The sequence below is a fragment of the Musca vetustissima genome, unplaced genomic scaffold (genome assembly GCF_032173495.1).
Source record: "Musca vetustissima isolate MV318-11 ecotype Yass unplaced genomic scaffold, APGP_CSIRO_Mvet_v1 utg30915, whole genome shotgun sequence".
Taxonomy (NCBI): Eukaryota; Metazoa; Arthropoda; class Insecta; order Diptera; family Muscidae; genus Musca; species Musca vetustissima.
The window spans coordinates 1-112,384 of record NW_026884294.1 but is presented as its reverse complement, the minus strand read 5'-3'; the positions used below and the strand labels follow the sequence as shown (position 1 = coordinate 112,384).

General features: G+C 35.7%; 2 protein-coding genes across 2 annotated transcripts; both read right to left on the bottom strand.

The window, feature by feature from the left end:
• Positions 1-8,064: 8,064 nt before the first annotated feature.
• LOC133331283 (transcription factor mef2A-like) lies at positions 8,065-58,137 on the bottom strand (the record flags this gene model as incomplete). Its single annotated transcript, XM_061539683.1, has 3 exons — positions 58,132-58,137; positions 57,581-58,081; positions 8,065-8,188 (listed from the first exon to the last, which is right to left on the bottom strand). Coding segments are annotated over exons 1-3 (631 nt in total), but the record flags the coding sequence as incomplete, so codon positions are not given.
• LOC133331282 (homeobox protein Hmx) lies at positions 58,133-84,343 on the bottom strand. The gene is made up of 3 exons (XM_061539682.1): positions 83,469-84,343; positions 62,895-63,004; positions 58,133-59,001 (listed from the first exon to the last, which is right to left on the bottom strand). The coding sequence occupies exons 1-3, from the start codon at positions 84,341-84,343 to the stop codon at positions 58,217-58,219; spliced, it is 1,770 nt and encodes a 589-aa protein (XP_061395666.1). The 3' UTR covers positions 58,133-58,216.
• Positions 84,344-112,384: the final 28,041 nt, after the last annotated feature.

Sequence of the window (112,384 nt, the reverse complement as noted above, 5' to 3'; positions counted from 1 at the left end):
GACATGTCTTCGAAAAAAACCAAAGGGCCCAAACATTTTAATTTTTACTTTAATTTTGTACCTATTTATTGAAAAAGCATAGCAATTTTTATTTCTATAAACATACAATTGGGAGTGATTTTTTTGGTTCATTTTGATGAATTAGTGAGGCTATAACTATGTGAAGGAGTCAACCAATGAAATCGGGGTTTTAAGAAGAGTGGTTTGATTTGCTATTGGCTATCTTCTTGTCATATATTGTTTGGTCGTGTCAGTAGCAGTTTCTGAAATAAGTGTGAAAAAACATAGAAAAAAGTATGTCGAAATTTTAATTTTTTTGCAGCTGTGCTATTTTCTGTATGATGGTGATGTTTTATTGATTTTATCTCAAGAACAAATTTTTAGTTCTAATTAAGAGGAAGAATATTGCTTAAGAGAGAAAAGCTATATTTCGAATAGTTCACGAAATATAAACTCAATAATAAGTACGTATTATTCGAAAATTGTTAAAATCCACCTCCAGTCGAATATTTTAAAAATTAATTTAAAAGAAAACCTTAGCTAATAATGCAAAACCCAGCTAGGGATTTTCTTCCACCATCACAAGCTTCAAGATTTTGGGGGTCTCGATTGGTTCAAGATTTTAGTGCTGCACAGTGAAATAAGTATTGAACTTTTGGGCCAAACTGGAGAGACAAAAAGTCGTATGAAAAGGAAGATTAAAAGTGCATTTAATAATGTTCTCCACCCACCACTCTGCGTACCTTGAATAACATCAAACAATGGCCATGGACGCAAACAATTCCGGCCAGCATACGCCCATCAACCTAGCAAAGCTTTGCCAGAAGTGATAATGCTCAGCAGGCTGGAAGAAAAATGAACAAATGTGGCCCTAAGGGACTCTTTTAATATTTCGACTACTTACTTAAATAACAATGGAAATGGTGAGTGAGTGGGTGGGTGGAAGGATGGCTGGGTGAATGGATGGATGGAAGTAAATGTACGCAAGTAACCTGTTAACGCATGGGGAGGAGTAGTCGAATTGGTGAATACAATAACGGGGGTGGTTAGTATTTTGATGATGGTATACCAAACACATCATCATTCTCATCACATTCGACTTTTTAGTTAAATGTCTTAATAGAGTTGTGCAATTATTCTGAAGACCGCAAAACCTTCACACAAAACAATTTACCCCCAAAAAGGCCCATAAGTCATAAGTTATGAAAAATTTGACACATATGGATGAATAAATTACAATTTTGAATACAACTTTCAGGGAGGGGAATGGATCCTGGAAGGTTTTAATCAGAAATTATTTTAAAAAATCCTAGCTTAGGTTACAACTTACTTACTTAGCTGACTTGTTACAGAACGGTTGTTCCATAAGCCGAGCTTAAGAAAGATTTCCAAGCGCGTCGGTCTTGTGCGCATCTCCTCCAATTTGAAAGATCACGTTCCAAGATGTTGTTTTCTACTTGCTCTTTCCATCTAATTCGTGGTCTTTCCCTTCTACCGGAACCATCAGCAGGCTAGCTTTTATATGCCTTTTGAACTGGGGCATTCTCATTCATTCGCACAACATGGCCTAGCCACCGTAGTCGCTGCAGCTCAATACGACTGACTATTTCGATATCCGCGTATGAATTATAAAGCTCGTGGTTCATATGACGCCGTTGATACCATCAGCTTGGTTTTCTCGCCATTTACTGCCAGATCCACTTTGGCAGACCCCTTCTCAATTGGTTCAAAGTTGGCTGTTACCACACGCAATGTTCGACCCATTATCTCGATGTCATCGGCGTAGGTGAGTAACATGTATTGTTTAGTGTATAGAGTGCCATTTCTGTTCACCTTTGCCTCTCGTATGGCCTTTTCCAGCAGGATGTTAAAAAGGTCACACGACAAACTGTCACCTTGCTGAATCCTCATTCTCTATTAAAGGGCTCCGAGAGGTCCTTTCCGACTTTAACTGCTGATCTTGTGCCTGTTAAAGTTATCCTGCATAGCCGTATTAATTTTGCAGAAATGCCGAACGCAGACATGGCTTTAAACGCCTCTGAACGGATAGGGCTGTCGAATGCGTCTTTATAGTCGACGAATAGGTGGTATGTGTCGATGTGTTTTTCGTGGGTTTTTTCCAGGATTTGGCGCAGAGTGAAAATCTGGTCAATGGTGGATTTGCCAGGTCTGAAGCCACATTGGTATGGTCCAATAATGTCATTGACCGTTGGCTTTAGTCGTTCACACAGTACGCTGTGGGAAGGAGACTTATTCCTCTATAGTTGACACATATCTTGTCTCCTTTTTTGTGCACGGGACACAGGATGCTGCGGTTCCAATCATTGGACATGCATTCCTCTAGCCATATTGTACTGATCAGCTGGTGCATGCTCCTGACCAGCATCTGCCCACCAGTCTTGAATAGTTCGGCTGGTAACCCATCGGCACCTGCTGCTTTATTGTTCTTCAGTCGACTAATTGCTACTCTGACCTCATCGTGACTAGGTGGTATACACTCTATACCGTCATATCTTAGTGGTTCTGGGGTATCTTCTTCACCGCCACTATTTGATACCAGAAGCTTTTCAAAATGCTCTTTCCAGATCCTCAGCACGCTGTCTTCATCTGTCACCAGGTTTCCTTCTACATATCTACAGGAGGATGTGCCTGCACCAAAGCCTTCGGTTTGGTGTTTTACTCATTGGTAAAATTTTCGGACTTCATTCTGATTCCTGTACATCTCGATTTGCTCACGCTCACGTTTTTCTAGTTTTTTCGTCTTTTTTCTGAAAATACGTTTCTCCTCTCTCCTTTTCTCCCGATAATTCTCCATTGCTTTACGTGTTGCTACTGTCTGCAGGATTGCCCTATACACGTTCTTCACATCAGTAGCATTAGGACGCTCCTGATCGTACCATGGATTTCATGATTGTGGTCTTTGGTACCCAAGTGTTGCTTTTGCTGCAGTTTGTAAGGAGTTGGCAATTCTTTGCCATTGTGCTTCTATACTATTATCGGGTCAAGAAGTGCTTTGGACAAACAAGCAGGTAAGTTGAGCGTAGTAGGCCTCTGCTACCTGTTGTGTTTGCAGCTTTTCGACGTCGAGTTTCCGTGATGTGATAGATCGCACTTTTGCTGCAACAATAAGACGAGTGCGAACCTTGGCAAATACACTGGATGAATGCCTTCCGTCTATCACAACATGATCAATTTCACTTCTCGTTGTTTGATCAGGAGAAATCCAGGTGCTTTGTGTATATAGAGATGCTAACTACCATGTTTTTTCTACCGCGAAGTCAATCAATCTCAACCACTTCATGATGGCTGAATTTTCCCTTCCGATTTTTGCATTAAAATTTCCTAGTAGAATTTTAATGTCATGGCCAGGGCAGCGATCATATGCTGCTTCTAGGCGTTCATAAAAAATGTCTTTGGTCTGTTCATATGTGTCTTCGGTCAGAGCATGGGCGCAAATAAGACTGATGTAGAAGAACTTCGCTTTTATGCGGATTATAGCAATTCGCTCATCTACTGGAGTGAATCTGGAGACGAGGTCTTTTATTCTCCTGTTAACCATAAATCCGCAGCCAAATTCATGTCTCGTTTCATGGCAGCTATAATACAGGGCGTAATCATCTGATTTACTTACGCCAGTCCCGTTTCATCGTATTTCCTGTAAGTCCTTGAAAAATAATTTTTAAAAAATCTACGCCTTTGGTAGTCCTTGAGAGAGTCCTGGCTTTACCAGTCTAACTCTTAAAATGTTATTGCTTATAATACATATTATTTATCTTGAATGTTTTATAAATACACTTTCATTCTCTCTTCTTTTCCTACTTTTCGCTCATCCAATATATGTTTATTTGCAACAATAACAAAGAATCTTGTATTTTCGTTATCAAATTGCACCGTATGTTCAAAAGGACACACCACTGCTGAATCATGGCGAAGATCCGAGGAAATAAGGAAATAATATTACTATGTGGAACGGAAATAAACATAACACTATGGTGTCGATTAAATCACTGAAATTCCTTTCTCCCTCACCGTCCTCATACACATCCCCTTCCACCAAACATTTCTTTGTAATGCTAGCACAACAAAAATACACACACACAAGCACACAATCAAAGCTTATTCAATGCTACGAATTTGGTACTAATAGCTACCAAGTAACAACTCAATTAATGTTGCCAATAATCAGTGGCGTAGGTCGTTGTATATAGCGAGGGGGATACTTGTATTTTTTAACAAATATTTTTTCAACGACTATCTAAGGCGTGGGTTTTTTAAAGAACATTTTTTGGAGGACTATAAAAGGCGTGAGTTTATTAGAGAACATTTTTTCGAAGACTATAAGAGGCCTGGGTTTTTTAGAAAACATTTTTTCGAGGATTATAAGAGGCGTGGATTTTTTAAAGAATATTTTTTCAACGACTATCTAAGGCTTGGATTTCTTAAAGAATATTTTTTCAGTGACTATCTAAGGCGTGGATTTCTTAAAGAATATTTTTTCAATGACTATCTAAGGCGTGGATTTCTTAAAGAATATTTTTTCAATGACTATCTAAGGCGTGGATTTCTTAAAGAATATTTTTTCAATGACTATCTAAGGCGTGGATTTCTTAAAGAATATTTTTTCAATGACTATCTAAGGCGTGGATTTCTTAAAGAATATTTTTTCAATGACTATCTAAGGCGTGGATTTCTTAAAGAATATTTTTTCAATGACTATCTAAGGCGTGGATTTCTTAAAGAATATTTTTGCAATGACTATCTAAGGCGTGGATTTCTTAAAGAATATTTTTTCAATGACTATCTAAGGCGTGGATTTCTTAAAGAATATTTTTTCAATGACTATCTAAGGCGTGGATTTCTTAAAGAATATTTTTTCAATGACTATCTAAGGCGTGGATTTCTTAAAGAATATTTTTTCAAGGACTATATAATATTGTTTCAATTTAGCGATGTATAGGATACCCCAAAACCAATAATAGATGACGGTATAGAGTGTTTACCGCCTAGCCAAGATAAGGTCAGAATAGCAATCAATCGGTTGAAGAATTAAAAGAATTATATATATATATATAGAGGAATAAGTCTGCTTCCCATCGCATATGAAGTGCTATCCAGCGTGCTGTGTATACGACTGAAGCCAATGACATTATTGGACTATACCAATGCGGCTTCAGACCTGGCAAGTCCACCATTGACCAGATTTTCACTCTGCGCCAAATCCTGGAAAAACCCCCACAAAAAACACATCGACACATTCCACCTATTCGTCGACTATAAAGCCGCATTCGACAGTCCTATCCGTTCAGAGGTGATTAAGGCCATGCCTGCGGTTGGCATTCCTGAAAAAAATAATTCGGCTATGCAGGATAACTTTAACAGGCACAAAATCAGCAGTTAAAGCCGGAAAGGACCTCTCGAAGCCTTTTAATACAGAACGAGGATTCCGGCAAGATGACAGTTTGACCTTTTTAACATCCTGCTGGAAAAGGCCATACGAAAGGCAAAGGTGAACAGAAATGACACTCTGTACACCAAACAACACATGTTAATCGCCTACATCGATGACATCGACATAACGGGCCGACCATTGAGAGCGGTAACAGCCACCTTTGAACAAATTGGGAAGGAGTCTGCCAAAGTGGGTCTGGTAGTAAACTGCGAGAAGACCAAGCATATGGTATCAACGCGCAAGACGTCCAGTAGACTCGGACCAACTGTGGATCTTGAGAACGACAGCTTCGAGGTAGTCAAAGATTTTATTTACCTTAGTACCGCCATAAATAGAACTAATGACATCAGTTTTGAAATTCGGAGAAGAATTGTGATGTCCAACAGATTCTACTATGGTCTGAGCAAACAACTCAAAAGAAAGGCCACCTCCCGCCAGATCAAACTTACACTCTACAACACGCTGATACTACCCGTGCTGTTATATGGATCAGAAGCAGGGGTACTTAAGCAAGAAGATGGGGCAGCTCTTGGAGTGTTTGAGAGAAAAATTCTCCGAAGGATCTATGGGCCGATCTGCGTTGACGGTGAATATCGCCGTCGAATGAACCATGAGTTGTACCAGCTATTCTCGGACATCGGCATTGTTAGACGTATTGAGCTGCAGCGACTACGTTGGCTAGATCATGTTGTGAGAATGGTGAAGATGCCCTAGCCCAGAATCTATATAAAAGCGAACCAGCTGATGGTTCACGCAGAAGGGGATGGCCACGAATATGTCTTTGTGCATATGTTTGTAACAGGCAAAAGGAAACAAGATAGACACATGGTTCCTTTTGAGAATATGCATAGAATCACATTCTGAGTCGATTTATGCATGTCCGTCCGTCCGTCCGTCTGTCGATGTTAAATTGTAAACAAAGTACAGGTCGCATTTATACTCCGAAGTAGATGAAATTTGGCATAGGTCACTTATTTGGCCCAAGGACGAACCAAGGGAAAAATCTGTTTAGATTTAGATATAGCTCCCATATATATTTTCGTCCGATTTAATGTAAACGGTCCCTATATATCTTTCGATTTGCACGAAATTTGGCACAGCATAATGAATTAGGTCTAGAATGATGTGTGCAAGGTTTCGTGAAAATCGGTTCAGATTTGGATATAGCTCGAATATATATTTTCGTCCGATTTAAGGTAAATTATGTACCAAAGTCCCTATATATCTTTCGATTTGTACGAAATTTGGCACAGCGTAATGAATTAGGTCTAGAATGATGTGTGCAAAGTTTCGTGAAAATCGGTTCAGATTTGGATATAGCTTCTATATATATTTTCGTCCGATTTAAGGTAAATTGTGTACCAAAGTCCCTATATATCTTTCGATTTGTACGAAATTTGGCACAGCGTAATGAATTAGGTCTAGAATGATGTGTGTCAAGTTTCCTGAAAATCGGTTCAGATTTCGATATAGCTCCCATATATATTTTTGTCCGATTTCAGGTAAATGGTGTACCAAAGTCTCTATATATACTTCGATTTGCACGAAATTTGGCAAAGCGAACTGAATTAAGTATTGAACGATGTGTGCTAAGTTTCATGAAAATCGTTCCAGATTTAGATATAGCTCCCATATATATTTTCGTCCGATTTTATGTAAATGCTGCACCAATGTCCCTATATATCATTAGATTTGCAAGAAATTTTGCATAGCGTAGTGAATTGAGTCTAGAATGATGTGTGCAAAGTTTCGTGAAAATCGGTTCAGATTTAGATATCGCTCCCATATATATTTTCGTCCGATTTTATGTAAATGGTAAACCAAAGACCCTATATATTCTTCGATTTGCACGAAATTTGGCGTACAGAATTGAGTCTGGAATGATGTGTGCAAAGTTTCGTGAAAATCGGTCCAGATTTAGATATAGCTCCCATATATATTTTCGTCCGATTTTATGTAAATGGTAAACCAAAGACCCTATATATTCTTCGATTTGCACGAAATTTTATATGAAGTACTCAAAATGTGGCCTAATGCACAAAACATACTGATATAAGTTTAACCTAACATGTGACAAGTTTGGATGAAATCGGTTTAGATTTCGATATCTTGCTTTAAATTTATTTACATAATATTGTCCCATTGTAAGAAGCGACTTTATATCTGACCAAAAATTCGTATAGGTTGCAGAATGACATGTTTAATTTCATGTTAATGGTCCTTCAAAAACGCAACGTCTGTTAGGATTCCATCTGATGAATATACCTAAAGTGGTGAAGGATATCATATAGTCGGCCCGTCCGACTTTACCACTTTCCTTACTGGTTTAAGCTTTGATTATGGAAGGAAAGTTCTGTCACAAGCCAGCTAAATAAGTATCTAAGGCGTGGATTTTTTAAAGTATAATTTTTCAACGGCCCTCCTAAAAAATCCACCACCCTGTCCGATAATTGGTGTTGTTATTGCTTTGTATAGCTCAATAGTAATGATGCTTTTAACAAATACACAACAACATTATCGTACTCATCATCTTTGCCCATCCATCCAACAAACCAACCAACCATCCATCCGCAAAGTACCACACAGCCAGTCAACCAGCCAGAGCACACACTCACCACCAGTGGCAGTAACATCATCATCCTCGGCATAATCACCGCTGTTATTTCCATTTAAAAACAGGGGACTCACTGACGGCAAGGGCACAAAAGGACGCAGGACAAATTGTATGTGATGGCAACCCTTAAAGAGCACATAATTGGTCTGTAATCTATTTTTTGACATATTGAATTTCGCATTTTATCTTGATTTCTTGTTTTGACTGTTTCGGTTTACTGCCACCCACCCTCGCTGGCTCTGCATTTGTTTTGGCTGGGTAGAAATGGTTGGCTTTACTTAATCATTCCGTGTAATAGACAACAACAGCACAGATGAAGATGAGAGGACATGTTGATGATGAGGACGATAATGGCGATGAGGACGGGGTCGGGGACGAGTTCGACGAGAACGAGGATGATGTGCTGTTGTCCGACCAATTTCAAGAAATGGGATGAAATTGCTGCTGTTTGTGGCTGCTATACTTTGGTTGGAAATGTGTAATTGGGTACTTTTTCCTGAAGCAGGGGAGAAGAGGGTGGGAGGTTTGAGTTGGGTGGATAAATTGATGTATGTTTGGTTTTCTGTATATTCGACTGGTTTCTGATGGTGCTGATGATGATTGTTTGAATTTTAGCATGTTGAATGATTGTAAACTGTAGAAAGGAAATCTGTGATGGTCTTAGCTTTGATTTTCTGATTGGAAAAGTACCATCATTGTCGGTTGGTCTGTCCGCATGCTTGCTGGTATATCGTTTGATGTATTATCAAATTGTGAAATGAAGTTGCTTTCCCTGCTTGCCTGAGTGTTTGGGTAATATAAAACCATAAAGATTTGATTTGATAAAAACCGAAATTTATTTTTTTATAATTCGTTTACGAAGTCTTTAAAATGTTGTGGTTATGAGATTTGTTTTTTGTTTTTAATTTGTCACATATTGTTCGAAATATTCCATATTTATTTGATCTATGGGGAAATCATTTTGCTTTTATCTCCACCGAGGTTATGCTAATTTCATTAAATTATAATACGATGTCTATTCAGCTGACATATCCATCATTATCAAATTAACGCCTTGTGGAGTAAGTCCTTTGCGATAGAGCGGGGGTGGAGTTCAAAATGTCAACTTTCTTCTGTTTCTCTAACTTTGCTTTTTTCTCTTCGCCTTGTTGCCACTTGCTGTTTTACTTCCTCCCTTTTGTTTTTGTTTGTAATATTTTTGCTAATCATTCAATTTCACACTTGAAAGCTTCCAGGGATTTTTTTCTTCTACTTTGGTTCATGGCAGGATATCTTCCTTTGCGTATAACTGACTGCTGCCGCTTCTTGAAAATCCGCAAATATGTTTAATTTGGTGTCACAGAGCTTTTGTTTGTCTGTTTGTTTGTTGTACCAACTCATCATTTGTCATATGGCGGCAAACAAGTAGATATTTCCGAAAAAATCTGTCCATATGTGCCTCGAAAACATGGGGGAGAGAGACAGAGTGTTTTGTGATTTGGTAGCTAAAAATTTAATAAAAATTATGAAAACAAAACCAAGCATCCAACTGAGCATTTGCGGTGTTATAAATCATAATACCAGACAATGAGTTTTAAGTGGGTAATGTTTGGTTGTAGTTGTTGTAGTATTGCTAAGGGGTGGGTATTATGGAGGATTATTAAATATTCTGAACTTAGTGTGCTAACTAATTTTTCGATAGAAATGAGGTGTATAGGTGTTAAGATAAACAATAATCCGGTAGGCAAGTAATTACTTTTCCGAACAGGTGTCGTGTTAATAACCCAAATACATCATATATTAGGGTGGGATGAATCAACTTATTGCAGAGAATTGCAAGGATTTTGTATTTTTTAGCATCAGTTCATAAAGAAAAATATATATTGGTTTTACTCCCACAAGATTCTGTAGACCAACTCGATGGGAGTAAGCGATTTCATGCAAACATGGGAATATTTTTTTCAAACTTAGATTAAATTTTACTGAAATTAAAGTTCAAATTTTACTGAAAATTAAATTTCACAACAAATTTCGTCTTGTGGTATTTAGGTTAAGCACAAGAACTCCTGATAGAAGGAGGATATGTTTTACAAAAATATTCCACATTCGATTTAACTGCAAACTTGTTATCGCAATATTCGCAAACAAAAATATGAAACCTTTATCGTGGTCTTTAGAGTTACCAGCAAAATAATTATCACGGTATAACTCAAAAACTTGACCTATGGCGAATTTGACCTTGTGAGTTCGTAAGTAATTTGACATCACCTACTTACTTAGCTAGCTTGTGACAGAACATTTATTTCACAAGTCGAGCTTAAAAAAGATTTCCAGGCACGTCGATCTTTTGCGCAGCTTTTCCAATTTGAAAGTCCCAGTTTCGAAATGTTGACTTCCATTTAATCTTTCGATCGGATTCGCAGATCGGCCCATAGATCTTCCGGATAAATTTTCTGTCAAACACTCCAACAACTGCCTCATCTGCTTACGCAAGTACTGAAGCTTCAGATCCATACAACAGTGCGGGTAGTATCAGCGTCTTATAGTGTGTGAGTTTGATCTGGCAAGAGGTGGCCTTATTCTTGAATTACTTACTGAGACCATATTAGCATCTGTTGGTCAACATTATTCTTCACAGAATTTCAAAACTGATGTCATTCGTTTTATTTATGGCCAAAGTACCAAGGTATATAAAATCTTTGACTACCTCGAAGGTTTAGTTTTGCCCGTTGATACCATCAGCTTGGTCTTCTCGCCATTTATTGCCAGTTCAACTTTGGCAGACTCTTTCTCAATTCGTTCAAAGGCTGCTGTTACCGCTCGCAATATTCTACACATTATACCGATGTCATCGGCGCAGGCGAATAAAATATGCTGTTTGACATTTTCGTATGACATTTTCCAGCAGGATGTAAAACAGGTCACACGACAAACTGTCACCTTGTCTGAAACCTCGTTCGATAGTGAAGGGCTCCGAGAGGCCCTTCACGACTTTAACTACTGATATTGTGCCAGGTTAAGTTTTCCTACATAGCCGCATTAAGTTTGCAGGAATGTAGAACGCAGAACGGATAGGGCTGTCTAATGCGGCTTTATAGTCGACGAATAGGTGGAATGTGTCGATGTGTTTTTCATGAGTTTTTGCCAGGCCGTAAGCCGCATTGGTATGGTGCAATAATAACATTGACCATTGGCTTCAATCGTTCACACAGTACGCTGTATAGCACTTTATATACGAAGTGAAGGAGACTTAGTCCTCTATAGTTGACACACATCGTCTTGTCAACTTTTTTGAGCACGGGACACAGGATGCAGAGGTTCCAAACATTGGGCATGCTTTCCTCTAGCTAAGTTGTACAAATGAGTTGGTGCATGCCCCTTGACCAGCATTTGACCACCGGTCTTGAATAGTTTGGCTGGTAATCCATTGGCAACTGCTGCGTTATTGTTCTTCAACCGAATTATTGCTACTCTGACCTCATCTTGACACTCTATACTGCCATCTCTTATTGGTTCTGTGGTACCCTCTTCACCTCCACTATTTGATACCAGAAGCTTTTCAAAATACTCCTTCCAGATCCTCAACACGCTGTCTGTATCTGTTACCATGTTTCCGTCTTCATCTACAGGAAGATGTGCCTGCACCAAAACCTTCTGTTTGGTGTTTTACTCGTTGGTAAAATTTTCGGATTTCATTCTGACTCCTGTACATCTCGATTTGCTCACCCTCACCTTTTTCTTGTTCTTTCTTTTTTTCTGAAAACGCGTTTCTCCTCTCTCCTTCTGTACCGATAATTCTCCATCACATTACGTGTTGCTACTGTCTGCAGGGTTGCCCTATACGCTGTGTTTTTCACATCAGTAGCATTACGACACTCCTGATCGTACCAAGTGTTGCTTTTGCTGCAGTTTGTAGGGAGTGGGCAATTCTTTACCATTGTGCTTCTATACCATTATCAGGACAATAGTATGCTTTCGTCAAGCAGTTGGGTAAGTTGAGCGGAGTAGGCTTCTGCTACTTGTTTTGTTTGCAGCTTTTCGACGTCAAATTTCCGTGTTAAATTAGATCGCACCTTTGCTGCTACATTAATCGATATTCGCTCCTCGGAACGATCGGACGTCTAAAACACTGGACGAATGCCTTCCGTCTATCACAACATGATCAATTTGAATTCTCGTTGTTCGTTCGGGAGAAATCCAGGTGGCATTGTGTATATCGAGATGCTTGAATCTGGTGCTGCTAACACCACACTTTTTGCTGCCGCGAAGTCAATCAACCTCATGCCATTGTCGGATGTTTCTTCATGAAGGCTGAATTTTTCGACAGTGGGGCCAAAGATATTTTTTCTTCCGATGTTTGCATTAAAATCTCCTAGCAGAATTTTAATGTCATGGTCAGGGCAGCGATCATATGCTGTTTCTAGGCGCTCGTAAAATATGATCAGACCAAAGATCAGAATGTAGAAGAACTTCGCTTTTATCCGGATTATAGCAATTCGCTTATCTACTGGAGTGAATCTGGAGACGAGGCCTTTTATTCTCCTATTAACCATAAATCCGCAGCCAAATTCATGTCTCGTTTCATGGCAGCTATAATACAGTGCGTAATTATCAGATTTACTTACGTCAGCCCCTTTCCATCGCATTTCCTGTAAGGCAATAATATCGGCTTTGTACATCTTGAGTACATCCGCCAAAGCGAAAACTGCGCCTGTTCTGTACAACGTGCACTCATTCCAAGTGCATATTCGCAGATCGTGGATCTTTTTACGTTTGCGGAGGTAGTCAACATTAGGTGTTTTCTATTTCTTAGCTTTTTCATAGTAGGAGGGGTTTTCCGAGTGTGGGCAACCCGACGCCTCAACCCATTTTTTATAGTTCTTATGGGTGAACTCGCGTCACATATCAGCTCACTATTTCAACCGATGATGAAAATAACTCCCCAGGTGATACCGCGGGTTGGTCAGTATCCACAATTGAGAGGAAAGAGGGACCAAGATAAGCCTGGACTTCGCAATGTTAAAGCCAATCAGAGCCGTTGCTTGGTATCTATCATCCCCTACGCCACCCATATTAAATCCGATAATTTAATTAGAATGTATTATACTATTACTTCGTGAAGGTATGTTTTTCACATACAGTGATCGTCATGCCATAATCCAACAAATATAAATTTAGAATTTTTTTTTGTCCTTCTATTCGTTGCTTAATCTAGTAAATCTTTTCGATTTCAAGTTTGGGAGACGTGTTCTACTTTTGGTACAAATTTTGCAAAATCATCTGCCTACTAAAATTTTCAAAAACTAAATAAATAGCAGATTTCTAACCCTTACAAGGCATTACCACTACAATACTGACCTACGTGTAAAATTTCCATCATCACATATATAAAGGAAGTTATGTAATCAGAAAACAATCGCATTATTATATTCTCTACAACAAAAATATTTTTTTATTTAGTTCGAAAACTTTCAATATTGTTACCCCTTCCCTTTCGCACCCATTTTAAATACTTGTCATCAACAATTAATATTTAAACGACGTAATTGAAAACTAATCCTTTAAATGTGAACTGTTGTGAAATACTATCGATGCTTGGAGACAAAAATAAATTCCATGAATTAACACGGCCCTTTCCGAAAAAAAAAACAAAAAAAAAAATCCCAACAAAAACACTTTAACATCAAATTAGTTTATCACGACATCAAAAGCCGAAGGGATTTTCTTCCTCTCTCTCTCTCTCTCACACACACACTCACTGCCACAAGTACTTGCGTTGTAGTAATAGGCGAACAATAAACTCGATTACCTGTAATTATTCTAAAATTACACAACTCAATTCAAAATAGAGTGGTATTAGAGAAACGCCGGGCGGACAATCAGCCATTCGGGGGGTAATATTAGTGTAGTTCAGAGTGTAGCTGTGAAATTCTACTCAAGGCAAACTACGATTAGGAAGAAAATTAAAGGACACATTTTACAAATGTCCTCGCTGACAAGATCGAATTTCAAATTGTCAATCAAAACCAATTTTCAATGCAGTACAACAACTATTTAGGAATTTTAGACGATAAATACCACCCCTTCTTTAGTTTTAAAATGCAGTGTTTCATTACAATTTGTTCGTTCTCGCATTCCTTTTTGGTATTCCACGAAATGTGTGTCCGTCCGTCCATTTGACTATTCTCTTGTATAAGTACATTTTAATGTAATTAAATTCAACACTTATTACTCGCCTTGTTTTTGTATTCCGTTTTTGTCCTTTGTATTGTCCTAGGGTATTATTTTATTTGCTTGCTTTTTATTCTTTGTTTTCAAATGAAAGATCTCAGGCTAATTTGCCATTGTTTGGCATTTAGTTTACATTAAGGTCGTCATATTACATAACACGATTGACACACATACACTCGCATCCACATAAAGATGCAGAAAAAGGACACACTCAACTCAAGATTAAGGCTAAACACATTGTGTTTAGCCTGTAGAGAATTTCCTGTTTATTGCAACAAAGGAATTATTTAATAATATGGGAGAGGAAAAGAGAGAGAGAGAGAAACAGAGAGTATATGGCGGAAGTTAAAAAAATCGATTAGGGTTTCTAATTGAATGACAATAAATAAATGTTTCATATATTATTATATATGTCTATGTGTTATGCAGTGCAGTGTATGTCTGATTCTCGTTAAAATTTATACAATTATATTAATACGTAGAATCCATGCGTGGTATCAACCGGCTATTCTATTCACAAATTAATCCGATAAATAGATCTATAGGTAAACGATATACCTTTTCCAATTCTTCAACATAAAATCGAAATTATATCTAACTATTTATACCTTGCATAATTCTTGTAAGGGTATTATGGCTTTGTGTGGCTACAAGTATTTGTAACGTCGCGCAAATCCTAGATCGATCTTTTATTATATACCGATCGTCATATCTTATATAACTGACTGATGTGTGGTCTGATGGGAAGACGTGTCGCGGTGGAGGTTTTGGTCGCTGATGTCTGGTTGGTGGTGTCGAACCGTCTGTTTAGATGTGTTTGCCTAGGGCCCTTGGTTGATCTTTGTTCGGGTGCCTGGTCCGACGGGCTGAACATTCGTGAGGATGTTCAGTCACTGTCCTGTGTGTTTGTTCCGACGTGCCGGATACCCGAGTGGTTGCGGTCACTGTCCTGTGTGGATGTGTTGTGTGGACTGTTGGGAGGTTTTGTTGTTTGGTGTGTGTGTGTGTTGTGCGGAATGCCCGTGAGGGTATTCTGGTGTTCCGGTTGTGGCTTTGGGTTTACTAATCCCGGATCGTGGATCGAAACTAGTAGGGTCACCATTCCCGAACTTTGTAGGCTTGTGGAATTATCATTGGGTGAGGATGGATACGGTGTGGGAATTAGCATCGAGAGATGTTGGTTTTTGCATTTGTTTTCATCCTTTCTTTATGTGTGGAGATCCTGCAGTTATTAGTTCAAATGGTAGTAGCTTCAGCTACGAAAACGTGCAGAGGTTAGTCTGTGGGGGACCATTCCTGGACTAGCAGGCTTGTGGAGCAATTGTTGGGATTGTGTGATGTTGGTGGTCACTCTTGGATTGTATCCCCTTTCAGCAATTGTTTCATTGTAGAGAGCCTGCATGTTAGTCCTAATGCTGGTAGCTTTGGCTATGAAGCTGGGCAGAGGCTACAGTCTGTGAGTGACCAGTCTCGAACTGTTTGGGGTTCTACTGGTAATAGCTTTGGCTATGAACCTGACCGAAGGTTTCGGTAGTACGGGTGTCAGGGTCCCTAGGTCTACGGATCTAGCCTGGCAGTTGGTGTTGGCCCTTCGGGGAGCATCGTGCTGGATGTGGTTTATACCCAAATCGCGGGTAGAGCTGTGGCTCGATGTGGAGTTGCATTACAACCTGGTGCCTGACCCAAGGACGTGATCGCGTCCAAATACGTGTGATCGATTGGTACCTGCATTTCGGTGTGTGGCGTTGGTTGACGCTTTGTATTAACTGGTGTTTACAGCACCGTGGGGTAAGACCGCAAGGTAGGTACCCACGTACTCTAAGCATCTCTGACTCCATTATAATTTGTAAACCCAGTATAGGACACAGCCACGAACTTTTGCATGTAAGTACGTTTACGGCCAATGAAGACTCGTACTGTTTTTGGAAATGGTTAGAATTAAGTGGATCAAATGGACCAAACACGTTGTTTTTGTCGGTTATGTTGGACTTTTTCTTTAAACATGTTCACGTCCATCTGTGTCATGCACGTTAAATTTATCCATGGAGGGGGAAAATGTTGGAGAAAAAGGAATTCTGAACTCGATCCCATTAATATGCCTAGAGCAGAAAAATGCGTGACAATCCAAAGCTATGTGCACATAAACTTTCTGAAATCGCAGAGAAATATTGGAAATGTAGTGCTTAAAAATTGGATTTGGGACAACATTTTAATTTTATTAAGTTAATGACCCCAAACACAAGCACCAGATCGTTTGAGAATTGATGCTTTATCATTGATTCAAACACATCCTTAGTCCGCGGATTTGAATCCTATAGATAACTTATGGAGTATTTTGGGGACAAATATTATAAGCCATAACATCTCAAGCATACGAAGTCTCAAAAATGTTTTACAAGTAGAATGGGGAAAAATTGGGACATTTTACCAGGAAAACTTGGTAAAATATTTGCCGGCAAGGTTGGAGGCTGTAAAAAAACAAATAAAAAGGTGTCAGTCGGTGTTGACGACAGATATATACCCTCACCCTATGGTATGCGGAGAAGGTATTCGGAGGTAAAGACAGGTTTTATTATTCGTTTTGTATAAGGTATATGTTTCATAAAAGAAGTTTTGAATTTTATGTTGATCATATATATAAAATTGGCCCTTTTTGTAGGATGTACCAGAGTAAAGGGAAGAAGGGTCTCACCTTCGCACTTGATCTAGGGTTGGTAAAGATAATATGTAGGTTGTGCAAACTTTGGTTCAAAGCCATTCACACGATATTGTATTTATAAATATTGAAAATTTGACCCTCTGTGGGGGAGGTACCACAAGGAGTGGACCAATGGGTCCCATTTTCAAACTTGATCAGGACTTGGAAAAGATAATAGGTTGTGCAAAATTTGCTTCAAATCGGACATTCCATTCGCCTGATATTGGATTCATAAATATTAAACATTTTCACACTTTGTGGGGAGGTACCAGAAGGAGTGGACCAATGGGTCACATCTTCAAACTTGTTCTAAGCATAGTAATGATAATATGTTGTGCAAAGATTGGTTCAAATTGGACATTCCATTGGATTTATATAATATTGAAATTTTTGACCATTTGCGGAGTGGACCAATGGGTCCCATTTTCAAACTTGATGTAAGCTTGGTAAAGGTTATAGGTTGTGCCAAGTTTGGTTCAAATCGGACATTCCATTAGTCAGATATTGGATTTATAAATATTGAAAATTTCGATCTTTTGTGGGGGAGGTACCAGAAGGAGTGGACCAATGGGTCCACTTGGTTAATTGGTAATAGGTAAAGATAACTTTGTAAATATAACATAAACAAAGATTGGAAGAAATATTAATATGTGCAAAGTTTGATTGAAATCGGTTATTCCCTTCGAGAGTTAGCGTACGCACCAGCCAGCCAGACGGACTACGCAAGAACGGACGGACATGTGTAAATCGACTCCAAATTTTCTGAAACGGATTTGGTCCAAAGAAACTTAGGGTATAAAACCAATATCCTCCTTATCAACGCCATAAAGCTGAGGGTATAATATGACCGAAGTATTGCAATACAACAGTCTAAAACACACTCTTGATACAGGTTATTATGTCTCTGTACATAATTTCGAAAAGATGAGGAACACATTCTAAGTCGATTTATGCAGATCGGATATCCTTCGATGTTTTAAGTTATTCTCTCATACCCGAAAATTAGTTCTAATATCTAGAATCTTGAAATTCTATATGGAATCTGATACAATTTGGATTTTGATGAACAGATAGAGCAGGAATTCTTAAATATGGACTTACGATTACTATTTGAAAGCAGAATTGATGAAGTTTTGGAAATGCGTACTTATAAGTACGAAAAGTACTTAATTTGCTAAAATTTGGACTTTGGTGGAATTAAGATTAATTTTGAGTATAGGATTGATATAGTTTTTGAAGTTCTTAGTTATGATATGATTTAGACTGAAAAGTACTAAATGGTACAAAATTTGTAACAATTTTCTTTTGGGTGAATGCATAGAGCTGGAATCCTGAGATTTGGAATTTAGATTACTGTTAAAGTGTAGGATAGGGCTATGGACACAGCTTTGGATATTTAAATTTATGTGTATGCACTAAATTTGAAACACTTTGGATTTCGGGTGAACGGATAGTGCTGGAAACCCAAAATTTCGAATATTGATTGATGTTTGTGCGTCGAATTGTGATATGGGGGTAGTTTTCCAAAATTGTACTTATGTGTTCCAAATGGTACTAAATTTTGTACAATTCGATTTTGTGCGAATGGATAGAGCTAGAATCCTCAATTTTGGAATTAAAATTACTGTTGGAGTGTAGGATTGACAAAAAGTCCAAGATGGTACCAAATATTGTACAATTTGTTTTTGGGTGAACTGATAGGTGCGGAATTTTTTCATTTGGGATTAAAATTACTGTTGGAATGTGTACTAACTGGTAATAAAGTTGATATTAGATGTAGGAATAGATGTGGAATTATAGTTCAACAAATTATATAGTATTCACGATTTCCATATAAAATATTATTTATTTTTTTATTAATTTCTCTTTCGAGATGAGCTACATGATCGGAGTTGCAATGAAAAGGAAAGCCAGAGAGAAACTATATTCCCACCATTATGCGACGCGTTTCGCCGTTGGTTAAGAGGCTCATCAGGCATATTGGGCAGTGTGGCTTACAAATGTCTTTACTTGATAAGTTGTATTTATGTCGACTATTGTTGCGAAATTGCATCTACGAATTAAATTCAACCATGTCAAGGTTCGGACATTTGGCATCATTTCAATGGTATGCAACTGCATACTGTGCAACCTTAGGAAGATAGGGAGGTGGCTTTGAACGCTAAGGCGCCGGACAACAATCAACAGATGCCATGGAAACCAGGGTTCAAATCCCAGCCGGGCTCAAGCTGATTTTTTTGAGTTTTTATGCCTTTTAAGGGCGAAGGGTCATTCATGTAAATGTTTTTTTTTATTAATTTATATTTCGAGATGAGCTACATGATCGGAGTTGCAATGAATAGGAAAGCCAGAGAGATACTACATTCCCACCATTATGCGAAGCGTTTCGCCGTTGGTTAAGCGGCTCATCACACATATTGGGCAATGCGGCTTACAAATGTCTTGATCGAATCAAAGGATCTTATTCTTCACGATCATTAGTTAACGACAAAGAGCGATTCAGATTAATCAACGTCGCCCGTCGGTACTGGTTTATATATGTCCGTATAGACAAAGGATACCATTTTGAGCTTGACTTCTCTCTCCTCAGTATGTATTTCTGAAAAGACACATTTTCAATAACATTTCTCAAAAAAATGTATCTGAAAAAAGTACATTGAATAAGGTAAATTCTCTAAACCCATGTTTAGAACTACGCACAGGTATAACTACGCAAATTAATCTAAAAATAGGAGGAGATTTCTAAACAGTATATCATTATTATTCCATTGCAAAGAAAGAGAAAAAAATTAAGACTCCTCCATTTCGTTTAGCAAATGAAAACAAAATCAGCAGCTACAATTGTTGCTGCTAACAACAACTATGACCCTAAACAGGAAATTGTCATGAATATAATGCGTTGTTTTTTTCTGTTTCATTCCTATAATCGTTTGTGTGTATTTGTTTTATATATAAATAGAGAGAGGTCTCCCAGGATATGTACAGGATATGCTATGCGATTTGTTGTCAAACGCTAACCCCTCTATAACGACATCACAACGACTTGTCTTCTGTCTCCGCCGCCATCGTCATCACCTCCGTCCTTATTGTCGTCTATTATCCATTTGCTACTATCGTACACAGAGGCCTCTCAGTAGCAATGATGTTTTCTTTTTTTCTCTCTATGTATTATTATAATTCGCATTGTTGTTGTTGTTGCAGTCATAATTCCCGCTGTTTGCTGAGCTCTGAGTTTTTAGCACTGTATAATTTAATGTCATTTAGCCTGCGGCCAAATAAACGTCCCCCTTTGTTGAGCCACAACATTTTTTGTTGCTCGGCTATGTGAGAAAATAAAAAATAGAATGAAAAATAACAAAAACGGAAACAGCTTGGAAGGCGGGTTAATAACTCATAACGTCGGAATCATGGCGTACAGGAAACAAAGTGTTCAACAGCAGTTTTCAGTTGTTTTTTAGCTTGTTTTTTTTTGCAATTCTAGCAAATATGTTAATTGCTTTAAATTAAGCATCTAAGGAAATGTTAATTAAATAAATTTAATTCATGGAGTTGTATTGTAAGATTTCCGGTTTGGAAGATGTCTATGGATCGAAGTTAGTGATGTGCAGTGAGAACTTCATATCGAAATCGCAATTGCCGAATGTGCCCCAGTCCCCCCTACTACCTTTTTGAATTATTGTGTATATCAGCTAGCCAGGCTGGCTAACATTCTGACGGACAAACATTTCTTAATCTACTACATGCTCTGAAAAGGATTCGAAATATATTCATTTTTATGCAAAGTTACAGTTTGTCAAATTTTGTAGGATACGGAATCGATTTTGGGTTAGACTCTGACACTATCTTTGCACAGATTTTTCTAGCACTTCTAGAATGTTTGGTGTTTAAAGTGGGGTATATCGATCCACGTTTTGGTATAGCGCCTATAAAACGGTACACTCCACTATTCGGTATTTTGCAGATGTTGGCCACATTTCAACCGAATTGGCTGTAATATTGTATATCGGGTTCCTAATAAAAATGAAAAATATTGACCCAACTTTTGGGGTAGCCCCATATAACGATACTTCAGAATTTTCAGTATTTTATATTTGTTGGTACGATTTTCATGAAGTATAGCCAACCTCCCTACTAAAAATTATTGATATTGGCTCAAGTTTCGGGGTAGACCCAAAATACGGTAAGTTCCCAATATTTGGTATTTTTGGGATTTTCGATTTTCCTTCGAATTGACAGTAATTTCGCTACTAAAAATTAATAATATTGACTTTAGTTTCGTGTTAGCCCCCATATAAAGGCATCTCCACCTATTCTGTATTTTGGTGCTGTTGGGACGTTTTTCAACCGAATCTGCTATCTATACTAATAAAAAAGTAAAGTGATTGACTGACTGACTGATTTAAAGATTCATCAACGCCCAGACGAAACGGCTGAAGCTAGAATCTTGATGACATCTTGATAGATGTACCAAAGGGTTTTTGGAAATTCGAACTATGACTATCCGAAAATGTACTAAATTTGGTACAATTCTGTAGCATGTGAACGGATAGCGTTAAAAACTTGAAATTTGAATTGTGAATTGAGGTTGAGAAGTAGGGTCCATTTAAGGAGATGTTTTTAAAAGCGTGTACTTATGTATACGAAAAGTACTATATGGTACTATATTTGGTACAAATTTAATTTGGAGATACAAATCGAGCTGGAATCATGGAATTTGAAATTAAAATTACGGTCAGAGTGTAGGATTGGGATATGAACATAGTATTGGAAATTTGTTACTTATGTGTACGAAAAGTACTAAATCGTACTATAATCGGTGCAGTTTGGATTTGGGTGATCCTATAGAGCGGAAACAATGAAATTTAGAGTGAGGATCACTGTAGGGGTGTGGGATTGGGGTCAGGATTCAGTTTAAGAATATAATACTTATGGGTACTAAATGGTACTAAGTTTTGTACAATTTGAATTTTAGGTGAACCAATAGAGCTAGAATCATGAATTTTGGAGTCAGTATCACTGTTGAGATCTAAGATTGAGATATGTAGGAAGTTTTAGAAATGTGTACTAAATTTGGTACAATTTGAATTGTGAATGAACCGATAGAGTTGGAATCCTGAAACTTGGATTTGGGATCACTGTGGGGGTGTAGGGTTGGAGTATGTAGGAAGTTTTAGAAATTTGTACTAAGTGTACTCAATTTGTTACAATTGACATTGTGGTGAAGCGATAGAGTTGGAGTCCTGAAATTTTGATTTAGGATCACTGTGGAGGTGTAGGGGTATTGGGGATTGGGGTATGTACGAAGTTTTGGAAATTGGTACTACTATGTACTAAATTTAGTACGATTTGATTTTTGGGTGAACCGAAAGAGTTGGAATCCTTAAACTTGAATTTAGTATCAGTGTGGGGGTGTAGGATTGGGGTATGTAGGAAGATTTGAAAATTTTTACTACTATGTACTAAATTTAGTACAATTTGAATTGTGGGTCAACCGATAGAGTTGGAATCCTTAAACTTGAATTTAGAATCAGTGTGGGGGTGTTGGATTGGGGTATGTAGGAAGTTTTGGAAATTGGTACTGGAGGTGTAGGATTGGGGTATGTAGGAAGTTTTGGAAATTCGTACTTCTTTGTACTAAATTTGGTAAAATTCGAGTTCGAATCCTAAAAGTTGAATTTAGTATCAGTGTGGGAGTGTAGGATTGGGGTATATAGGAAGTTTTGGAATTGGCACTGCTGTGTAAAAAATTTGGTATAATTTGAATTGTGGGTGGACCGATAGAATTGGAACCCTGAAACTTGAATTTCGTATCAGTGTGGGGGTGTAGTTTTGGGTTCAGTACGAAGTTTTGGAAATTCTACTACTAAATTCGGTACAATTTTAATTGTGGGTGAATTAATAGAGTTGGATCGGGGTATGCAGGAAGTTTAGTTAGATGGTTGAGTATGGTCGACATTAATGTGAAATAGAATAAAATAATATATTAACACATTTTTAAATATTTCCTACATTCGCTAACGAAGTTGCGGGCATATGCTAGTAAGTACATATTTTGAATTCTTATTGTGTGCGAAAACTCACAACCAAAAATATCAATATCGGTCCCCGTTTTAATATAGCCTCCATATGACAGTAAAATATATCTGGATTGCTGATTACCTTTTATAATTAATTGCTTTTGAAATTTCAAGGAAAAATCTCAAAACTCGTCTAAATATAACTGATTTATTGTGTCCGAATCAAAGGAAGACAAGAGTCTTTCTGAGACTTAAAATACGTTTTACCTGCCTTTTTTTGGGAATAATGAGTATTCAAAAATTCAAAAACTTGTAATCCATCGGTACCAAATTTTAGGACATTATTCTGAACGTACATAGCTATACTATTAACTAGGATAAGGCCAAAGATCGGCGAAGATCTTCCTTAATTTTTAAACTGGTTAGTGGTCGTTAGTGATCCGCCACTTTGTTAAATCTGGAGACCATGTACTCTTTCGAATTCCATTGTAATTTTTGGGTATCAGATATTTCAGTGATCGAAAATCAAATCAACCGTCGAAAAAGGAGATTTTTCTTTATTACGTTAATTTGTTAATGTTAATATTATGTTAATTCACTTCCTTATCCTCTAAGTCGTAAAATATATATAGATTGTAAAAAATATATATGGGAAAAGTTTTTGGATCTGGTCTGACTCCGATTTCAAAAAAAAAAAAAATCGTCGACTCATAGACTCCTTCGGCAACCCTGAACAAAAAATCGACTTTTGTATTCCCTTAAGTCTGGGTTTATACATGCAACTTTTCTAAGCAATTCTGTTGAGTTCTTAGAACTGAGAAGTATAAAAAGTGGCAAGGGGGAATAAATTCAAAAGAGAATCTAAGAGAACAGCAGCAGAGTTGCTTAAAAAAGTTGCATGTATAAACCCAGACTAAGTAGTAAATATGTATATTCCATCGGATTGAAACCAATTTGCCAAAAACGAGTCACAATCGTACGATTATATGCCCGATTAAATATGTATATTCCATCGGATTGAAACCAATTTGCCAAAAAACGACAAAGACATAGAAACCGTAAAGACTCGACAAAATGCATTTTGACAAAATAGTTTATGAAAAAATATCCAGGGGGAATCAGGCATAACAGAGGCATGTTAACAATTAAAACGCAAATACGCGATAATGTGTGTACAAAATGTAAATAAAATTAGAGATCTGTACTCAAAAAATATGTTTTTATTTTATAAGCTTGCGATATAGCGTTTAAAACGTTTAATATCGTTTGCTCTGTTGTTAAGATATCGTAACAACAGAGGAAAATCAATCTATTGGAAATTGTTGACGTATCGATTGTCCTATCTTTATACTTTTATGTCTTTGAAAACGAGTCACAATTACGAAATGAAATTATGCCCGAAACGTGGGCTAATTTTCAATTCGTAATAACTCTTTGTTTTAAATAGTAAATCTGTAACTATTATATTCATAGTAAATACGTTAAACCTTCTACTTAAACTATTTCCCATAAAATCGTTTTTTTTTCTCATAGTTAACAATATTTCCCATAAAACCATTTAAATATGTTGTAGTGTCATATCATTTATCGTTTAACTCCCCCATCGTTTTCTCATAACCTTTTCCGTTTTTTGACCGGGCCATTCAAACCAAATTGGGTATCATAACACACACACAAATGCAATGAGAAAAAAGTGAATAATATTTTAACAACTTTAACATGGTATTTTTCCAACTTTAACATAACGAAAGTGACACCGAACTGCAGTTACAACAATTCACACATGGTGGCAAAACGTATTTTGGGAATTTACGAATGCTAACTGACGATTTGCCTGAAGCGTTGAAAAAAAATCTTCGCCTCGATATTTGTTTCAACACTTTTTGCTGGTTAGTAGCTACTGCAACAACAATAACAACAACATTGTTAAGTAATATCAATTTAATGGGAATTGCAAATGAAGTGACAAATAAAAGAATTGAAAAACAAAACAATAGCTGATAGAGAAAATGAAATAAATCACCACACGAATCTGCAAAACATTTAAAACCAACAACAACAATGGTAACGCATTCATCAGACATACCCCCACAATGACATTGCCAGTAAAATTTGTGGACATTGGACGAAAACGGATATTGGTGTGAAAATTACAGGTTACACGCGTTGAAATAAACAATACGGCCCAAATAAAATGTAAGCGGACGGACGAACGAACAAACAAAGTGGTGACTATCATGTGAATGAACGCTTTTTAACAAACTACGCCTGAGGATTTGTTTTTGATTTTCGTCGTAGTCGACAACTGCATTAAATTTAAAGAGGGAGTTGAGCTTTGGCCTCCTTTCTGCACTGCTCTGGGGAATATAAGGGTAACTTGTATGTAAGCCGCCCTGTGGGGTGTCGTTGATATTGCAAAAACATTATGATGGCATTGTTGGTATTTTAAACATCGTTATAACATTGAAAAAGTGGAGTTATTTTTATATTTCTGATGACACTGTAGACTAAATTCACTTTCGCCATTAGTAAAGTTGCAAATGTAAGAGAATGATCAAGAATATTCAGAATGATCCACTATATTTCACTTATGTAGCGCTTGGGCATTAACGTCGGCCCACAATGTATGTATTAGAAATATGGATAATTTTGATACCAAGGGGTATAGCCCCGACGCCTGAATATTTCTTCGAAAGGTGGTTTATAAAACGATTTTCCTTAACCCTTTGTGGCCCAATGTTGCCCATAGGTAACAAAATATTTTAGAGCTTATATTAATATGCAGCTAGTAGGTATATATTATTTTGATTTCGTATGCCAAGAACTGATTATGGACGACACATATCTAAAGAAAAATAAAACCAGTGAGCGGAGCAGTATATTCGGACGGGGTCGACCATACGATACCCTACACAACTTCCACGGAACTCTAACTTTACGCGGATGTTTATTCTGAGCCTGGACAATAGTTCGCGATATTAGCACCCTATTTCCCGATTAGAGATCAACAGCGCCTCTTCCTACACAGACATATATTCCGAATATTACTAATATTCAGTACAGCCCCTCTAATTACTTGTCCAGATTCCCTTCACCGTGGGCTGTGTTGTGATGTTCGGCTTATAATTGTGGCCTATAGATCGACTCGAAAAACACAAAAAAATAACATTTCGTTCCACTTCATCCCAAAATTATTATCTAATCATCCCCGAAAATTATAGGCGTTGTCTTTGCCTATACCTGGACCCTCGTGGAAAATTTTAAACCGATCAGAGCTATATTTTCGCCTTCCAGTGTGGAAATATCTCAGTACGTAAGCACCTGTTCATATTTAAATGTAACTCCCACATCCGAGTACATACGACAATATAATTGGTATCAATTTAAAGGCCAATCACTCCTCTGGTCGTCTGGAGCGACCAGAAAATCAGACCAAAATAAAGTTGTTGGTCAATTTCATCCCCTAAATATTAGCCGATCTTTACCAAAAACAATAGGGGTTTTCATTGGCCACAACCCATCCTTCATGCAAAATTTCGTGAAGATTGATCCATAACTGTGGCCTGTATCGTGTTTTCAAATTGTAATGGACAGACGGACGGACACACATATCTAGATCGACTCAGTTAGTCGAGATATGACGATCGGTATACTTAATGGTGACCAATATTTCGCGGCATTACAAACTCTTGGGGCTGCACAAAGCTATTATACCCTGACAACATAGTTGTATAGGGTATAAATATTCTTCAGTCGATTTTGCATTTGGTTCTTTTGCTATTTTTCCTAAAGAATATACTGTATCTCCCGAATGCAAGGATGTAGCGATGTCAAATTTTGTGCATATCCTCTTTAGGATAGTTGCATTAAATCTTTGAACAGAAATTTGTTCTAAGAATGCAGAAAAAATTCGGGGTTAAATTCGGTTATATAAAAATATTGGAAGGTGCAGGTGTGAAGTGCCGGATACTATAACTGATAATACATTCTTTTGTTAGGTACCACTATGGGCCAGAGATCCAACCTTTTACCTTTATGAAAAAAATACGCTGATGCAAGAAAAAAGTAAAGATTCATTAGGATGGATCGAAATTGAATTAACAAAATTATTTTTGAACGCGTTTTATAGAGATACGGTTATTTATTACATATCGCTCATTTGTAGCAAGACCGGCATACATCTAAAATCGTGAAACCCTGATCGAGAAGCTGTGCCATGCAAGGTGTGAGTCAATTGAAAAAATTAAACACCTTTTTTGCAAAATCGATTTAATTGATTTATGTCGGTCTTACAGCAAATGAGCGATATGTGAAATTAGATTTGGAAAATCAAATAAAATTAATTCAAAATGGCGGGTCAAACAGAAAAAATTAAATATTTATTTTCATAGTAGTATTTAATATCAAAATAATATGAAATTGGTTGGTTTATGTATTATGGACATAAAACTATGGCATACTTTCATTAAATTTGAAATATAGACAATTTGGTTGAAAAATGTCCTCAAAATCTTCTAAATACTGAAAAATTGGGGGCTTACTCCGAAAACCTGAAAATAGAGGGGTATCGTTATATGAGGGTTACCAAAAATGGGGACCAAAAGTGATAATTTTTGGTAAGAATATCATCTACCAGTGCGGGCCCAAAATACCAAATTACAGTCAATTTGATTGAAGGTGAGACTAAGATCTTCCAATTTTATCAACAGCATGTTCTGTTAGTAAAAGTCAATTTTTAATTCTGTTATTAAATTTGTACATGCAATTTTCAACGACTATTTTTATATTTTATCGGCAATAACTCTTAAGGGGATCCATGCCTAAATATTATCCTAGGTGGATTTTTTCAAAGAAATACCTAAAAAGAGAATTCGGTATCTAAACCCTAAGATCCTCGAGAGGTGCGGCAGGTGACACTGCCTTGTTTAAAACATATATTCCCCAAAAGTAGACAACAAAACCGGTTATCATATGAACATAACAGTCCAAAGTGACGTATTGATTGTTGACAGTCGTTCCATCGTCGTTTTCGGAGCAAAGGGCCTATTCAAGGTTTGATGATTATCAAAACCCCATACTGTACAATTTTGCTTATTAACATACCCACCGAGAGAGAAATCTGTTTCATCACTGAAGAAAATGTTGATAGAACACCGCCGCTCAAGCATCTATTCCACGCATCTACGACGTTGTAAATGGTCGATTGGTTTCCGATTTTTCGTGAGCTGATATTTATATAAATGTAGGTTTAGATTTAAATGGAGAGGCCATAAGACATGCCCAATTTCTGAGAACGACGAGAAGGCAGCACATTAGGGGCTTTGGCAACTCTTTCACTTACAGTAGCGATATGTTCAGACGAACGAGCGAGACGATGGCCGCCTTAAAATATTTGTAATCGCTCAGGGCTCTTAAAATTTCTTCACAAGTTAGCGAATTGCTTCCATCTTTGGACAATTGTGTAAACCATATTCTCCAGGTTCTGGTACTGTTTGTACGTTGTGAGATAGTTAATGGATCCATATTCGTCAATGTCAGATTTTCAACTAAAAAGAAAAAATGGTTTAACAACTGAATTTGACAGATGTCAATTTTCAGTCCCATATTTTTGAAACTACGAAATGATTCACTACTTACAAGTTTTGCAATGTAGGTTTCAATAATTGATATACCTCATATTATACCACAGGTGAATTTATCCATTGTGTTCACCCTAAAAAGAAAAAAAATTAAAAACGAAGCGAAGATATGGCATGAAAAGAAGACTGAGGAGTTAAGTTTAGGTTTAATAACCAACCAAGACAATTTCGTTAGCAAAGTTAAAACTTATGATGGGATCTATGTCAGAGAAGGTCAGCGTGTAAATTTCGTCCCTATATGCCCGATCGTTTCTGTCTCCTCCTAATCCTTGAATATACGACATTAAAATAAGAGTTCTTATTCTGCATTGACCTGGTATGAACCCAAAAGTTAGCTCCTTCTTTTTTCCGTCAAGAAATAACCGGTCAGATGCATTTAGAGGTTCTGCTCCCAAGTCCCTCAAATCCAGCATTCTCGAAGCAGATCTTACGAATTAAATTGACATATTGATCAACTATGACCCACCTCGAGCGAGATCGTCAGCTATATTATTTCCGTTAATATTGCTATGGCTGCTATGTTTCCTTGACCAATTCTGCTACCTTTTCATGATTGCTAGATTTTCTGCTCAAAAAACGCCACAGTGATTGTTTAGTTAGTATAAGTTTTTTTACCTTCTTATTAAAGAGAGATGCAGATGTAGGTATCGTATAGCCAGTTGCCGTCCCCAGCTCTTATCTATGTGGAATAAAGTGCACTTTGACACATTTCTGTACGACCTTCGACGTTAAGTGACTAACGTTCCATGGTATGTTTCCAATTGTGTTAGACTGGTCGGAATTTGAATTTCATTTATCACTAAGAGCAAGAACAGAGGTCCGAGTTGCCCATCCTGCGATGAGCAACATATAAAGAAATTTCCTTATGAAACTATCCCCATTTTTTCCATTAAATATGTTATTTTCAGCATTATATCAACCCGATCCACTAAAGGAGTGTCAAGTGGATTGATTCCAATTAGAAGTCCCTAATTTTTTATCCACATAACCTTGAGGTAGTAAAGCAGTATAGGCCTATTTGCCCTTGATGTAAGCGTGTTATCAATCGAGGTCCAGTAACCTTTCCATTATCGCTAAAAGTATGGATGATCTGCTAATCAGTCTGTAGTCCTTGGGCTAAGGATTTCGCTTTTTGGATAGCTAATTATACATCTACATCCAAGTCCTACAACTCGGAAAAATTAGTTTTCCGAGTCCTCGATACAACATTTCGTTTAATACTGCCTAAGATATTGTGTTCAGTCAGTTTTATCAACACTTCCTTTTGACACACTAACGATTTTTGTTTAGCTCTCTTAATCTCAATTTTATACTTATTGAACTTTGATTCACTGTCATTTCCTTCTAATTTTCCGAGAAGCTGCAAGTTTATTGGTTCACCAAATTTGCGGGTATTTTTTTAAATAATTGGTAATAGGACAAGAAGACTTAGAGTAACCCAAAAGGGTTTTGTTAACATCATTCACTGTTCTTTTGACCACTAGTTCCCAATGCTGTTTTAAGATTGAATTTTATCGATTTAGTCTTTCATGGGTTCCAATAAGGCTCCTGTTTCATTCCGATGTTAGACATTTGGAAAAATATTGTAGTATAATCCGAAACGGTACATATTTTCGAACACTGTCTGGGTGACTGGTGCATTCAGGGAGTAATAGATTTGGAACAAACCTGATTATCTGATATCTATCTGACTAATCTGATATCTCTACCATAAAAAATGAACAATTTGAAAGTCTTCTACAAAACGATTAGAATATCTTTTTAATCCAAAATTTGAACTTTCTGAGCCAACCGAACATAGATATGAACCAGTAAGGAAAGTAGTGAAGTCGGACGGGGCCGACTATATGATACCCTTCACCACTTTGGATATATTCAACAGATGAATCCTATTTATGAATCGGACAAACTTTTGGTCTTTAGTGCACAATTTTCATAAAATCGGAAGAAAGGATATATAGGAGCTATATCTAAATCTGAACCGAATTTCACGACACTTAACGTGCAAATCGAAAGATATATATTGACTTTGATGCACCATTTACATTACATCGGAGGAAAATATATATGGGAGCTAAATCTAAATCATTGCGCTATACCAAATTTCGTGCAAATCGAAATATATATATAGGGACTTTGATACACCATTTACATTAAATCGGACGAAAATATATATGAGCGCTATATATAAATCTGGACCGATTTTCTGGAAACTCAACACACATCATTCTAGACCTAATTTAATACGCTGTGCCAAATTTCGTGCCAATCTAAAGATATATAGGGACTTTGGTGCACCATTTACCTTAAATCGGAAGAATATATATATATATATATGGGATCTATATCTAAATCTGAACCGATTTGTCTCAATTTCAATAGGGTTCGTCCTTGGGCCAAATAAGTGACCTATGCCAAATTTCATCCAATTCGGATCATAAATGCGACCTGTACTTTGTTTACAATTTAACATGGACAGACGGGCGGAGGGACGGACATGCGTAAATCGACTCAGAAAGTGATTCTATGCATATTCTCAAAAGGAACCATGTGTCTATCTCGTTGCCTTTTGCCTCTTATAAACATATGGACAAAGACATAATACCCTGTACCACAGTGTGGTGAAGGGTATAAAAATGTGCCTATCTGTTAACTCTCTTTCAGTTTCCTCTCCCTCAAAATTCGAATATGGTGAAAAACAGATATTTAATATAAGTCAAGTGTGGGATCCTATTTTGCATACATTATCTCAAACATAAGGAATATACCAACATTTTTTAAATTATTTCTGGTTAGGTTGGAATGCAGATTTGTAGTGTTACGGGTCTCGTAGGTAAGCATGCAATTATATTACACTATTAGTCTGTAGAGCAAATTATAAAACGGATAGGCAAATAAATATTATATTTCCTCCCAGAAAGATTCTTTATTTATTTTAATTTATTTCTCTTTCGATATGAGCTAAATAATCAAAAAATAACTGTGAGTGCCTTCTACTAACACAGCCCCATATTAAAACACAATAAATCATACCAACGAGGTATGTTTTTATTAAATAAATGTAGTGTCCAAATATCCATTCAAAAAACTGTTACACTTACAATAATGTGTCATAAAACTGCACAGTTTTGCGCAAATAAAAAAATAAAATAACTCTAAAACAAAGGCCACTTTTATGAAATGCATTATTTCAAGTGTTATGACTGCTAATGTGACCATTAATGGGCCTATTGTTCGCAAAACTGCTGCGAAATGACAAAATAATCATCCCTAGTTTTTGGTTACATGGCTCGCTTGCACACGGACTCATGCACTCTCTCCCTCAAACCCCTCCCCTGCCATTAGTATTTGGTGTTTTATGATTTAGTTGGGTTTTTTTATTATTTCCCATAAAAAACACGAAATTGTGGGTAGTTACACTTCCGTGTCATTCTCGCAAAAAAAAAGTGTCAATAACGAACAGTTTTGGAACAAAAGAGGAAACATCCTTGTCCTTGTTACTTTTGTTTTTTTTTTGTGTTTTTGTCAAAATAATCTTGTAAAAAATGCGTGCAACATTTTACAAATTTTCTTTGGTTGTTTTCTTTGGAAAATTATACTCTTGTTCGACATGAAGTGTTGAAATTACATTTTTTGTCCATGAGTCTTCATTCAATAAAATAAAATATCATATTTCCCATTGATATTTAACGATAAATTCAAAGAAGGAGGACGATTTGTTTTACAGATTCTGTATCTAATAATGTTCTCTGGATTGTTTCAATTATAATCTTGTAATCTGTTCGTTGTTCAACGTAATGTTATGCAACGCCCTTAGTATCGAATTTTTCCTTTCGCCCAAGATTTTGTAATTCTATTAGAAATTTTATTTCAAATGTAATGTTGGGTGTTTGGAGTTGTTTTCTTTTGCTGAAAGATGAATATGAGAGTGGCATATGAAGATCTTGCAGACCGTCGTTATTTCTCAGTTAAAATTGAAATAAAAAAATAAGTTGTTGTTAATTCAGTTACTGAATCGATTTGTAAATTTATGTACCTGGTGTTAAAGAGATTGCCAAAATAGATGCATATGTTAACAAAGCCTCTACATCACGGCACACCACTAACTTTACTTTTTATACCCTCCACCATAGTATGAAGGGTATATTAATTTTGTTTTTCAGTTTTTCAGATTATTTCATCGAAATAATCATTTCCGACCCCATAAAATATATATATTCTTGATCAGCGTATTCTTCTATGACGATATAATCATGTCCGTCTGTCTATGTGTCCTTCTGTCTGTTGTAATCACTCTAGCATCTAAACGAATTGCTATAGAGTTACACTTAAATATTTATAGGTGCTTACGTATTCAGATATTATTTAGTAACTCATTATCACATTAGAGGGCGGAAATATAGCGCTGATCGCTTTGAAAATTTCCATGAAGTTCCAATTATGGTCAAGGACAACGTCTATAATTTTCGGTGATGACCAGAATAAAATTTTGGGATGAAGTGGACCGAAAACTTACTTTCGGTGTTTTTCCTTGTGTGTTTTCTAGTCGAATATAAGCCGAATAGGTCCACTTGTTGGTATGTTCCCTATATTTTCATTTCTAGTGCCAGTCAGTATATCCATGGTGGAGGGTATCACCCTCATTAGCTATAAGGCTGAGGTTATAATTATCCATTAAACATTTCTGAAATTTGTATTATGGTTTACATAATCCGTTTTTACCCGTCCAAACTTAAAGCTTTTTCAATTTTTTTTTTTTTTTTTTTTGAGATTCCTGCATAAAAAAAAAATTCGAAATATATCTAAAGTTGTGATTTTAAAGGATTAACTACCTCTTTATACTACATATATTTTTATCCTTCACCACCCTATGTTGCAGGGTATTATGTCATTGTGCCTGTGTTTGTAACATGCAAAAGAAAAGGAGATAGACCAAAGATACTTTAGAGAAAATGTGTAGAATAACATTCCGAGTCGATTTATGCATGTTCGTCTGTCTGTCTGCCCACGTTAAATTTGGCGCAGTTCACTTATTTGATCCAAAGATGAACCCTATTGAAATTGGAGAAAATCGATTCAGATTTAGATATAGCTCCCATATGTATTTTCGCCTGATTTTATTTAAATTAAACTTTTGCATAACGCACCACATTGAGTCAGAATAGCATGAGTAAAGTTTCTTTAAAACAGGTTCAAATTTAGAACATTCCTTACCGGTTTTTAACACAAATTCTTTAGATTTTTAGTATTTCAATTTATGGCATATCGTGCTATCACTGGTTAGAAAACTTCCTTGTATACAAAGTTATATACAGACCCATTTTAGGGTCTGTGGTACAGTGTATTATGACTTTAGGCATATGTTTGTAACAGGAACATGCATAGAATCACTTTCGCAGTCGATTTACGCATGTCCGGCCATGTATTTTTGTGAACAAAATACAGGTAGCATTTATAATCCGATCTGGATGAAATTTGGCACAGTTCACTTATTTGGCCCAAGGACGAATCCTATTGAAATTGGAGTAAATCGGTTCAGATTTAGATATAGCTCCCATATATAGTTTCATCCGATTTGTTTTCAATGATACAACAAACTCCCAATATTTGTCCGATTGGGTCAAAAAAGTTCTGAATTAGGTCCAGACTGATGTCTGCGAAGTTTTGTTAAAATCGGTTCAAATTTAGATACAGCTCCCATATATAGTTTCATCCGATTTGTTGTCACCAAACTTTCAATATTTGTCCGATTGGGACAAAATTTTGCACGGAGTACTGAATTAGGTTCAAACTGATGTCAGCGAAGTTTTGTTAAACTCAGTTCAGATTTCGATATAGCTCCCATATATAGTTTCGTCCAATTTTATGTGAATGAAACACCAAACTTCCAATATTTGTCCGATTGGGACAATATTTTGCAGAGAGTACGGAATTAGTTCAAGACTGATATCTGCGAAGTTTTGTTAAATCGGTTCAGATTTCGAAATAGCTCCCATATATAGTTCCTTTCGATTTTTTGGGAATGACTCCAAATATATGTCCGATTGAGCAAAATTTTGCATATCGAATGCAATTGGGGAAAAAATAATTTGTGATAAGGTTTGTTAAAATCGGATTTTGATATAGGTCTTTTATATATAGTACAAAAGTACAAAATGAAAAAATTCACTGTTGCAAACATAAATTTACTGTGAAAAAAATTCATGTTGCAACGGGGGGGGGGGCCCAGGTCCCCATGTGTTTTTATATTGCTCCAAGTCTGCCCGTTTGACATGCAATTTTTCATTGATTTCAGAATGGTATGTGTATGGGGATTTTTTTAAATTGGTTCACATATATATCTAGATAGCATATTTAAGTTCGCCCGATTCCATCTCAATAGTCCTCCAATGATGCTATGTCTGTTTTAGATACAGGATGTTCCAGATATTAACATATATTGTATGTGGTGAAGGATATCATATAGTCGGCCCCGTCCGACTTTTTAACGTTCCTTACTGGTTAATTTTGTATTAGCCATATTTTTTTCTCTATTGCCTCCATTTACAATATTTTACATTAGTTAATCACTTGAACATTTTGTATATATAGACATCTCACACTTAAGATAGCCATTATTTGGCTATTTAGTTTACTTTATTCTACAAAGTGATGTACATCTCATCAGCGTATCCCCATAGCCAGCAAAAAAAAAAAATCGCCATTTAGCAGACAATAAACAATTCTATAGTCCATGTATGATGATGATTGTTAATGGCTATTTTCGTTGTTTGTTTGTTCGTCCTGAAATTTTTTTGTGTCATTCTATTTAGTTGTTGTATTTGATGAACATTTGCGGTTTTTTATGATTATTGTGTCTATAATTGTGGTGACTGCCACAAAAAAAAAAAAAAAAAAAAAAAAAAACAAAATAGTCCAGCAACAACAAAAATTGCACAACTTTTTTATGCCTCAATTGCTTTTATTTTGTGGTGGTAATGGCAGTGTTCATGTTGTTCGGCTCATCACTGCCCATTTAGGTGGTACATATATCTTCCAGTCCATTCGTGTAGTTTTTTTGTAAAATGTGCTGCCTTTATTTCGCTATTTAATTCTCGTATCATTATTGCTGGCATTGTTGTTGTTGCACTGGATTTTTTCTTTTTATATATATTTTTGTTGTCTGGTGGTATTGTTGAATTTATTGCCATAATAGACTTGTCACAGTGTCATATTATACTCTTGTTATTGTTCTCCACTGCTCATCCTCCCTCCTATCTGGTCCTCTGCAAGCAATTCGCAAAAGTCCATTTGTCGAGTGGCATTGATGCTCTCGTTTCTCGGTGTTGTTGTTGTGATTGTCCTGAATGGTCCATTAATCAACTTTGTACGCACCCCAAAATGTTTTGCTGGTCTTGTTTTAAATTGGCAATGCGATTTTAAGGGTGATTCGTATATGTGTGTTGTTGCTGGGTGCGGCTGGCTGATGATGCACATTGTTGTCTAGTTGTTGTATAAAGGTAATACACTCCTTTAGCGACTGACCATTGATTGCAATTTTATAGTTTTTATCCCATTTCTGTTTTTTTTTTTTTTTTAATTTCCAACCATTATTGATGATGACTCTGATATCGGTTGATTGTTGTTGGCGTCGTGGGTTTTTTATTTGCGGTGGTGGTGTTCATTTCAGGTTTTTGTTGTGTTTGTGTAGTGGTTTTTTGCAAGGACCATAAATGTTGTACAATTTCAAATAATGGTGTAATAACTGCTGTTATAACTGTGCAGATAAAAATCAGTTAAATGATACTTTTATGAAGTTAGTAAAATAATAGTAGCAAACATTTGTCAAAAATCTATTGTCTTCTTATGAAGGATGATATTAGTGCGTGTGTGTATGTGGTTTTAATTACGTTAACGAGCAATGTCACCTTCTGCCGATATTTAGTATCAGTAGCCTTAACAAAAAAAAATATATATTTTTTTCAGAAATAAAAACATTTCATTGTACTTTGGTTCGAACTTATTTTTGTTAGAGTAACGGAATATTTTTAAATCAACACAATAAGTAATCTTTAGTATGTCTGTAATTACATTAAAACCCATTTTGAAAATATGGACCGATATGAGGCATATCTTATTAGATAATTAGAGACAAATCCTCGCCTGATCCACTCAAATGGTCAAAGACAATCTAGTCAGAAGAGTATTTAAAAGAATACATTTATAGATTACGTACAATTGATTTTCGAATGAAACAAAATTTATTTTTTTTGCGAAAAGGTAATCACATAATGTGGCAAAAAATCACTTACCGGCAAACGAAAAATCTTTTGCCTAATGTAAAATGCGATAGTGGTTCTGTCACATACTTACAAATTTCCATTAAGATATAAAACTCAAGCCATTATTAGAAACATTAGTGATATAAGACATAATATGTATACCCTTCACCACACTGCTGTACAGGGTATTATGTCCTTGTGCATATGTTTGTAACAGGCAAAAGGAAACGAGATAGATACATGGTTCCTTTTGAGAATATGCAAAGAATCACTTATTGATTCTATGCAAAAAAAAAAAAAATTGGCACAGCTCTTTAAATTGGCCCAAGGACAAATCCTATTGAAATTGGGAAAAATCGGTTCAGATTTAGATATAACTCCCATATATATTTTCGTCCGATTTAAGGGTAATGGTGCACCAAAGTCCCTATGTATATTTCGATTTGCACGAAATTCGGCATAGCAAACTGAATTAAGTGTAGATTGCTGTGTGTCAAGTTTCGTGAAAATCTGTTCAGATTTAGATATAGCTCCCATATATATTTTCGTCCGATTTAAGGTAAATGGTGCACCAAAGACCCTATATATTCTTCGATTTGCACAAAATTTGGAAATTCGTACTGATTCAAGCCTAGAATGATAAGTGGAGAGTTTCTGGAAAATCAGTTCAGATTTAGATATAGCTCCCATATATATTTTCGTCCGATTTAATGTAAATGGTGCACCAAAGACCCTATATATTCTTCGATTTGCACGAAATTTGGCATATCGTACTAAATTGAGTCTAGAAGGATGTGTGTTATGTTTCGTGAAGATCCGTTCCGATTTAGATATAGCTCCCATATATATTTTCGTCCGATTTAACAGAAATAGTGCACCAAACTCCTAATGTTTGTCCGATTAACACGAAATTTTGCACAACGTATCAAATTGAAACTTTGTTTTTTTTTTTTTTTTTTTTTTTGAAATTGGTGCAGATGCAGCCATAGCTTCCATATGTATTTCGAACGGGTGTCTGATTGTAATTAAATTTTAAACAGTGCGGCGTACCGTATAGCTTGTATCAATTTTGCTATAAATCGTTTTCCATAAATTTGTACCACAGTACGCAGACGACTCTAAATCTGCCCTGGTTGCAGAAAGACATGAGTATGTTCCTTCGAGGGAACATATGTACAATATACCCAAAATGGTGAAGGGTATAGTCGGTCCAGTCCGACTTTACTACTTTCCTTACTAGTTAAATAAATTAAAAATAATAATTAAAATAATTTTTCCCAAGGCCTACAATAGGCGTGGAATTTGAAAATAATATTTTCCAAGGCCTACAATAGGCGTGGAATTTGAAAATAATATTTTCCAAGGCCTACAATAGGCGTGGAATTTGAAAATAATATTTTCCAAGGCCTACAATAGGCGTGGAATTTGAAAATAATATTTTCTAAGGTCTTTGAAAATGTCACAATTCATAACTACAAGAAATTATTATCGTATTTTTTCATGCATTCAACAAAATATTTCATTCCATTTATGGAAATGTAAAATTTTCTTTGACAAAAGCAAAAAAGAAAGTGAGATGAGATGTCGTTCCTCAGTCGGGACACAATTCCGGGGTACTTGTCATAATGATGTATTAACATGATTGTAGATTTTGATGTTTCACTATGAATGGAGTGGTGCCGTGCGGTGTGCTGCGTCTGCCATAATGTAATCCATTCTATTCAACTCTATTCATTCGTTCACTCATTTCCTTTTAAGTGAAATAAATAAAAATGAAATGAATTTGGTGGACAAAAACAATACCCACTCATCCTCGTGGTTTTTATTCAACATTTAAATGAAATGGGAAGATATGAATGAAACGAATGAATAAATAAATTGCCAAGTAAAACACAATGTCAGGCAGTCAGTCATTGTAAAGTAATTCTCATCAATCAAATCTAATTCAAAATACGGCGGACACAATAACAGACAGTGAGGCAGTGACAGGGAAAGTGCAGCGGTAGCGTCAGCCAGAGCAGTAGTAGTGGTAACTTCATTGTTGGCGTCATTGATAATGCCCACAAGACCACAGGTCCCGGTCGTTTGCCTTCTTGGCAAGATTAGCAGATGGTAGTATAATGACAATATGATGAAGGATGAGGATGGTGTGCGGGATACAATTTTTGGTTAGACAATGTTAACTATTGTTACGAGAAATGATTCCATTCTATATTGTACAATATTGCTTGAAATTTTGAAATATAATAAAAATAATTTCAAATATTCAGCATAAGGTAGAAATGTAATAGGACATTAAATATAATTTATATATCCTTGGAAAAGTATTCTTTAAAAAATACACACGTCTTATAGTCCTTGAAAAAATAATTCTTATAAAACACACGCCTCTCATAGTCCTTGAAGAATATTCTGCCAAAAATTCATGCCCCTTGTAGTCCTTGAAAAATAAATCCATGCCTTAGGCAGTCCCTGAAAAACTACTCCTTTAGAAATCCTCGCCTTAGACAGTCCTTGGAAAAATACTCCTTTGAAATTCATGCCTTAGACAGTCCTTTAAAAAATAACATTCCAAAGAACTAAAATTCGCCATTCGTTTCATATGAATTACAATACATATGCCGCCGACAAAGTTCATACATATGTACATCCTCTCAATACTATTTGCTTAGATATGTATCAAAACCCCCTTCGTCTGCCCAATATTTTTTTTCAAATGTTGCGATTAAATTCAGCGACTTTTTGGCTTCTTTCCATGTAATCATCATCCACTTAACATAATAAGAAATGTTTGTTAACAAAGCGCCATCAACATTTCGCAAAATTTTGATTGAAATGCCACGTTTTTACCTCTCCGCTCACGTCTTCCAATTCATTATAAATTTGAAAATGTCAGTAGAAAGGGCAGCTGAAAAAACGGTTCTTTTATGTCAAAATCATTTTTACAAATAAAAATAAATTTGTGTCCATTACATACATAACATTTATACAAAAAATTGCAAACGGGGAACTTTATATGAATATTAGTTCCATAAGAAAGTATTTTTGTATTTTTTGAACAGTTTTTTAGTCTTTTAAAAAGGTTTCATATAATTTCTTTTATTTATTTTATATCCTTTAAATATATATTTAAAAACAGTACTTGCCAAATGAGGGATATTCTTTAAAAGGTCCACGCCTTGGCTAGTCCTTGAAAAAATATTCTTTAAAAGATCCACGCCTTGGCTAGTCCTTGAAAAAATATTCTTTAAAAGATCCACACCTTTCAATGACCAGCCCTTGAAAAAATATTCTTTAAAAGATCCACACCTTTCAATGACCAGCCCTTGAAAAAATATTCTTTAAAAGATCCACGCCTTGGCTAGTCCTTGAAAAAATATTCTTTAAAAGATCCACACCTTGGCTAGTCCTTGAAAAAATATTCTTTAAAAGATCCACGCCTTGGCTAGTCCTTGAAAAAATATTCTTTAAAAGATCCACACCTTGGCTAGTCCTTGAAAAAATATTCTTTAAAAGATCCACGCCTTGGCTAGTCCTTGAAAAAATATTCTTTAAAAGATCCACACCTTGCTAGTCCTTGCAAAAATATTCTTCAAAAGGTCCACGCCTTGGCTAGTCCTTGAAAAAATATTCTTTAAAAGATCCACGCCTTGCTAGTCCTTGCAAAAATATTCTTTAAAAGGTCCACGCCTTGGCTAGTCCTTGAAAAAATATTCTTTAAAAGATCAACGCCTTGGCTAGTCCTTGAAAAAATATTCTTTAAAAGATCCACACCTTGGCTAGTCCTTGAAAAAATATTCTTTAAAAGTTCCACGCCTTGGCTAGTCCTTGAAAGAATATTCTTTAAAAGATCCACGCCTTGGCTAGTCCTTGAAAGAATATTCTTTAAAAGATCCACGCCTTGGCTAGTCCTTGAAAGAATATTTTTTAAAAGATCCAGGCCTTGGTTAGTCCTTGAAAGAATATTTTTTAAAAGATCCACGCTTTGGCTAGTCCTTGAAAGAATATTCTTTAAAAGATCCACGCCTTGGCTAGTCCTTGAAGAAATATTCTTTAAAAGATCCACGCCTTGACTAGCCCTTAAAACAGTATTCTTTAAAAGATCCACGCCTTGGCTAGTCCTTGAAAAAATATTCTTTAAAAGGTCCACGCCTTGGCTAGTCCTTGAAAGAATATTCTTTAAAAGATCCACGCCTTGGCTAGTCCTTGAAAAAATATTCTTTACAAGATCCACGCCTTGGCTAATCCTTGAAAAAATATTCTTTAAAAGATCCACGCCTTGGCTAGTCCTTGAAAAAATATTCGTGAAAAGATCCACGCCTTGGCTAGTCCTTAAAAAAATATTCGTCAAAAGATCCACGCCTTGGCTACTCCTTGAAAAAATATTCTTTAAAAGATCCACGCCTTGGCTAGTCCTTGAAAAAATATTCTTTAAAAGATCCACACCTTGGCTAGCCCTTGACAAAATATTCTTTAAAAGATCCACGCCTTGGCTAGTTCTTGAAAAAATATTCTTTAAAAGATCCACGCCTTGCTAGTCCTTGAAAAAATATTCTTTAAAAGATCCACGCCTTGGCTAGTCCTTGAAAAAATATTCTTTAAAAGATCCACGCCTTGGCTAGTCCTTGAAAAAATATTCTTTAAAAGATCCACGCCTTGGCTAGTCCTTGAAAAACTATTCTTTAAAAGATCCACGCCTTGGCTAGTCTTTGAAAAAATATTCTTTAAAAGATCCACGCCTTGGCTAGTCCTTGAAAGAATATTATTTAAAAGATCCACGCCTTGGCTAGTCCTTGAAAAAATATTCTTTAAAAGATCCACGCCTTGGCTAGTCCTTGAAAAAATATTCTTTAAAAGATCCACGCCTTGGCTAGTCCTTGAAAAATATTCTTTAAAAGATCCACGCCTTGGCTAGTCCTTGAAAAAATATTATTTAAAAGATCCACGCCTTGGCTAGTCCTTGAAAAATATTCTTTAAAAGATCCACGCCTTGGCTAATCCTTGAAAAAATATTCTTTAAAAGATCCACGCCTTGGCTAGTCCTTGAAAAAATATTCTTTAAAAGATCCACGCCTTGGCTAGTCCTTGAAAAAATATTCTTTAAAAGATCCACGCCTTGGCTAGTCCTTGAAAGAATATTCTTTAAAAGATCAGCGCCTTGGCTAGTCCTTGAAAAAATATTCTTTAAAAGATCCACGCCTTGACTTGCCGTTGAAAAAATGTTCTTTAAAAGATCCACGCCTTGGCTAATCCTTGAAAAAATATTCTTTAAAAGATCCACGCCTTGGCTAGTCCTTGAAAAAATATTCGTGAAAAGATCCACGCCTTGGCTAGTCCTTAAAAAAATATTCGTCAAAAGATCCACGCCTTGGCTACTCCTTGAAAAAATATTCTTTAAAAGATCCACGCCTTGGCTAGTCCTTGAAAAAATATTCTTTAAAAGATCCACACCTTGGCTAGCCCTTGACAAAATATTCTTTAAAAGATCCACGCCTTGGCTAGTTCTTGAAAAAATATTCTTTAAAAGATCCACGCCTTGCTAGTCCTTGAAAAAATATTCTTTAAAAGATCCACGCCTTGGCTAGTCCTTGAAAAAATATTCTTTAAAAGATCCACGCCTTGGCTAGTCCTTGAAAAAATATTCTTTAAAAGATCCACGCCTTGGCTAGTCCTTGAAAAAATATTCTTTAAAAGATCCACGCCTTGGCTAGTCCTTGAAAAAATATTCTTTAAAAAAACCACGCCTTGGCTAGTCCTTGAAAGAATATTCTTTAAAAGATCCACGCCTTGGCTAGTCCTTGAAAGAATATTCTTTAAAAGATCCACGCCTTGACTAGCCGTTGAAAAAATGTTCTTTAAAAGATCAACGCCTTGGCTAGTCCTTGAAATAATATTATTTAAAAGATCCACGCCTTGGCTAGTCCTTGAAAGAATATTCTTTAAAAGATCCACGCCTTGGCTAGTCCTTGAAAGAATATTCTTTAAAAGATCCACGCCTTGGCTAGTCCTTGAAAAAATATTCTTTAAAAGATCCACTCCTTGGCTAGTCCTTGAAAAAATATTCTTTAAAAGATCCACGCCTTGGCTAGTCCTTGAAAAAATATTCTTTAAAAGATCCACGCCTTGGCTAGTCCTTGAAAGAATATTTTTTTAAAGATCCACGCCTTGGCTAGTCCTTGAAAGAATATTCTTTAAAAGATCCACGCCTTGGCTAGTCCTTGAAAAAATATTCTTTAAAAGATCCACGTCTTGGCTAGTCCTTGAAGAAATATTCTTTAAAAGATCCACGCCTTGACTAGCCGTTGAAACAATTTTCTTTAAAAGATCAACGCCTTGGCTAGTCCTTGAAAAAATATTTTTTAAAAGGTCCACGCCTTGGCTAGTCCTTGAAAAAATATTCTTTAAAAGATCCACGTCTTGGCTAGTCCTTGAAGAAATATTCTTTAAAAGATCCACGCCTTGACTAGCCGTTGAAAAAATATTCTTTAAAAGATCCACGCCTTGGCTAGTCCTTGAAAGAATATTTTTTTAAAGATCCACGCCTTGTCTAGTCCTTGAAAGAATATTCTTTAAAAGATCCACGCCTTGGATAGTACTTGAAAAAGTATTCGTTAAAAGATCCACACCTTGGCTAGTCCTTGCAAAAATATTCTTTAAAAGATCCACGCCTTGGCTAGTCCTTGAAAAACTATTCTTTAAAAGATCCACGCCTTGGCTAGTCCTTGAAAAACTATTCTTTAAAAGATCCACGCCTTGGCTAGTCTTTGAAAAAATATTCTTTAAAAGATCCACGCCTCTATTAGGCCTTGAAAAATATCCTTTAAAGAACCACGCCACTATTAGACCTTGAAAAAATATTCTTTAAAAGATCCACGCCTTGGCTAGTCCTTGAAAAAATATTCTTTAAAAGATCCACGCCTTGGCTAGTCCTTGAAAAATATTCTTTAAAAGATCCACGCCTTGGCTAGTCCTTGAAAAAATATTATTTAAAAGATCCACGCCTTGGCTAGTCCTTGAAAAATATTCTTTAAAAGATCCACGCCTTGGCTAATCCTTGAAAAAATATTCTTTAAAAGATCCACGCCTTGGCTAGTCCTTGAAAAAATATTCTTTAAAAGATCCACGCCTTGGCTAGTCCTTGAAAAAATATTCTTTAAAAGATCCACGCCTTGGCTAGTCCTTGAAAGAATATTCTTTAAAAGATCAGCGCCTTGGCTAGTCCTTGAAAAAATATTCTTTAAAAGATCCACGCCTTGACTTGCCGTTGAAAAAATGTTCTTTAAAAGATCCACGCCTTGACTTGCCGTTGAAAAAATGTTCTTTAAAAGATCAGCGCCTTGGCTAGTCCTTGAAAAAATATTCGTTAAAAGATCCACGCCTTGGCTAGTCCTTGAAAAAATATTCGTTAAAAGATCCACGCCTTGGCTAGTCCTTGAAAAAATATTCGTTAAAAGATCCACGCCTTGGCTAGTCCTTGAAAAAATATTCGTTAAAAGATCCACGCCTTGGCTAGTCCTTGAAAAAATATTCGTTAAAAGATCCACGCCTTGGCTAGTCCTTGAAAAAATATTCGTTAAAAGATCCACGCCTTGGCTAGTCCTTGAAAAAATATTCGCTAAAAGATCCACGCCTTGGCTAGTCCTTGAAAAATATTCGTTAAAAGATCCACGCCTTGGCTAGTCCTTGAAAAAATATTCTTTAAAAGATCCACGCCTTGGCTAGTCCTTGAAAAAATATTCTTTAAAAGATCCACGCCTTGACTAGTCCTTGAAAAAATATTCTTTAAAAGATCCACGCCTTGGCTAGTCCTTGAAAAAATATTCTTTAAAGGATCCACGCCTTGGCTAGTCCTTGAAAAAATATTCTTTAAAAGATCCACGCCTTGGCTAGTCCTTGAAAAAATATTCTTTAAAAGATCCACGCCTTGGCTAGTCCTTGAAAAAATATTCTTTAAAAGATCCACGCCTTGGCTAGTCCTTGAAAAAATATTCTTTAAAAGATCCACGCCTTGGCTAGTCCTTGAAAAAATATTCTTTAAAAGATCCACGCCTTGGCTAGTCCTTGAAAAAATATTCTTTAAAAGATCCACGCCTTGGCTAGTCCTTGAAAAAATATTCTTTAAAAGATCCACGCCTTGGCTAGTCCTTGAAAAAATATTCTTTAAAAGATCCACGCCTTGGCTAGTCCTTGAAAAAATATTCTTTAAAAGATCCACGCCTTGGCTAGTCCTTGAAAAAATATTCTTTAAAAGATCCACGCCTTGGCTAGTCCTTGAAAAAATATTCTTTAAAATATCCACGCCTTGGCTAGTCCTTGAAAAAATATTCTTTAAAAGATCCACTCCTTGGCTAGTCCTTGAAAAAATATTCTTTAAAAGATCCACGCCTTGGCTAGTCCTTGAAAGAATATTTTTTTAAAGATCCACGCCTTGGCTAGTCCTTGAAAGAATATTCTTTAAAAGATCCACGCCTTGGCTAGTCCTTGAAAAAATATTCTTTAAAAGATGCACGCCTTGGCTAGTCCTTGAAGAAATATTCTTTAAAAGATCCACGCCTTGACTAGCCGTTGAAAAAATGTTCTTTAAAAGATCAACGCCTTGGCTAGTCCTTGAAAAAATATTTTTTAAAAGGTCCACGCCTTGGCTAATCCTTGAAAAAATATTCTTTAAAAGATCCACGCCTTGGCTAGTCCTTGAAAAAATATTCTTTAAAAGGTCCTCGCTCCTCTTACAGGCCTTAAAAAATATTCTTCACAAAATCCAAGCCTCTTATAGGCCTTGAAATATTCTTTAGAAAATCCACGCCTCTTTAGGCCTCGAAAAATTATCTTTCCAAATCCACGCCTTAAAAAAATATTCTTTACAAAATCCACGCCCTCTTCCCCGAGATTGGTCCTCGAAAAAATATTCGTAACAATATTTTTAAAAATCCATCCTCCTGCTAGGCCTTAAATTTACTTAGTTTAGTCACATATGCTGAACTAATTAAAACCCCCACCTTATTGTAATTAGAACTCTTGCCTAATTGTGCTCCCCTCCCTCAGTTGAGCCTAAAATAAACCTAAGTAATTAAGCGTACATCATTTTTTTTCATTGCTTTAATCTTTCCATTTAAATCAGCAGATTGGTCTCCCTATTCCACTTGCCATTTTTTGCTGCCGCTGCTACTGTTGTTGTATTTGCCTAATACTTATTGTATCTCATTGAAGCTAATTAAGAAATTACTGCAGGCATTCGATAACGCTCATACTCAAATGTCTATAAAAGTTTGTTTTCATCTTTTATTACCATTTCTGCTCTTTTTTTGGCAATTTTTGTTAGCCTTTTTCGTTGGTATTTTGGCTGCTGCAAAGGATACACCAAAAAAGTACCCATATGAACATATTATGTGTTTTCATGTACGGCCTCCATATTAAGCCAGCCGACATCGCTTATATGGGATGGCAATGCTAAATAGAGATTTTGCCAAAAAAAAATTAAAAAAAGAAAACGAAAAAATATCCGAAACCGTTTCCTTTCAAACTTAAACATACAGGGGAAAATTACCAAAAAAAATAATAATGACTAAATAATGTTGAATATATGTGGTCGTTGAAAATGTGTGAGGAAGATGTGCAGCAGGGAGTCATGGCGGTAAAATAACCAAAAAATCCTTTTTACACTGTGTATGCTGGCTGTATTTGTGTTGTTTTGTTATTTTATTTTGGGTGGCTTTTGTTGGCCTCCTCCGTCTTCTTTGGGAATTGCTTTCAACGTTTTTTTGCCAAAAAGGCAATTTTTATAATTTTGCAACAATTTTCTTTCCATTTTATACAAATGAATTGAAATTCATTCGTTTTTTGTTGCTTTTTTCGGTTACTTTTTAGCTTTTTGTCTGATTTGCAAAGGACAGACGAAAAAAAGAAAATCTAAGGCCCAAATCCATTCATGCGCTTAAAAATAAAATGCTAAAGCCACTTGACTGCATCCATATAGAAATTAAGCACTCGTTTACCTCGTTCTTAAACTTATGTTTTATACACTTACATACACATATGTATGTGTGAGGGGGGAAACAGTGTTCCAATAACAAATATATTTCCAAGGACCATTCATGGCCCTGAATTTTTTCATAAGAGGCGTGAATTTTTTTAAAAAGGCGGAAGACAAAGATGAACATACCAAAGACATTTTTTACAAGCGCCTAGAAACTGCATATGACCGCTGCCCTGACCATGACATTAAAATTCTGCTAGAAGATTTTAAAGTAAAAATCGGAAGGGAAAATATTTTTGGTCGCACCGTCGGAAAATTCAGCCTCCATGAAGACACATCAGACAACGGCATGAAGTTGATTGACTTCGCGGCAGCAAAAAACATGTAGTTAGCAGCACCAGATTCAAGCATCTCGATGTACACAAGGCCACTTGGATTTCTTCCGAACGAACAACGAGAAATCAAATCGATCATGTTGTGATAGACGGACGGCATTCGTCCAGTGTTTTATACGTTCGATCGATACGAGGAGCGAATATCGATTTGGACCATTACTTTGTGGCAGCCAAGGTTCGCACCCGTCTTATTGTAGCAGCAAACTCGACGTCGAAAAGCTGCAAACACAACAGGCAGCAACTTACCCAACTGCTGGACGAAAGCACCCCTTGTCCCGATAATAGTATATAAGCACAATGGCAAAGAATTGCCCACTCCCTACAAACTGCAGCAAAGGCAACACCAAACACCACCATCAAGAAACCCGTAGTACGATCGGGAGTGTCGTAATGCTACTTATATATAAAAAACGCAGCGTATAGGGCAACCCTGCAGACAGTTGCAACACGTCATGCGATGCAGAATTATCGGTACAAGAGGAGAGAGGAGAAACGTATTTTCAGAAAAAAGAAGAAATAACCAGAAAAACGTGAGCGTGAGCAAATTGAGATGCGCCTGCACCAAACCGAAGGCTTTGGTGCAGGCGCATTCTCCTGTAGAGATGATGAGGGAAACCTTGTGACAGATACAGACAGCGTGCTGAGGATCTGGAAGGAACATTTTGAAAAACTTCTGGTATCAAATAGTAGCGGTGAAGAGGATACCCCAGAACCAATAATAGATTACGGTATAAAGTGTATACCACCTAGCCAAGATGAGGTCATAAAAGCAATTAATCGGCTCAAGAACATTAAAGCAGCAGGAGCCGATGGGTTACCAGCCTAACTATTCAAGACTGGTGGTCAGATGCTGGTCAGGAGCATGCACCAGCTGATAAGTACAATTTGGCTAGAGGAATGCATGCCCAATGATTGGAACCACAGCATCCTGCGTCCCGTGCACAAAAAGGAAACAAGACGATATGTGCCACTATAGAGGAATAAGTCTCCTTCCCATCGCATATAAAGTGCTATCCAGTGTGCTGTGTGAACGACTGAAGCCAATGGTCAATGACATTATTGGACCATACCAATGCGGCTTCAGACCTGGCAAGTCCACCATTGATCAGATTTTCACCCTGCGTCAAATCCTGGAAAAAACTACGAAAAACACATCGACACATTCCACCTATTCGTCGACTATAAAGCCGCATTTGAAAGCCCTATCCGTTCAGAGGTGTATAAAGCCATGTCTGCGTTTGGCATTCCTGCAAAATTAGTACGGCTACGCAGGATAACCTCTCGGAGCTCTTTAATACCGAACGAGGATTCAGACAGGGTGACAGTTTGTCGTGTGACCTTTTTACCATCCTGCTGGAAAAGGTCATACGAGAGGCAAAAGTGAACGGAAATGGCACTCTGTACCCGAAACAACACATGTTACTCGCCTATGCCGATGTCATCGATATAATGGGTCGAACATTGCGAGCGGTAACAGCCACCTTTGAACAAATTGAAAAGGAGTCTGCCAAAGTGGGTCTGGCAGTAAACGGCGAGAAGACCAAGCTTATTGTATCAACGTGCAAGACGTCCAATAGACCTTGGTACCGCCATAAATAAAACGAATGACATCAGTTTTAAAATTCGGAGAAGGATTGTGATGGGCAACCGATGCTACTATGGTCTGAGCAAACAACTCTAAAGCAAGGCCAAACTCACACTCGTGCTGTTATACGGATCTGAAGCATGGGTACTCACGCAAGTAGATGAGGCAGCTCTTTGAGTGTTTGAGAGAAAAAGTCTCCGAAAGATCTATGGGCCGATCTGCGTTGACGGCGAATATCGCCGTCGAATGAACCATGAGCTGTTCCAGCTATTTTCGAACATCAGCATTGTACTGAATATGAATAGTAATATTCGGAAAATATGTCAATGTAAGGAAGTGGTGTTGTTGACCTCTAATCGGGCTAGATTGAACAAATATAGCGAACTATTGCCCAGGCTCGGATTAAACATCCGCATCGTATGGTCGGCCCCGACCGACTACACTGCTCCGCTCACTGGATTTATATATAAAATTTTCAAATATTTTTTAAAATTTATTTCTAATTTGTTCCACAGTCCTTTTCAGCTTAATATGGTCTTTGTTATTGCCACATTTCTCTGTCGCTTATTTGGCAAGTACTGTTTTTTAAATATCTATTTAAAAAGTATAAATATAGCGTAAAAAATGAACTGAAACCTTTTTAGAACTCATTTTCATATAAAGCTCCGCGTTTTTGAAAATTGGTTATGTATGCAATAGACAAAAATATATTTTTATTTGTAAAAATGATTTTGGCATACAATATACAATTTTTTTCTTTGCCCTTTCTACTGACATTTCCAAATTTATAGTGAATTGCAAAACATGAGCAGAGAGGTATAAGAGTGACATTTCAATCAAAATTTTGCGAAATGTTGACGGTGCTTTGTTAACAAACATTTCTTATTACGTTAAGTGGATGATGATTACATGGAAAGAAGCCAAAAAGTCGCTGAATTTAATCGAAACATTTGAAAGAAAAAAAACGTTGGATAGACTTGTCGCCAAAGAGGGTACCGTCGAATATGTAGGTAAATACTATTGACAGCATAAATGGATGGCGGTATATGTACTGTAATTCATTTGAAAAGGATGAAGAATTTTATTTGAATTTGACGAATTCAATTTTGTTATAAACATTTCAATGGCTAGACAAGGCCTGTATTTTTAAAGAAAATATTTTCAAAGACCAATATAGGCGTGGATTATATATTTTTAAGTGTGTAGATTTTTTTAAAAATATATTTTTTCAAGTATCAACATAAGCGTGGACATTTTAAAGAATATTTTTTCAAGCATGAACACAGGCGTGGATTTTTTAAAGACTATTTTTTCAAGGCCCAACACAGGCGTGGATTCTTTAAAGAATATTTTTTCAAGACCCAACACAGGCGTGGATTCTTTAAAGAATATTTTTTCGTGGACCAAAACAGGCGTCGATTCTTTAAAGAATATTTTTTCATGGACCAAAACAGGCGTGGATTCTTTAAAGAATATTTTTTCATGGACCAAAACAGGCGTGGATTCTTTAAAGAATATTTTTTCATGGACCAAAACAGGCGTGGATTCTTTAAAGAATATTTTTTCATGGACCAAAACAGGCGTGGATTCTTTAAAGAATATTTTTTTCATGGACCAAAACAGGCGTGGATTCTTTAAAGAATATTTTTTCATGGACCAAAACAGGCGTGGATTCTTTAAAGAATATTTTTTCATGGACCAAAACAGGCGTGGATTCTTTAAAGAATATTTTTTCATGGACCAAAACAGGCGTGGATTCTTTAAAGAATATTTTTTCATGGACCAAAACAGGCGTGGATTCTTTAAAGAATATTTTTTCATGGACCAAAACAGGCGTGGATTCTTTAAAGAATATTTTTTCATGGACCAAAACAGGCGTGGGTTCTTTAAAGAATAGTTTTTCAAGGCCCAAAACAGGCGTGGGTTCTTTAAAGAATAGTTTTTCAAGGCCCAGCACTGGCGTGGATTCTTTAAAGAATATTTTTTCGTGGACCAAAACAGGGGTGGATTCTTTAAAGAATATTTTTTCGTGGACCAAAACAGGCGTGGATTCTTTAAAGAATATTTGTTCATGGACCAAAACAGGCGTGGATTCTTTAAAGAATATTTTTCATGGACCAAAACAGGCGTGGATTCTTTAAAGAATATTTTTTTTTCATGGACCAAAACAGGCGTGGATTCTTTAAAGAATATTTTTTCATGGACCAAAACAGGCGTGGATTCTTTAAAGAATATTTTTTCATGGACCAAAACAGGCGTGGATTCTTTAAAGAATATTTTTTCATGGACCAAAACAGGCGTGGATTCTTTAAAAAATATTTTTTCATGGACCAAAACAGGCGTGGATTCTTTAAAAAATATTTTTTCATGGACCAAAACAGGCGTGGATTCTTTAAAGAATATTTTTTCATGGACCAAAACAGGCGTGGATTCTTTAAAGAATATTTTTTCATGGACCAAAACAGGCGTGGATTCTTTAAAGAATATTTTTTCATGGACCAAAACAAGGCGTGGATTTTTTAAAGAATATTTTTTCATGGACCAAAACAGGCGTGGATTCTTTAAAGAATATTTTTTCATGGACCAAAACAGGCGTGGATTCTTTAAAGAATATTTTTTCATGGACCAAAACAGGCGTGGATTCTTTAAAGAATATTTTTTCATGGACCAAAACAGGCGTGGATTCTTTAAAGAATATTTTTTCATGGACCAAAACAGGCGTGGATTCTTTAAAGAATATTTTTTCATGGACCAAAACAGGCGTGGATTCTTTAAAGAATATTTTTTCATGGACCAAAACAGGCGTGGATTCTTTAAAGAATATTTTTTCATGGACCAAAACAGGCGTGGATTCTTTAAAGAATATTTTTTCATGGATGAAGGGCATCGATTATCGTAACTTATCAATGCGACTTTGGAATTGATATTACCTTCTAACACAAGTCACACACACTCACTCACATCATCAATTGGTATCCTATCACATTCCCTTAGAGAGTATTAATATCCCTGCTGTGGGGTGTCAATCGCATTTTATCTTCTTCATTTCATTGCTGCTGTTGCTTCAGCTACTTTCACAACCAATTCCGGATGCAATTCAGCGCGTCAACATTTATGCACCGCACAGCAAGCAAGCAATCTGACAACAACCAATTAATGTTTAAATCTAAACCACGAGCACAACAATTCAGAACAGATTTGCATTCGCATTATATGCACAAGTACATGTAATCGCACTGCCACACATACAGACACACACAACACACCCGCATATAGCCACCCATATTTGCATATCCGTGTACTTGGTTTAGTACTTAAACCAAACAATTGCCAACAATTGCTGCAACAATATTTTTATGTTTACTTGCGTTGGCAATTAATCGCAAATGTGCTTCTTTTTATTCTGGCCCATTGTTTAGCATTTATTTTGCACAAAAACAAAATCAACAATAACAACAGCAACAACTAAACTGTGGCAACAGCAGCAGCAACAACAGTAAAAATATTGTAGGGTATTCATAGGAAATTTGTTCGTTTTTTATTCGTCTTTGTTGAAGCTTAGATTAATTTACGTAACAGTAATTTTTCTTTTTTTCTCTCAGTTTAAAATGCTACAATTATAAATGGTCGTTGTTTGTGTTTTTGTTGTTGTTTTTGCTCTAAAAACTTGTAAAGTTTTCCTTTGAAAGGTCATTCGAACAAATGTAAGTCATTGTCACAGGTAAACGGGAGATCACTGCCCCAAAGCTAAGTTTTAAGATCGGAAACAAAAAGAAGAGGGTTTTTGTTGTTTCCTGTTTTGTTTTAAGATTGGAATTATTAAACAATTGTGAAAAAACAGTTTCTTGTCTGAGTGGTATTGTTGATGAGAAATAATGAGATGGAAGGAAATATTGTTTAGGTTAACTGTTTGATACCCTACACCACTTTGGAGTACTCTTAAGATATTACAACCTTTATACCAATTTAAAACGAGCATAACAAAAGTCCTCTTTATTGAGAATGTCCGAAATGCACCCTTCTATATATGAACCGACTTCAATCAAACCTACCCATGCCATTCGCCAATTTATACTAAATTTCATGTTATATCATTTACATATGATCGATCTGATCTATATATGTGATCTATATGAAAATCTAACTCTTTATGCTAAAGAAGAGATAATCGAACAAACGTTGGGCACCATCTACATATAAACAGACGAAATTATATCTGACAGCTATATCTAAATCTGAGCCAACTTTAGTGAAACACCTCTAGTAGTCGATTTTCACAATCGAAGAAATATGCATTAAATGCCCAAACATGCTCCCGAAGTTTGTGGCGAGTCACTTTAGATGTATGTGGCCTAGCGCTGTTCTGGTGGAACACGACACCTCTCCTGATGGCCATTTCTGGTCAATTGCTTTCTTCAAACGGTCCGGTTGTTGACAATAAAGATCAGAATTTAGCTTTTGGCCATATGGAAGCAACTCATAATAAGTAATCCCCTTCCAGTCCCACCAAAAGCATAGCAGAACCTTCCTGGCCGTTAGTCCTGGTTTGGCCACCGTTTGAGATGCTTCACCGCTCTTTAACCACGATCGTTTTCGCACAGCGTTATCATATGTGATCTATTTCTCATCTCCAGTCACCATCCGTTTTAAGAATGGGGTGTATCTCATTCCGTTTTGTCAAGACGGAAATTCGATAAATCGTAGACGGAAATTCGATCCATCGTAGATGGAAATTCGATCCATTCTATTTTTTTCTACTATTTGGTGTGACACCAAACATCGAGCTTATTTTTAAATCCAGCGTTCTGTAAATGATTTAAAACAGTTTTATGGTCGATTTTTATACCCTACTATTATAGCTTTGTGTAACGCCGCAAAATATTGGTCCTAGACCCACCTTTAAGTATACCGATCGTCATATCTCGACTAGCTGAATCGATCTACATATGTGTGTCCTCCGTCCGTCTGTCCATTATAATTTGTAAACATGATACAGGCCCCAGTTATGGACCAATCTTCACGAAATTTTGCATGTAGGATGGGTTCTGGCTAATGAAGACCCCTATTGTTTTTTGTTAAAGATCGGTTAATATTTAGGGGATGAAATGGACCAAAAACTAGATTTTTATCTGATTTTCTGGTCGCTCTAGAGGCCGCAATAGTGGGCCAAACATCGTAAATTTTTACAAGGAGAATGGGTCGGGCCAAAGAATATGCATGACATAATTTGTATTCTATAGTGTATATATTTACTCCTGAAGGACATAGTCCCTTCAGGAGTAAATGATGGTATATCGAAGAGGAGAGGTTGACCTTTAAATTGATACCAAATATGTCGTTGTATGTACTCGGATGTGGAAGTTACATTTAAAAATTTACAGGTGCTTACGTACTCAGAATTTTTTTAGTAACACATTACCACACTAGAGGCGGAAATTTTCCATGAGGATCCAGGTATGGTCAAGGACAACGCCTATAATTTTCGTTGATGATCAGATAATAATATTGGGATGAGGTGGACCGAAAACATAATTTGTTGCGCTTTTTCGAGTCGATATATAGGCCACAATTGAAACCCGAACATCATAACACAACCCACGGTGAAGTGAATCTGGACAAGTAATTAGAAGGGATATACTGAATATTAGTAATATTTGTTGACCTCTAGTCGGTCGAGAGGGTGCAAATATAGCGAAATATTTTCCATGCTCATATATAACCACAGAAAGTTAGATTTTCGTGGAAGTTGTGTAGGGTATCATATGGTCGGCCCCGTCCGACTATACTGCTCCGCACACTGGTTAGCTCATAGGCCATGTTACGACTGCTAACATGCCGGTCACGAAACTAGGCAGGCAATACTCTTTCATTACTGAGCAATATTCCTTCTAATTGGATTGGATTGTTTTGTTTTTTATTTAGCCTTCAAGATAATCGAGAATCGTCGAAATTTTAAATCGATATTTACAGCTTAAGTATAAGGGAAGCTTTGAAGAGTCACCCTTTTAGGTATTACTGATTCCATCTAATCATTTTATTCAGCAAATATCAATTTATTTTCCTATGTTAAAGTTTTCCATCCCACTAGGAACAGTATTATACTGGGGGTATAGGGGGTATATAAAAAAACATACTACAATTTTTTTACTTTCACATGTCCGTCCGTCTGACTGGCTGGTGCACACGATAACTCTCGAAGGGAATAATCAATTTCATCCAAATTTTGCGCATCTTAATATTTCTTCCAAACATAGTTTAAGTTCGAAGATGGGGAATATCGGTCCACTTCTTCTGGTACATCCCCTACAAAATGGTCAAAATTGTGTTAAAAAAATTATAATAATCAAACGGACTATCCGATTTTAAAGAAACTTTGTACAACCTATTATGTGGGCCAAGCCTAGATCAATTACGAAGATGGGACCCATTGGTCCACTCCTTCGTATACCTCCCCCCAGAGGGTCAACATTTTCGATATTTATAAATCCAATATCAGGCTAATGGAATGTCTGATTTGAACCAATCTTTGCAAGCCTACTATATCTTTACCAAGCCTACATCAAGTTTGAAGATGAGACCCATTGGTCCATTCCTTCTGGTACCTAGCCCACAAAATGGTCAACATTTTGCTAAAAATTAATTTTATAAAACATTCAAACGAACTAACTGATTTTAATGAAACTTTGCACAACATATTATCTTGGCCACTCCTTTGGTACTCCCCACAAAGGGTCAAAATTTCCAATATTTATAAATTCAATATCAGGCTAATGGAACATCCGATTTGAACCAAACCTTGCAAAACATATTGCATTTACCAAGCATAGATCAAGGTTGAAGATTGGACCCATTGATTCGCTCCTTCTGGTACCTCCCCCACAAATGGTAAAATTTTTCAACATTTATGTATCCAATAGCAGGCGAAAGGAATGTCCTATTTCAACTAAACTTTGCACCACCTATTATCTTTAACAAGTCTAGATCAAGTCCGAAAATGGGACCCATTGGTTCACTCCTTTTGCTTCCACCCACACAAATGATCAGCATCTTCAATATTTAAAAATCCAATATTAGGCGAATGGAATGCTCAATTTTGAGCGAAGCTTTGCACAAACTATTATCTTTATCAATCCTAGATCAAATCCGAAGGTGGGACCCGTCTGCCCTCTCCTCTGGTACGTCCTACAAAATCGGTCAATATTATATATTTGATCAACATAAAATCCGAAACATCTTTAATTAGACATATACCTTATTTAAACGAATACTAAAAACTGTGTATAACTCCGAATACCTCCTCCGCAAACCATAGGGTGAGGGTATATATTTGTCGGCAACACCGACTGACACTTTTTTACTTGTTTCAAGACCCATTGTGATGGGAGTTTTTCTTAAAATTGAATTTTTTCTTAAAATATAAAAACCCAAAAACCGTGGACAGGTATGGATAATACCTTATGACGTCAATTATTAAAATAGGAATCTATGCCAACACGTTGACAGATTCATACAATTTTCGAAAATATGAGAAACCAAAATGTAAAATTACAGCCAATACTTTTAGAAAACTTGTCCAAAATACTACAGTCGTGGGGTGCCATTACACGGAGGGCTAAAGCTATAAGTAGACCTATATTGATAATTTTTGGTATTAAGAAATATGAAAACAAACAAAAGATGCTTTAATGCAATACTTAGTTAGCGTGATTAAAATAGGCTAACATATATGGACATGGAATTTTATCCTGATCAAAAATATAAATACTTTATAGGGTCGGAAATGAACGATTCGTTTAGTTTCAAACATAATGACAAAATTCCTATATCCAACATGGAGGATATAACAATTAAATCAGTGTCTGGGGTTATCCACTTGAAATTGATTCATTTTTCCATTGATGTTTATAGAAAAAAGTCATTCTATTTCCATATTCAAATTTTGTTCTGAATGTCCTACACATGGAATGTAACTTTTTAATAAAACGCTACAATTTTTATAAGCAATTTTTATATATTTTTTTATTTTATTTTTTAATTTACTTTTACTTTTTTTATAATTCAAGTAATAATTATATTATTAACACTTGTTTGTATTTATACAATTATAATTTTAGCTAATATAAATATTTAAAAAACAAAAAATAAAATAATAATTAAGAAGTTAAATTTTAGGAAATAAAAATATACAATAAATATGTAACCTAATTTGTATATATAATGTTATTTGTTTATAGATATTTTTTACAAGCAATTAGTACTTTTTTCATATAGAGTATTTTTTGTTTTAGTTTTTTTTAGATTATATATAATAATTTTGAGCAATTGAGACATATACAAAGAGTTATTTAGATTGGAATTTGGTGGAAACATTTTACATAGGATTGGATTTTTGGTATATTAAGGTTATATTAAATTATTAAGGAGTTTTTTATATATACAATAAATAATAATTTTATAGGAACAATAAATAAATTTATATATTTATTTTTAGGGAGTTATTATTTTTTTAATTTACGATATGTTACAAATTTTTTTTTGGCTATTATTATTTTTTGGTTTTTATTTTTATTTTATTTTATTTTTTTTTTTTAATTTTAAGATTCGTTTTTATGAAACCAGCTTTTGTTTTTTTCCTTAAAATCTATATTTTTTATACAGTTTTGGGTTTTTCTATACAATTTGTTGTTTTTGTTTTGGTTTTTAATAAATTTTATGATTTTTCATTTGTTGTTCACTGGCATTGTGATTGAAATTGCCATTACCATTATTGTTGGCCTTGTCCTCCAAACCCCCCATATTGTTGTTATTGTTGAGGGCCGGTTTTTGTAGACCATTTAAAAGCCTCTCCATGGCTGGAGTTTTGCTGTTGGCTGGCAACTCTACCGTTGATTGTGGTGAGTTGTTCAAGTGACCATTTACCGTTGCCGTCTGGGAAAACTTTCCAGCCATTTCCTCTGCATTGTGGGGAAGCAGCATTGTGGCTGTCTGCTGCTGCTGTTCCTCATCCTCATTTTCCACATCTATGGCCGCATCATCGGCCTCCTCGGACTCCGTGTGACTGGGCTGGGGTGAGGGAGGTGTTGCCAACCTTGTCGTGGAATGTTGTTGTTGCTGCTGCTGATGATGATGTAGTGGGTAGGGTGATGTTGTAACACGCATCAAATGTTGCAAGTGGTGGTGATGGGAATGGTGCTGCTGCTGCAAATGAGAATGATGGCCATGTAAAGCCGCCACATGATGCTGTGAGGTTGGTGGGGTACCGGGCGTAGTGGGTCTACCACCACCCCCACCACCATGCGGGTTATTAGCAGACGACGTTGTGGGGTTATTGGCAGCTGCTGCCGCCACTGCGGCCGCAGTTAAACACCCCACCCCCTATACTAGAGATGACAGTGGTGGCCGGGGTGGGCTGTTGTTGCGTGCTGCCGCAGCGGCATAATACTGCATGGCATGGGCATGATGAGGTGGTGGTGGTGGCACAAAACCGGATGTGGTGCCATCGTGGTACAACACTGGCACCCTCACCAAACGTTGGGCAGCATGGGCCATATTGGCCATGTTGGCAGCCTCCAGCTCTGCGGCCAATTGACGTTTCCATTTATTGCGGCGATTTTGAAACCAAATTTTCACCTGAGTCTCGGTGAGGCGTAACGAGGCAGCCAAACCGGCTCTTTCCGAGGAGCTTAGATAACGTTTCAAATCGAAGGTGGATTCCAGTTGAAAGACCTGGGCCCTTGAGAAGACGGTGCGTGTTTTCTTTTTGCGTTTATTTTGATTTGAGTCTCCCTGAGGCGAGGAGCCATCGGAGGGGCCATCGGTGCCGTCATCTTCCTCAATGATTTCCTCACCCTCATCATCGGATTCATTGGAGCTGGTGGGTAGTAGATAGCTGGAATTGGAGTGGGAGGAATGATGAGAAAGTAGTGCGCCGCCGTTGAGATTAACACCACCACCACTGGAGCTGGTGGGTGTTGTGGCCTGATGGGGTTGTTGTGACAAGTGGTGGTGATGATGAGAGTTGTGCTGCGAGTATGGGGAGGGTGATTTGTTGCCATTGTTGTTGTTAGTGTTGTTGCTGTTGGCCATGGAGCCGCCACCGCCATTCATTTGTGGCGAGGGTGGTGAGGAGTGATTTTCTGTGGTATTGGTGGAAGAGCTATCTGCAAAGAGAGAAAGAAAACAAAAGAGAGAGAAAATGTTAATAAATTTGTTTAATAATCACAGCAGAGATTTTATGACAATTGTCACAAAATAAAAATGAGAGAGAGAAAGGAAATGGGAGTGAGAGAAAAGCTCTATGGCGCATACTCCCTTTTGGAGTGTTCCTAATGGTGTAAAAGAGAGGAAGTTTGTTCCCCTCTCTTTAAAATAGTTTTGTATGCCACAAATTTGTTAAAATACAACCCCCCTCCCCTGTTAGCTAACCATAATAATTGCTATCTATTTGTAATGCTTTTTCTAAAATGGCGTTTAACTTCAAATCTGTTTGGTGGCCACCGTTCGTGTCACCACCATCACAAAGGACCTATTATGGATTTAAACATTTTTTTGTTGTTTGTTTTTACAATAAAACCGCTTGACTTTTTTAGGTTACATTGTGAAACAAAGGGTATTGCGAACATTTGAAAAAAAAAAACAAAAAAAATTCCATAAAAAATACCATTACCTACATTTTATTTATTTTTCGCATAGACATTTGCTTATAAACGTTTTTCGTTTAGGTTTTTTTTCTTGTAATCTTTTTCTTAGTCTGCTAAAGGAATTTCCCAACCGTTTTCTTTTTCTATGGTTTCTTTTAAGTGTTAAAAGAATTTCTTTTTGGTAGCAAAAAAGAAAATCTACAGCTTTTTCTTAAAGAAGCACAAAAAAACTTGGTCTCGTGTCCAAGAAAATTCCAAACATTCCATGGCTAATGTCTAATCACCAATTTCAAATATGTAACTAAGCCAGAAATTCAATTGGCCAACATGCAGGCATGCAATGTTGTTCGACCATTCTCCACCCCACCCTACCCCTTCTTCTTCCACCACTCGACACATGTTGTTCACTAGTTTTTCAATTAAAATAGCTAAAACAATTTGTACAAATAGTTTCATTAAAGGTATTAAATATCAAAAACGGTTTAAATAATGCCATGCCATACAACAGACGACTGAAATTCCAATGCAGCAAGCTTCCCTCCCATACATCCACATCTCCCCTTTCCCCTACACCTCCATATCAAAAACATCCACTTATCGTTTATCCCCTGGAAAATTTTAGCAATGCATTTTCACACACACACACATATGCATAACTAAAATGTAATTGTTTACAGGAGTAAAGCCACTCAATGCAATTGTAAGTGTATGCTGATTCTTTGTGTGCAATTTCGAATGAGTATGTATATGTGTTGGTACATGTGTGTATGTGTCTGTATTTAAGCCTATTTAATTGGCCTCTTGCATTAAGTCGCTAACTAAATTGCAATTGAATTTGATCATGTAAATTGGCCTTAAGCAAATATACCTAACACCCTGCTCTCATCTATACACACACATGCATACATATTTACACCCACATGCTCCCCACTTTACATACCTCTACCCTTTCATTACATTGTAAATGCCGTTTTAAGTGAAATTCCATGGATGACAAACAAACTATGTGACAGAATGTTTTAATACCCTAGGAATTTGCTGAATTGACTGCATTACACCAAAACGAAACTAAAATTCTTTAAGAATGAGGAAAATGTTATGACAAAGTGACAATTGCAACAAATTCGATAATAGCTGCAACAACAATAGATTAAGAATTAATTGAATTGCAAAAACAACAAAAAATAGTGATACTTAAAACTTAAATTGCATTGCGTGTTCAGGAATTAACTGCGGAAAAGGGGAGAGATTGGATATCGAAATAAATTGAAACGGAGGTACATCGGGTTGAGGACCTCTGAGTGGATTTTTCAGTCTAATATACACTATTATAGTGATTTAATTATAAGGGTTTTCCAATGCAGAATTGTATTTAAAAATGCTCTCAGATTTTTTTTTTTTAATTTGTAGCTCTCATAGAGTGTGAAACCTCAAGTGGGTATTAATACAAGTTGACAATCTCCCAAATAAAGCATGTGTCTATTTAATGCAAAGAAAGTTTGAGGAAGAACGCAGAACTTCAAAATACGTTTATAAAATCGTCGCAGAGAGAGTTGGGTTGTTGCGGTACGAATTAGTACAAATAAACTATTCGGCAAATGGAACAATCGGTACTTGGTTCGATTCTTCAGATTATCTAGTTCCTATTGCTTTTGCCCTTAGTTTTTGGTTTCGTTCATCCAGCTCCCTTTTAATCCAATCGTGCATCAGGATCTTCCAGTTCTTTGACTGTATTTACTGGCGTCCACCAATTAACGAATGAACAAACAGGAACTATGGAACTTAATAAATGACATAGTTCTTTTTGCGAAGCGAAGAGAAAAATATCGAACTCCTTCAACCAATAAACTCTAGTTACCGGCAATAAAACAGCCATTGACAACTCAATGAAAGTTGTTCGAAAAAACTCTCCTCGAAGAATATGTTGACATGTTTCTTCGACAAAGGTCGTCATATGACGAATAATCCGTAGGACAATCCCTTCTACACCATTATTTGTTTACCTGCAATCTACGAAGAAATTCGAAATATGAACTAGAGAATACAAATAATTGTATACAATGCCAAAGCGAGTTCGACCTGAGGCAGGGTAGTAGATGACAGACCAAACCGTGAAACAGCTCCGGCTGTTGTTGTATGCCTTTTTATTATGTCAAAGCATTCAGAAGCCATGTTTTGGGGATACTTTGGGATGGTAAAATCTATAAATCGTGCTTTGAAAGATCAGAATAATACCAGTTAACACAAAAACTCAAGCAGACCGACAGATCTTCAAGAAAATCGTGTGGTTGGTAATTGAGTCTCTGAAATGCATGAAAATGATTCGGAATTCCATCGAAAAATCATCTTCATTCTAATGAGGCTCATTTAAAGCTGAGGATCTGTGTCAATAAGCAAAATTATTCAATCTGGTGTTCTCAAAATCCGAATTTATTGTTGAGAAGCTTCTTCATCCCCGAAGTGTGACAGTTTTGAATATAAACTGTGAAGTTGCAGGAAGAGGTTATTAAGAATTTTGTTTGTAATTTTTTAGTATGATATTGATCTGGACATCGTTCTACCCAAGCACGGGAACTATTGCTTTTTACGGGAAGACGTGTAGTCTCTGAATGAGATGATCACAAGAGGCCACCAAAATGTTGCAATTGAGACTTTATATGTGGGTGCACATATATATATATTATATATATATATATACAAATATTATATATACATATATATATATATATATATATATCTAGGATTTTCATTGGGTCATTCTTATTGGTCCATGATCAGTTATCGGTTCCGATAAAATGATTTCGTTATTTGAGGATTTCAGAAATATTCTTCAATCGATTTTGCTATAATACAATATTCTGACCCAAAAATTTTAAATATCGGCATTTCTCTGGGAATGACTTCCACAAAAGGTCCAGCCCATTTAAAGGTATTTTGATGGCGCTAACTTCGGGTTAAAGGTTAAAATTACAAGGTAGATGTAATTTGGTATTTGGGGACTTCATTGGGTGAACAACATAAAACAATGTTTCTAGATAGCCCCCACACAGATATCACCCGTAATTTTCGGTATTTCGTTTTTTCCAGGGAACCTTTAACTTTCGCGATATTTCAATGTCCTCTCATATAAAAGTTCCCATAGATTTTAGGTATTTTGAATTTTCACCACATAGTGGAGGGTATAAAAAGTTCGACGCGTCTGAACTTAACATCGTTTTTTTACTTTGAAATAATTTCCATAAAATGGTATTAGCAAATTTTGTTCTGAAAATTATATTGAAAATTCGATATCCAACAAATTATTATAAATTATTTGAAATTCTTGTCATTCCCCTAGCCAACAAGGAACCAAATTCCATTCTTTCTTTTATAATTATTAATTAGTGTAATTATATTACTTATAATCAACTTACCATGTGTGGGACTGTGAAAAGGCATACGTTGTGGTGCCCAGGGCCAGCCGGGTGGACATAGAGCGGCATAGCGACCGGCCAATGCACCCCATTGTGATATGAAACCCAATCTGTAAAGAAACCACGAAGAAAGAACAAATCAATAAAACAAATTTCTATTAATAAGGATAGAAGCCCATAAGGAAATCCTTTTGAAGGAAGAAAATAAAAGGCCAAACTTTTATGGCAGCAAAAAGGGTAATTCTATATTTTGTTGCTGCTGTTTATCGTTGTTGTTTTATTTTTGGCAGAAGTGATAATAAGAAAGATTTGCAACAGCTGTTAAATATTTAAGAGATTTACACACATTTTCATAATAGCGTATACAAGCACACACATATAACTAATTGGAATATATGTGCGTATGAATTCCACTCCCAAAGAGGAAAAACTACCCTCTTTGAAAAATAAATGGATTTAATAAAGGTATGTTCAATAAGAGTGTATTTCTGAGTGTGTGTGTGTATTCATATGATATGTATAATATTTCTATATACAGATTTATCTTTTTTATGTACATTATTGTTGTTGTATTTATAAATCTGTAAGAATAACATCTTCATGTTTCCTTCTTCCTCAATTCTTTTCTTTTCAGCGTAATACTATATGTAGTTGTATCGCAAAAGCCTATATATATATGAGCATGTGTATGTGAAAGGGGTTGTACCACCACAACAACAGCAACAACGAAAAAACCCCAAAGAACTTTTCACAACAGGTAAATCTTTTGTTATGTTATGATTCTTCCTTACCGTTACGTGGCATTTTATTTGATGTTTAAGATGTTTTAGGGGTTGTTTTCGTCCTTTTTTGTGTGTTAGTTGTAGTCCCAAGAACCACACCAACAATTTCTTAATTCCCAAATTTCTTATACTCTTACATCCGTTTAGAAGCAAATGATGAAGGGAAAGTTTGTTTTTTGGTGTTGTTACTTTTTTTCTTGCTTCTACTTGACTTAATAAAGCACTTAAGTGATTTTCCTCTTTTATTTTGAGCTACCAACATCCCCTCTCCTCCCCCACCCTCAATATAATGCTACTCTGCAATGACTTCCATTGAACAATGAACAAAGAAAGTTAAATATTAAGATGTTTAATGGATGATTAGGTTGTGAGAGAGTGAGTATACAAACAGGTTTTCTGGTATGGGGGAGGGTGGTGAAAGGTGAGGGGGAATTAGTTGTTAAGAGATTTTATATAGATGGTATCTTCTATAGCCCTTGTCTGGGGGTAGATGTTAAGATTTATTTAATAGGCATCGTTTTACTTTTTTTCGTCGTGTAATACTCACATACACACACAGACAGGTAATTTGGATTGGAGGTCAAAGGTTATTCGTTCCTTTGATGATGATGATTTAATGCCATTTGGCAAAGGAGTGGAGGTTGGGAGAGAAGATTTTTATGTTCCTGTCTGAGGATAAATATTGTCTGCAAAAATATTTCTTAAGCTTTTGAAAAGTCTATACATAAAATAGGTCATTTAAAATTATAAATAATTTTATATAAAGATTTTTTATCGTTTTAAATTTTAAGAATTCGGAATATTGTAAAAGATAGACATAAAAGGTGGAAAATTATTTTTCATAAATAAGAAAAATATGGGCTCAAGGTCTATCAATATTTGTTTAAAGAATAGTTTTTGAAGATTCACTAGAAAGTTCGAATTTTTGAAAAAAAAATAGAAGCGAAAAATGTTTTCATAATATTTTGCCTTTTAGAAGGTCTAATGGAATCAATCATGAAAAATATTGAAAAAATTCACACTTAAAATCCCTGAAAGTTTTCTTTAAATCTACGCCTTTTAAAAATATTTTTATAAAATGCAGGCTTATAAAAGGCCTCTAAAAAATCCGTGCCTTTGAAAAAAATATTTTTTTTTATAAAAGAACTTTAATATTTAATATTTTTTTATAAAAGGACAATATGCGAAACGCGTCGCATAATGGTGGGTACGTAGGTTCTTCTCCAGGCTTTCCATTTCATTGCAAAACTTAGATCATCAAGCTCGACTCGAAAGAGTATCAATAATCACTTAAAATTACTTTCAAATGATCACTGCCCTTACAAGGCAAAATTCAAATAACAAAAAAAATTATAAAAGAACGATAAAAATATAATATTTTTTTTTAAAAACTTCCGCTTTGATACTTCCTGCAAAAATATTTTTTTAAATCATCGCTTAAATAGTCTCAAAAAAATTTTTATAAACATCAGTAGTCCTGAAAAAAATATGTATTTTTTTAAAGGTCACTTTTTGAATAATCCTTGAAATATATTTTTTCAAATCCCAAATCTTTGAATATTTCCTGAAATATATTTTGATAAAAATCATCGCTTAAATACTCCCGAAAAATATTTTTTATAAACTCCACGCTTTCAAACATATTGCTCTTGAAACGTATTTAAAAAAAATGTAAGCCTTCAGTAGTCCCGAAATATATTTTTTTTTTTTGTTTTCTAAAAAAGGCCACTTTTTGAATAATCCTCGAAATATATTTTTTAAACAAATTAATGCTTTGAAAACTCCCCGAAAAATATATTTGTAAAAATTCACGCCTTCAAAGTCCTGGAATAAAATATTTTTTGTAATATCCTTGAAAAAAATATTCTTGAAATAGTCATTGAAAAAAAAATTTATAAAAATCCAATATTCTTTAAAAAATATACGCCTCGATTACTTTAAAAAATATTTTTTCAACACTATAAACGCGTGGAATTTTTAATAAATATTCTTTAAAAAGTCCACGCTTCGAATATTCTTAAAAATATACTTTAAAAAGTCCACGCCTCGAATATTCTTAAAAATATACTTTAAAAAGTCCATGCTTCGAATATTCTAAAAAATATGCTTTAAAAAGTCCACGCCTCGAATATTCTTAAAAATATACTTTAAAAAGTCCACGCCTCGAATAGTCCTTGAAAAAATATTTCCTAAAAAGTGCACGCCTCGATTAGTCCTTGAAAAATATCCGTTAAAAACTCCACGCCTCGAATAGTCCTTGAAAAAATATTCTTTAAAACTTCCACGCCTCGAATAGTCCTTGAAAAAAATATTCTTTAAAAAAATCCACACCCTCCTTGAAAAAATATTCCACGCCTTGGAGAATCCTTAAAAAAAGATTCTTTAAAACTTCCAGGTCTCGAATAGTCCTTGAAAACATATTCTTTAAAAAAATCCACACCCTCTTTGAAAAAATATTCCACGCCTTAGAGAATCCTTAATAAAAGATTCTTTAAGAAATCCACGCCTTAGAGAGTCCTTAAAAAAATCTTTAAAACTACACGCCTCGAATTTTCTGTTTCCCTTGTCTGAACTGTTTATGAACTTTAATCTTTAACATTGGACTACTACATTTCGTATTATCATAATCCTAACTAAACTCCAGGATTTATTCGTAAAAGACAACAAAATTAATATGTTACCACATACGATATTGGGCATGTGAAACTCAAAACTATTTCTGGTAAAGAAACAATTAGAAAAAATTAAAAAAAATAGCTGTATTTCCCACAACCTCTTGCTTGGGTGTCATTTAGAAATGCGAGCAGGACACATTTTTAACACAACTTATTAAGAAGAAAAGCAAACGTATTTTGTTGTGGGAACCCTTTCCCACCCCCGCCAAAAAAATGACCCCATTTAAAATCCTCAAAAAATATTTAAAACGTTTCAAATTCCAACTAAAAAAATTATAGCTTTCACACATGTTTTACATTTCTGCTGCTTTTTTCTTTCCTTGTTTTTCTGCAATTCTTCAATCCCCCAAATGGGGGGCTAGTTGAAATATAAACAACTTAGAATTCTAGACTAGTGTTCATTAACCTTTTTTTTTTTGTTCTGGTCATATATATACATACAAAAAAGGCAGAAAAAAGACTAAACCTTTTAGTGACTGTTATAGAGGGCCGTAAAGGTATTTGTGTGTAAACTGAGCTAAGTGCTCAAGTGACTGTGATTTAGTTAGTTATTTGTAGCAGGCTGAGAACGGCCGACCCTTCAATCACCAATACCTCAGTGCATTCAATTTTCAACACCTTCCTTCCCCCACTTCGTATTTTTGCAATTTTAAACATTTATATTAAGTTTTGCTTTTGGTCATTCTTGGCGATGACATTAACACCTTCAATCTGACCTGTTTTGTCGGTCGAGCAATTGCCACCATGGTCATGGTCTTGTTATTGTTGTTTACATAGATTATTTATAAGTGGGCATTTAATTCCATTGTGTTTATATATAACAACACAACAGATATTAAAATCAATAATTTCTTTATTAAATAAATACAATCAATCAAATGCTGTTGAAATGAAATCATGGAAAATTTGAAATTGTCATGGGCTGCTGTTGTGTGTTTGAGTCTCATTGCAAATTATTTCGTTTTGTTGCTTGTCTTGTAAGGTTTCTTTTGTTTTCTTCTTATTTTCATATTTTTTTCCACCATTCATAAGTCCCACAATTTGTGAAAAAAATGTCAGTATTTGCAAAAAACCCACATCTATTTCTGTTTCTTCACTTAAATTATAGTTAAGCTTTTTGTGGTTTGTGAAGAATCAATTAGCCAACAAAATTGGTTGTTTCCAATGAAATGAACGTTTTGTTTTTCTTCTTCGTCTTTTTTGGTTTCTTATTAAGTATGGTGAAGCCACGAGAGAGAGAGAGAGCAACTAAAAAAATTGTAAAACCTTTAAAATTGTATACTAATTGTTGTGGTGGTTGTTAAAACGCTTATGTTTTGGCTATTTGTTTTTAAGATTTCTTGATAGAAAAAATACGATTTTTTTCTTGTGACACATTAACAAAATGCTTTTGGTGTTTACAAAATGTCCATTGCATTTTGAATTGGGTTTTGGGTATATATAAAAATAATGCGGTATTTATTACTAAATATGGCCAAAGAGGATAACAGAGTTTTAACACAAATATTATTTATGATAAAGTCATCATATTTAAATAAGTGCATATTTACACCATTTACAAATCAAGCTGCTCGAAAATATTGAAACATTTTCTTTTTAATACATGCTTCAGAAATAATGAAGAAAAAATTAGGAACATAAATTTAACAAGTCTAATACTCCGTTTTTTCCTTGGAAAACAATAATTCGTGCTTCTAATTGATCTTGATGTTTATTTTTAAAAAAAATTCTATACCCGTCTCTTTTTTTCGAAACCAAGCTTCTCATAAATAAGTACTATTTTATAATACGTTTTTATAAACTTGATAATTTTTAAAAGTCAATCCAACTGAAAAATAACTTTGATATACTCTTCAAAAATAAATCTGCAAGGAAAGTAGTAAAGTCGGACTAGGCCGACTATATGACGGACGAAAATATATATGGGAGCTATATATAAATCTGACCCGATTTTCTCGAAACTTGACAAACATCATTCTAGACCTAATTCAATACGCTGTGCAAAATTTTTTGCAAATCGAGATTTTGGTGCCCCATTTACCTTAAATCGGACGAAAATATATGTGGGTGATATATCTAAATCTCACCCGATTTTCTCCAAATTTGACACACATCATTCCAGCCTCAATTCAGTACACTATGCAAAATTTCGCGCAAATCGAATTATATATATAGGGACTTTGGTGCCCCATTTACCTTAAATCGGACGAAAAAATATATGGGAGCTATATATAAATCTGAACCGATTTTCTCGAAACTTGACACACATCATTCTAGCCTTAATTCAGTACCCTATGCTAAATTTCGTTCAAATCGAAAGTTATGTAGGGACTTTGGTGCCCCATTTACCTTACATCGGACGAAAATATATGTGGGAGCTATATCTAAATCAGACCCGATTTTCTTAAATTTCAATAGGGTTCGTCCTTGGGCCAAATAAGTGACTTGTGCCAAATTTCATCCAAATCGGATCATAAATGCGACCTGCACTTTGTTTACACTTTAACATGGAACGGACGGACATGCATAAATCGACTCAGAAAATGATTTTATGCATATTCTCAGAAGGAACCATGTGTCTATCTCGTTTCCTTTTACCTGTTACAAACATATGCACGAACACCACAGTGTGGTAAAGGGTATAAAAATTCATGTCCTTATAGAGGCGTGAATTTTTAAAAATATTTTTTTCAAGGACTATGCAAGGAGTGGATTGTGTAAGGAATATTTTTTCAAGGCCTATAAGAGGCGTGGATTTTGTAAAGAATATTTTTCACGGCCTATAAGAGGCGTGGATTTTGTAAAGAATATTTTTCACGGCCTATAAGAGGCGTGGATTTTTTAGAAATAATTTTTTCAAGGCCTATAAGAGGCGTGGATTTTTTAGAAATAATTTTTCAAGGCCTATAAGAGGTGTGGATTTTTCAAGGCCTATAAGAGGCGTGGATTTTTTAAAGAATATTTTTTCAAGGCCTATAAGAGGCGTGGATTTTTTAAAGAATATTTTTTCAAGGCCTATAAGAGGCGTGGATTTTTTAAAGAATATTTTTTCAAGGCCTATAAGAGGCGTGGATTTTTTAGAAATAATTTTTTCAAGGACTATTCAAACAATATTCGTTACTCACTGAGAGAAAAATATTACACACTCTCGAAATTTTGTTATCAAAACAAAATTTGTATTTTAATCCCATCTCTCCCCCCGACCACAATAAGTCCCTAATAAATATAATTATTTTAACAGAGATTAGTAAAATAAATCCTCTCAAAATATTTGTAATTTTCGAACAACAACAAAGCAAACCCAAAACAACCTAAATGAACACCACCTATCTATCACCACCACCACGAATACCCAAACAAAAGTCCGTAGGATCTATTCTGAAGTGTTGTACTCTCTAACCTTTACAGCTTGTTGTTATAATACCGAGTATTACAACTATATTTGTAAATGAAGAAAAAACAACAACAACAACAAAAAAAAATCTCATCAAAGACTTTTGATGGCATATTTTGTTATTTGTGTATGATGTAAGTGGCATTCTGGTTACACTTCAAACAATAAGGGAATCAACAACTCGAAAAATGTGTGCACTAATCTTTGCAGATTTTTTTTGTTGTTGTTGCAGAACGCTTCTTTGTGGCACGCACGCATAACTCAACACAAATGCTCAACATGAGACTGCGTAAGCAATCAATCAACCGCATCACATACATACCTAGCTAGCTAGCCGGCAGGGTATTCATTGAAAAATGTGGACCTCTACAATGAGAGTTCGAGAAGTACTTTTCTGCTACCCAAATGAAAATCCCCGCTTAAACTAGAAAGCAAATGAATTGAAATGCCTGCGAATTATGATGAATCTTACAAGTAAAACGCATTGCGGCGTAACATTTTACCGCATGCACGCACACCAGCACACTCACTCACACACAAAGTACCCGGCATGCAAATTGTTTAGGGGTTATTAACCCAAACCCCCCAGCAAATGTTTCGGGGCAAATTTATACTGGCCATCCACCATTGGGAATCATATGGTTGAGTGGATACCCTCGAAGAGTGTGTATGTGTGAGTCACAGTGTGTGTGTGTGCGAGTGATTTAAATATGATTTTGTAAAATGATGGTAGTACTTACAAGTAATAACCAAACCATGGTAAATTGTTTGATATCGGTATTTCAATATTTTGCTACTTTGTGGTTTTCTCAAGTGTTTGGCCAGCTTGACTGCTAGTGTGAAGCGACCCCCATAGATGTCGGCTGTGGCTGTGAGTGAGTTGATGCGTAAGAGCACTTCAACAAATGCCTTGAGCCTATTGATTTTTCATTCTCTTCTGTGTTTCATTGTAATATTTTAAAATGAAAAGGTAATTAGCAGGATGGAAAGAAATATTGCCGTAAAAACTCAAAAGTTGGCAACCGAGGAAAAAAATCCACTGAAACACCCGAGATGTCATAACACCTGGAAAATGAATGATGTTTGGGGTAATACCTTTTTAAGGGCGTATGTCAAAACAGGGTGCTATATGCAAAGACAAATTCTATCCCTCTATGAATCAGGAATGTCAAATTGGATCCACTACGGAGGGAAAATGCAGCTAAAACCTTTAACATACAGAAAACAGGACATGGACCAATGTCCAAGAACCGGGATCGGGATTGGAGCCACTACGGTGGGAAAATGCAGTTAAACCTTCCAAATACAGAAAACCGGACATGGACCAATGCCCAAGAACCGGGATCGGCAAATCTTTGTTTTGACATTTTTTCTTTTATTTTACAAAAATTATTCGATTCCTATGCCGAACTTGTATGATCGCAATAGGGGTTGATTATAAAATTTTAACATTTGTTTATCAAATTTATAGAATTTTCAATGAGGGTAGGAATCTACATTCACATTTAAATCAGCATATGTTAATCTCTTAATGTAATCCCTACTCAGGAGTCTTCTTACCTTCATTGATAATCTCTAATTGTAATCCCTAAATAAATCTGTTATCAAATTTTAATCTGCTTATAAAATTTATTTGTTGTTGATTTTTTCTCTTCTAATTTGATTAACTGTCATAATCCATTTAATGTTTGCCCCAAAATAAAACCAACATTTATATGAATTAAATTCATTACCCAAAATTAGCTACAATTATTCCAGAGATTATCCTTCATCATAAATCAGGAAACAAGACCTAAGGCTAGGCATAGGCATTTAGGACAAAACAAAAACGTACCTTAATTTTTTCTTTCTGACATCAAAACAACAAATTACAATACTTGATGACGATGATGACAACATGTTTTTCTGTCCAAAACAAAAACCTCAAAAAACATGACGGGATAGGAGGACAAACAAATGCCTGAGGAAAGGACTTTTGAAGGAAAACAAAAAAAGACAAGGAGCAAAAAAAGTTAAAAGACACTGATTTTGACTCATCACTTAATATTCTTCCACAAACATTTCTTTCCTTCTATAACTCCCATTCTGGTTAATTTGAAAGAAGGAAACAAAAAAGCAGGCAGGTCCTTTAACATTTTTATGTAAAACAAGAAATAGCAAAAAACCAACAACAACGCAAAATAATGTCCCCAACAGACGCCATTGGATACCTTTACAGCAACATCCTTCCCCCCACCCATATTACTTTTTCTTTCCTACTCCATGATGAAACCTCCTGCAAAAAGGAAATAAAATTACAGCAACCACATTTCCGCCGCCACAAAATGACACTTTGAATGGCTAGCTGACAACAAATGAAGTGAAACGTTTAGGTGAGTTTTTCGCTAAAGTTATAGATGGCGTCAGAAGAAGACTTCACTAGGGTTTAGGATTTCTGTTGTTGTTTTTGTTTCTATTTTTCCATAGCCTTAGGCATGGTGTTAAAATATTTATTACAACTTGCAAATGAAATAAGTGCTGACAATTAGGTAAATGATTTGGGTGGGTGACTAAATGACAGAATGGAGACAAGGGTCTCGAAAGGTTATATTTTCCACGGAATGTGATAATTAAAACAATTTGTAGAAAGTAATGTTAATTTAATGCCTAAAACCACAGTGATAAATTCACGAGATGAAGAATATGCTGATTAGGGGAATTTTGTAAAAAAGGAAATGTATCAAACTTAAAAAATTGGATACGTTTTTTACAGATTTCCTCATAAAATTTTCAAGTTATTACAAATTGTTGCGTTAATATTCTAAACTAGAGTCATTCCTCATTCACTTCTATGTTATTATATTACTATATATGCCTATTATTCAAAACAAAATTGCCTTAAAAATGTTTACGGAATGAAATTTAAACACTGGGTAAATGCAACACCTTCAACTTTTTTCCGATATCTCTGGAATTCGTTTAAATACTCTATATTACAATACATATATTTTTTTAAATATTTGATCTTCCTCATCCAAAATCAATTTATTTGCTTAATATAGACCTATTATTTTCAAAGTTGTAGCCTTCAAAAACAACCACTCAAAAAAAACTCAAAGTAATGGAAATTTCTAGTATGCGACATCTTTTGGCAATAACTCTTAAATTTAAACAGCCACCTCAATTTAACTCATGAGATTTTTAAAGAACATATTATGATCTTATAGAATAAATTTATTTTATTTAGATATCTCTATTATATTAAAAGTTATGAACTCTGAAATACGATTACACAAAAAATATTAATAATTTCCAAATTGAGATACTTGCAATTTTTTCCGATATCTCGGTAATTCGATGAGATGTTTTCAAAAAACTTGAGCATGTATTAAAGAACTGATAATACTCTTCCGAAATTAGGTTGTTTTATCAATATATACCTATTATTTTAGAAGTTAATGACTCCAAAAAATGCTACGCAAGAAGTGCCATCTATTGGAAATTTGAGGTATGTGACATATTTTGGCTATAACTCTTGAACTTGAACAGCGACCTCAATTTAACTTATATTTTTGGAGAACATATCTATATTTATTCAAGCAAAATTTATTTCATTTAAATATCCCTATTACATTAGAAGTTATGACCTCCGAAATAAGGTTACGCAAAAAATCTTACAATTTTCAAAATTGAGTTACCTGTACATTTTTTCCGATATCTCGGGAATTTGATTAGATGTTTTATAAAATATGAAATATATTCTACAGAACCTACTTTCCTCTTGCAAAAAAAAGTTATTTTATGAAAATACCCCTATTATTTCAAATGTTATGGCTACCACAAAACGACTACAGGAGAAATGCCATCTATTGGAAATTTTTGGTATATGACATGTTTTGGCTATAACTCATGAACTTGAACAGTTACATCAATTTAACTCACGATACTTTTGAAGAACATATATTCCTCTATTCATTTCAATTTATTTCATTTAATTATCTATGTTATGTTAGAAGTTACGACCTCTGAAATACGGTTACGCAAAAAAATATTAAAATATTGAAATTTTCGTCACATGTAAACTTTTTCCCGTAACTCGGGAATTTGGTCAGTCGTTTTATAAGAAATGGGATACGTTTTACAGAGCAGATATTTCTCTTTTAAAATCAACTTATTTGATGAATATATTTTCATTATTTGAAATGTTATGGTCTCCACAAAACGACTACCCAAGAAATGCCATCTATAGGAAATTTGTGGTACATGATATATTTTGGCTATAACTCTTGAATTTGAACAGCTACATCAATTTAACTTATGAGACTTTTGAAGAACATATTTACCTCTATTCAACTAAATTTAATTCATTCAAATATCATTATTATACTCGATGTTATGACCTCAGAAGTAAGGTTACGCAAGAAATATCGACATTTTCAAAAATGAGTTACTTGTAATTTTTTTCCGATATCTTACGATTCGTCAAATTTTTGCGATAGCTGGAAAATTTTATTAAGCTACTTCATACATATAGACCAATTATTTTAAAAGTTAGAGCACCCGAAACATGAACACGCAAGAAATTTGAAATATTAGAAATTTAATAAATATTTTTTTTTAATTTTTGGTGATAACTCAGAAATTTGAAAAGATACATGAACATAATATGTGACAACTATGAAGCGCACTTATTAATATTTCATATGAAATTAATTTCAATAATATGGATGAAGTATTACTGAAGTTATGGCCTCATAAATGTGGTTACGCAAAAATGTTTTGAAGGTAGGAGAATGGAGTAATGTGTAATTTTTTCCGATATTTTGGAATCTGATAAGGTATATTAAAGTATTTTGAATTATTTTTAAATAACTGATATTCCTTTTGTAATCGTATTTTATTTCAGGTAAATAGACTTATTATATCAAAAGCTATGACCTCTAAAAACAAAATACGCAAGAATTTCCCAAAATTGAAATTTCTTGATATTTTATATTATTTGCGGATAACTCTGGAACTAGATCAGATACCTTGTTTTAACTTACGAACATGTTGAAGATAGTGTATTTCTCTTTGAAATTAAATTTATTTCATAAATATATTGTCAATATATCAGAAGTTATGGCTTCGAAATAAAGTTACCCAAGATATATATAAATTACAGAAACTTCAGTACTAGTACATTTTATCCGATATCTCTGGAACTTGTTTAGATATTTGGAAATAAATGCCACAAATTATGAAAATTTGATTGTTTACTTTTAAAGTAATTCGATTTTAAAGAATTTATTTTCAGTATTTCAACCTCCATGGTGAATTTAAATTGATTACTCAAAAAATATTATGAGTTTTAGAAATCGGATATTTCAACATTTTATATAATCTCTGGTAATTGGTTAGATATATGAAAATAAAAATAATGCATAAGATAGATCACATATTCTTCATTTCAAATCTAATTAATTTTAATACATTTACTTTTATTTATTTTCAATAAATTACAAATACGTTTGAAGTAATGTACATCGATTCGTTTGGTATATCTTTGGACCTTGATTAGATATATTCATATAAATGAATTAAAATAGGAAAATAATTTTTGTAAACCCATTAACGAAAGCCAATTTGTATGACCAAGTAATAAACTTGTGTCCAGGTGGTATTGAAGTTAATTTTTCTCCATAGGTTCCTTAAAAAAGATGTAACGTATTTTGTTTACCTTTGATGCCCAAACTGTCACAATTGTATTTAAAGCATTTCTCCCGTCTGTCGATCTAAACATTTAATTTCATTTGTCTACATTATCATAATTCGTAATTAAGCAGAAAAATTCTCAAAATAACAAATATTTTTATGAAAATATTTTTATAACCAAACCCAAAATGAAAAATATTATTCAAACATTAATCATTTTTTGTTTCAAAACGGAGAAAGGGCGTGTGTGTGTATTTACATTGGCATTTGAATATGACTTTAATAATAAAAAAGGAAAGTTGGTTCAAATAATTAAACGATTACTCAACGACTTTGTTGGTACGATTAAATTAATCATTAATATTCATTCAAACCTCCCTTTGGAATTTCAAAGTCATTACACTTCTTTTTAAATTTGAAGGTGGTGTTTTTTTTCCAAAAAAAGAAGTTATTTATTTTCGGTAGATATTTCAAAATGATAAATATATCAGAGGGTTAAGCACACGTCAACTAAAGCGCCAATTTAAGTCAAACAACACAAAAGAAATGAAATGTCCTTTTTTGTGTTAAGAGGAGAGAGAAAGGGAAGCCTTAATATATTTTATTACATAGGCACGAGCCAAACGCGGGAGGATCTGCTGTGTTTTTATCTTGATGGCTTCTTTTGTGTCGGGCTGAGCGCCTGCGTGTGTGCTCACGACAATGCTGACTATGAATGACTGAAGTGGAGTGTACATCACTTTAGCACTTGCCAGATCCTTATCTACCCACCACAGGGGTTTCAACAACAGTCAACACAATAAGTTGCGCGCTGACTGACTGGCTGGCTGCCTGGTTGGCTTAGTTATCTCTGATGAGTTAAAGCTAATACAATGAAAATGATCATTATTAAAGGAATATACAAGGTTAACAATGAATTAACAGAAAAAACGGATATAGGGTGTAGCTATTTAAGCCAGTTTTATTTGGTTTTTTTATATATACAAATGCCCTTAAAATGAAATGGCTTTTGTATGCAAGGTAATTTGATCTTTGATTAAAAGAAGCAATATGTTTTAATTTGAACTGTTTATAAGGGGAGGTTAACTAAATAAATAACTGAACTACTTAATATGACCTCTAAAATTGGAAATACGTTTAAGGTAATTGTTTGGAGGTGGGTGGGTTTTTTTTTCTTGTCAATAAAATCAATTGCAACAAAAAACACCCACTTCAATTGCTCTAGATTGGTATTCAAATGACCGCTTGTTCTTTTTTTGCTCGCAAAATATTTAACATATTGCCTGTAACAGCTGTTAATAAAATTCGATTTATTGGTAATTTAATATCTTATCCTGGCAAGCTGTTTGATTTGTTCTTCTCTAGCTACCCTCTCAATTGAATGGTCTTTTATTGAGTAATTATTTGTTTTTATTACAAATCCTTTGAATATCTTCAAGTGCTAAATTATAAATAGGTTATCCTTTATTTTATTCCTTGGAAGAAGTGCCCCGATATAACTTCATAAGACCTTGGACCAAAATTAAAGAATTAACCCTTGACCTTAGATCTAAAATTTCATAACAAAAAAATTTTGGAAGGCTCCGACCCTCCTTAAAATCAACGAAATTTGGAAGATATAATTTTTATATAATTTTGAAGACTCTTCAAGTGGTATAAATCAATTTGCCTTATAATAATATAAACAAATGACCGAATTTGTTCGGGAGGCCACGTAATATTATTTATATTATGTTAATTATTTTCAATCAAATTTTGCAATTAATAAAGACATTATAACGCGAGGGATACAATCAAATAGCTTCGGATTTTAAGATTTAAGATTATTTGTTGACGTGCAATCCTAGCACTACCCATTCTAAAATTTTTCATAAAAAATATATATTTTTCTGCAAACACCCAATAATGTGTTTAAATTCTACTTAACGAACGAACAGCTTCATGGTATTCATATGCGCATACATATGTGCACACATATATATATATATATATATATATATCACTCTATATGTAAAATCACAACCATATTTGTATGCATTTAATCCCTTTTGATAGATAAGATTATAACAATTTATATATATTTCCTCTTATTCCCTTTTCCACAACATTGCTACTGTTGTTGTTGCTGGCATGTCATCATGTAACATGCAACCGTTTTCAAATGTAACAGGGATTTCATTCACATGGCAGCAAAAAATTCACAAATCGCCGAACAAGGATAACAGAAAAGGCAAACGTTTGCCATCATCAGCAAATGGGATAATTCCGAAGCTGCCATGCATTTTGCATCCGGCATGAAAATGTGTTGATGTGTGGCGCGAAATTAGATTGTAATTAAATGCTTTTAATTCATTATTACTGTTGTTGTTGTTGTTGTCATTATGAACTTTTATCTCTTGATTAATAGAAATGAACAAATTTATAACAACAGAAAAAAATCCAGCTCATTCACACTCCCTCTTTTATGGTTCGACTATCTACACGGGACGGCAATCACCACCACAAACAAAACAATGAAAACAACAAATCTCTGCTAAATGTCTGTCTGTTTAGTCCTTAAGTCCTTAACTCCTATTTGCAGGGTGAAAAATAAAATTCTGAACGGAGAGTTACCCTACCAAGTTTTAGCCACTGCTTGAATGAAGGTTTGTTTTTGTTGTCCGCTTGCGTTTTTATTACTGGCTTTAGTTTTTAAATCTCTTTTACCAAAATGTCTGCAGTTTGACAAATATTCCACAAACAACAACTGCAAAATTTTGTACATATTTTTTCTCGTCTTCCTATTCTTCATCTACTATTTTTCCAGTTACATAAAAAAAGTTCTCAAATTTCATTTTTTTTCATAAAATTTTATTACGTCGTCTATGTCTATAGAATGGGTTTGCCTGAACATATTTTTTTTAGGGGTTAGTATTTGAAATGTGATGGCTTTTAAGGATTCACTGTGATGGACTCGTCTCGTTATTAGATAACTGATTTTCGGACAACAAATGGTCAATTTTCTTTCGTTCGTTCAGTGGAAAAATTATGTAATTAATATAATAGCCCAAACGTTTGCCTGATAAGAAATCTCTGGGTTTGCATAGAACGTGGAACGTGTGCTTGGGGAATTGATGCATCATTAACTGAGAGATTTAATGGGAATAGAATTTGTTAGTGATTTGTTGCAATAATTCCAAGATTTATCTTGGACAGAGATCTTGTTACTGGGAATAGATTGTTGCATTTGAATTGAAAATCTGGGAATGGGGGAAAAACACCCACAAAAAGGACATATGTTTAGAGTCAGTCTTTATAAAGAATAAAATCTAAAGGGTTGACATTTTCAAAAAAAAAAAATTAATAAAAAAGATAAATTTTTATGTTTTTGCAAAATAGTCAGGCTTAATCCCAGTTTGTTGTTTTTATAAAAAACAACTATTTATTAGTGGGGAATGTATGGCATTGTCCGCCGAGGGGTAAGGCAGGGAAGACTATAGTTTCGGATCTCGCCACTGATCCTCATCAGTTCCCTTAGTTTTTTGTTGGGATATTCTCCCCAGAAGCTATTAATAGCTTCTTTACAAAAAACCTTTCAAACCCAAATGTCTCTTGTGACAATTCGAAGTTCTTACGTTACCAGCGATACGACCCCAATGAGAAGTTCGTTTCGTTGGCGCCTGACTTCGTGGTCAACAAGGCATTTACAGACAACTACAATACATTTCCCACTGCTATGTGTCGTCACTTTGTGACGAATGCACATAACGTTGTTGTTGGCATTGCTAGTTAAAGCAATAAACCAAACAGTATGACCGTGCCTCGTCTACAACTTCAGTAGTGTTTGGCGGGTTATTTGGGATACCATTTGTATTTTGTTTTTGCAAAATAGTCAGGCTTAATCCCAGTTTGTTGTTTTTATAAAAAACAACTATTTATTAGTGGGGAATGTATGGCATTGTCCGCCGAGGGGTAAGGCAGGGAAGACTATAGTTTCGGATCTCGCCACTGATCCTCATCAGTTCCCTTAGTTTTTTGTTGGGATATTCTCCCCAGAAGCTATTAATAGCTTCTTTACAAAAAACCTTTCAAACCCAAATGTCTCTTGTGACAATTCGAAGTTCTTACGTTACCAGCGATACGACCCCAATGAGAAGTTCGTTTCGTTGGCGCCTGACTTCGTGGTCAACAAGGCATTTACAGACAACTACAATACATTTCCCACTGCTATGTGTCGTCACTTTGTGACGAATGCACATAACGTTGTTGTTGGCATTGCTAGTTAAAGCAATAAACCAAACAGTATGACCGTGCCTCGTCTACAACTTCAGTAGTGTTTGGCGGGTTATTTGGGATACCATTTGTATTTTGTTTTTGCAAAATAGTCAGGCTTAATCCCAGTTTGTTGTTTTTATAAAAAACAACTATTTATTAGTGGGGAATGTATGGCATTGTCCGCCGAGGGGTAAGGCAGGGAAGACTATAGTTTCGGATCTCGCCACTGATCCTCATCAGTTCCCTTAGTTTTTTGTTGGGATATTCTCCCCAGAAGCTATTAATAGCTTCTTTACAAAAAACCTTTCAAACCCAAATGTCTCTTGTGACAATTCGAAGTTCTTACGTTACCAGCGATACGACCCCAATGAGAAGTTCGTTTCGTTGGCGCCTGACTTCGTGGTCAACAAGGCATTTACAGACAACTACAATACATTTCCCACTGCTATGTGTCGTCACTTTGTGACGAATGCACATAACGTTGTTGTTGGCATTGCTAGTTAAAGCAATAAACCAAACAGTATGACCGTGCCTCGTCTACAACTTCACTAATAAATAGTTGTTTTTTATAAAAACAAATAACCCGCCATTTTGCAAAAACAAAATACAAATGGTATCCCAAATAACCCGCCAAACACTACTGAAGTTGTAGACGAGGCACGGTCATACTGTTTGGTTTATTGCTTTAACTAGCAATGCCAACAACAACGTTATGTGCATTCGTCACAAAGTGACGACACATAGCAGTGGGAAATGTATTGTAGTTGTCTGTAAATGCCTTGTTGACCACGAAGTCAGGCGCCAACGAAACGAACTTCTCATTGGGGTCGTATCGCTGGTAACGTAAGAACTTCGAATTGTCACAAGAGACATTTGGGTTTGAAAGGTTTTTTGTAAAGAAGCTATTAATAGCTTCTGGGGAGAATATCCCAACAAAAAACTAAGGGAACTGATGAGGATCAGTGGCGAGATCCGAAACTATAGTCTTCCCTGCCTTACCCCTCGGCGGACAATGCCATACATTCCCCACTAATAAATAGTTGTTTTTTATAAAAACAACAAACTGGGATTAAGCCTGACTATTTTGCAAAAACAAAATACAAATGGTATCCCAAATAACCCGCCAAACACTACTGAAGTTGTAGACGAGGCACGGTCATACTGTTTGGTTTATTGCTTTAACTAGCAATGCCAACAACAACGTTATGTGCATTCGTCACAAAGTGACGACACATAGCAGTGGGAAATGTATTGTAGTTGTCTGTAAATGCCTTGTTGACCACGAAGTCAGGCGCCAACGAAACGAACTTCTCATTGGGGTCGTATCGCTGGTAACGTAAGAACTTCGAATTGTCACAAGAGACATTTGGGTTTGAAAGGTTTTTTGTAAAGAAGCTATTAATAGCTTCTGGGGAGAATATCCCAACAAAAAACTAAGGGAACTGATGAGGATCAGTGGCGAGATCCGAAACTATAGTCTTCCCTGCCTTACCCCTCGGCGGACAATGCCATACATTCCCCACTAATAAATAGTTGTTTTTTATAAAAACAACAAACTGGGATTAAGCCTGACTATTTTGCAAAAACAAAATACAAATGGTATCCCAAATAACCCGCCAAACACTACTGATAAATTTTTATAATATTAAAAAAATCGCCATAATATATTTCTGAGCTTTGAGGGGCTGCTAAGAGGATATTCATTTATTTAAAATTGGATATATATTTATAATATTGACCATATGGTCACACTCATAATACGATCAATAAATCATCTAAAAAACCTGTACCCGAGCAGTGCTAGTGTGAACATACGGCCACAGTCCAAAAATTGATCCTGTCGATTATCCTGATAAGAAAAAAGGACACAAATCAATTTTTTGAATTCAGTGGCCCACAATCTAGAGACACTGAAAGTTTCGAAAATTTGAATTTTTCCTTTTTTTTTTTGAAATATTTGTCCCTAGGCAATTTTTTCAATTCAGATTCGGATTTAATTAAACTGAAAAAACTATGGATTTAAAAAACATATTCGGAACCATTAAATTGCATTGATCTCAAATTAATTCATTCGTTTAGAGATATTCAATTTTGACTCCATTCTATAATCTGGATTTAAATAGCGAGGGATTGTCACATTTATGACAACGAAAAGTTGGAGCCCAAACAAAAATCAGATCTTTTAAATTTGAAAAAAATGATCCAAATTGTGGATTTGAAAAAATCTGAAATGGAGGTTTGCATCCATTTAGGGATCATGTATCTATGTCCTGTGGTCAGATGTCTAGGTGCCGAAAATGAATTGTAACAAATGAGACAGAAATAAAACAAAACTCAAATTCGCTCATATAAATATTTTTGCATAATATGTGTCCGGATAAAACGGAAATATCATTTAAATTGACTCAGAATTGAGTTTTTTTTAATTTAGAAATATCAAACGAAGCTTGGAACACTTAGTCACTCAAGGCCTAAATACTGCTACATTGAATGTTGATCTGTTTAGGTTCTGAACACAAAAAAATCAGTAGGGAAAAATTAAGGAATTCGTTTTTTCTGAGATCCAATATACGAATAGAATTCTCTACAGACTTGAAATTGAACAAATGTGTAGGAAAAGTATTTCTGAATTGCAGAAAAATATAAAATCGAAAAGACCTTATAACGGATCTGAGCCAATTTTATTTCTGAAATGTAATTTCAACATGACATATTCTGGTAAAAATTTACGCAGGATAATCTGCTTAAAAACATTTCACGATATTTTACTTCGAAGAAAATTTCCCTATCCCCTGACATTGCGAAAAAATAATATCTCAATCAGATCGGCCGAAAAATCGTGCGAACAAATCATATAGGAGCTATATCGGCCTGCAAAAAGTGAACCCAGAACATTTTTTTCAGGGGGATTTTCTAATCACTAAGTGAATGTGAATTTCATGTTAAAAATTCCTCTGAAAAAGGTTATATGCCTTACAATTAAGGGAACTAAAGCTTGGGTCATTATTATTGAAATCGGATTGAAATAATTTATTTTTGGGATGAGAACACATTGTATATTGAACAATTTTGCAGGACGATTTACTATTCACTGTGAAATTGTACATGAAGATTAAAAACTATTAGGAATTATAACCAAAAGGTGTGGAAATTCAGAAAAATCTGCGTTCACGGGATCACAAATAACTTATCAATTCATTTCTCAAAATTATTTCAAACCTCGACACCCTAATACCTCATCGTCCGAATTTAAATTACCCACAAATTGTGCTTTAATTTTAAAATAATTTTATTTCAATAAAATTGTTGTTAAAATTCAGTTTCGAAAGCGTGTCTATTTGCAGGTTTCTAAAATTCGGTTATGGAGCCAAGATTTTCACACCATTTTTAGGCTATGATCGAAGCCGAGCTCAAAATTCGATTAAGGTTTATTAATCACTTCAAAAGATGAGAAAACAATGGACGATTTATAGAAGAATCGTAATAAGGTTCCAAACATTCCATAAATTCAAATATTTTTAAGATAATTTTCAAATTCAAAAATAACCCAATCATTTTTTACAGGTCTTTAAATAAATTTATTTATTATTATTTTCTGTAGAATTAGAAATTCAATTAGATTTTTTTCACCAATTAATAAAAACTTATCTGTTTTATAAATAAATATGGAGGCTTCTATAAAAAAGTCAAATCTATTTTAATCCATAAATTCTTACATTAACCTTCATTTACTTTCAATCTAACTGAACTGAATTTATTTTTAAATTTTTTTAATAATGTTCCCCCCCCAACTTACCTTGACAACATGGCAGCATCCTGTGGTCCACCGGCACCGACAGTGGCCGGCGGTAATTGAGGTATGGGAGTTATTAAATTTGAACCGTTCTTTTTCGTCGGTTCATTACGGCTAAGAATCGATGAAATTGAGAAGCTGGTAAAACCATTACCCGATGTAACTTTACCATTTGCGGCGGCGGCAGCCGCTCCGCCACCCGACGGTTGATCACTACCAACACTGTTATCACCATTTGCCGTATTATTGTTATTTAACATTTTACTATTATTGTTGTTGTTATTGTTATTTTGTGATTCCTCTGTTGTTGTGGATTCCGGGGATTTTGGAGCACCATGGGCCGCCAGTGAGGGTGGTGTTGGACTTAAACGATCAACACCATTATTATTATTAGCGGCCGATGAAGAAGCAGCCGCCGCTGCGGCAAAATGCGAAACAACCGTCGGTGTCACTGCGGCAGGATGTTGTAATAAATGTTGATGTGCCGGATGTGTGAGATGGCCAAAACTGGCATGCAAGGCATGATGTAAGGAGACTGGATGATGATGACCGGCATTTAGAGAATTCAAATGATGTTGCAAATGATGATGTAGGACTGTTGGTGGTACGGCAGTGGCCATTGTGGTGGTGCTGCTGCTGGTGGGGCTACTCTGATGCAGATGATGAACGGGGGGCTGGTGATAATTGTGTTGCGAAGAGGTAGGTGTACCGGCTGCCGAGGTGGGGGTGTGCATGGAATTGGGTGTAGAGGCACCGGGTGAACGGGCCGGCGATGTGGAGCGTAGCGGTGATTCACGGCCCTCCTGGCCACAGCCCATGGGACTGGGTTCAGGACTGGAGACCACGCTGATATCGACGTCGTGTTCCGAGGAAGACATGGTTTGTTTGTTTATAACTTTTTTCAAAGGAGATTTAAATTATTTTCTTTTTAATTTGTTATTGTTTTTTCACTTGTTTATATTTTGTTGTTAATTTTCTTTCACAATTTAAACATTGTTTTTTTTTTTATTTTAAAAATTTTCTTTTTTTTTCCAAAATTAATTTTCACTTGTTTCCAAAAATTAATTTCTTTGTTGGGAAACCTTGCTTGTAATTTGTTGTTAGGAAATTGTCACAGCAAAATATATTTTATTCATCCGCAAAAAAACGTACGTCCTTTCACGATCATCAACGTTTTACATTTAAATCGTTCATATCCTTTGTTGTGTGTCCGCAACCGTCGTTAACAAACGTTTACTGTCTACTCGCTTAACGTTGAATAAAAAAATGTACACACACAGAGACTCGAGGAGGAGCAGGACGAAGAGGACGCATTCACGTATTAGCAAAGCAAACCAAGAAATAAAAAAATATATAAAACTCTGCCAGGACAACGAATATATCCTTGCTGCTGTTGTTGATTTCTTTTGCTATTCTATTGAGCACTTTTATTTCGAGTACGTATGTATGGGTGTGTGTGTGTGTGTGATTTTATTTTTTTTCTATATATAAAATAGTTGTTTTTTTTTTCTACTTCGCTATTTTTGTTTTTCTTTGACAATTTAACCTCTCGATGATATGAAATTTTTTCTATTCGATCGTTCGAGCGGTTCGAAAAATACGGACCGTTTTGGGTGACGTGTTTGTCTGTTTGTGTTTGAAACACAACTGAATCTAAGGTGGTTGGTTAAAAATTCTTTTAGTCGATAACAAAAAAATGGTTTTCCACAATTCCTCTAACACACTTTAGAACAGTGGCACTCACTCGCACACACACACACAGACACCAGAAAAGCAGCCAAGCAATGAGAGAGGGGTGCGCACACAATACACTAAAAAGGACTCACCACCATTGCTAGCAAGGCACAGCCTGGCCTTTATCCTGTCACCATTATAACATTCAACATGCCCTTATTTTTCCATCAAAGGATGGGTGGGCAGGCAATCTGCGTACCTTGCAAAAATTCATTCACTTCGGTGTGTGTAGCTCACGCTCTCAGTCTCTCACTAATCCTCATCTAAGGGTGGCTGCAAAAATTCATTGTCTGCAAAAAAAAAATCCACTCAAATTTGAATGAATCTTCTATGGAAATTTTCTGCTCAATTTCTGCACAACAAATTTCAATTTCATTCATTCACAAAGAGCAACTGACCACGTGTGTGTGTGTTCGGGGCGATTTCAGTTCAATTTCCTTTGACCCACCCTTTTTGAATGATTTCTGAATTCTTTTGATTGTATTCATGCTTGCATACATACATATTTATTATTTACTCTACTATAAGATATAAATTGGCTTTGCAGAAAACAATTTTAAATCAATCAATTTATTTTTAACACAAATACACCAACACACACACACACCCACACATGTACAAAAGGTTAAGTGCTGAAGTGTAATGCTTCAGAATTGCAATGCCAAGTAATTGTTTAATAATGCAATTAAACGCGAAAATAAATTTTTGAAGGAAGGCGAATTGATCGGGATGTGGCCTCAGGACCAAAATAAGAATAGATTTTTAAAGTATATTTTTCAAGGACTAAAAAAGGCGTGGATTTTATGAAGTATTTTTTCCAAAGACCAAAACAGGCGTGAATTTTTTAAAGAATTTTTTCCAAGGACCAAAACAGGCGTGAATTTTTTGAAGAATATTTTTTCAAGGACCAACACAGGCGTGGATTTTTTAAAGAATATTTTTTCAAGGACCAACACAGGCGTGGATTTTTTAAAGAATATTTTTTCAAGGACCAACACAGGCGTGGATGTTTTATAGAATATTTTTTCAAGGACCCACAAGCGTGGATTTTTTAAAGAATATTTTTTCAAGAACCAACACAGGCGTGGGTTTTTTATAGAATATTTTTTCAAGAACCAACACAGGCGTGGATTTTTTATAGAATATTTTTTCAAGGACTAACCAACACAGGCGTGGATTTTTTATAGAATATTTTTTCAAGGACTAACCAACACAGGCGTGGATTTTTTATAGAATATTTTTTCAAGGACTAACCAACACAGGCGTGGATTTTTTATAGAATATTTTTTCAAGGACTAACCAACACAGGCGTGGATTTTTTATAGAATATTTTTTCAAGAACCAACACAGGCGTGGATTTTTTATAGAATATTTTTTCAAGAACCAACACGTGGATTTTTTAAAGAATATTTTTTCAAGGACCAACACAGGCGTGGATTTTTTATAGAATTTTTTTTCAAGGACCAACGTAGGCGTGGATTTTTTAAAGAATATTTTTTCAAGGACCAATACAGGCGTGGATTTTTTATAGAATATTTTTTCAAGGACCAACGTAGGCGTGGATTTTTTAAAGAATATTTTTTCAAGGACCGACGTAGGCGTGGATTTTTTAAAGAATATTTTTTCAAGGACCAACACAGGCGTGGATTTTTTAAAGAATATTTTTTCAAGGACCGACGTAGGCGTGGATTTTTTATAGAATATTTTTTCATTCATACACGGCGTGGATTTTTTATAGAATATTTTTTCATTCATACACGGCGTGGATTTTTTATAGAATAATTTTTCATTCATACACGGCGTGGATTTTTTATAGAATATTTTTTCAAGGACCAACGTAGGCGTGGATTTTTTAAAGAATATTTTTTCAAGGACCAACGTAGGCGTGGATTTTTTAAAGAATATTTTTTCAAGGACCAACGTAGGCGTGGATTTTTTAAAGAATATTTTTTCAAGGACCTACGCAGGCGTGCATTTTTAAAGAATATTTTTTCAAGGATTTTTTAAAGAATATTTTTTCAAGGACCAACGCAGGCGTGGATTTTTTAAAGAATATTTTTTCAAGGATTTTTTAAAGAATATTTTTTCAAGGATTTTTTAAAGAATATTTTTTCAAGAACCAACGCAGGCGTGGATTTTTTAAAGAATATTTTTTCAAGAACCAACGCAGGCGTGGATTTTTTAAAGAATATTTTTTCAAGGACCAACGCAGGCGTGGATTTTTTAAAGAATATTTTTTCAAGGATTTTTTAAAGAATATTTTTTCAAGGATTTTTTAAAGAATATTTTTTCAAGGTCCAACGAAGGCGTGGATTTTTTAAAGAATATTTTTTCAAGGATTTTTTAAAGAATATTTTTTCAAGAACCAACGCAGGCGTGGGTTTTTTAAAGAATATTTTTTCAAGAACCAACGCAGGCGTGGATTTTTTAAAGAATATTTTTTCAAGAACCAACGCAAGCGTGGATTTTTTAAAGAATATTTTTTCAAGGATTTTTTTTTCAAGGACCAACGCAGGCGTGGATTTTTTAAAGAATATTTTTTCAAGGATTTTTAAAGAATATTTTTTCAAGGACCAACGCAGGCGCGGATTTTTTAAAGAATATTTTTTTAAGGACCAACGCAGGCGTGGATTTTTTAAAGAATATTTTTTCAAGGACCAATACAGGCGTGGATTTTTTATAGAATATTTTTTCAAGGACCAACGTAGGCGTGGATTTTTTAAAGAATATTTTTTCAAGGACCGACGTAGGCGTGGATTTTTTAAAGAATATTTTTTCAAGGACCAACGTAGGCGTGGATTTTTTAAAGAATATTTTTTCAAGGACCAACGTAGGCGTGGATTTTTTAAAGAATATTTTTTCAAGGACCAACGTAGGCGTGGATTTTTTAAAGAATATTTTTTCAAGGACCAACGCAGGCGTGCATTTTTAAAGAATATTTTTTCAAGGATTTTTTAAAGAATATTTTTTCAAGGACCAACGCAGGCGTGGATTTTTTAAAGAATATTTTTTCAAGGATTTTTTAAAGAATATTTTTTCAAGAACCAACGCAGGCGTGGATTTTTTAAAGAATATTTTTTCAAGAACCAACGCAGGCGTGGATTTTTTAAAGAATATTTTTTCAAGGACCAACGCAGGCGTGGATTTTTTAAAGAATATTTTTTCAAGGATTTTTTAAAGAATATTTTTTCAAGGATTTTTTAAAGAATATTTTTTCAAGGTCCAACGAAGGCGTGGATTTTTTAAAGAATATTTTTTCAAGGATTTTTTAAAGAATATTTTTTCAAGAACCAACGCAGGCGTGGATTTTTTAAAGAATATTTTTTCAAGAACCAACGCAGGCGTGGATTTTTTAAAGAATATTTTTTCAAGAACCAACGCAAGCGTGGATTTTTATACCCTACACAACTATGTTGTCAGGGTATTATAGCTTTGTGCAGCCCCAAATGTTTGTAACGCCGCGAAATATTGGTCCTAGACCCACCTTTAAGTATACCGATCGTCATATCTCGACTAGCTGAGTCGATCTAGACATGTGTGTCCGTCCGTCCGTCCGTCTGTCCATTATAATTTGTAAACACGATACAGGCCACAGTTATGGACCAATCTTCACGAAATTTTGCATGTAGGATGGGTTCTGGCCAATGAAGACCCCTATTGTTTTTGGAAAAGATCGGTTAATATTTAGGGGATGAAATGGACCAAATACTAAATTTTTGTCGGTTTTTCTGGTCGCTCCAGAGGCCGCAATTATGGCCCAAACACCGCGAAATTTTGCATGGAGAAGGGGATCGGGCCAGAGAATAAGCATGCATGTTTTGATAAAGATCGGTCAATATTTAGCGGGTCAAATGGACCCTGACTTTTGTGTGAAAAAGGGCAAAATTTGTATTCTATGGCATATATATTTACTCCTGGAGGATGTAGACCCCAGGAGTTGATAGCCTATCCAAGAGGAGTGGTTGGCCTTTAAATTGATACCAAATATAGTGATGTATCTACTCAGATGTGGGAGTTACAGTCAAATATTTACAAGTGCTTACGTATTCAGATATTATTTAGTAACCCATTACCACATTAGAGGGAGAAATATCGCGCTGATGGCTTTGAAATTTTTCATGAAGTTCCAGTTATAGTCAAGAACAACGCCTATAATTTTCGGTGATGATCAGGATACAATTTTGGGATGAAATGGACGGAAAACATAATTTTTTGTGTGTTTTCGAGTAGAGTATAATCCGAAAATCACAACACAACCCAACGTGAAGGTAATCTGGACAAGTAATTAGAAGGACTGTACTGAATATTCGAAAAAAGTAAGAAAGAGGTGTTGTTGACCTCTAATCGGACAACAGGGGGCAAATATCATGAATAAACATCCTCAGAAAGTTAGAGTTCGTGGTAGTTGTGTAGGGTATCGTATGGTCGGCCCCGTCCGACTATACTGCTCCGCTCACTGGTTTAAAGAATATTTTTTCAAGGATTTTTTTTTCAAGGACCAACGCAGGCGTGGATTTTTTAAAGAATATTTTTTCAAGGATTTTTAAAGAATATTTTTTCAAGGACCAACGCAGGCGCGGATTTTTTAAAGAATATTTTTTTAAGGACCAACGCAGGCGTGGATTTTTTAAAGAATATTTTTTTAAGGACCAACGCAGGCGTGGATTTTTTAAAGAATAAGAATAGTTTTTTAAGGACCAACGCAGGCGTGGATTGTTTAAAGAATAAGAATATTTTTTTATGGACCAACGCAGGCGTGGATTTTTTAAAGAATAAGAATATTTTTTTACGGACCAACGCACGCGTGGATTTTTTTTAAGAATAAGAATATTTTTTAAGGACCAACGCAGGCGTGAATTTTTTAAAGAATAAGAATATTTTTTAAGGACCAACGCAGGCGTGAATTTTTTAAAGAATAAGAATATTTTTTTTTTTTTTGGAAAAGATTTCCAGGCTCGTTGGTCTTTTGCGTACAACTCATTGTTCATTCGACAGCGATATTTACCGTCAACGCATGGCCCATACATCTTTCGGAGAAATTTTCTCTCAAACACTACAAGAGCTGCCTCATCTGCTTGCGTAAGTATGCATGCTTCAGATCCATATAACAGCACGGGTAGTATCAGCGTCTTGTAGAGTGTGAGTTTGGTCTGGCGGGAGGTGGCCTTGCGTTTGAGTTCTTTGCTCAGGCCATAGTAGGTAGCATCGGTGGGCCATCACTATCCTTCTCCGAATTTCAAAACTGATGTCATTCGTTTTATTTATGGCGGTACAAAGGTAAATAAAATCTTTGACTAACTCGAAGCTATAGTTCTTAAGTTCCACAGTTGGCCCGAGTCTACTGGACGTCTTGCGCGTTGATACCATCAACTTGGTCTTCTCGACGTTTACTGCCAGACCCACTTTGGCGGACTCCTTCTCAATTTGTTCAAATATGGATGTTACCGCTCTCAATGTTCGACCCATTATGTCGTTGTCATCGGCCTAGGCGAGTAGCATGTGTTTATTAGTCTACAGAGTGTCATTTCTGTTCAATTTTGCCTCTCGAATGACCTTTTCCAGCAGGATGTTAAAAAGATCACACGACAAACTGTCACCTTGTCTGAATCCTCGTTCATTATTAAAAGGCTCCGAGAGGTCCTTTCCGACTCTAACTGCTGATTTTGTGCCCGTTAAAGTTATACTGCATAGTCGAATTAATTTTGCAGGAATGCCTAACGCAGACATGGCTTTATACACCTCTGAACGGATGGGGCTGTCGAATGCGGCTTTATAGTCGACGAATAGGTGGAATGTGTCGATGTCTTTTTCGTGGGTTTTTTTTCCAGGATTTGGCGCAGAGTACAAATCTGGTCAATGGCGGATTTGCCAGGTCTGAAGCCACATTGGTATGGTCCAATAATGTCATTGACCATTGGCTTCAGTCGTTCACACAGCACACTGTATAATACTTTATATGCTATATTATTCCTCTATAGTTGGCACATATCGTCTTGTCTTCTTTTTTGTGCACGGGACACAGGATGCTGAGGTTCCAATCATTGGGCATACATTCTTCTAGCCAAATTGTACTAATCAACTGGTTCATGCTCCTTACCAGCATCTGACCACCAGTCTTGAATAGTTCGGCTTGTAACCCATCGACACCTGCTGCTTTATTATTCTTCAGCCGATTGGTTGTTATTCAGACCCCATCTTGGCTAGGTGGTATACACTCTATACAGTAATCTCATATTGGTTCTGGGGTATCCACTTCACTGCTACTGTTTGATATCAGAAGTTTTTCAAAATGCTTCTTCCAGATCCTCAACACGCTGTCTGTATCTGTCACCAGGTTTCCCTCATTATCTCTACAGGAGGATGTGCCTGCACCAAAGCCTTCGGTTTGGTGTTTTACCCGTTGGTAGGATTTCCGGACTTCATTCTGACTCCTGTACATCTCGATTTGCTCACGCTTACATTTTTCTTGTTCTTTATTCTTTTTTTTGAAAATACGTTTCTCCTCTCTCCTTTTCTCCCTATAATTCTCCATCGCACTACGTGTTGCTACTGTCCGCATGGTTGCCCTATACGCTGCGTTTTTCATATCAGTAGCATTACGACACTCCTGATCGTACTACGGATTTCTTGATGGTGGTCTTTGGTATCCAAGTGTTACTTTTGCTACAGTGAGTGGGCAATTCTCTGCCATTGTGCTTCTATATTATTATCGGGACAAGGGGTGCTTTGTTTCGGGTAAGTTGAGCGGAGTAGACCTCTGCTACCTGTTGTGTTTGCAGCTTTTCGACGTCAAATTTCCGTGTTACTTTAGATCGCACCTTTGCTGCTACATTAAGACAGGTGCGCACCTTGGCTGCCACAAGGTAATGTTCCGAACCGATATTCGCTCCCCGAATCGATCGGACGTCTAAAACACTGGATAAATGCCTTACGTCTATCACAACATGATCGATTTGATTTCATGTTGTTCGATCGGGAGAAATCCAAGTGGCCTTGTGTATATCGAGATGCTTGAATCTGGTGCAACAAACTACCATTTTTTTTTTGCTGCATCGAAGTCAATCAACCTCATGCCGTTGTCTGATGTTTCTTCATGGAGGCTGAATTTTCCGACGCTGGGGCCAAAGATATTTCCCTTCCGATTTTTGCATTAAATTCTACTAGCAGAATTTTAATGTCATGGCCAGGGCAACGGTCATATGCTATTTCTAGGCGCTCGTAAAATATGTCTTTGGTTTGTTCATATTTACTTCGGTCGGGGCATGGCCTCAAATGAGACTGATGTAGAAGAACTTCGCTTTTATACGGATAATAGCAATTCGATCATTTACTGGAATCTGGAGACGAGATCTTTCATTCTCCTGTTAGCCATAAATCCGCAGCTAAATTCACGTCTCGTTTCGTGGCAGCTATAATACAGGGCGTAATCATCTGATCTACTTACGCCAGTCCCTTTCCATCGCATTTCTTGTAATGCAATAATATCGGCTTTGTACTTCTTGAGTGCATCCGCCAAAGCGAGCACTGCGCCTGTTCGCAGAATCGCAGATCGTGGTGCTTTATACGTTTGCGGAGGTCGTCAACATTGAGGGGGTTTGGTTTTCTTTTTCTTTTCTTTTTCATAGTAAGTTGGGTTTTCCGAGAGTGGGCAACCAACCCGACGCCTCAACCCACATTTTATAGTTCTTATGGGTGAACTCGTATTTAATCGAAACCTACAAAGAGTACTTGTTGGAGGCCTATAAGGGGCGTGGATTTCTTATAGAATATTTTTCAAGGCGGCCTATACGAGGCGTGGATTTCTTATAGAAAATTTTTCAAAGCTTATAAGAGTCTAGGATTTTTTTGAAGAATATTTATCAAGGACTATCCAAGGCGTGAAAAATACTTTGTATACTTTCTATTGTTTGAGGGTCATCCATAACCGTGTATTTGATCTATTTTCATTATGGATTAAAAGTTATTCTCTATAGAGCTACTTTATTATATCTCCTTTGTGACCACATCCTAAAATATATATTGTAAATATCCATTAAGATTTTTATTGATTTGATATAATAACAACCACTAATTCATCTAATAACAAACATCCAACCACCCTTCCTACCAATACACATATTTTTCAACTTCCTTCCTTCGTTCCAACAAAAAATCCGACTCCTCTCACAATCAAAAGTTGTTAAATCGAATGACACTTGTGACAGGTGTTTACAACCAACCCAATGAAATGGATTTTTCTTTGATGGCTGGCTGGCTGACTGCCTGGCTAAAGGTGTGGGTAGTCAATTTTCCAATAATGGTTTTGTAGTATTAACAACAACAACTACAGCTACAAAAACAACAAACACCAACCAAGAACCTTTCAATGTACACACTATTCATCAGTGTTAATATCCTTAGTAATCTAAAGAAGCTTGTTTTATATGAAAGTAAGTGTGATGGTGTGTGTGTGTGTATGTGTGAGTGCGTACGTTTGTATTAGAAAATAGATTGGTTGAGTGTATTCATTTACCTTTGGAAAGAGAGATATGGGTTTTAGTTGAAGTGAAGTGTCGATTGAATGGAAGTTTTGATAAGAGAGTTCATTAGTTAATTTATTGCTTGTTCTTACTATTGTTCTATCGATATTACAATTACTGATTCTTAATATTGTTGTTGTTGGTAAGGACTGATGAAGATGAGGATGATGGATATTATTGTCTTGATGGTTTAGAGGTTTATGTCCTGAAAGTATGATTAAGAAATGGTTGTAAATCTGTATTATATTGATTTATAAAAATGTGTATATATTAATAACTGATATCCTGATAATGTTGGTATACCAATATTAAATTTATATTTTGATTTTTTTAATATCTTCAAAATTAAGTAAAATATTAATTACAATATTGGTATCTAGTGCAGAATTTGTATACCCTACACAACTATGTTGTCAGGGTATTATAGCTTTGTGCAGCCCCAAAAGTTTGTAACGCCGCAAAATATTGGTCCTAGACCCACCTTTAAGTATACCGGTCTTCATATCTCGACTAGCTGAGTCGATCTAGACATGTGTGTCCATCCGTCCGTCCGTCTGTTCATTATAATCATGGAGGAGGGGATCGGGCCAAAGAATAAACATACATGTTTTATATAGCGTATATATTTACCACTGATGGACATAGAACAGAGAAGTTGATAGTATATTCAAGATTTTCAATGGGCTGGTAAATCAATACCAATGCTTGTTAAGGTTTGTAACTTTGCACATATATATTTGAAGATTTAAAAGAGAAGAAAAATAATTTACAAAAAATGTTTGTTATTGTTTTGTTGTTGTTTTTTGTAATTAAAGAAAAGTCCTTATTTTTGATGGCGGGCATGATAACTCCTCACTGGAACATCGGAATCCGAAAATTCCAACGGTGTTAGAAAGAGTACATGTCTGGCTCTCGTATGAACTAGGATTATTGACTTCGCTCTAAAATTAACAAAATGGCGGACCTTTGAAAAAATATTTTTGGAAAATCGCCGATTTTTGACCAAAACCCAAGTTAAAAAATATGGAAGATCTTCACCGATTGGCTTTATCCTAGTTCATACGATAGCTATACACTCACAGAGGAACGTGTAAAAATTTGGAATTGATTGGGTTATTAGTTTTTGAGGTATCGTGCCCGTCATTCGCAAAAGAGAAAAACGCGTTTAAAGTTTGAGAAGCCCTTTAGCCGTCACTTGATACTGACACAATAAATCGGCTATATTTTCAAGAGTTCTTGAGATTTTCACTTGAAATTTTGTTTGGACATTCTTAAATTAGTGTAGATTCGAATTAAATAAAAAAAATGACCCCGAGAATGGGGGGGTCCTCTTAAATTGATACCAATTATATTGTCGTAGGTACTCGGATGCGGGAGTTACACTTAAATATTTACAGGTGCTTACGTATTCATATATTATTTAGTAACCTATTACCACATTGGAGGGCGGAAATATAGCGCTGATCGCTTTGAGATGTTCCATGAGGTTCCAGTTATGGTCAAGGACAACGCCTAAAGTGTTAGGTGATGATCAGATAATAATTTTTCGGATGAAGTGGACCGAAAGCAACCCACGTCGAAGAGAACCTGGACAAGTAATTAGAGGGGCTAAACTGATTATTAGTAACATTTGCTGACCTCTAGCCAGTCAAAAGTGTGCAAATATCGCGAAATATTGCCCAGTCTCAGGATATAGTACCACAGAAAGTTAGATTTTCATGGAAGTTGAGTAGGGTATTGTATGGTCGGCCCCGTCCGACTATACTGCTCCGCTCACTGGTTTTAAATTATAATACATTAATAAATTTAAAAATGTTTTTAATTATAATACATTAATTAGAATAAATCGTAATATGTTAATTGTTTTTAAAACTCATATTCGAATGTTAAATCCAACATTCTCTTTGCAGATCAACATATGTGACAATACGTTTCTACGGTCGGATGTAACCTAGAGAGCTGTACAATGCTGTACCGATGATATATAGAATTGTAAGTACTCATCAATTTAATTTTATTTAAAAAGGGCACTGGGTGGTTAAATAAAAAAATTCAAGATGATATTTAAAGGTAATGAAATTTGGTACCAATAATATTGTAATTAATTTTTGTACCTGTATGGTAAACATCGATGTTTTTCCACCGCCTTTGAGGATAATGTTAGTGTAAGCCAGATTCAGAAACCCAATACTATACTTCTCTAATGAGTGCTCTAAAATAGAAGTAGAACTTCCCGTGTAGAACTTCGCTTTTGTTGGTGTCGAAAGCTTTCTTAAAGCTAATGAATAGTAGATACAGGCGGTACGCTATTTTGTAAAGTGTTCTATTAAAATTCGTAGGGTGTTGGCCTGGTTCATATAACTTATATTTGATCTGAAGTCAGTTTTTCATCGCTTCGAATGCTTTCTACTTGTCTTTGAATTTTGTATATATTGTTGAGTAGGTTTATTTCTTTCCACTTATTACAACGATGTATTTCTTCGAGGATGCAGTATTTCTTCCACTCAAGCTGATACGATGTGTGATCGAAGTAACTTAGCTGCGATTACCTTCATCACAAATGTTATCTTCATCTTTGAATAGCTTTGCTGTTAGTAGCCTACCATTATTGACTCCCAGTAAACCGATGAAAATCACAAAATCGCTAAAATTCCTAGGGTGTTTGGTTTTGAAAATCCAATACATCGCACCACATTTTTGAAATTTTTAGCCGCTGCAATTTCCCATTACAGGTTATTAATGTGGAAAAAAATGATTCCATATTTTTTGTTATGACAAAGCATATTTGAACCTCCACCTAAGTTTAGTATTTTTAGGGAGGCTTCAAAAAATTCAAAACCATATTCTAGTATTTTCACAATCGCCTAAATTTTGATGAGTTTGGAAATTTTGACAGGTTACCTTATTAAGTCCTTAATAACGTGTGTCAAATATGTTTTTTATATAGCTGTCACACAAAAGTATCGAAGACCCGATGTTTGCCCGATTAGTACGAAATTTACGTTGATAATTTCTATTTATTTTGAAGTTATTGTGATATTTGTAAAAATACCCGTTTCAGAGCAGATTTTCCTTATAGTGACGGACATTTTTCCATACAAACAATAAGAGTTTTTTTTCCATTGGTATACAACTGTCCTTTTGGTACTTTCAGAAGTAAAATATATGACTTTGAACGCCCTTTCATTGTACAAATTCTTCCTACCTAAAAATAAGTTCGAAGTTGGGGAATATCGATCCACTCCTTCTGACAACTCCCAACAATACGGTAAAAATGTTGCTAAAAATTAATTTTAATTAAAACAAGTCACTCCACAAAGGGTCAAAATAGTGAAAATATTTAAATCCATCGTGAAGCGAATGGAAGATAAAATTTGATCCCAACGTTATATTTAATCCAAACCTCGATGAATATGTATGTATGGGATCTTTAGAGCAACTTCTATTGGTATATCCCCTACAAACGGTCACAATTTTGAAAAATTATAGATTTTATTAAAATTTACTCCAATGTGGTTTCGTTGACCGCTGACCTTTTTTACGTGTCACAAGAAAAAAGATTCCGTTGAAGGTTAAAATTAATTAATAATAATAGTTTATGCAAAAATATTTTAGATTCGCCACTTATAATTCTAAAATTTTTAAATGAGAGATAAACGTATTTACCCTACACAACAATGTTGTGAAATTGTGTGACCAAAAAACTTTGAAAAGTTCCGAAATATTGCTTCTAGATATAGCTAGGTGTGTTCGTCCGTCTGTCCATTAACATTAGTACCGTACATGTCGCAGTTATGAACCAATCGTCACGAAATTTGCATATAGGCAATTGACAACGCATATAGTTTTTGGTAATGTTCGGTTAAAACATATGGGATCATATGAATCAAATTATTTATACATATTATGACGGCAAATATAGGGCAACTGTTGCGAAAAGTTGCACAGAATCGCGATTTTGATGGACTCATAACTTAAGTACAGATATTGTTATTTTGGGCCCTGCCCGGCTATACTTCTTTAATCATCGTATATTTATACCTTAAGGTTTGACCATAAATTGCATAATCTATTATCTTTACCAGGCCTAGATCAAGTTCTAAGATGGGGCAATTGGTCCACTCCTTCTGGTACCTTCCTCACAATAATTTGTAAACACCCTGTCCATTATAATTTATAAACACGATACGAAATTTTGCATTTAGGATGAGTTCTGGCCAATGAAGACCCCTATTGGTTTTGCTAAAGATCGGTTAATATTTTTGGGGGTGAAATGGACCAAAAATTTTATTTTTGTCTGATTTTCTGGTCGCTCCAGAGGCCACAATTATGGCCCAAGCATTGCAATTTTTTACATGAAGAAGGGAATCGGGCCAAAGAATAACAATGCCTGTTTTGATAAAGATTGGTCAATGGACCCTGACTTTGGAGAAAATTTGAATTCTATAGTGTATATATTTGCCCCTGAATGACATAGAAGTTGACAATATAACCAAGAGGAGTGGTTGGCCTTCAAATTGATACCAATTACATTGTCGTATGTACTCGGATGTGGGAGTGCGTATGTATTCAAACATTATATAGTAACCCATTAATACCCTAGAGGGCGAAAATATAGAGCTGACCGCTATGAAATTTTCCATGAGGATCCAGGAATGGTCAAGGACAACGGCTATAATTTTCGGTGATGATTAGATAATAATATTGGGATATAAATTAATTTGTTGTGTTTTTTTTCGAGTCGATCTATAGGCCACAATAACAACATAACCCTCGGTGAAGGTCAAGAGAGTGCAAATTTTGCCCAAGATCAGAATATAGAACTACACTAAGTGAAAGTTTGGGTATCATATGGTCGGCCCCGTCCGATTATACTGCTCCGCTCATTGGTTTTTAACTTAGTTTGTGGTTAATGGACCATGGACGTTTTTTCTGAAAGCCATTGCGCTCCTCTGTTTGATTTTTCGAAACTTTTTCAACAAATTTCCATTAAATCGGACTGATATAAATGTATATGGTAGTTAAGTCTGAACCGATTAAAAAAGTCATATATGTCATTCTAGGCTCGATTTGGTACATTGTTCAAAATTTATTATCAATCGGACAAATTGTTAATAACTTCAAAATTAATCTCCATCAAAATATGGCGTTTTTATGCCGACGGGCTATCAGTTAAAAATATGTAAAACGTCTTCTTGTTTTTTTTTAACATTTGTCCTACTCATTTTACGTTATTCCTTAAGAAATTTTGCAATTATATTTTGTCCTTCAAATAAACTTAATAAATACTATTTAAAAAGTCTTTGGCACGTGGTCCATTGATCTAGTTTATAAATGATTCGATTTAACTATAGAGCAATTCTGGTCAAAAAAATAAATCTTGGAACAAAATGGCATTGAAACAGCGCTCAAAACAGGAAACGGAAGAAAAAACACTCAACAAAATTTGAACTCAAAAATCCAACCCCACTCAAAAACGCTAAGGGATGATTTAGTCTCACAAGTCAGCCATTTTTACAATAAAACACTTAAAAGAGTATAGCAGCGGCAACAACAACGAGAGTGAGAACCCCTAATCGCTGTTTTTGAGTTATGCAGAAATTGGCAATTGCGCACAATTAACGGAAAAGTGGATGAGTAAACACCCCCTATGATTTCGCCCTCATGAAATTTAGGATAAATGTTTGCTGCTTAGCAGAGAGCAACGGCGGCAGTGGCACAAAACAAGTTTTAGATACTCAAATATTTAAATGCTTTCGCTTTTTATTGTGTGTGCTGTGGTAAGTGCTACGGACGGACGGATAGAACCGCTTCGCTGGCAGGCAAGGGAAAATTGGCGCAGATCATCGAAACAGAGGATGAGAGAGCGAATGAATGATTAACAAAACAGTTTTGCAAGCAATTTGCAGCAAACAATGAGACATTTAAATAAAAAACACAGTTTTGTTGATAAAACCACAACAGCAACAACACACAATTTTTACAAGGAGAGCACTTAAGTCATGACAATTTGTGTGGAGTTCATTGCAAGGAGAAATATCAGGGCGTGGCCTAAAAAGTTGCTACAACAATTGGCCAATCATTGCGGAACGGAAGGAGAAATTTCGAAAAAGCAAAGAGAATTGCAATAAACTCCCTATTTTTTCTCAAATCGACTCAGCTGCCGCTTCTTTTGTTTTTTTGAAAATGATTTGCAGAGTTTCATCGACCGTCGGAAAATCATCTCACCTACCAAAGTAACTTCCCTTGGATTGGGAGAGTTGCTGGTTTCGTGGCATGGTTTTGGGTGATTTTTTAATTGCATCAAAATCTTTTTTTGATTTACATTTTTCTGTTTGTAAAGTGTGCAATAAATTTTATATTTTTTTTAACATTCGATAGTATTAGACAATGTCCACGGATGTAGTTTTTGGTGTGTGTTGACTGTAATGATATTTCCTTTTACACAGACTAGGGGTTTTGTATTTCTAAACGGTCGTTTTATGCTGGTTGCCATCTTTATAGGTTTGGTCTATTTTTTAAAGATTTTTATTTCTTTTAAGGACCAAAACAGACGTGGATTTTTAACGCCATCACAGGCGTGTATTTTTAAAAGAATATTTTTTCAAGGACCAACACAGGCGTGGATTTTTAAAAGAATATGTTTTCAAGGACTATCATAGGCGTGGATTTTTAAAAGAATAGTTTTTCAAGGATCAACACATGCGTGAATTGTTAAAAGAATAGTTTTTCAAGGACCAACAAAGGCGTGGATTTTTAAAAGAATATTTTTTCAAGGACCAACACAGGCGTAGATTTTTAAAAGAATATTTTTTCAAGGACCAACACATGCGTGGATTTTTAAAAGAATATTTTTTCAAGGACCAACACAGGAAGTGGATTTTTAAAAGAATATTTTTTCAAGGACCAACACAGGCGTGGATTTTTAAAAAAATATTTTTTCAAGGACCAACACAGGCGTGGATTTTTAAAAAAAATATTTTTTCAAGGACCAACACAGGCGTGGATTTTTAAAAAAATATTTTTTCAAGGACCAACACAGGCGTGGATTTTTAAAAGAATAGTTTTTAGGGACTATCTTAGGCGTGGATTTTTAAAAGAATAGTTTTTAGGGACTATCTTAGGCGTGGATTTTTAAAAGAATAGTTTTTCAAGGACCAACACAGTCGGGGATTTTTAAAAGAATAGTTTTTCAGGGACTATCTTAGGCGTGGATTTTAAAAGAATAGTTTTTCAGGGACTATCTTAGGCGTAGATTTTTAATGACTATTTGAAAGACTAACAAAGATGTGGACTTTTAAATTAATATTTTTAAGGACCAACAAAGATGTGGACTTTTAAATGAATATTTTTAAGGACCAACAAAGATGTGGACTTTTAAATTAATATTTTTAAGGACCAACAAAGACGTGGACTTTTAAATGAATATTTTTAAGGACCAACAACGACTTACTTAGCTGGCTTGTTCCATAAGCCGAGCTTAAAAAAGATCTTCAAGCGCGTCGGTCTTGTGCGCTTCTCCTCCAATTGGAAAGACCACGTTCCAAGAAGTTGTTTTCTATTTCATCTTTCCATCTGATTCGTGGCCTTCCCCTTCTACGGAACCATCAGTAGGCTGGCTTTAATATGCCTTTTGAGCTGGGACATTATCATTCATGGCCTAGCCATCGTAGTCGCTGCAGCTCAATACGACTGACTATGTCGATGTCCGCGCATAAATTGTAAAGCTCGTGGTTCATTCAACGCCGATATTCACCGTCGACGCAGATCGGCCCGTAGATTTTTTGGAGAATTTTTCTTTCAAACACCCCAAAAGCTGCCTCATCTGCTTGCGCAAGTACCCATGCTTCAGATCCATATAACAGCACGGGTAGTATCAGCGTCTTGTAAAGTGTGACTTTGGTCTGGTGGGAGGTGTCCTTGTTTTTAAACTGCTTACTTAGACTCCGATATGTCCTTTCCGACTTTTACTGCTGACCTTGTGTTAACTTAAAGTTATCCTGCATAGCCGTATTAATTTTGCAGGAATACCTAACGTAGACTTTAAACACCTCAGAACGGTTTATGGTCGACGAGTAGGTGGTATGTATCGATGTGTTTTTCGTGGGTTTTTTTTCCAGGATTTGGCGCAGAGTGAAAATCTGGTCAATGGTGGATTTGCCAGGTCTGAAGCCGCATTGGTATGGCCATTGACCATTGGCTTGTTTTTAAACTGCTTACTTAGACTCCGATATGTCCTTTCCGACTTTTACTGCTGACCTTGTGTTAACTTAAAGTTATCCTGCATAGCCGTATTAATTTTGCAGGAATACCTAACGTAGGCTTTAAACACCTCAGAACGGTTTATGGTCGACGAGTAGGTGGTATGTATCGATGTGTTTTTCGTGGGTTTTTTTTCCAGGATTTGGCGCAGAGTGAAAATCTGGTCAATGGTGGATTTGCCAGGTCTGAAGCCGCATTGGTATGGCCATTGACCATTGGCTTCAATCGATAGGAAGAATGCTAATTCCTCTATAGTTAGCACTATAATCAGCTGGTGCATGCTCCTGACCAGCATCTGACCACCAGTCTTGAATAGTTCGGCTGGTAACACGTCGGCTCCTGCTGCTTTATTGTTCTTGAGCCGATTAATACCTTCTTCACTGTCACGATTTGATACCAGCAGCTTTTCAAAATGCCCCTTCCAGATCCTCAACACGCTGTCTGTATCTGTCACCCGGTTTCCTTCTTCATCTCCACAGGAGGATGTGCCTGAACCAAAATCATCGGTTAGGTGTTTTACTCGTTGGTAAAATTTCCGGACTTTATTCTGACACCCTGTACATCTCGATTTGCTCACGCTCACGTTTTTTTTTTTTTTTTGTTCTTTCTTCTTTTTTCTGAAAACACGTTTCTCCTCTCTCCTTTTCTCCCGGAAATTCTCCCACATTGTGCATTACGGCACAAGAAGTGCTTTCGTCAAGCATATGGGTAAGTTGAGCGGAATAGGCCTCGGTTACCTGTTATGTTTGCAGCTTTTCGATGTCGAGTTTCCGTGTTGTGTTAGATCGCACCTTTGCAACATTAAGATGAGTGCGAACCTTGGCTGCTACAAGATAGTGGTTCGAATCGATATTCGCTCCTCGGATCGATCGGATAAATGCCTTCCGTCTATCACAACATGATCAATTTGATTTCTCTTTGCTTGATCAGGGGAAATCCAGATGGCCTTGTGTATATCGAGATGCGTGAATCTGGTGCTACTAACTACCATGTTTTTTGCTGCCGCGAAGTCTATCAACGTCATGCCGTTGTCTGATGTTTCTTCATGAAGGCTGAATTTTCCGACGGTGGGACCAAAGATATTTTCCCTTCCGATTTTTGCATTAAAATCTACTAGCAGAATTTTAATGTCATGGCCAGGGCAGCGATCATATGCTGTTTCTGTAGAGGCAAGGGCGCAAAAAAGGCTGATGTTGAAGAACTTCGCTTTTATGAGGATTATAGCAATTCGCTCATCTACTGGAGTGAATCTGGAGACAAGGTCTTTTATTCTCCTGTTAACCATAAATCAGCAGCCAAATTCATGTCTCTTTTCATGGCAGCTATAATAAAGTGCGTAATCGTCTGATTTACTTACGCCTGTCCCTCTCCATCGGATTTCCTGTAAGGCAATGTGTTTTTCGTGGGTTTTTTTTCCAGGATTTGGCGCAGAGTGAAAATCTGGTCAATGGTGGATTTGCCAGGTCTGAAGCCGCATTGGTATGGCCATTGACCATTGGCTTGTTTTTAAACTGCTTACTTAGACTCCGATATGTCCTTTCCGACTTTTACTGCTGACCTTGTGTTAACTTAAAGTTATCCTGCATAGCCGTATTAATTTTGCAGGAATACCTAACGTAGGCTTTAAACACCTCAGAACGGTTTATGGTCGACGAGTAGGTGGTATGTATCGATGTGTTTTTCGTGGGTTTTTTTTCCAGGATTTGGCGCAGAGTGAAAATCTGGTCAATGGTGGATTTGCCAGGTCTGAAGCCGCATTGGTATGGCCATTGACCATTGGCTTCAATCGATAGGAAGAATGCTAATTCCTCTATAGTTAGCACTATAATCAGCTGGTGCATGCTCCTGACCAGCATCTGACCACCAGTCTTGAATAGTTCGGCTGGTAACACGTCGGCTCCTGCTGCTTTATTGTTCTTGAGCCGATTAATACCTTCTTCACTGTCACGATTTGATACCAGCAGCTTTTCAAAATGCCCCTTCCAGATCCTCAACACGCTGTCTGTATCTGTCACCCGGTTTCCTTCTTCATCTCCACAGGAGGATGTGCCTGAACCAAAATCATCGGTTAGGTGTTTTACTCGTTGGTAAAATTTCCGGACTTTATTCTGACACCCTGTACATCTCGATTTGCTCACGCTCACGTTTTTTTTTTTTTTTGTTCTTTCTTCTTTTTTCTGAAAACACGTTTCTCCTCTCTCCTTTTCTCCCGGAAATTCTCCCACATTGTGCATTACGGCACAAGAAGTGCTTTCGTCAAGCATATGGGTAAGTTGAGCGGAATAGGCCTCGGTTACCTGTTATGTTTGCAGCTTTTCGATGTCGAGTTTCCGTGTTGTGTTAGATCGCACCTTTGCAACATTAAGATGAGTGCGAACCTTGGCTGCTACAAGATAGTGGTTCGAATCGATATTCGCTCCTCGGATCGATCGGATAAATGCCTTCCGTCTATCACAACATGATCAATTTGATTTCTCTTTGCTTGATCAGGGGAAATCCAGATGGCCTTGTGTATATCGAGATGCGTGAATCTGGTGCTACTAACTACCATGTTTTTTGCTGCCGCGAAGTCTATCAACGTCATGCCGTTGTCTGATGTTTCTTCATGAAGGCTGAATTTTCCGACGGTGGGACCAAAGATATTTTCCCTTCCGATTTTTGCATTAAAATCTACTAGCAGAATTTTAATGTCATGGCCAGGGCAGCGATCATATGCTGTTTCTGTAGAGGCAAGGGCGCAAAAAAGGCTGATGTTGAAGAACTTCGCTTTTATGAGGATTATAGCAATTCGCTCATCTACTGGAGTGAATCTGGAGACAAGGTCTTTTATTCTCCTGTTAACCATAAATCAGCAGCCAAATTCATGTCTCTTTTCATGGCAGCTATAATAAAGTGCGTAATCGTCTGATTTACTTACGCCTGTCCCTCTCCATCGGATTTCCTGTAAGGCAATAATATCGGCTTTGTACTTCTTGAGTACATCCGCCAAAGCGAAAACTGCGCCTGTTCTGTAAAATGTGCGCACATTCCAAGTGCAGATTCTCAAATCGTGGTCCTTTATACGTTTGCGAGGTCGTCAACATTGGGGGGGTTTGGTTTTCTTTTTCTTTGCTTTTTCAAGGTAGGAGGGGTTTTCCGAGTGTGGGCAACTAAACCGACGCCTCAACCCATTTTTTTATAGTTCTTATGGGTGAACTCGCGGCACATATTAGCTCACTTTTTCAAGAGGTGAAGAAAATAGATGAAAGATGGACCAAGATTAGCCTGGACTTCGCCATGTTAATGCCAATTGGAGCCGTTGCTTGGTAACTATCATCCCCAATGCCAAAGATGTGGACTTTATGATGAATATTTTTGAGGACCAACAAAGACGTGGACTTTTTAAAGAATATTTTTTTCAGTTCTACACTGTATTGTCCAATGTTTAGTATTGCAGACGGTTCGCTTAGACTATAAATCCTCTTATAGAAAATTGTACATGTGAATATAGCCTCATATAATTTTAACTCTCAAATATCCATATATTAAATTATATGGCAACCCTGATGACAGTGTGAAATATCTTGGAGTGGAGATGTATGAAGTTTCTCTATCTTATGAGAGCGCGTAACAAATTGTTTTACCCTATAAAATACAACACTTTTACTCATCATATGATTTTTCTTCCCGACAAATGTGGATATATCTTGAGATGAAAGAGGGATTGGAACGCACATCACCATCACCACCTAACCTCCATAATCTCCGCAATACATTTGTCGTCGTCGTCAAGTAGAAAAATGCGTTGAAATTCATGCGCAATTACATTTATCCTGTTTATGAAATTGTTTCTTGGTAAATGTGAGAGTACGTCGACAGGATATAATAAAACGAACTCAAAGGCAGAAACACACACACACCGCCACACACATACATTCGCTACCATTTATACAATAAATGTAGAAACATTTCAATTGCTGGCAGACACTTTGTCCGACAGGCTGATTCCTTGAATCCGCACTTGCTCCTGGAATCCCAACAAATTAAAAAGCAAAAAACAAACACCTACTTCTCCACCAATGCTGCAGGACTTTTCATTTAATTTCACACAAAAACCAAATAGCAATCATCTCCCAAGTTACTTCTCCAATTTGCAATGTGTGAGAGAGAGTGCAAGTGTGCGTGGGTGGGTGCAGATTGACTTGTAGTGTGGAAATAGTATCAGTTGGGTGTTGTTGTTGCTAGTGTTTTTGTCATTGGTAGATTTGTTTTGCTGCCAATGTACACGGAAAGTTCAAAAGGTGTCACTTAGGAAATGCCACATTTTAATCTAAGGTTCTTGCGAGTGTGTGTGTCTGTATGTCTGCAATAGTGTCTGTGTGTGTGTTTGTTAAAATGCTTTTACAAATTCACTTCACCGATGGGGGGTTTACTTTTGTTTTTGCGTTTTGTTCTGATATCTTTCTGTGATACAAATTGCGAAGTAAATGGGTTGGTTTGTTCATTGGTAGGAACCTGAACTGTTGTAGGAGTTTAGTTTTTTTTCTGCTATTGCTATTCTTCGCCTGATTTGTGGTTGTGTGTGGGTATTCAAATTTTAAATATATTTAATTTCCAAGCAATTACTTTGATTTGTGTTAGAGTTTTACAATGATTTGTGCGATATTATAATGGCTGTAGGTGGTGATATGAAATGGTCTGTGGCATATAATTGTTTTAATTTAGTTGGACTAGACAGAGAGAAATGTAATCAGATTTCATATATTTATGAAGGTTAGATGAATTAACCTTTATATGATTCTGCTATTATAATTAAATAGATAATTAAATAGATGCTTTCTATTATAACTTGCATATTAAATATATATAAATTTAAATTTTTCTCTGAAATAACTGCAATTTATGTTGATGTATTAAAATTGTAACATTATGGTCCGACGGTCTTACCATATGAAAACAAAACATAGATTTTATGAGGATATAATTCTCAATTCTGTGCATATTTATAGAAACCTGTGAATATTTTAGTATATCGACCACAACTAGATAGAAAACATATATTCCATAGATTATAAATTTTAAAATTCATCACACCGATCAACATGCATAAACGTACACTTTCCGTGGTGTTCAAATCATCAATATTGTTCATAGAGCGATTAGATTAGATTTTGGTCGGATGTTTTTGTCGAATATATTCGACATTTAAAAGTACTCTATTTCTTTGCGATTTTTCATAGAGAAAACTTAAGTTTAACGTCAATTTGTTTTCCCGAGGCGAAAACTAATTGTTTCGCCTTTAAATAAAAAACCAGTAAGGAAAGTAGTAAAGTCGGACGGGGCCGACTATATGATACCCTTCACCACTTTCGGTATATCCAACAGATGAAACCTAAAAGACGTCGAATTTTTAAACGACCAGAGACAAAATTATGAAAATCATTTATAAGCATATATATATAAGCTATATCAAAATCAAATCCGATTTGAACTAAATTTGCCACACGTTATGTTATAGCAACTTCAGTACGTAGAGCAAAATTTTGTACCGATTGGACCCACCATGGTAAAGCATTTAAAACCAACTTCTAGGTTATTCTTACTCCAGTACTTTGTGAAAAGTTTGTGTCAATTTTGTGTAAAATAGGACAACACCATTTGCATTAAATCGGACGAAAATATATATGGGAGATATATCTAAATCTGGACCGATCTTCACGAAACTTAACATACATCATTCTAGACTTAATTCATTACGCTATGCCAAATTTCGTAAAAATCGAATGATATATAGGGACTTTGGTACACCATTTACATAAAATCGGACGAAAATATATATGGGAGCTATATCTAAATCTTTACCGATTTTCAGGAAACTTAACACACATCATTCTAGAGCTAATTCATTACGCTGTGCAATATTTCGTGCAAATCGAAGGATATATAGGGACTTCGGTACACCGTTTACAAAAATCGGACGAAAATATATATGGGGGCTATATCTAAATCTGGACCGATTTTCAGGAAACTTAACACACATCATTATAGAGCTAATTCATTACGCTATGCCAAATTTCGTGCAAATCGAAATATATATAGGGGCTTTTGTATACCATTTACATAAAATCGGACGAAAATATATATGGGAGCTATATATAAATCTGAACCGATTTTTCACAATTTCAATAGGGTTCGTCCTTGGGCCAAACAAATGAGCTGTGCCAAATTTCATCCAATTCGGAGCATAAATGCGACCTCTACTTTGTTCACAGTTTAACATGGACAGACAGACGGACGAACATGCATAGATCGTCTTATCGTCTTGATTCCATGCATATTCTCCAAAGAAACCATGTGTCTATCTCGTTTCCTTTTGCCTGTTACAAACATATGCACAAAGACATAATACCCTGTACCACAGAGTGGTGAAAGGTATAAACACAGCCAAAACACAACACAATTTATAATTTTTACGATAATTTACTTGAAAATCTTCTTTAAACTCTTGAAATAGGCCAAATGTGCTTCACACAGCCTTACCTAAAATTCAACTAGCTCATTCGACGTTTTTCACCGCAAAAGTAGAACACATGTATTTATATGAATGTTACCGAAATACGTCGAACGAACAAAATTTCAAGTTGAACAATTTCAACTTTAACAGAACGTATTTTTAATTTTTTTCTTTTGTTGAAAACAAAAACAATACATTCTCGAAATTTGAAATTTCGAATGGAAACTAAAAATATGTGGATTAATTTAATACATTTTTAATTTTGTTTTGCGGTTTGTATTATTTTCTTGAAGATATGGATTCGACGTATTTGAGTAATACGGCATTTTGCCATAGTGGGGAAGTTGAATATTTTTGTACGCCGCGTCGGATTTTAGGTAACGTTGACAAAGGCGATATAAATTGATATTTAATTGAATGTTGACAAAATATTAAAATTTTCGTTTCAAATTATGATTTCACAACAAACTTTATACTCACCTGTGCATACTAGCCGACCTTATATACACCTTGTTTTAGATTTTTATGCCGACACATTTTTTTTTTTTTTTTGACACTGAAAGGGTTAATATAGGACAATATCAGAATATATAGTCCACTTCTTGCATGTACTGTGAATTTTTCTTCTCTATGCCTTTTCAATGCTGCCGACAGATATATACCAGGAATTTCCGATATTTTTATACCGTACACCATAGGTAACATTCACTTGAAATTAAATTTCCAAACCCATATAGAGCTATACTAAAGCGAACGATTCTGGAATGGGTGTTTAAAATGTATACTATAATGAAACGGCAATGAAACCCGCAATTTATTAAGAAAATTTCTTTAACTCGGAAATTTTAATGGTATTGTTTCTATTAATTTCAAAACGCAAAAACCTTCGATTGAAAAATTTTATCGGCTTTGAGATTTATTCCATTTTTCATATAATTTCAAAATCCGCAAAATCCAAAAACTTAAACCGGTTCTCTAATTTTTTCTTAATAAACTATTGATCAAAATAATTATATGTAGATGGCAATAGGGTAGAACATTTTGGCAATAGGGTAGAACATTTTGTATTGAAATTGTATATTTCCTATATAACAGTAGAGCCTCATTTTGGATATTTTGATTTCTCTTGCCGACTTTATATTGGCAGACTTTAACTTGGCATTTTGGGTTCTTGGAAGATTGCATACATCTATGAAAAATTGGTAAATACAAATCCATAGTTTTACAAGCACATTTATAAAAATTTGGCACCCCGGATCGACATCTTTGCAGAAAATTTTGAAAAAGATCCCACCTTATTTTGAAATGATATGCAAATAATCTTAGTATGAAAATCAGAAATTATTTTCTGAAAAGCCCATTTCAAAATTTTGAGATCATCTCCCAAATAAATGTTAATCATTTGTTTGACAATGACAGTACGGATTTTCATGGATCCACTATAGGCCAGAGATCTTATTTGTTATCATAATTAGAGCAGTGGGTAAATGAAATACATATATATCACATATAAGAGTTGAAGGCTTATTACGATTCTGCAAAAAAGTGAGCGGGGGGACGGGGCAGACCATACGATACCCTACACAACTACCATGGAACTCTCACTTTCTGCGAATTTTTATTCCGAAACTGGGCAATATGTCGTGATATTTGCACCATCTTGTCGACAGCACCGCTCTTTACACTGACATATTTTCCGATTACTACTAATATTCAGTATAGTCCTTCTAATTACTTGTCCAAATTCCATTCACCGTGGATTGTGTTGTGATGTTCGGCTTATACTCGTGGCATATAGATCGACTTGAAAACACACAAAAAATAAGTTTTCTGTCCACTTCATCCCAAAATTATTATCTTATCATCACTGAAAATTATAGGCGTTGTCCTTGACCATACCTGGATCCTCATGGAAAATTTCAAAGCGATCAGCGCTATATTTCCGCCCTCTAGTGTGGTAGTGGGTTACTAAAATAATATGTGAATACGTATGCACCTGTAAACATTCAAGTATAACTCCCACATCCGACTACATACGACAATATTATTGGTCTCAATTTAAAGGTCAACCTCTGCTCTTGGATACACTATCAACTTCCCGGGTCTATGTCCTTCAGGAGTAAATATATACACCATAGAATACAAATTTTGTCATTTTCACACAAAAGTCAGGGTCCATTTGCCCCGCTAAATAATGACCGACCTTCATCAAAACAGCCATGCTTATTCTTTGGCCCGATTCTCTTCTCCATGTAAAAATTCGCGATGGTTGGGCCGACCAGTTTTATGTCCATTTCATTCCCTTAATATATTTACCAAAAACAATAGGGGTGTTCATTGGCCACAACCCATCCAAATTATAATGGACAGACCGACGGACGGGCGCAAAGCTAAAATACCCTGACAACACAGTTGTGTAGGGTATGATTAAAAATTCAATAAGGTGGATCAAAAATGGTAGTCAGAATTTAAAAATTGAATTGAAATTGAAAAATTTAATATCAAATGTGGTAATCACTCTAGCGTCTAAACGAATTGAGATAGATCGCCAACATTTTCATAGAGTCTTTTGTCTGCAGGCAGGTCAAGTTGGAAGATGGACTTTATCGTTTAGGCATAGCTCACATATAAGGGTACCCCCAATTTTGGGTATTTTGGGGTTCTTGAGCGCGTTTTTCAACCGAATTTGCTGGTAGGCCCCATATAACGGTACCTCCTAATTTTCAGTATTTTGGGGATTTTGATCGTATTTTTCCGCCGAATTAGCTGTAATTTAGTATTTTGAGTTCTTAATAGGTCCCAAATCTCTCCACAAAAAATATGAATATAGATCCATTTTTTTGGATAGCCCCCATATAAGGGTACCCCCTTGGGGTATTTTTGGGTTCCTGAGCTCCTTTTTCAACAGAATTTGCTGCAATTTGGTATTTTGTAGTCGTATATGGTATCAAATCTCCCTGCCAAAAATTATTAATATTCGCCCCCTTTTTGGCGTAGTCCCCATATAACCCCCTTTTTATACCCTTCACCACACTGTGGTACAGGGTGTTATGTCTTTGTGCATATGTTTGTAACAGGCAAAAGGAAACGAGATAGACACATGGTTCCTTTTGAGAATATGCATAGAATCACTTTCTAAGTCGATTAATGCATGTCCGTCCGTCTGTCTGTCTGTGCATGTTAAATTGTAAACAAAGTACAGATCGCATTTATGATCCGAATTGGATGAAATTTGGAATAGGTCACTTATTCGGCCCAAGGACGAACCCTATTGAAATTGGGAAAAATCGGTTCAGATTTAGATATAGCTCCCATATATATATTTAACCGATTTAATGTAAACGGTCCCTATATATCTTTCGATTTGCACGAAATTTGGTACAGCCTAATCATTTAGGTCTAGAATTATGTCCGCCAAGTTTCGTGAAAATCGGTCCAGATTTAGATATAGCTCCCATATATAGTTTCGTCCGATTTCATGTGAATGGTGCACCAAGTCCCTATATATAGTTCAATTTGCACGAAATTTGGCATAACGTACTGAATTAAGCCTAGAGTGATGTCTGCCAATTTTCGAGAAAATCGATCCAGATTTAGATATACCTCCCATATATAGTTTCATTCGATTTCATGTAAATGGTGCACCAAAGTCCACATATATCTTGCGATTTGCACAAATTTGGCATAACGTACTGAATTGAGTCTAGAATGATGTCTGCCAAGTTTCGTGAAAATCGGTCAAGATTTAGATATAGCTCCCATATATAGTTTCGTCCGATTTCATATAAATGGTGCACCAAAGTCCCTATATATCCTTCGATTTGCACGAAATTTGGCATAACGTACTCAAATGAGCCTAGAGAGATGTCTGCCAAGTTTCGAGAAAATCGGCCCACATTTCTTTATAGCTC

Coding starts and splice junctions, on each gene's coding strand:
- LOC133331282 (XM_061539682.1), bottom strand. CDS start 84,343: ATGTCTTCCTCGGAACACGACGTCGATATCAGCGTGGTCTCCAGTCCT. Junction 63,005..83,468: donor GATGCTGCCATGTTGTCAAG/GTAAGTTGGGGG, acceptor GTTTCTTTACAG/ATTGGGTTTCATATCACAAT. Junction 59,002..62,894: donor TTTTCACAGTCCCACACATG/GTAAGTTGATTA, acceptor CTCTCTTTGCAG/ATAGCTCTTCCACCAATACC.